The 121,896-nt window shown below is 39.4% G+C and overlaps 2 protein-coding genes, 1 non-coding gene and 1 pseudogene across 7 annotated transcripts; 1 reads left to right on the top strand and 3 right to left on the bottom strand.

The window, feature by feature from the left end:
* Positions 1–2,659: 2,659 nt before the first annotated feature.
* On the bottom strand, positions 2,660–71,373 carry CHMP3 (charged multivesicular body protein 3). Of its 5 annotated transcripts, XM_005599856.4 has the most exons (7): positions 70,380–70,567; positions 70,075–70,290; positions 39,372–39,432; positions 22,010–22,189; positions 7,716–7,837; positions 4,339–4,453; positions 2,660–3,205 (listed from the first exon to the last, which is right to left on the bottom strand). In XM_005599856.4, exons 3-7 carry the CDS (start codon positions 39,397–39,399, stop codon positions 3,051–3,053), a joined length of 600 nt encoding a protein of 199 aa, XP_005599913.2. In that variant the 5' UTR covers positions 39,400–39,432; positions 70,075–70,290; positions 70,380–70,567; the 3' UTR covers positions 2,660–3,050. The 5 variants fall into 5 exon arrangements, with proteins under 5 accessions (XP_005599913.2, XP_014586536.2, XP_070092314.1 ...); XM_014731050.3 differs by lacking the exon at positions 70,075–70,290 and having other exon boundaries at positions 70,380–71,373; XM_070236213.1 differs by lacking the exon at positions 70,075–70,290 and having other exon boundaries at positions 22,010–22,267; positions 39,318–39,432; positions 70,380–70,563.
* On the top strand, positions 40,312–40,747 carry LOC138917827 (small ribosomal subunit protein uS9-like; annotated as a pseudogene).
* MIR9145 (microRNA mir-9145) lies at positions 69,376–69,512 on the bottom strand. The gene has a single exon (NR_128217.1). It is a non-coding gene; the product is annotated as a microRNA mir-9145 (primary transcript).
* A 23,746-nt stretch (positions 71,374–95,119) lies between the features above and the next one.
* RNF103 (ring finger protein 103) lies at positions 95,120–114,553 on the bottom strand. Its single transcript, XM_070236212.1, has 4 exons — positions 113,692–114,553; positions 111,317–111,456; positions 102,509–102,624; positions 95,120–97,134 (listed from the first exon to the last, which is right to left on the bottom strand). Exons 1-4 carry the CDS (start codon positions 113,915–113,917, stop codon positions 95,559–95,561), a joined length of 2,058 nt encoding a protein of 685 aa, XP_070092313.1. The 5' UTR covers positions 113,918–114,553; the 3' UTR covers positions 95,120–95,558.
* Positions 114,554–121,896: the final 7,343 nt, after the last annotated feature.

Raw genomic sequence — 121,896 nt, 5'->3', positions numbered from 1 at the left:
AATGCTCTTTCCTTAGCCTTAAAGCAGGAATGGAGAAAACAGGACCTCTTCGAACAATTAAAACAAACCAATCCTACATTTAGATCATTTTATATGAACGTATAGAAGAGTAGTTGTCATTATTCTGATTGTTCTTCCATTCACCTGGATAAACTTTATCTACATAAGAATAAAAATGCTGAGGGATTATGAGCATCCCTTAATTTCAGTATCATTTTGTAAATAAACTAGCGAGATAAATGCAATCATAGAACTGTATACCCTGTCAATATGTCTGTTCTTCTCAACTTGATTTATAGATTCAAAGCAATCCCAATCAAAATCCCAGCAAGTTATTTTGTAGATATTGACAAATGAATTCTAAAGTTTATATGGAGAGGTAAAAGACCCAGAATAGCCAACACAGTATTGAAGAACAACAAAGGTGGAGGACTGATGCTCCCCAACTTCAAGACTTACTATAAAGCTACAGTAATCAAGACACTGTGCTTCTGGAGAAAGAGGAGGCAAATACATCATCGGTGGAGCAGAATAAAGAGCCCTGAAATAAGCCCACATAAATATAGTCAACTGATCTTTGATAAAGGAGCAAGGGCAATACAATGCAGCAAAGACAGTCTTTTCAAAATGGCGCTGGAACAACTGGACATCCACATGCAAAAAAATATAAACACAGACCTTACATGCTTTACAAGAATCAAATCAAAATGGATCACAGACCTAAATATAAAACACAAAACTATAAGACTCCCAGAAGATAACAAAGCAGAACATCTAGGTGACCTTGGGTATGGCGATGCCTTTTAAGATCCAACAACAAAGGCCAATCATGAAAGAAATAATCGTTAAGTTGGATTTCATTAAAATTAAAGACTTTTGTTCTGCGAAAGGCAATGTGAAGAAAATGAGAAGACGACAAGCCATGATCTGGGAGAAAATATTTGCAAAAGACATATCTGATAAAGGACTATCATTCCAAGTATACAAAGAACTCAACACTCAACAATAAGAACATGAACAACCTAATTAAAAATGGGCAAAAGAACCTTAAACAGAAACCTCACCAAAGAAGATATATACAGGTGGTAAAAAAGCACATGAAAAGATGTTCAACATCATGTCATTAGGGAATTGAAAATCAAAATAACAATGGGATACCACCATACACCTATTAGAATGGTCAAAATGCAAAACACACCACCAAATGCTGGTGAGGAGGTGCAGCAGTAGGAGCTCTCATGCACTGTGGTGAGAATGCAAAACGGTGCAACCACTTTGGAAGACAGTTTGGCAGCTTCTTACAAAACTAGACATATTCTTACCATATGATCTAGCTATTGTGCTCTTGCTATTTACTGAAATGAGGTGAAACATATGTCCACATAAAGACCTGCACACAGACATTTAAAGCTTCATTCATAATTGCCAAAACTTGGAAACACCCAAGATGTCTGTCAGTAGGTGAATGGATAAACTGTGATACATCCAGACGATGGATTATTCAGTGCTATAAAGAAATGAGTTATCAAGCCATGAAAAGACAGAGGAAACTTACACGCATATTACCAAGTGAAAGAAGCCAATGTGAAAGAGCTACTTACTGTATGATTCCAATAACAGAGGTATTTTTGTGCTGTGGGCTGTCAATACACACAAGTAGGGGAGCTGCATCTATCAGGGCAAGAGGTACACAGGAACTCTGTATTTTCCACTCAATCGTGCTGTGAACCTAAAACTGCTCCAGAAAACGTTTACTTAAAAAACTATCCTGAAGATGAAATCAAGAGTAACAGGATGGTCCTCTGGGTTCAAGAGTGCCATTTTGCATGATGAGACCAGAAGGACCTCATTGCAGCAACATCTGAGACATCAGAATTTCTCTAGATAATCTATAAAAACCAGCCTATGAGAGAGTGGTTGGGTTTTCTTCCTGCCTGGTTAGTTTAGTGCACACAGGACTTGGACCAGAGGGATGCGGGTTGAACCCCAGCTCTGCCACTTCTTGTGATTTAAGAATGTTACTTCAGCAAACTGAGCTGTTGTCCTTATTTGTGAAGACTGAATGAGATCACATATATCAAAGAGTTATGGAAACGATCACACACCAATATAAATTGTTACTGCTGAATTATTTATAAATGTAACTTAGGAATGTCTCAGATGTGTGAGAGTTGTTTATAATGCGTGACCACACCATGCCTCCTCTCGCTGCTCAGCTCCTGGCTTTGAGAAAACACTGACGTGTAGGCTCATATTCCACACATCCAAGACAACCAGCTCAAAGCAAGGAAAGACAATCAGAGGTGAAAGAGTCCTAATCACATGGCTGTCGGCTCTGGGTGCAACTTGCAATGGGAAGGAGGGAAAGCTACACACACACCTCAGGACATAATACAGCCATCCAGCCAACAGGACAAGGGCTCACAATTCCCAAGTATCCGTTAGGTTACAGAGATGACAAAATGTAGAAGAGTGGCTCCCACACCACATGTGCGAAGGCTGAGGAGCAGCATCCACAGAGCAGAAGCCTCTGCTGCTGAGTGTCCGAGCCCCATATGCCTGGCCTTAGCACCTCTTCTCTTTCCAAGCCCAACGTGAAATAACTTGGGACAGCAAACACCTTGAGAGTTCATCACACATGACAGTCTACAATGAGACCAAATGTTAAAGCAGAAGTTTATTAAAATTCATTTATATAGTGTTTTACAGACCAAAAAATGTACAGAGTCCTTAACATTCAGGCAATCAACTCTATTCTCAGAAGTGTTTCGCAAGAAGACAGATTTCTTTGCTGTCCCTCCAGAAAGATGCTTCTGTTTATACTCCTGAAAATGATGCATTTATTACACCACCTCTCAAGAACAATCCCGTTGAGATCCCAAAACCTCTGCAGAGAGTGAAAAGAGATTAGCAGAGGACCTTCTCCCAAACGCAAGGCCTCATTCAGAGGTGTAGTGCAAGAGACATAAAACAGCGGCTGCTTCAGAGGAGTGTGCGCACACCAGGTGGGTGGGCCAGGAGAAGAGCCTGGGCGCCCAGCTGGGCGGCCCCTAGCTGCGGAGCGTGGCCAGCCGGGACTGCATGGCCTCCAGGGCCTCCTCCTCCTCCTCCTCCTCCTCCTCCTCGTCTGTGGCCGCCATTGCTCCTGGAGGTTCAGGCTCTGGAAGGGCATCAGTCACTTTACTAGGTGCTTTGCCCAAGGCCCCTGAAGAGAAACAGAGCAAACAGATGAACAAAACATCGGCTGAAGGAAGTGGTCCTGCTCTCCCCTGCCTGTCATGCCTGGGTTGGTCTAACGAGAAACAGAAAAGGGCAACAAATCAAGCTGCTGTGGTGGGGTTTCGCTCCCTAGGACAAATGTGCAAACACCAAATTGTAATGATACCAAAGTTATAATAACGGTAAGGATTTTGATTGTAAGAATTTTGGTTCTGAAGCTCTTGATCTAAATTCCTAAACAGTGATGAATATTTAATTTTCAAGATTCATGAAGATGTCAAATCTCCTCTCTCAGTAAAACTAAATTGTTTCCAAACCTTCACAAAATGTTTTCCTGGAGTAACTAGCCTTCTTTCTCCCAACAAGATAACACAAAGAAATAAAAATTAAATCTCACCAATTATATTTTTTATTAAACATAAAACTCAGAAAATCCAGAAGTAAAAATAAAGTTTAAAAACTCATTAACCATCACTCAGAGATAACTATTTTAATTTATCCCCCTTGCAGACTTTTTCTGGGCATGTTCTTTACACAAAAGTGTGTATTTAAGTAACAAGGCTTTTTCCACATAATATATTGTGAACATCTTGCCATGTCAATGAAGATATTTCTACATTATCACAACTATAAAGTATTCCATTAAAACAGATATAACGATTAATCCAATCAATATTCTATCATGAGGCATTTCAAAGTTTTGAGCATTATAAATAGTGCTCACTACAGACATCCCTGAGTTAAATCTTCAGCACATCCTTAACTTCTAGAGTAACTCCCAGAAGTCAATCTGTTAGGTCAAAGGCTTCTGACAGCTACTGCCAAACTGCTTTCAACAAAGTCTATACCGCAAGTGGGACTCCCAACAGTACGATGTGAGCGCAATATTCCCCCTTAACAGGTTGAAAACTCTAGGAATTTAAAAAATGCTTTGTATTCTTTTAAAAGATGGTTCTAGATATTGTGCCTAGCTTTCAAGAAATAACTTGCATAATCTGAAATTAAAAATGAAGAAGTAAGGGAGTTCCAGCCTACAGAAAAAGCTACTAGATAATTTAGTGACTGCAGGAAGAACAGCCATAAAAGGAGGGGAGAAAGAGGAGACTCTCGGGGTCATACCTGCTGTAATTTCGAAGAGAATTTTGTCAATTTCCATTTCTGCTGCTTCTTCCATTTCCTCCTGATCGTCCATGCTTTCAAAAGTGTCCTCTAACATCTCCTCTATGATCCCAGCCTAAACACAGAATAAACCAGGTCACTTCCCTCAACTGTTAAATCTGCTCCCAACAGACAGCTCTATGGGTCCAGCACCAGCCGAGCTCCTGTGTCTCCAATCCAGTCCGCTGTTTCGAGGGCTAACACACGAGACAGTTGGCCGCAGGAAGCACTGCATGCTGTCTGTCCTCTCTGCAGAAAGGCCAAAGGCCAAAGGGAAACTGCTCTCCGAAGTTAGCACCAAGGTTGGAGGGGGCCTTAGCAGCAGAGCTTCACAAAGTGACTCAGACCCTAAAGGCACTTGGGGAACAACCTGCTGACAGATGAGAGGACGTCCTGAGCTGTCTGGTGAAGCATCTGCCCTGACATTGCAAATATAATCTGTGAGTGCAGGAGGTGAAACACAGTGTGAAAACTGGCTGGAGTCATAGCAGATACTCTAACAACAAACACCAAGAACATGGTGAGGGCTCCCCAGAATCCCAGAGAGACCTGACGAGTACTTCAGAGCTCCAGGTACAGCTGCTGGCACCGGGTCAGTCCATTGGGTCTGGCAAGGATTGATCAATTCACCAAAGCCTGATCACCCACTCCCCAGAGAGATGGCCAGACAGCATTTCTGGACCCATCAACGTAATGCCCAGACTCTACTGCTTGCCCTGTGCTGGCAACCTGACCCAGCCAGTCACCCTCCTTTGTTCTCGGGGAGCAGGGCACCACTGTGGGGCACAAGAGAACCATTCCCTAACACGGGCCAACACAAGCAGACCCACAGTCTTCCCTGCTGAACAGCGTCCTCAGCTGCCAGATAAAGCACTACTGACTGGTTCTTTTGGTTTTGAAGCAAAAGGTCACAACAGCCCCCTCCAATGTCAAAAAGAGGGCCGGTGGCATCCCTGGGCAGAAGAGGTGGGAAGGGGCTGACGGAAAGCCTGGGGTCAGGCCTCTGAGAAGCTGCCAGAGAAAAATCTGACTGCTTTGTCACCTGTGAGAACTGAGCCCCGTGCTTTGTCCCTCGACACTCCACTGATCTAAGGAGCAGGTCGTGTGCGGCCACCCCAGCCCAGGCTCCCTGCTCTCAGCCAGGGCACAACTCTCACTGGCCGTGCTGATGAGAGCAGGTTGAGAGCCAGCCCGTCTGCTGCCAGACCATATGAGTGACTCCTAATGACGTGAATCTAGCTAGTATCATATTGTGCCCATTCACAGACCCTTTCCTCAACCCAAGTGAACAAATAATCAAATTCACCTTCCTGGTCACACAGGTGGAGCCTCTGGCCTGAGGACATCATCTTAGTGCTGGAGGCTACTGTAGAAGAGGTTCAATGCATACTCCCTAACTGGTTAAAAGAGTCTACCAGGATCCTGATTGTTAACAGCCCTCCACATCCTGGAGGGAGAAGGTGCCATTCATTCACTCATTCATTCAATCAATCAATCAGCTGGTAACCATTCATCAAATGCCTGCTCTGTGCCACACCACAGGCCAGGGTCTGGGGACAACGGGAGTGACTAAGATCACATCCCTGCCTTTGAGGAGCTGGGCCCCCGTCAGAGGCTTCAGTCTGTACCTGAGGAGGAATCCTCGGCTGAATTCAGTAAATGTTTACTATCTACTACATGCAAGTCGTCCTCCAAATCTCTATTACTTTCAGGATTCGGAAACCATTGTGGAAAAGATCCCAGATTGCAACAAAGACATCCCCTTTCAGATCCTGGTGGTTCCAGGAGTTAGAATGAGCAGGCCTGAAGTCACTCGAAGAATTACCTGTTATCCAGTTCTACATGGACAGCCACTACAACTTGGGGGATGAGACATCCACACACCACTTTTTTCTTTTTGGTGAGGAAGATTGGCCCTGACCTAACATCTGTGCCAATCTTACTCTCTTTTTCTGCCTGTGGGATGCCGCCTCAGCATGGCTTGATGAGTGGTGTGTATATCCATGCCTGGGATCTGAACCCATGAAGCCCAGGCTGCTGAAGTGGACTGTGCAAACCTAACCACTATGCCACTGGGCTGGCCCCCACACACCACTTTTAAAGGACACACCCTCCTGACGTGGTTCCCTCCTTAGTACTACTGCCCAAAGATTTCTCACTCCAAAGACCTGGGCTTTTTACGTTGCCTTCCTTTTCCATCAATCTTCTCCAGTTCCTCGCAGCAATGCCGTAGAACTCCATATATAATTCAAGTTCATAAATGAAATTCTTTAGGAGGACGGGAAGTAATTTCTATGCATGAGCTATAAACAAGAATTTCAGGTGTACAATCTTGGCTCTCAGGCCACAGGTTCAAAGCACGAACCAGCACCAGAATGAGGCACTTCCTGTCACCATTTCCTCTGAGGCAGCTCTGGCAGTAAGGTCAGACATCTGTGCCCCAACCCCAGATCTGTCACTTACTACCAAGGTCACTTAGGTAAGTTACCTGGTAACTTGAAGACTCAGCTTCCTGCTGTGTAAAATGGGAGAAAAAAATAGCTACCTCACAGGGTCGCTGGGCCAGTGTGTGTGATGCACCACCGGCTGGCAGGGGGCTCAATGACAACGCCCTCCGGAGCCCTGACCCTGTCTGAAGGCCACCGTATAGCTCCTTGCCAGGCCCTGATCCTGGGAGTGGCAAGTATTTATTGCTTTTTATTTGGTTCTCAGTCTCTCCTTTTTAGTCTCAAATAGGGGTCAGCAAACTACAGCCCACAGGCCAAATCTGGCCCACTGTCCATTTCTGTAACTAAAGTTTTACTGGAACACAGTCATGCTCAGTTTTTTACATATTATCTATAGCCGCTTTTACACTAAAGAGCAAAGTTGAGCAGTTACAACAGAAATGTGCAGCCCACAAAATGTAAAATACGTTTACTATTGGGCCCTTTACAGAAAATATTTGCCAATCCCCGGTCTAGAACGAGAGCCCTCGCCAGCTTCACTAACACTGCCCTGGAGCAGTTGGAGGGACCTGGGTTTTTCTGTTTCCTGCTCATGTCAGAGCCTGTAAACCCTCCTAGCTCCCCGAATCCTGAACAGGTGCTCCCTGGATCCCCCACCTTTCCTAGGGCTCTGGATCTACTTTCGCTTCTTCTAAGGAACACTCTGGCAATCTGACCCAGCCTCTGCCAAGCTCAGCTCAGATGAGTTCAACCAGTGTTAACAGCTGCTCCTCTGTCCTCAGAATCATTTCTGTCTGGCAAAAGTGGTCTGTCCATTCCTGTCCACCCCTAGCCCCAGTCCCTAAGGTGACTCTCAGTGGTCTGGAAGGGGACAGGGGAGCCCTAGGTCACCTTCATCATCTCTTTGGATAGCTCCCGCATGGTGGCCTGGATTTCTGGGATCTTCACAAGACTCTGCATGGCCTTCATCACTTCTGTGCTCTTCTGCAGGGAACCAGCCACTCGCAAAACCGCTGAAAGGGAAAGATAATGGTTAGGATGCTCAACAGAAGATGACGCAGGATGGAATAGAGAGAGACAGCCAAATTACAAGCTATTCTAGTAAAAGGCAGCAGCAGTAGGTGGACTCCCAAGGCTATTTCTGTACCTACGGAATACATTACTGAGCTAGCTGACCAAGAGACTGACGTTTCTAAATTGTGTGTTACTTCACCGACAATAGGTACAAACTGAGCACTCACAGCAACTAGCCAGCCTGGAGAGTGGCCTGAAGGCCTGCATCTGACCTTCAGCGAAGGCAGCCAGCTAGGAGTGACTGTGACACTCTGGGCACATCACACATGGGAACAACAGCCCTAGACCTTGCCGGGGCCACAACGGAAAACAGGAGGCTTTAGGCTCCCCAAGTAGAGCTCCCTATCCACCAGCTGATGGATGGCAGCTGTTCTGTGAGGAACCAGCCACTGGTCTTGAGGAAATGAGAGAAATCAGGATAAGATGTAGTGAGTTTGCGTGTGTGTCAGCGTAAGGTGGTCACAGTTGCTTGCTACAGAAAAATTCTCTGTAGTCTGAGATCATATACATGCTATATTCTCTATAAGAAATCACCGTAGTAGCAACGATCATTTCCCCCCCAAAGTCTTTAACATGTCAAAATAAAAAGTTGGCAACCCCTCAAATCTGTTTTGGAATTTCCTGACACTTGAAAGTTCTGAGAACTGCTCTACATCAAGCTGTTCACCAAAACCGGCACGCAAACCTCCCCAAGCACTGCAGTGCCCCTCCGCCAGGAGTCCCTGCAAACTGACCTCCCTTCGAATCCAGACGCTAGGAAGCTTTCTCATCTACGGGAAAACAAGAATGCCCGGGAAATGCCTAGTGACACACACAGCATTTGTGATCTTTCTAAAGGAGTAAGGAAGTTTGCTAGTTGCAGAGAATGCTTCATTCCCCTTAACTTTGGAATGGGAAAGTAAAATAGTTACCTATTTATTAAGATTAATATAGAGGAAGTGTCAAGAATCTATATGGCTGAAATAAGCAATAAATTATATGTGCCATTATAATGATATAAAAAAGACAGAAATTCTAAAACGTTAATGTTACTACTGACTATTGTAAAAAGGTAAGTGATGGGAAGAAGAGAAGGGTAAAAATAAAGCAAATTCCCCATAATTCTCTTTGAATGATAGAAGTTTGATGTCTACATGGGTCTACATGGGTCTACATAGGCCCATGTTTTATCCTAATTTGCATGTTGAGTCCGTATCCCAGAGAGAGTGCCCGAACATGATGTGTTCAATAAACATTTTTTGAGCTGAATTAGTAAAAACAAGAAAAAAGATGTGAGACAGAGAAAAAAACATGGTGTGACAAGCATCAAGTTAAATACTGAAAAATTTGTATTTTGACAAAGGTATTTCTGATTGTCGAAACAAGAAAAGGAAGAGTCAATACAGTGGGGAAAAGAGGAAACAAAAATGAACTTAGAAATAAAACTAATTCCAAAAAGATTTAACTTGATAACTAATCAGAGAGGATTGGGGAAGAGGATTTTTAAAAAGCCAAAATAAATGTATGTTGTACACTGGCAACTCAAAGACGGTACATTTATAGAGAGGAAAATAAAAGACTACACTAAAATGTATTTTCTATGTTCCACAAGGAAAGAAGCATGTATGGCAGATAAAAATTATTTTATAATAAAAAATAGTCCACCCCTACAAGAGAATGAGAAGACAAGGCAAAAGCTGGAAGAAAATATTTGCAAAACACATATCTGATACTATTATCCAAAGTATACAAAGAACTCTTAAAACTCAACAATAAGAAAATGAACAATCCAATTAAAAATGGACAAAAGATCTAAATAGAAACCTCACCAAAGAAGATATACAGATGGCAATAAAGCTCATGAAAAGATGTTCAACATCATATGTCATTAGGCGATTGAAAATTAAAGCAATGAGATACCACTGTACATCTATTAGAATGGTCAAAACCTAAAACACAGACAACATGAAATGCCGGTGAGGAGGTGCAGCGACAGGAACTCTCCTTCATTCCTGGTGGGAAAGCAAAATGCTACAGCCACTTTGGAAGACAGTTTGGCAGTTTCTTACAAAACTAGACATACTCTTACCATGTGATCCAGCAACTGTGCTCCTTCGTATTTACCCAAATGAGTTGAAACATATGTCCACACAAATACCTGCACACAGATGTTTATAGAAGCTTTATTCATAATTGCCAAAACTTGGAAGCAACCAAGATGTTGCTTTCAAGTGAACAATGATAATGGATAAAGTGTGGTACATCCAGTTAATGGAATATTATTCAGCACTATAAAGAAAGGAGCTATCAGGCCATGAAAAGAAACAGAGGAAATGTACATGTGTATTACTAAGTGAAAGAAGCCAATCTGAAAGGCCCACATACCGTATGATTCCAACTATAGGACATTCTGGAAAAGGCAAAACTATGGAGACACTAAAAAGACCAGTGGTTGTCAGGGGTTGGCGGGGGGAGGGATGAATAAGCAGAGTATAGAAGATTTTTAGCTATGTATATTTTACGATAAAAAAGAATCTCCAAGATAAAAAGGTTAAAATTCTACAGAAAATGTTAATGTTAGCATTACAAAAACTGGCTGACATTTAAAATGAGAAAGAACAAAGTCACACAGAGGATGATGAAATAAAATGAGCAGTGTTTCACGGTTACAGCTCTGTCTGCTAAGCCCCTCCCCAGCCCACCCCTGGGCCTTTCTGCAGCTCTTCCGGTCTCCCAGGCTCCCTCCCGCTGAAGGGCCCTGGCACTCATCCCTCCCTCGGGTGCACTGCAGGCCCCGCTGACAGCTCTATACGGTGGGGACACAATGGGCAGATTTGTTTTTTTATATGGTACCCTTCACGGATTTGCATGTCATCCTTGTGCAGGGACCACGCTAATCTTGGTCAGCTTCTCATTTTGGGACGTGTACTGCCCAAGATTTGATGTTGAGCACTAGATTTCTTTTGTATTTGGAGAGGAACTCATGATTTTATTCGCAGTGCCTAGCATTGTGCCTGACATGGCTGACATCAAATACTGGTTGAATAAACCAATGAATGAATTTAGAGAACAACAGAGAAAACTATCATGTTCAAATTGTATTAAAAAAATGCTAAACATACTAGTGTCTTAATAGCAAACAACATTGAGGTGGTTTTACAAAGACTCAGGTGCTCCTCCAGATAATGACATATTTAGTATTAGGTCAGAAGTGCATTTTTCCTTTTTTGTATTGACCATAAAAACTCCAGAATGTTTCTTTATAGAAATAAATAAAACAGTAACCAATTTCATATGGCAAAAGGAGAGGGAGGGTTTTCAACTAACAGAAACTAGTTCTTCCAAAATTTTCAAGTACAGACACAAAATGACTGCATACTTGTGTCAAAACCAGACCAACTGATCTAGGAAAAGAAACTAAAAAACAGAAATAAACATAAAAGTATTAATCTTATAGCAGATTATGTAGAGAATTTCGAACATACACAAAAAAGTAGAGAAGTGTTATTTCACCAAAGAGGAGATGTGGATGGCAAATAAGCACATGAAAAAACGACCTACTCATTAGCCATTAGGGAAATGCAAATTAAAACTACAATCAGACAGCCCATCAGAATGGCTAAAATAAAAAACAGTGATACTGCCAAATGTTACAAAGGATGCAGAAAAACTGGATCACTCACTGGCAGGTGGGAATTTAAAATAGTACCACCACTCTGGCCAAGAGCTTGACAATTTCTTATATGCAACCATAAATTCTTCTCCTGGGCATTTATCACAGAGAAATGAAGACTATATTCAAGCAAAAACCTGTAAACTTTTATAGCGGCTTTATTCATAATAGCTGATAACTGGAGACAACCTGGAAGTTCTTCCACAGGTGAATGGTTAAACAAACTGGTATATCCACACCATGGAATACTACTCAGCAATAAAAAAGGAATGAACTAGTGATACAAGCAAAAACTGAGGTTAATTTCCAGAGAATTATGCTGAGTGAAAAAAAGCCAATCTCAAGAGGTTATATACTGTCTGATTCCATTTATATAACATTCTTGAAATAACAAAATTATAAAATGGAGAACAGATTAGTGGTTGCCAGAGATTAAGCAGGGAGTGGGGATGGAGGGAAGTGGGTGTAGTTATGAAAGTGCAAGATAAGGGATCCCTGTAGAGATGGAAACTGGAAACGTTCTGTAGCTTGACTCTATCAGTGCCAACAGCCTGGTTGTGATATTGCACTATAATTCTACAGGATGTTACCACTGGGGCAAAACGGGTAATGGGTACACAGAATCTATCTGTATTATTTCTTACAACTGCATGTATGTGAATCTACAATTAGCACAAAACAAAAACCTTAATTTAAAAAAAACTCCTCAGAAAAGAGTATAAAAATCCTCAGAAAAGACTGTATTCCCATGCGGAGAATAAATGTAGCTTCGAGCCTCTCAAGAGCAAAGGCACAAAGGTTAATAGGGTTCAGGGCTGTGGGACGCTCCCCGGCAGAGGCACACTGTTTCACCGGGAAAGATGTTTTTTTTCCAGCACTAGGTTCTAAGATAAATTTTGTACACAATCTTTGACTATACCAGTAATTAATCGTATAAAAGTAACAGAAATATTCTTTGTATGGCTGTTCCTTATCCATTAAAAATAAAAAGGAACACTATGAAAACACAGCTCAGAAAAGGCATGTCTGTGGGAAGCAAAGCTAAAGGGGGTGAAAACGGCTTTCCGATGAGCTTGCTACAGGAATAAGCTTTACAACACTAGACGGACGACTGTCTCGTGTCACTGTCGCTTAACGCCAATTCTGTGTTCTTACACCACACTTACAGCTGAGTAAAATAAGTATTCATGCGAATAACAACTAAAATTAAATATGAAACAAATGGAAACAATCAAATTGCTAGGAAGGAAGATGCTTTCACCCTTTAAAAAATTTCTTAATATTGTATTTTGTGTAAAGGAAAAATATTTCATTTGAAAAAGACAATTTGCTCTATGGAATTTGAATTTGTAAAAGTTATGAAGGGACACATTTAAAACCACTGAATAAACTGTGGACAATGCATAACACAGATACATGTTTATTTTAGAAGATTACTATTGTTCAGCAAGCCTTGAAGAAACTGAATTTTAATTTTGCACATGCTAGATCCCAGTTAAATATTAAATGCCAAATAAAGGGAAAAGTCTGTTCCTATTTGTTTATTTAAGGGCTTGGTCTTGTAGACCTGGGTAACAAATAACTGTCCATATATAATGACGTTCTGTTAGACTGAAAGAGCAAACTGAACGACAGTTTGGATGGAATGCTAACAGTCACAACTAGTGGACAAGAGGGCTGAGGCCAAGACAAGGGAACTGCTGGCCATATACTTTTTATTTCATATATTTCTGTAATTTTTTTTACAGTAAACCTACATAACTTTTAAATTAAAAATACTAAAAAATTATGGAAAATGTACGTGATTCAACATTGGTTTAAATTCCACAAACATTATGTTTCACATCAAAGATCTATTCTTTGCAAACTCACTTTCAAGTGCTCCAATCAAAGCAAGGAAGCAAAACAGAGCAACAGGCCAAAGAAGGAGACCACAGCAGGCCTGGGAGAGGCAGTGCCGGGCCTGGCCCTCCCAGCTTGTATTGCCTTTCTTGCTCCTCTAGACACTCTGCCCCAACCACCCAAGGGCACAGAGCTCATATTCAGTCCCTGCCACCAGGACCCCACTATGGCTCAGCACCCAGGCGCGACCCACCATTTTTCTCTTATCGTGGCAAAATATGCATAAAATTAAATTCACTGTTTTAACCACTTTTAAGTGTACAGTTCAGAGGCCTTAAGTACATTCACATTGTTGTGCAACCATCACCACTATCCATCTTCAGAACTTTTTTCATCTTCCCAAACTGAAATTCTGTCCCCATTAAACTCTTAACTTCCCATTCCCCACCCCCTCCAACTCCTAGCCACCACTGTTCTACTTTCTGTCTCTATAAATCTGACTACTTTAGGTACCTCACAGAAGCAGAATCATAGAGTATTTGTCCTTTTGTGAGAAGCATATTTCACTTAGCATAATGCCTTCAAAGTTCATCCATGTTGTAACGTGTCAGAACTTCCTTCCCCAGCATCCATTTATGATGAAACTTCTGAATAAAATGGGTATAGAAGGCAAGTACCTCAACATAATAAAGCCTATATATGACAAACCCACAGCTAACATCATACTCAATGGTGAAAAACTGAAAGCCATCCTCTGAGAACAGGAACCAGACAAGGATGCCCACTGTCACCACTCTTATTTAACTTCGTATGGGAAGTCCTAGCCAGAGCAATTAGGCAAGAAAAAGAAAGAAAAGGGATCCAAACTAGAAAGGAAGAACTAAAACTGTCACTATTTACAGATGACATGATTTTATATACAGAAAACCCTAATACTATTAGAAATAATAAACAAATACAGCAAAGTTGCAGGGTACAAAATCAACATACAAAAATCAGTTGCATTTCTATACACTAACACAACGAAATAGCAGAAATCAAAAACACAATCCCATTTACAATCACAACAATAAGAATAAAATACAGGAATTAATTTCTAGGAACAAATTTAACCAAAGAGGTAAAAGATCTGTAAAGTGAAAACTATAAAACTTTGAAAGAAATAGAAGACACAAAGAAATGGAAAGCTATTCTGTGCTCACGGACTGGAAGAATAAGCATGGTTAAAATGTCCACACTTCCTAAAGCAACCTACAGATTCAACACAATCCCTATCAAAGTCCCACCAACATTTTTCATAGAAATAGAACAAAGAAAGCTAAAATTTACATGGAACAACAAAAGACCACAAACAGCCAAAGGAATCCTGAGAAAAAAGAACAAAGCTGGAAGTAGCACACTCCCTGATTTCACAACATACTACAAAGCTACAGTAACCAAAACAGCACAGTACTGGTACAAAAACAGACACACAGATCAATGGAACAGAAGCAAGAACCCAGAAATAAAGCCACACAACTACAGACAGCTAATTTCCGACAAGGGAGCCAAGAACATACAAACGGGGAAAGGAAAGTTTCTTCAATAAATGGTGTTGGGAAAACTGGACAGCCACATGCAAAGGAATGAAAGTAGACCACTATCTTACACCATATACAAAATTAACTCAAAATGGATTAAAGACTTGAATGTAAGACCTAAAACCATAAAACTCCTAGAAGAAAACATAGGCAGTACACTCTTTGACACTGGTCTTAGCAGTATCTTTTTGAATATCATGTCTACCTAGGCAAAGGAAACAAAAGAAAAAATAAATAAATGGGACTACATCAAACTAAAAAGGTTCTGCACAGCAAAGGAAACCACCAACAAAATGAAAAGACAGCCTACCAACTGGGAGAAGATATTTGCAAACCATATATCTGATAAGTGGTTAATATCCAAAATATATAAAGAACTTACACAACTCAACAACAACAAAAAACAAACAACCCAATTTAAAAATGGGCAAAGGATCTGAACAGACATTTTCCAAAGAAGATGTAAAGATGGCCAACAGGCACAGGAAAAGATTTTCAACATCACTAATTATTAGGGAAATGCAAATCAAAACTACAATGAAATATCACCTCATGCCCATCAGAATGGCTATTATTAAAAAAACAAGAAATAAGAATCTTTAGAGAGGATGTGGAGAAAAGGGAACCCTCATACACTGCTGGTGGAAATGTAAACTGGTGCAGCCACTATGGGAAACAGTATGGAGATTCCTCAAAAAATTAAGAATAGAACAACCCTATGATCCAACTATTCCACTTCTGAGTATTTATCTGAAGAACATGAAAACACTAATTCAAAAAATATTTGCACCCCTATGTTCACTGCAGCATTATTCACGATAGCCAAGACTTGGAAGCAACCTAAGTGCTCATCAATGGATGAAAAGAAAATGTGGCCTATATATACAATGGAATACTACTCAGCCATAAAAAAAAGATGAAATTTTGCCATTTGCAACAACATGGATGGACCTTGAGGGTATAATGCTAAGCCAAATAAGTCAGATAGAGAAAGACAAATACTATATGATTTCATTCATAAGTGGAAGATAAAAACAACAACAAACAAACACATAGATATAGAGATTATATTGCTGATTACCAGGGGAAAGAGGAGGGGGAAGGGAGAAAGAAGTAAAAGGGCACATGTGTATGGTGACAAATGGTAATTAGTCTTTGGGTGGTGAACATGATGTAGCCTACATAGAAATCAAAATATAATGATGTACACCTGAAATTTATAGAATGTCATAAACCAATGTTACTGCAATAAAAATTAAGTAAATAATTTCCTTCCTTTTTAAGGCTGAATTACATTCCACTGTGTATATCCACTGTGTACCACATTTTGCTTACCCATTCAGCCTTCAATGGACACTGAATTGCCTTTACCTTCTGCCTACTGTGAATAATGCTGCTATGAACACGAATGTACAAACATCTGTTTGAGTCCCTGATTCCAATTCTCTGGGTGTATACCTAGAAGTGGAATTGCTGAATCATGAGATAATTCTATTTCCTGCCTCACCTTTGAACCTCTCTCTTAACTTTCTCCCCCAATTAAACTCATCATCTGTCTTATTTTGCAAGAAGCTGCTGTCAGAAAGCTATCACTTGGAAAGCATCTATTCATGACAATGTATTAATAGCCGACAAGACTTAACATATTACCCTTTGCAGGGACATCTGCATTTTAACAGAGGAACACCTTAAGGAAAAGAAATGACTTCATCAAATGGTGGCTTTTCAGAGCAGCAACACACTAGGGGTAGGAGGGGGCTATCCAAGGGCAAAATGGACAAAGACCTCTTGGGAACTCTCATTACAGTATTTCTAGTATTCTCTTTTCTCACTCCCGAAAGGGAGACTCCTCCCTCCTGCTCTTTCCCGGGTTCTAGCCTCAGTTCCCTTCTCTGCTGTATTTAATTTGCCAACAAGCAATATCCTACTTTAAACCCTCTCAACAACCCTCCCTGGGGAGTCCTCTCACCAGGCATTGTGCTTAGTGCTGGGGAAGCAGGTTGATCCTACAGAGCTAGACTGGAGCCCCAAATAGACTCTCCTATCTCTCAGGCCCATTCCTTTCCCTCCGTTTCCAATGTCTTTTAATGGCCCTGCAGTCATTCCAGGTTCAAGAGCTTGGAGCACCTCAGGCTTGTTTCTGTCCTCACCAAGTCCATTTACTCTGCATCCAGAACAGTTCTTCATAGTGTCCTCTCTTCCACTCCATCCCACTGCACTAACCTATTCAGGCCCTGCCCATTACCTCTCAGGTCCCACTGCCTCCCATCTCGCCGCATCAGTCCCTCCCTGCTCCTGTATTCTGTGCTTACAGCGTGCCAAGGCTCTCCACTGCCTACGAAACCAAATTACAGTTCCTCAGCTTAACTCCCAAAACTCTGACTCCAAATTAGCTCTCTAGCTTTACCGCCCACTGCTCCCCTTAGTGCATTCTTGTCAAACTGAACCAAGTGCTGTTTGTTGAACCCAGTCTGAAATATTTCATCTGAGCCTTCGTGCACCCTAATGCCTCTATTCAGATGCCTCCTTGATTCTCCCCAAAGTACTTTTCCTCTGAACTCCCACTGCAGTTTATCTGCACCATCACTGCAGCAGGTCTCAACCTGAACTTGTCTCTGAAAACCCTTGCTCTCCTAACAGTGTACTGTCGTCTTCACCTCCCTGCTCATCGTCTCTGGCCATCCCTCCCCCTTGCTCTCAGGTATCCCAACCTCCTAGAACTTCCTTCAGTGTTTTGAGCACACAGTTCCTTTTGGTCCCAGGGCCTTCACACATACTGCCTGGCACTCTGGTTGGAATACTCCTTCCCACACACATGCACACTCACACACAACTGCTCATCCTCCCCTCAGACATCATCAGTGCCTGAAAGGAGTTATCCTTGACTACCTTTCTCTTTCTTTTTTTCTTCTCCCCAAAGCCCGAGTGCATGGTTGCATATCCTAATTGTAAGTCCTTCTACGTGAGCCACTGCCACAGCATGGCAACTGACAGACGAGGAGTGTGGTTCTGCAACCAGGAAACTAACCCAGGCTGCTGAAGCAGTGAGGACACCGAAATTTAACCACCAGGCCATCAGGGCTGGCTCTGCATTTCTTTTTTACAATCTCCTGTTGCTTATCACAGTTTGCAATTATAAATATCCATTTATTTATTAAATTTATTATTTTTATTAAATTTATCCACTTATTTGCTTTTCACCCCATACCTGGAGGGCGATGACTGTGCTTGCAACGTTCACTATTTTATCTTCAGCGCCCAACAATATATCTGGCACATAATGGGGACTAAAAGAATGGATTTATTAAATGAATTCTCATTTTGCTCTTTGTAGCTTAGTCTACCTGCCTGGTAAGACTGGGGAAGGTCCTCATGAAGCCTACACATTATTAATCCAGCCTCCGCCCTCTCTCCTTCCCTCTCTCCCTGCTTTCCTCTCTCGCCTTCTTTCTTAAAAAAGAGGAGAGAGAGAGGGAAGAAGTGGGTGGTGAGGAGAAGGAGCTCGGAGAAACAGTGTAAGAAACAAGAAAACTTCAAAAAGAAGACTATGTCAATAAGGAACAAATTTATTCCTGAAATAAGAACAGGATGATTTTTTTTAAAAAGAACTATCAGAGAACTCTCCTGGAAATGAAAATTAAGATAGCCAAAAAAAAGAATTAAAGAGGAAAAACAGAAAATAAAGCTGAGGAAATTTCTCAAGAAATAGTACACAAAGACAAAATCAATGACGACAACGACAATAATATGTAAAACCTATATCATAGCAATTACCATGTGCCAGGCACTGAATTAAGCCTCACAACTATCCTGTGAGGAACGTACTATAAATACTTTCAAAATGGAAAATGGGAAAGGACAGGAAATTAAAGAATCAGTCTGGGAAATCTGACAGCTGACTAAAATCTTTTACTTTCAGAAAGAAACAGAAAAATACAGTGGAAAGGAAATGATCACATGAAAACACCCAGGAACTAAAGGTCCAGGGAATACAGGGAATAGAACCCTTGTCTTTTAGAAATCCATGTGGAAATATTTACAGGTGCAATTATATGATATCTTGGATTCCCAGGGGAAAATATGGGGAGTAGGTGGAGATATAGAGGAAGTAAGACCAGCCATGATTTTTTGTATGGGCATGTGAATTTTGACATACTCACTAAGACATGAGTGGAGATGCCAACTGCACACTAGGTGATAAAGTCAGGCCTGAAGATAAAAATTTGGAAATCACTGGCATTTAAATGCATGAGGTTAGATGAGATCACCTGGGGAGAGACAGTGAAGGTGGAAAAGAGCAGAGGATCTGGATAGGAGCCTCAGAGCACTTTAACATTTAAAGATCAAGCAGCAGATATTTCGCCTTTTAGTTGAGTTAAAGCCACAATATAATATATATTTGAAACAAAGAAAATACATTGTTAAGGATGTATATTTAAAGGATAACAGGCTATTAGCTGCAGTACATAAAAGAGCTTTTGTTATGTTTGCTAGTGAAAGTACATGCTACAGGAGAAGAGAATTGTCTCACGTAGATTAATGATTATTTGAGAACTATTAATAGCTTGAAAAGGTATTTTGGAGTCGGTACGCACGAAGAAAAGGTGAAGAGAGGAGAGTGATCAACTTCGATAGTTCCCAGAGAAATATAACAAGATAACCTTTCTCAAAATTAAGAAGTCTGACAAAGGGTGGTGAGAAGGTATGGAAAAAAGAACCCTCACTCGCTGCTGGTGGGAATATAAAACAGTAAAGCCTCTTTGGAGAGCAATTGTGCAATTCGAGCAAAATTTAAACCCAGCTATTTTTAACCCAGCAATTCCACTTCTGAGTATATAACTGTCCTAGAGAAACCTTTACACATGTGCAAAAGTGAAAAGACATTCACAGCAGCACTGTCAGTAACAGCAAAAATTGAAACAACCTAAATGTCCATCAATGGGGGAAGAGAAAAATAAACTGTCATGCATCCATCCAGTGATGAATACTATCCAGTAGTTAAAAAATATATTTTTTATGGGTATATTTCAAGCCCCAGTGATAAATGGGGGAAAAAAATGGAGGATGGTATATATAGTATAACAATATCATTTATACAAATTTTAAGATTCATAATAGTGGTTACCTCTGGGGAGTGAAAGAAGGAAATGGAATTGGGAAGGCACATTAAAGGAGCTCCAATCTTAGTAATGCTGTTTTATTTCCTTTATAATATAAAACCTGAGGCAAATATAACAAAATGTCAAACTATATTGGTTCTGGGTGATAGGTCCATAAACATCTACTATATTATCCCGCAATTGGGGGAAAAAAGAAGCTGCACATACAGTGCTTTATTCATAGGAGAAAAAAGGCAGACTAAGATACATGTTTTGAGATGTTGATTCGGTAAACGAAATACTGAAGACTTTTAAAATAAGCTTATCATGGTCAACCGAACAAGGATCTTTCCAGCATGTTGCAAAAACTGGGGGTATAAATACGAAACTTTCAATGCTGGCTGTAGAAGGCAAGAGTATTTACTTAAGCTCTCAACATGACAGTTAAGACAAGACTATTTCTTCATGGTACTGAACACCTGGCTTGTTCAAGAGGCATATATCGACATTATACATTCAGTATTTAAAGAGCCTAAATACATTACTCGAGGGCTGAAATGACACAGTTTTTAAAAGTTAAGGCATGGTACAGTTTGATTGTCGTATTTTTTTACTCTTTTCCAATTCATGATAATTTTCTTCAGTATCTGGAGAAAGAATCTGATGCTATATTCATTATTAGACATATTAAAAAACCAGATCCAAATGTTAAAATTGAACATAAAGAAATACCCTCAGAGCCAAATACAACCAAATAATGGATTAGGTACTCATTTGCCACCAGCCTCTAAACGGAAAGATTCAAGTCTTCTAAGCTTTGAGTGTGACGTACTCATCAATGTGGTATCTGACAGAGCTGAAAACATTCTTTAGTGAAAAATTTCTCTGTAATTTCTGAGTGTGTACTCAGTCTAAATATCTGACAGTCACTTGCTGCCATTCTCAAAGAACTATAATTCTGAGTTAGGACTTCTTCATTTAACAGAAATTAAGTAAGAAAAGCAGCCGACTGGATGTAAAATTTAACCTATGGCTCAAGCTGTCGCTGATGTGGAGACAGATGCCTGTGAAAGATCACAACCAGTATTACACTGGGAGCTGAAGGGAAACTATATTTATTTTAATGTTAAATATTATAATGGGTTTTAAAAAATTAAATTGATGGTTCACATGCATGCTGAATACCCACTCTGCAGTCTGCAGAGCCCTACGCTGTACGGCAGCAGGAGGTGGAGAGCCAGAGAAGCAGCAGAAAAGGTGGGGGGTAAAAGCTAAAGACAAACTCAGCCTGTTCCAAAATTCTGCCTGGGGCGGGGCCTAGGACAGAGGAAACGCTTCTTTCTCCTCCTCCAACACACAGGCCCACTTCCTGCTCCGTGACTCAATTCTCAGGTCGCTGTATAACACTGTTCACAAGAGGAAATATATCCTAAATTTTAAATACCGCAGGTTTATATGTAGATTTTGCCATTACTTCAACAACACTGGCAAAAGAAAACAGATAATGGTGGCGTAGTGGTTAAGTTCACCTCACTCTGCTTCAGCAGCCTAGGGTTTGCCAGTTCAGATCCTGGGTGTGGACCTAGCACCACTTGTCAAGCCATGCTGTCATGGCATCCAACAAAGAAGAGCGAGAAGGACCCACAACTAGGATTTACAACTGTGTGCTGGGGCTTTGAGGGAGGAAGATTAGTAACAGATGTTAGCTCAGGGCCAATCTTCCTCACCAAAAAAAAGCAGCAGCAGCAGCAGCAAATGAGTAACAATAAAATAATGATAGTAATAATTATATTTTGCATTTGTATAACACCCCAACTAAGACAATATAAAAAATAAAAACCAGAGCTGAAACTGTTCTTCCTATTCAAGGAAACTGGTGTTAATCATGGCGAGGGCACCAGCATTAACAAGGTGGCTGTAAGGTAAGGGCTGTCCTACCCAGCTGGTTCTTCATCCCCATGAGCACGGAGTTCATGTGGGCTTTGGAGGCATAGAGCTTGCTCACAGCCTTCCTTGACCGGATCAGCTCCTTGGCCAGAACCACGCAGACATCCTTCTGACCCTTCCTGGCAGCATCTCTCACAGAACGTTTCACTTTTTCTTCTTCTCTTTGGATATCTAAATTTAAACACGACACAAAAGACCAAAAAATTAAGGGTAAACCAGAAGATTTATTGGCATTCAAATACGTTCTTACTGCGACCTAAACGTGTCTATTAAATAGAAAAACAGGAGGCTATAAACAAAAATAAAATAATTAATGTGGTGAGTATTCATTATTTCCAGATACAACATAAAGTAATTTAAGAGTAAAAAGAAAAGTTAATCCTATTACACTAGACAAAATTTCAAAACTGCTTTTGTGAGCCCATTCTAACATTTGTTGGTACTGCTCAATACTGTAAACACATTCCAGAGCTGCTTTCAACCTTTAGTTATCGTGAATGATGCTGCTATGAACATGAGAGCATAAAGATCTCTTTGAGATCCTGCTTTCAAATCTTTTGTGTATCTACATATATTTCCACAGACTGGGTGGCTTAAACAACACAAATTTATTTCTCACAGTTCTGGAGGGTGGCAAGTCCAAGATCAAGATGCCAACAGTCAATTTTGTTCCTGGTGAGAATCCACTCCTGGTTGGCAGATGGATGGCTTCTTGCTGTAGCCCCACGTGCGCAAAAAAGAGATCATCTCTGGTGTTTCTTATAAGAGCACTAATCCCATTCATGAGGGCTACACGCGCATGACCTAAATATCTCCTAAAGGCCCCACCTCCAAATACCAACACACTGGGATTGGGACTTGAACATATGAAATTTGGGGGCACATAAACATTGTCGATGAAAATAATCCATAACTAATCTATAAATGAAAATTTGGGAGAGTTTATTCTGAGCTAAAATATGAGGACCATGGCCTGGGGCCTTTCTTCCCGAAGGAAGAAAGGGCACCGAAGAAGTGAGGTATACAGAGTGGTTATATACCCCCAAACAGGATGTTTCACATATGATTGAAATGTCCCTCCCACAATAGTCACAAGATTGCCCTTTCGGCACAGCACTTGATGGACACAGCAGGTAGTGGGTCTAGGCAAGTCTATTGTCTCAAGCTGGGTGGTCACAGGTGAGCACAGCAATCAGTTCCTAGCCTAAGGAAAGATGCTTAATCCTTAAGGAAATGCCAGCATTGGGAGGGGGAGGGAAGTTGCACCTTTAGCTCAAGGGCCTTTGTTCTTGCCATAGGGAATACCTAAAGCAGATATACAATGCATTCTGTGGGTTGCCTTTTTACTCTGTGTACTCTTTTTACTATGTCTTTTGATTCACAAAATTTTTAATTTTCATCAAGTCCAATTTGTCTATTATATTTTTTTGTTGCCTGTGGCTTTGGGGCCGTACCTAAGAAATCACTGCTGAATCCAACGTTGGGAAGTTATTATTTTGCTCTATGTTTTCTTCTAGGAGTTTCAGTTTTAGCTTTTACATTTAGGTTTTTGAGTTAATTTTTGTATATGGTTATTAGGTAAGGGTCCAAGCATTCTTTTAAATGTGGATATTCAGTTTTCTCAGCACATTTGTAGAAAAGACTTATCTTTTCCCCACTAAATGTTCTTGGCACAATTGTCTAAAATCATTTGATCATATAGATGAGGGTTTACTTCTGGGCTCCCTACTGTACTTCATTGGTCTTTATGACTATCTTCATACCAGTAGCACACTGGTTTTACTTCTACAGCTTTTTAGTAAGTTTCGAAATGAGGAAGTCTGAGTCCTCCAACTTTGTTCTTTTTCTACATTGTTTTGGCTCCTAGGGGTCCCTTGAGATATGATATAAATTTTAGGATGATTTTTCTATTTCTGCAAAAAACAAATCTTCGGGATTTGATAGGGACTGCATCAAATCTGTAGATCACACTGGGTGCTACTGACATCTTAAAATATTAAGTATTCCAATCTATGGACATGGGATGTCTTTCCATGTATTTATGTCTTTAATTTCTTTCAGCAATGTTTTGTAGTTTTCAGTGTACAAATCCTTCACCTCTTTGGTTAAGTTAATTCCTAAGTATTTTATTTTTCATGCTAGTGTAAGTGGGATTGTTTCTTCTTAATTTACTTTTCAGACTCTTAGGATATAGAAATAGAACAATTTTTCTGCATTTTGTATCCTGCTATTTCACTGAATTCATTTATTAGTTCTAAAAGTTTTGTTGTGGAAATTTAGGGTTTTATACACGTAAGAACGTATCATTGGGAAACATAATTTTACATCTTCTGTTCTAATCTGGATGCCTTTTATTTCTTTTACTTGATTAACTGCTCTGCAAGGGCTTCCAGTAGTACCATGTTCAAGAAAAGTGGCAAAAACAGGCATCCTTGTTTTGTTCCTGATCTTAGAGGAAAAGCTTTCAATCTTTCCCTTTTGAGTATAAGGTTTGCTGTGGGCTTTTCATATATGGCTTTTATTATGAAGTACTTTCATCCTATTCGTAGTTTGTTGAGTGCTTTTTATCATAAAACAGTGTTGAGGAGTGACGTCAGCAAAACGGCGGGTGAGCTGACCTGGGACTCTCTCCCCTCCAAACCACAACCAAAGAACTGGAACAACTGAATTTCAACCAATAACCCTAATACAGAGACCGCCAGAGACCTACAGCAGCAAGACAACGGAGGACGGAGAGGCTGCAGCTGGCTTCGGAGGAGCTGGAACAGGGTAAGAGAGAACTTTGCTCACTCCCCTAGAGACTGGGATCGCTGCCGTGCGTAGAGGAAGGAGTGGGGGAGAGGCCGCACATCTGGGGATCATCCAGGACTCCCACTGCCGGTACAGTGGAAACCCACTGATGAGGGAAAGCTTCCATGTATGGGGATCCCATCAAGCCAGGGACCCGGGCGACCAGAGAGCCAGAGCTGATCAGAACCCAGGTCTGCGCAGGAGAGAAAGTGCCCCTCCTACCCCAACCCACGCTGTGCGCCGCCATCGCAGCTGAGGGCGGAGGACTCAGAACACGTGGATCTCGACCCCCATCTAGTGGCGACAGGCCGTAACAGCAACCGAATACTACCATCATGCGCAAAAACTGCTCCTCTACCATCCAGCAATTTATAAAAGCTCCAGACCAGAAGGAAAACAATAAAAACACAGACTTAAGTCCTGAGGACTTGGAAACAGGTAAACTAAGTGAAAATGAGTTCAGAGTAGCTATCATCAAAAAACTCAATGAGGTAAAGGGAAATATAGAGAAACAAGTCAACGAGTTCTGGAGTTACTTCACAAAAGAGACTGAAACTATAAAGAAGAATCAATCAGAAATACTAGAGATGAAAAATACAATGGATCAGAAAAAACAGAATACGGATTCCCTGAATGCCTATGTAGACACCATAGAGGAGAAAATTAGCATAATTGAAGATAGGCTGAATGGCTCCAGACAGAGGAAGAAAGAGAACTAAGGATTAAAAAGAATGAGGAAAACATTGGAGAAATAGCAGATTCAATGAGAACCAATTTAAGAATCATTGGAATTCCTTAGGGCGTGGAAAAGGAAAATGGAGCAGAAAGCGTGCTTAATGAAATTATAGAAGAGAACTTCCAAAATCTAGGGATGGATGGAGAAATGTGTGTGGAGGAAGTTTTCAGATCTCCTAGATTTGTCAATGTAAAAAGACCTACTGCAAGGCATATAGTAGTAAAAATGGCAAAAACGAATGACAAAGAAAGAATACTCAGGGCAGCAAGACAGAAGAAAATAACCTACAATGGAACTCCTATCAGACTTTCAGTGGATTTCTCTACAGAAACCTTACAAGCTAGGAGAGAATGGAGTGACATATTCAAAACTTTAAAAGATAAAAATCTTCAGCCAAGAATACTCTATCAAGCAAAAATATCCTTCAGATATGAGGGAGAAATTAAATATTTTCCAGACAAACAAAAGTTAAAGGAATTTGTAACCAAAAGTCCTCCACTACAAGAAATCCTCAAGAAGGCTCTCATACCTGAAAAAAGAAAAAAAGGGAGAAAGGGGTCACATACCACAGAGTAGGGAGACAGATAGAACCAGAATAGGATAGCAAATATTCAACTATAGCATTAGGATAAAGGGAAGGAAACCACCAAAGCAAAGAGGATCTTATCATTCTAACCACAAACTCATAACATGAGTTGGAATAAGACATGAAAATAATAATTTAGGAGGGGAAGAGGAAAGGGACTAAATCAGTCTAGGCCAAGTAAGTAAGAGACCACCAGAGAATGGTGTATATTATACACAAGATTCTAAATACAAACTTCAGGGTAGCCACTAAACTAAAAAACAGAACAGAGACACAAAACATAAATAAGGAAAAATCTAAGAAACCCAGCATAAGAAATTGCAGAAGTCAATGGGTAGGCTAAAACACACAGGACGAGAAACAAAGGAGATGCAGGAAAACCAGATAACGAGCAACAGAATGACAGCATTAAGCCCTCATACATTAGTAATCACCCTCAATGTAAACGGACTGAACTCTCCAATAAAAAGACACAGAGAGGCAAAATGGATTAAAGAACAAGATCCAACAATTTGTTGCCTCCGGGAAACACACCTCAGCCCCAAGGACAAACACAGGCTCAGAGTGAAGGGGTGGAAGACAATACTTCAAGCTAATAGCAAGCAAAAGAAAGCAGGTGTTGCAATGCATATAGCAGACAAAACAGATTTCAAAATAAGGCAGGTAAAGAGAGACACAGAGGGAGAAAATATAATGATCAAAGGGACATTTCACAAAGAAGAAATAATGCTAATAAATATCTATGCACCCAACACAGGAGCACCAAAGTTCATAAAGCAACTATTAACAGACCTAAAGGAAGATGTTAAAAACAACACAATAATAGTAGGGGACCTCAACACCCCACTCACATTAATGGACAGATCATCCAGACAGAAAATCAACAGGGAAATAGCGGAGCTAAACGAAAAGCTAAAACAATTGGACTTAATAGACATATATAGAACACTTCATCCAAAAACAGCAGAATACACATTCTTCTCAATTGCACATGGAACATTCTCAAGGATAGACCATATGTTGGGAAACAAGGCAAGCCTCTACAAATTTAAAAAAATTGAAATAATAACAAGCATCTTCTCTGATCATAATGCTATAAGGCTAGAAATTAATTACAAGAAAAAAGCTGAGAAAGGCACAAGGATGTGGAGACTAAACAATATGCTATTGAACAAGCAATGAAGCATTTAAGAAATTAAAGAAGAAATAAAAAAATACCTGGAGACAAGTGAAAATGATAACATGCCATACCAACTCATATGGGATACAGCAAAAGCTGTATTAAGAGGAAAATTCATCACAATACAGACACATCTTAGCAAACCAGAAAAATCCGAAATAAGCAATCTTAAACTACACCTAACCAAATTAGAGAAAGAAGAACAAACAAAGCCCAAAGTCAGCAGGAGAGAAATAATAAAAATCAGAGCAGAAATAAATGCTATTGAAATGAAAAAGGCAGTACAAAGGATCAATGAAACAAAGAGCTGGTTCTTTGACAAGATAAATAAAATTGACAAATCCCTAGCCAGACTTACAAAGAAAAAAAGGGAGAAAGTGTAAATAAACAAAATCAGAAATGAAAGAGGAGAAATAACAACAGACTCCGCAGAAGTACAATGGATTGTAAGAGAATACTATGAAAAACTATATGCCAACAAAATGGATAACCTAGAGGAAATGGATAAATTCTTAGACTCCTACAATCTCCCAAAGCTCACTCAAGAAGAAGCAGACAATTTGAACAGACCAATCACAAGGAAAGAGATTGAAACAGCAATCAAAAACATCCCAAAGAATAAAACCCCAGGACCAGATGGCTTTCCTGGGGAATTTTACCAAACTTTCAGAGAGGATTTAATACTATCCTTTTCAAGTTATTCCAAAAAATTAAGGAGGATGGAACACTTCCTAACACATTCTACGAGGCCAACATCACGCTGATACCAAAGCCTGACAAGGACAGCATGAAAAAAGAGAACTACAGGCCAATATCACTGATGAACATAGATGCAAAAATTCTAAAGAAAATTTTGGCAACCAGAATTCAGCAACTCATCAAAAGGATCATACATCATGATCAAGTGGGATTCATGCCAGGGACACAGGGATGGTTCAACATCCGCAAATCAATCAACGTGATACACCACATCAACAAACAGAAGAATAAAAACCACATGATCATCTCAATAGATGCAGAGAAAGCATTTGACAAGATCCACCAGCCATTTCTGATAAAAACTCTGAACAAAATGGGCATAGAAGGGAACTACCTCAACATAATAAACGCCATATATGACAAACCCAGAGCCAACATCATACTCAACTGGCAAAAACTGAGCGCCATCCCTCTGAAAACAGGAACGAGACAAGGATGCCCTCTATCACCACTCTTATTTAACATAGTACTGGAGGTCCTGGCCAGAGCAATCAGGCAAGAAAAAGGAATAAAAGGAATCCAAATAGGGAGGGAAGAAGTGAAACTCTTGCAGATTGCAGACGACATGATCTTATATATAGAAAACCCCAAAGAATCCACTGGAAAACTTTTAGAAGTAATCAACAACTACAGCAAAGTTGCAGGGTATAAAATCAATTTGCATAAATCAGTAACATTTCTATATTCTAATAACGAACTACCAGAACAAGAACTCAAGAACACAATACCATTCACAATCGCTACAAAAAGAATAAAATACCTCGGGGTGAATTTAACTAAGGAAGTGAAAGACCTATACAATGAAAATTACAAGGCCTTTCTGAAAAGAATTGGATGATGACATAAAGAGATGGAAAGACATTCCATGTACATGGATTAGAAGAATAAACATAGTTAAAATGTCCATTCTACCTAAAGCAATCTACAGATTCAACACTATCCCAATCAGAATCCCAATGACATTCTTTACAGCATTAGAACAAAGAATCCTAAAATTCATACGGGGCAACAAAAGACCCCAAATTGCTAAAGTAATCCTGAGAAAAAAGAACAAAACGGGAGGCATCACAATCCCTGACTTCAAAACATACTACAAAGCTACAGTAATCAAAACAGCATGGTACTGGTACAAAAACGGGTGCACAGATCGATGGAACAGAATTGAAAGCCCAGAAATAAAACCACACATCTATGGACAGCTTATCTTCGACAAAGGAGCTGAGGGCATGCAATGGAGAAAAGAAAGTCTTTTCAACAAATGGTGCTGGGCAAACTGGAAAGCCACATGTGAAAGAATGAAAACTGACCATTTTTTCTCACCATTCACCAAAATAAACTCAAAATGGATCAAAGACCAAAAGGTGAGACCTGAAACCATAAGGCTTCCAGAAGAAAATGTAGGCAGTACACTCTTTGACATCAGTATTAAAAGGATCTTTTTGGACACCATGTCTTCTCAGAGAAGGGAAACAATAGAAAGAATAAACAAATGGGACTTCATCATACTAAAGAGCTTCTTCAAGGCAAATGAAAACAGGATTGAAACAAAGAAACAACCCACTAACTAGGAAAAAATATTTGCAAGTAATACATCCCACAAAGCCTTAATATCCCTAATATATAAAGAACTCACACAACTCAACAACAAAAAATCAAACAACCTGATCAAAAAATGGGCAGGAGACATGAACAGACACTTCTCCAAAGAAGATATATGGATGGCCAATAGGCACATGAAAAGATGTTCATCATTGCTGATCATCAGGGAAATGCAAATCAAAACTACACTAAGATATCACCTTACACCCATTAGAATGACAAAGGTATCTAAAACCAATACTAACAAATGTTGGAGAGGTTGTGGAGAAAAAGGAACCCTCATACACTGTTGGTCGGAATGCAAACTGGTGCAGCCACTATGGAAAACAGTATGGAGATTCCTCAAAAAATTAGAAATAGAACTACCATACGACCCAGCTATCCCACTATTGGGTATCTATCCAAACAGCCTGAAGTCAGCAATTCCAAAAGACCTATGCACCCCAATGTTTACTGCAGCATTATTTACAATAGCCAAGACATGGAAGCAACCTAAGTGCCCATCAACAGATGATTGGATAAAGAAGATGTGGTATATATATACAATGGAATACTACTCAGCCATAAAACAGAACAAAATCGTCCCATTTGCAACAACATGGATGGACCTTGAGGGAATTATGTTAAGTGAAATAAGCCAGTTAGAGAAGGACAATCTCTGTATGACTCCACTTATATGAGGAATTTAAAAATGTAGACAAAGAGAACAGACTACTGGCTACCAGGGGAAAGATGGGGTGGGGGGTGGGCACAAAGGGTGAAGGGGTGCACCTACGACACGACTGACAAACAATAGTGTATAACTGAAATTTCACAAGATTGTAACCTATCATCAACTCAATAAAAATAAAAAAAAACAGTGTTGAATTTTGTCAAATGCTTTCTCTGTATCAACTAAGGTGATCACGTGTTTTTTTCCCTTCATTTTGGTGATGTGGTGTATTTCACTGACCTATTTTTGTATGTTGAACCATCCTCGGATTCCAGGAATAAATCCCACTTGGTCACGGTACATAATCCTTTTGAATTCTTTTTGCTAGTATTTTGTTAAGGATTTCTGCATTGATCTTCATAAGGGATATTGGTCTGTAGTTTTCTTTTCCTGCAGTGTCTTTGTCTGGCTTTCATATCAGGGCAATGTTGGCCTTACAGAATGGGTCAGAAAGTGTTCCCTTCTCATCAATTTTTGGAAGAGCACAAGAAGGATTGATGTTAGTTCTTTAAACCTTTGGTAGAAATCATCAGTGAATATATCAGGTCTTTTCTTGGTCAGGAGATTTTTGATTACTGATTCAATCTCCTTATTAGTTGTAAGTCTATTCAGATTTTCTACTTATTTGTGTTTCAGTCTTGGTAGGTTTTATGATTCTAGGAATTTGTCCATTTCATCTAGGTTATCCAATTTGTTGGTGTACAATTGTTCATAGTACTCTCAGTATATTTCTTATTTCTGTAGATTCATAGTAAAGCTCTCACTTTCATTTCTGATTTTAGGAAGCTGAGTCTTCTCTCTCTCTTTTTTGAGTCAATCTAGCTAAAGGTTTGTCAATTTTGTTGATGTTTTTGAAGAACTCATTTTTGGTTTCTTTGATTTTTCTCTATTGTTTTTCTATGCTCCAATTTGTTTATCTCTACTTGAATCTTTATTATTTCCTTCCTTCTGCTAGCTTTAGGTTGAGTTTGCTCTTCTTTTTCTAATTCTGTAAGTTGTAAAGTTAGGTTGTTGACTTGAGATCTTTCTTTTTTTTTTTAATGTAAGCATTTTTACAGCTATAATTTCCCTCTGAGCACTGCTTTTGCTGCATCCCATAAGTTTTGATACATTGTGTTGTGGTTTTCACTCATCTCTAAGCATTTTCTAATTTCTCTTGTGATTTCTTCTTTGACTCACTTGCTATTTGTAAGTGTGTTAATTTTCACATACCTGTGAATTTTCTACTGCTCTTTCTCTTATTGATTTCTATCCAACCCACATTGTGATTGGAGAAGATACTGTATATCTATATTTTAAAATTAATTGAGTCTTGATTTTTGGCCTATCATGGTCTATCCTGGAGGATGTTCCATGTGCACATAAGAATGTGTATTCTGTTGCTGTTGGGTAAGAATATTCTTTGTAAGCCTATTAGATCTAGTTTATTTATTGTGTTATTCAAGTCCTCCATTTCCTTATTTATCTTCTGTTTGGTTGTTATATCCACTTTTGAGAGTGGGTTATTGGGTTATTAAGTCTCTATTATTGTAGAACTACTTCCCCCTTTAATTCTGTCAGATTTTGCTTCATATATTTTGATGATCTGTTATTAGGTGCATAAATGTGTATAATTGTTATATCTTCTTATTGTAGTCAAAGTTTTACTAACATATAATATCCTTCTCTGACTCCTGTAATCTTTTTTGACTTAAAGTTTATTTTGTCTTATGTCAGCATAGCAATCTCCACTCTCTTTTGGTTACTATTTCCATGAAATATCTTTTACCATCCTTTCACTTTCAACCTATTTCTATCTTTGGCTCTAAACTGAGTCTCTTGTAGAGAGCATACAGTAGGGTCATGTTTTTTTAACCTGTTCTATCAAGCTCTGCCTTTTAACTGAAGGGTTTAATCCATTTACATTTAAAATAATTACTAATAACAAGGGGCTTACTTTGGCCATTTTTTCTGTAGGACTTATAGCTTTTTCCCTCCATTTCTTGCATTTATGTCTTCTATTGTGCTTACTTGTTTCTATTTTGTAGTGAAACTTTTCAAGTCCCTTTTCATTTGCTTTTATGTATAACCTATAGCTATTTTCTTTGTAGTTATCATAGGGATTACACTTAATATCCTAAAATTATAACAATAATTTGAATTAATGAGCTTAACTTCAATAGCATACAAAAACTTTTCTTCTACACAGCTCTGTCCTCACCCCCATTAAGTTAGTGATGTCACAAAAGTACATCTTTCTGCACTGTGTTCAGAAACATAGCCTAATAATTCTTTTATGCACAAGTCTCTTAAATCATGTAGAAAACAAAAAAAAAATGGGGTTACAAACCAAAGTTACAAAAATACTAGCTTTTACAACTGCTCATGTATTTACCTTTAACAGAGATATTTATTTTTTCATACACCTTCAAGTTACTGTCTATCGTTCTTTCATCTTACCCTTTAGCATTTCTTGCTGGGCAAGTCTAGTGGTAACAAACCCCCTCAGCTTTTGCTTATCTGGGAATGTCGTAATTTCTCCCTCGTTTTGCTGGATATAGGATTCTTGGTTGATAGGTTTCGTCTTTCAGCAATTTAATATATCAACCCACTGCCTTCTGGCTCTCAACATTTCTTTTTTTTGTTTGTTTGTTTTTCGGTTTTTTTTTTTTTGGAGGAAGATTAGCCCTCAGCTAACTACTGCCAGTCCTCCTCTTTTTGCTGAGGAAGCCTGGCTCTGAGCTAACATCCGTGCCCATCTTCCTCTAGTTTATACATGGGATGCCTACCACAGCATGGCTGCCAAGCAGTGCCATGTCCGCACCCGGGATCCGAACCAGCAAACCCTGGGCCGCCCAGAAGCAGAACGTGCGAACTTAACCGCTGCACCACCGGGCCGGCCCCTGGCTCTCAACATTTCTGATAAGAAATCTGCTGAAAAATCTTATTGATGATTCCTTCTATCTGATAAGCTATTCCTCTCTTTGTCTTTGTCTTTCTACAGTTTGATTATAACGTGCTTTGGCATGGGTCTCTTTGATCCTACTTGGAGTGTGTGGAACTTCTTGGATGATTATAATCACATCTTTCAGGAAATCTGGGAAGTTTCTGTCATTATTTCTTCAAACAATCTCTCTGACCCTTTCTCTCTCGACTTTCCTTCTGGGCCTCCCACAATGTGTATGTTGGTCTGCTTGATGGTGTCTCACAGGTTGCTTAGGCTCTGTTTACTTCAATTTGTTTTCCTCTGTTTCTCAAACTTGATAATTTCAATTGCAATATTTTCAAGTTCACTAATTCTTCTGCCTACTCCAATCTGCTTCTGAATAACTCTAGTAAATATTTCATTGCAGTTATTGTACTTTTCAGCTGTAGAATTTCTTTCCATGTTTTCTTTTTGATATTTCCATTTTGTTCATAGATCATTTTCTTGACTTTGTCCACATTTTACTTCAGTTCTTTGTACATCTTTAAGACAACTGTTTTAAAGTCTTTTTTAAGTAAATCTGTAATCTTGTCTTTCTCAGGGACATTTTCTGTTGATTTATTTTCCTTTGAATGTGCCAAACATTCCTGTTTCTTTGTATGCCTTGTGATTTTTTTTTTTTTGAGGGAGATTAGCCCTGAGCTAACATCTGCTCTGCTGCCAATCCTCCTCTTTTTGCTGAGGAAGATTGGCCCTGAGATAACATCTGTGCCCATCTTCCTCTACTTTATATATGGGACGCCTGCCAAGCATGACTTGATAAGCAGTGCATGGGTCTGCACCCAGAATCTGAACTGACAAACCGTGGGCCGCCAAAGCGGAGCGCATGAACTTAACCACTACACCACCAGGCCAGGCCCCTTGTGATTTTTTTTGATGAAAACAAGACATTTGAATCTTATAACATGATAACTCCAGAAATCAGATTCTCCTACTTCCCCAGGGTGTGCTGGTTTTATTATTTCTATAGGGTATCTCTGTGCTGAGTCTTATCAGGTCTTTTCAGAGCCTGCTTCTCTCCCTGGGCATGCACAGTGACTTTCTATATTCCCCGTATAAGTGGTTGCTTTTGAATATCTTAGTCCTAGATGTTAGGAATGTAAAACAGTGCAGTGCTGTGGAAAACACTATGGTGGTTCCTCAAAAATTAAATATAGAATTACCACTTGACCCAGCAATTCCACTTTGGAGCACATACACAAAAGAACTGAAAGTAGGGACTTGAACAGATATTTGTACACTCATGTTCATTAACAGCATTATTTACAATAGCCAAATGGTAGAAACAACCCAAATGTCCATTGACAGATGACTAGATAAACAAAATGAGGTATATACATACAATGGAATATTATTTGGTCTTAAAAAAGAATGAAATTCTGGGACCAGCCCTGGTGGCATAGCAGTTAAGTTCAGCACGCTCTTCTTCAGTGGCCCAGGTTCGGTTTCCAGGTGCAGACCTACAACACTTGTCTGTCACTGGCCATGCAGTGGCAGTGGCTCACATACAAAAAAGAGGAAGGCTGGCAGTGGATGTTAGCTCAGGGCAAGTCTTCCTCAGCAAAAAAAAAAAAAAAAAAAAGGGAAGGAAATTCTCACACATGCTGTAACATGATGAATCTTGAAAATATTATGGTAAGTACAATAAGCCAGATACAAAGGTACAAATATTGTTTGATTCCACTTATATGGGGTACTGAGAATTGTCAAATTATACATAGAGACAGAAAGTAGAACACTGGTTACCCAAGGGACATGGGAAAGGGAGAAATGGAGAGTTATTGTTTAATGGGTACACAGTTTCAGCACGGGATAAAGGAAAAGTGGTGGAGATGCACAGTGGTGATGGTTGCACAGCAATGTGAATGCACTTAATGTCACTGAACTGTATACTTAAAAATGGTTAAAATGGTAAATTTTGTTACGTCTATTTTACTACAAGAAGAAGTAAATAAAACAGTAGGAAGAATAGAATGATCCATTTATAAACAGATGATTGGGTGTAAATACAATTACAGACAAATATATCTAGAAATATGACTGCCAAAATGTTTGTGGTAGTTCTCTCTGGGTGGTAGGATTTCAGGGTGATTTTAACTTTCTTATTTCTACTCTTCTGCACCACTATGTGTATTATTACCTTTTAGTCATGGGGGTGGGTGGGCGTGGGTGGAGGTGGGGAGCGAAGCTATTTTCATTTAAGGAGAGAACCAAAACGAATGATCGAAATTCAATCTAATATTGCCTATCCTGAGTGCTCTAAATGTGTTACATTTGACTGAAAGCTAAAAATGTGGACTCCCATGAGTCTTCCATGAGGAGATGAGAACTACTTTGCTTTATTGAAGGTACTACTGTTTTTCTCTTTAAACATTTTATCGAAGTATGTCATACATATAGATAAGTACACATAACTGTAGAGCTATGTAGATTTTCACAAACTAAACACATCCATGTAACTAGCAACCAGATCAAGAAACAGAATATTACCACATGCCATAAGGTCCCCTTATGTCCCCCATAATTCGTCATGCCACAACAAGGGTAACCAACATCCTGACTTCTAAGATCATAGATTAGACGTACAGGTACTCTTTTTTGCACTAATATTAAAAAAGAAAAAAATCCATTCACCTTGCCTGCTAATATAAAACCAAATGAAAGACCCTGGAAGTGTTTCTATGATAAATCCTTATATGTACATAACATTTAAAGCAATCACATTACTTCAAAGTCATACTTTATCTAAAGTACCCTGGTGTTTTTTTCTTGGTATCATCATCAATGTAGTAAACCCTCTACTGCATGCCAGGTACTGTCCTAAACACTTTACATCCATTCACAGATTCAGTTGTCAGAACAATTCTATGATATTCAAACAATTTTAATGGAGATAGATGGCTAACTGATAGCAAAGACAGAGTTTAAACCTGGTAGTGTTAACTCCAAAATTCAGGATCTTTTCCTGATACCATGTTAGAGTTAAGTTAACTAAAAAATTGCTATGAATGAGAAATAACAGGAAACACCACGAAAAAGACAGGGCTTTAAGACTGTTTAACAAGATACATGAGTGATGGATGTGAAAAGGTATACAATGGGCAAAGCACAAAACAGAAACAAATAAGGCTTGTGAGACACTAATTGAATTTATGAGGTTTTAACCAATTGTTTGTGCTATTATTGTCATACAGTTTACTTATACATATGTTATAAGCCCCACATTATTATTTTTAAACAGGCAACAATTTTTAAAAAGAGAAAAAAATTATATTTACTTATGTACTTACTATTTCCACCATGAAGCATTACTCGGGGCAGATCCCAGTTTGTATTTGGTATGATTTTCCTTCAGCTTACAGCTTCCTTTGACATTTTTTGTACTGTGGATCTACTGGCAACAAATTCTCTTGGCTTTTGTATAAAAATATCTTTACCTCACCTTCACCTTTGAATGCTAATTTTCATTGGATATAGAATTCTAGGATAATGTGCAGGTTTTTCTTTCATCATATTAAAGATGTTCTGCTTTGCATTGTTTCTGATAAGAAATTTTGAATCATTCGTATTGCTTTCTGTATTTAATGTGTCTTTTTTCCTCAGAAAGTTTTATCTATTGTTAACTTTCAGTAATTTGATTATGATACGCCCTTGTATTGTTTCCTTTGTGTTGATATTCTTTGAAGTTCACTGAGTTCCTTGGATCTGTGGGTTTAAAGTTTTTATCAGCTATTATTTCATGAGATCCTTTCCTGACTCTTCTTCTGAGACTCAAATTACGTTAGACCACTTGATATTGTTGCACGGGTCACTAACGCTATTTTCTTTTTTTTCCACTTTTTTCTCTCTGTACTACAGTGTGGACAGTTTGCATTACTATCTCCACTTTCACTCATCTTATTTTCTTAGTATTTAAATCTGCTTGTTAAACTCATTCGGTGAAGTTTTCATTTTATTTTATTTAAGATCTTTCATCTCTAGAAGTTCCATTTTGTTATTTCTCTACCTTCTATTTATCTCATTATGTTCACGTTTTCCTTTAAACTCCTCAACATATTTATAGCAGCTGTTTAGAATCGTTGCTTATTTGATAATCTCTGTTTATTGTGGGTTTATTTATATTGCCTGATTTTGGGTCACATTTTCCCACTGCTTCCTAGTAATTTTTCATTGAATGTTGGACACTCTGAATGTCTCATTTTCAGGTGTCTGAACTTTTTGTTCTTCCTTATGTTCAGCTTTATTTTGGCAGGCAGTTAAGTGGCCTGTAGATCAGCTTTCCAGACTTGTTTTTAAGCTTCGTAGGTGTGGGTTTACAGTAGCCTTTAATCTAGGGCTACTTCAGCCTTAATATAGTGACCCTTCTGGGGTCTCGACTGAATGTCCCAGATGTTCAACATAGTCTCTTCATAGCATCTGATCAGAAATCTACCATCTCTCAATCCTTTGTTAGCTGTGGGAATTGTTTAGCCTACAGCTTCCTGGTAGCAGGTGTGTCACCAACAATTGTTCTCTGCCCAACCTCCTGAATCTCCCTCTAAATATGTCCAGCTTAGGGTTCAGCTAAAGACTCAATGGGACCCCATGCAGATATCTGGAGCTCTTTCTCTGGATACTGACCTTCTCTCTGATGCTTTGCCCCACAAAGTCCAGCTGCTGCAGCCTCCGTGAACCCTGATCTCTGTCTCCTCAACTCAGTGAGACCACCATGCTCTGTCTGGAATCCTCACCCATGTGCTACAACCCAGAAAGTTTCTCCATGAAGAAAATCAGGGTCATATTAGGGCTCTCTCCTTTTGTCTTCTCTCTCTCAACAATCAAAATCCTGCACTGCCAGTTGTCCAATATTTCAAAAGGGTTGTTTCAAAGATTTTGTCCAGTTTTTAATTTATTTACAACGGGAGTGCGAGTGCAAGTCTGAAACCATTCCTCCATTGTGGCTGGGAGTGGAATTCTTCTCTCCATTCTTTTTTTAAGGGAGTGATATTGGGATATCTCTATGGTATTACTTCTTCTCCAAATATGAAAGTAATAAAAATCACCAAAGTTTTAAACATTACTATCTCTTTGCAAGTTACCTTTATTTTAAGTGGTACTCAAACAGCAATCAACGCTCTTTAGAAATATATTTTCTTCAATTTACAGTCATGCTAAGATAAACTAGAGTAGTGAAAATGGAACTGCATTCTTCACCTAACACAATTTATTTAATTTGAATTCCATAAAATCATTTCTTTGTAAGTAGGAAGAGGTTTCTATAGTTCTCTTTTTTTAATAGCTTAAATCAACACAAATTTATTCTTTTACAATTCTAGTGGTCAGAAGTCTAAAATCAAAGTGTTGGAAGGGCTGCATTTCTTCTGCAGGCTTCAGGGGAGAATCCACTTCCTTGCCCCTTAGCTTCCAGAGGTCAACTGCACTCCTTGGCTCATGGCCTCTTCCTCCATCTTCAGAGCATGTCACTCCAGCACGTGGTTTTGTGGTCACATCCGCTTTGCTCTCACTTTTTCTCAACATACTGCCTCTCTCTTATAAGGACCCTTGTGGTTACCTCGGGCCCACCCAGATAACCCAGAATAATCTCTCCCACCTCAAGATCCTTAATTCAATCACACCTGCAAAGTCCCTTTTGCCAGGTAAGGTACCATATTCACAGGTTCTGGGGATGAGGACAAGGACATCTTTGGGAGGCCATTACTCTACCAAAGTATGTGAGCAACTGCTTTGTTTCCAACACTAACCTGGAGGCTAGGAAATCAGAGATGGATGAACACGGCCCCTCCCTCCTTGAATAGCTGAATTCCAGACCAGAGGAAAAATTTAGTTCTCATAAAATGTAAAGTTTCTTTGAGTTCATTATGTCTTGTTTTCTTATAATGATAAGAAAGCAAAATAATCAGGACAGCTATAAATAATTAATATAAGAATATACTATGTCTTACAGTATGTAGAATCATTTTATTTTTATGAACTAATGCAAAATATATCAAGGAGTTGAGAATAGGAGACATAAAATGACAATTTACCTCTTATTTGCCTGTCAACAACTCTCATCTCCTTTCTTATCTTCAATGACCATTCATTGACCTGGGAAAAATTTTAAAGAAGGAATTATATGAGAAGGCAACACTTTTAATTCACTGAATTTTAAAGAATTTTATATTAAGTCTATATTTATTCCAGACACAAAAGAAATAAAGCCATTTTCAAAGAAAGAGCTTTGGGGCCAAATTCTATTTTTTTCATCTTTTTATTCACAGTATACAGAAGTTCCAAGCTATTCAAAGATTCTTATCTGAAGACAGGCAGTAAGAAGTACTTTATACAAGACCTCACAGAGAATTCAATACCCTGCAGGTACTTAAAGACTTGTCAAGAGGTGCATGGGCATAGATAGGTTTTAAGGGCATCAGAAGATCTTCAACTTCTGTACATATTTATTTCAAAAACTGCTCTGCCTGTGTCACGAGAGTTCACCTTTTCCTTTTCCCCTTTAACAATAATGTTTTTTCATTTTACAAAAGAAAGATATTCCTCTAACTTGTCTTTTATTACCATGATATATTTCCCTGAGAGGCAAAAACCTCTGAAGCACTAAACATAGGGCCAACTGGAAACAGTGGTGCAAGTGTTGAGAAAATAGTGAATGACTCTAATGACCGTCAAATTCTTATGCAAGTAAAGTATTTTCCAACTGTTCAGTTTCAAAAAAACTGAAGGAAATTCTGAGCTGCCAGCTGATAAGTCATTAAAACTAAATTTTACATGAAATCACTGTGTGCTTTTTGGCATATGACACAGAAGTTCAAAACTGAGTGACAGTGACATAACAAAACTCCTTTCATTACCACCTACTTACTTAGATTAACATGTTTCTCAGAAACTTGAGTCTAACAAAACATAACATAAGGCTTTCTTCCACTTTTAGCACCTTAGGATGAGGATCTGTTGTCTACACCTGCAGCCATGCCATCCAAGGGCCCTTTGCAATCGGTGCGGGTCTTGGGATGCAAGAAGACGGCTACAGCCCTGACCCACTGCACAGGGGGTAACGGCCTCATCAGGTGAATGGGAAACCTCTGGAGATAATCTAACATGATGGCTGCAATACAAGCTACTAGAACCTGTTCTGCTTCTGGGCAAGGAGCGATTAGCTGGCATGGACCTCTGTGTCCATGTAAATGGTGGTGGCCACGTGGTCCAGATTTACAAAATCCGCTAGTCCACCTCCAAAGCCCTGCTGGCCTATTGCGAGAAATATGTGGCTAGGATTCCAAGGAGATCAAAGATATGCTCTTCTAGTATGACTGGACCCTGATGGTAGTTGATCTCTTATCGCTGCAAATCCAAAACGTTTGGAGACCCTGCCGCCTGCAATCGCTCCCAGAAAGCCTACCAATAAGCCTATTATGAGGATCAGGGTTCACGTGTATAATAAACAATGATTATGGGAATAAAGGTGTAAAAAAAAAATAAAAGAAGATAAAACAGGAAGAGAACTGATGCTGAACCTTTTAGCATTCATCCATGGATATATGAACTAAAAGCGTTAAAAAATCCAGACCACTGGGGCCGGCTCCGTGGCCGAGTGGTTAAGTTCACGCACTCTGCTGCGGCGGCCCAGGGTTCGGATCCTGGGCGTGGACATGGCACCGCTCATCAGGCCACGTTGAGACGGCGTCCCACATCCCACAACTAGAAGGACATGCAACTAAGACATACAACTGTGTACAGGGGGGGTTTGGGGAGATAAAGCAGAAAAAAAAAAAAAGATTGGCAACAGTTGTTAGCCCAAGTGCCAATCCTTAAAAAAAAAAAAAAAAAGGAAGCTTGGCAACAGTTGTTAGCCGAGGTGCCAATCTTAAAAAAAAAAAAAAAAAAAAAAAAAAAATCCAGACCATTAAGAGAAGATGTATTTCCTACAAATTTCACTTTTAATGATTTAATTAAAATCATTATTTACGGGGCCGGCCCTGTGGCCGAGAAGTTAAGTTTGTGCACTCCGCTTCGGCAGCCCCGGGTTAGCCAGTCCAGATCCTGGGCGTGGAACTATGCATCACTCATCAAGCCATGCTGTGGCAGCATCCCATATAGAAGAACTAGAATGACCTTCAACTAGGATATACAAATACGTACTGGGGCTTTGAGGAGAGGAAGAAAAAAAAGAGGAAGATTGGCAACAGATGTTAGCTCAGGGCCACTCTTCCTCACCACTCCCCCAAAAAAAGAAGACGACAATCAGAAAAAAACCTTTAAAAAAAATAAAATCACTATTTAACAAAAAAACATTTATTATGCAACAACTATAGTAACCACTCAGAAGAAATATTAAAGCACTTAAAACTGTATGGTTATACTATTTTTAAAAATTTTAATGTTAGGTTTACAAACATTTTTTAAGTGAAATTCACATAACATACAATTAGCCATTTTAAAATGTACAATTCAGTGCATTTAGTGCCCTCACAATGTTGTGCAATCACCAACTCTCTCTAGTCTCAAAACTTTTTCAGTATGTCAGAAGAACACACTATATCCTTTAAATAATCTCTCCCTATGTCCGGTTCCCCCCACTCCCTTGCTTTTTATCTCTTTTGATGTGCTTATTTGGGTATTTCATGTAAAATAACTCACACAGTATGTGGCCTTTCGTGTCTGGCTTCTTTGATTTAGTACGGTGTTTTCAAGGTTCATCCATGTTGTAGCATGTATCAATACTTCAGTTCTCTTTAAGGCTGACTAATATTCCAGTGTTATGTATATACCATTCATCCACTGTTGGGCATTTGAGTTGTTTCCATTTTTTGGTTATGTGAATAGTGCTGCTATGAACATTTGTGTACAGGTATTCATTTGAATACCTAGTTTCAATTCTTTGGGGTATATGCCTAGTTGTGGAACTGCTGGGTCATATGGTAATTCTGTTTATCTTTCTGAGAAACTCTAAAACTTTTCAAAGGGCTTCACCATTTTACATTTCCTCCAGCAGTGTACAAGAGTTCCTATTTCTCCACATCCTTACCAACACTTATTTTCCAATTTCTTTTTATTATAGCCAAACTGCTGGACCTGCTGAAGCATATTATCTCACTGCAGTTTGGATTTGCACTTCCTTAATGACTGAGTATCTTTGCATGTGCTTGGCCATTCGTATATCTCCCTTGGAGAAACGTCTATTCATGTTTTCTATCATTTTTAAGTTTAGTTGTCCTTTTCTTGTTCAGTTGTATGAGTTCTTCATATATTCCGATAGTAGAACCTTATCAGACATAGGATTTGCAAAATTTTTCTTTCATTCTGCAGGTTATCTTTCTACTTTCTTGATAATGTCCTTTGATGCACAATAGCTTTTAATCTTGATGAATTCCAATTTGTCTATTTTTTCTTGCGTTGCTTGTGCTTTTAGTGTCATAGCTAAGAATCCATTGCCAGACATGAGGTCATAAAGATTTACCCTATGCCTTTTTCTAGGAGTTTTACGGTTTTAGGCCAAAGACCTTCATTTAGGTCTTTGATTCACTTTGAGCTAATTTTTGGATATGAAGTGAGGTAGGAGTCCGGCTTCATTCCTTTGTATGTGGCTACCCACTTGTCCCAGCACCATTTTTTGAAGGACTATCCTTCCCCCACTGAATGGTCTTGGCACCCTTGTAGAAAATCAACGGGCCATAGATCAAGGGGTTTACTTCTGGAGTCTCAGTTCTATCCCATTGGTCTATATGTCTATCCTTATGCCAATACCACACTGTTTTAAAACTACTATGGCTTTGTAGTAACTTTTGAAATCAGCAACTGTGAGTCCTCCAAATTTGTTTTTCTTCTTCAGTACTGTTTTGGCTATTTGCGACCTGTTGTATTCCACATGAATTTGAGGATCAACGTTTCCATTTCTGCAAGAAAGGCATTTGGAATTTTGATAGGCATTGCACTGAACCTGCAGGCTGCTTTGGGTGGTACCGCCATCTTAACATTAAGTCTTGCAACCCATGAACCTGGAGTGTCTTCCAGCAATGTTTTGTAGTTTTCAGTGTACAAGTGTTTTGTTTCCTTGGTTAAATTTATTCCTCAGTATTTTATTCTTCTGAATGCTATTATAAAAGAAATTTTTCCTTTATTTCCTTTTCAGATTTTTCATTGCTTGTATTAAAAAACAACTTTTTTTATGTTTACCTTGAAATTAGTAACTTTGCTGAATTTGCTTATAACTAGTTTTTTTGTGCATGAGGATTCTTTGAAGTTTCCTATATACAGAATCATGTCACTGCAAATAGGTAGTTTGACTTTTTCCTTTTCAATGTGGATGGCTTTTATATTTTTCTTGCCCAGTGGCTCCAGCTAGGACTTCTAGTACAATGTTAAATAGTAGTGGCAAAAGCAGGCATCTTTCTCTTGTTCCTGATTTTAAGGAAAAAGCTTTCAGTCTCTGACAATTTAGTACAATGTGGGCTGTAGGTTTTCATAAATGCCCTTTACCATGTTTAGCAAGTTCCCTTCTATTCCTAGTTTGCTGAGTGTTTTTTATCATAAAAGCTACGAAGAGATTTTTGTTCCAAGTACAATAGGATGATTACTAAGTTATTCTTAAGCACAAAACTATTACATTAGGAGAAATTCATGTGGTAAAAGTGGAATGGAAATAAACGGAAATTCTCCTTTCAAGGAGAAAGAGAATAATGAAAAATATCCAACTATAAATAAGAACTTGTGCACGTATGTTTTAAATGAATATTGATAGATATCAAATCACTGTGATACTTTTAAAGAGTAACGCCACAATTCTATTTAAACACAATATTTACAATATGCCAAAAATTACATCCTACGCAACTCTATTTAAACGTATGATAAAAAACATAAAATGTTGATTTGCAACTGTCCAAGAGGGTACACAAGTACTCCAAATTATTTTAGGCAACACATGAAGAAATTTGAAGACACTGTTAGAATCTAACCAGAACTTCCAGAAACAGCAAGAAGGAAATTCAAGGCTCATACATCCATTCAAATGTTTACTGAGCACCTGCTATGTACTGTTCAGTGTGCTAGCAATATAGGAGACAAAATAAAGACTCCATCTTATGAAGTTATATTCTAATGAGGAAAAACAGAAAACAAACAAATAAACATGCAAATGTATATATACTGTCAGAAAATTAGTATTAGAGAGAAAAACAAAGCAAGGAAATATGACGAGGGCAGTTGGGGGAGAATGGCTATTTTATACAGGGTGATGAAAGCTCAACTGCTAAGGGGACTTTTGAGCAGAGACGAAGAAATCTGCAAGGGAGCCCTGTGACTATCCACTATCCAGGCAGGGGCAGGGGCTGTGGCATTTTACTCAGTGAGAACAAAGCAACTAAGGGACCTAGACGAAAGAGAGTCCTTCATTACAGAATAAGAGGCAGGGGTAAAAAATGGGTTTGGTTAAATAATTTTTGTTTGAACTAGCAACTCTGATGGCTAACACTATTTCACTTCAGGTTTAGAGAAAAAATACTGAGCATCTATTATATACAAAGCAGTAAGTTACATAAGGCAGTGAGTTACTCCTAATCCTGTTTATTATACAGATAAATATAAATTTATTTTAGATTCTTATTTTCATGGATTAAAATATTGATTAGCTCCTATTATTTCTGTTTTCAATTGCTAATCCCTGAGGACAACCAATCTACTGGAAGCAATCCACCATGATAAGTACCAACCTGCAGCAGTTTACTAGAATTTCAGGAAGATCACCTAGGATAAGTTTCACAATTCAAATTTAAACCTTAAAATGAGGCAGAATGAACCAGTGCAGTTTTTAAGTTTGTTTTTAGTATCAAAATCCTTCAAATAAATGTAATATGGAACTCCACAAATAAAGGAAGTATTATGCTAATACAGTCACGCACATAATGATGGTTCAGTCAACGACTGACCACATATACGATGGTGGTCCCATAAGATTAGTACCATATAGCCAAAGTGTGTAGGAGGCTATACCATCTAGGACTGTGTAAGTACACTCTATGATGTTTGCACAACAATGAAATCACCTGATGACACATTTCTCAGAATATGTCCCCATCATTAAGCAACACACAAATGTAAACATTTATCATGTATGTTCACATTCAAAACTTTTCCTAATGTAAACTAAGTAAATGAGAATAATCTATCTGTCCTGATGAAAGATAAAACTTTAAATTAGTTATTACAATGTTATACCAACTTCAGAATCCAGCATATTTCAATATTTTGTTTTACATGCTCAGTGTGGAGAAAATTCTAATTCAAAGAGATTAAAAACTATCTTATTACAGCTACTTAACGGTTTGCCCCCCCCTCCTTTTTTTTTTTTGGCAAGGAACATTGTCCCTGAGCTAACATCCATACCAATCTTCCTTTATTTTGTACATGGGACGCTGCCACATCATGGCTTAATGGGGAGTGCGTGGGTCTGCACTTGGGATCTGAACCCATGAACGTGGGGCCACTGAAGCAGAGGGCATGAACTTAACCACTGGCCACCAGGCCAGACCCTAGTTGCCTTTTAATTTAAGGTTATCCACTGCTTAAATAAATCCAGAAGCTTGAAAGAAAAGTCATTAAACAAACGTTGCTTCAAAGTTCATCATCACAGTATTTAACTGCTGATATTCCTTAAAGGATGAGTATTCAATCTAAGACAACAATGGCGATGGTGAAATGACTTTTGCAAAAATGCACTGTTGCACTGTTTGCAGCAGCAAAAGATTCGAAATTACCTAAATGTATATCAAGAGGAGACTAACTAAACATATTAGAGAATTTCCATAAATGGACAGTATATTCTAACTAAAGACAAAAAGGCAATGCAATGATGACTCCTCACGGAATTAATTCTCAAAATGTAAATGAAAATAGCAAGGTAAAGAATATGCACAGTACGACACTAGTTACGGAAAAGAGAGAGAAAGAGGGAAGAAGAGAGGGAGGGGGGAAGGAGCAGGGATGGGGAGGAAGAGAGGAAGGCAGAAGAAGGGACAGATAGAGATATTTATATGTTCATATACAGTCACGTGTCACTTAACGATGGGGATATGTTCTGGGGAATGCATCGTTACACAATTTCATTGTTCTGTGAACGTCACAGAGTGTACTTACACAAACCTGGGTGGTGTAGCCTACTACACACCTAGGCTAAATGGTATAGCCTATTGCTCCTAGGCTACAAACCTGTACAGCACATTACTCTACTGAATACTGTAGGCAACTGTAACTCAGAGGTATTTGTGTATCTAAACTTATCTAAACATAGAAAAAGTACAGTAAAAAATATGGTATAAAAGATAAAAAATGGTACACCTGTATAGGACACTAACCGTGAATGGAGCTTGCAGGACCAGAAATTGCTCTGGGTGAGTCAGTGAGTGAGTGGTGAGTGAACGTGAAGGTCTTGGACATCACTGCACACTACTGTAGACTTTACACACACTGCACACTTAGGCTACACTGAATTAAAAAAAATCTTTTCTTTCTTCAATAATAAATTAACCTTAGCTTACGGTAACTTTTTTACTTTATAAACTTTTAATTTTTTTTTTTAAGATTTTATTTTTTTCCTTTTTCTCCCCAAAGCCCCCCAGCACATAGTTGTACATTCTTCGTTGCGGGTCCTTCTAGTTGTGGCATGTGGGACGCTGCCTCAGCGTGGTCTGATGAGCGGTGCCATGTCCGCGCCCAGGATTCGAACCAACGAAACACTGGGCCGCCTGCAGCGGAGCGCACGAACTTAACCACTCGGCCACGGGGCCAGCCCCTAAACTTTCAATGTTTTTAACTTTTTGACTCTTCTGTATTAACACTTAGCTTAAAACACACATTGTATAGCTATAAAAAGTATTTTCTTTCTTTATATCTTTATTCTATAAGCTTTTTCCTATTTAAAAAAATTTCTTTTTCACTTTTAAAACTTCTGTGTTAAAAGCTAAGACAAATACACACATTAGCCTAGGCCTACAGAGGGTCAGGATCATCAATATCACTGTCATCCACCTCTACAACTTGTCCCACCGAAGGGTCTTCAGGGCAATAACCCGCATGGAGCTGTCATCTCCTATGACAACAATGCCTTTTTCTGCAATACCTCCTGAAGGACCCGCCTGAGGCTCTTCTTGAGGAGGTGTGATTCTTCTCTGAAATATGCCCAGAAACACGGTGGTTTGCTTGGTTTCTTTTTTTACCACAGATTTGCTTATAATTAGATAATGCATCATGAGCACTCCTCTCTATTAAAGAAAACCTTTTGGTGAGGGGGTTCATGTTTTCAGTTTTCAAGGAGCTTGTCAAGGTCTGCAAAAGTGTGTGCTAAACCTTCACTGTGAATTTTCTTCAGGGTTCTTTTTCTTCTCCTGCAGTTTCCTTTTCTCTTGCCTCTTGTTCAGCCACGCATTCCTGTTCCAACAACTTCTCATTAGTCAATTCCTCAGGAACCGCCCTAGGAGCTCCTCAATGTGATCCTCATCTACACCCAAGTTAAAGTTGTTTGCCACCTCAGCCACAGCCTTGTTGATTTTTGCAACCTCCTCATACTTTGCAAATCCTTTGAAGTCATGGACAATTCTCTTGAACGTCTTCTGCCAGATGTTATTCATACACTCCGTGGTGACAACACCCCAAAGTCCAAGCAAGATTGTTGATGCAGTCACAGATGTTGTAACCCTTCCAAAATTGCATAAGTGTCTTCTCAGTGTCTTCCTCAGTTACAGCAAGAGCCTGGGCAAAGGTCCTCCTTGGGTCATAGGCCTTAAAAGCTGCTATAACTCCTTGATCCATTGGTTGGATCAAAGAGGTGGTGTTTGGAGGGTGAAACACCACTGTGATATTGGGAGGAAGATCATCAATAAAAGGAGGATGTCCAGGAGCATCATCAACAATAAGCAAAATCTTGAAAGATACGTTATTCTCCAAACAATATTTCTCTATTTCGCTGGCACAGCAATTCAGGAGGCCATCTTGGAAGAGGAGCTGGGTCATCCATGACTTCTTATTGCTCCTGTCGTACAATGGCAGTGTGTGCTTATTGACAGATATGCTTGAAGGCCCTGGGGTTCTCACTGTGCCAGATCCCAAAGGGTTTCAATTTGCAGCCTGCAACACTGTCCTCCAGCAAGACTATTATCCTGTCCTTAAAAGCCTTGAAACCTGGCATTGACTTACCCTCTTTATGGATGAAAGTCCTTTCAGGCATCCATTCCCAGAATAGGAATATTTCATCCATATTGAATATTTGCTCTGGCAAGTAATTTTCCTCCGCAATCAGCTTATGTAGAGTTTCCAAAAATGCTTCAGCTGCCTTCACATCAGCACTTGCAGACTCACCACTCACTTTCACCTTATGTAACGAATAACAATTTTTGAATTGTTTAACTCACTCAGAGCTAGCAGTAAATTCAACATCGTAGTCAGATCCAGCCTTTTCTTTCAACACTGCAAACTTTTTGCTTTGCCCGTGACCGTCATGGTGCTGAGAGGGACACACTTCTGTGTCTGGTCTTCAATCCAGGTCATTAGAAGTTTCTCTCTGATAGAGTTGTTAGTCTTATTGCCTTCAATGAAGCAGATCTTTTAACAGCTTCTGTTGCTTTGTTCTTATTTTCCAAGATCATAGCTATGGTGGGATGCGACATACCTGACTGGCGCGCAACAACCATCACTGACTTTCCACCTTCATAGTCCTTAACCACTTTTAATTTCGTTTCCAAGTCAATCACTCAATGTGGCCTCTTACTGGCAACATTAGCAATGGATTATTTACGCTTAGGGGCCGTGATGAACAAAACAACACAAGATTAAATCAAGCACAAGAGACAATGATACAATCAAGAAACGCAATAAACACGAGATGCATGAGGCTGCTGCTGGTAGAACACAGCATACTGTTTTACAGTAAACTTTTTTTTGTAAGTAGAAAGAGTACACTCTAAAATAAGGATAGAAAGTACAGCATAGTAAATACATAAACTAGTAACATAGTTGTTTATTATCATTATCAAGTACTACGTACTGTACATAAATGTATGTGCAATACTTTTACACAAGTGGCAATGCGGTAGGTTTGTTTACACAAGCATCACCACAAACACGTGAGCAACGTGTTGCACCACGATGTTACGACAGCTATGTCACTAGGCAATAGGGATTTTTCAGCTCCATTATAATCTTATGGGACCACTGCCATATATGTGGTCTGTCACTGCTTGAAACGTTATTACGCAGCGCACAACTGTACTCATCTGTTTTCTGCATGTCTGTTTCTGAGCTATGGGATCCCAGTCCTCTAAACACTTTCAGGGCAGCCTCCTTCCAGAACCCTGGCTAGTTTTATGTTTAAAAAGTACAGCTGTCCTCATGTGCATTTTTAACTAAATGGACCAACCTAACTAAAGATAATCTAGAACTTGAATGGGGAACTTTTAATCTCCCCAAACTTGTTTTTCTCAGAACTAAGTTAGAAGACAGCGGCACTGGAATTAAACAAACTGAATGGGATGTCTATTTCAAATGGTACCTCGAGGCTTCCACAGGTATTCAGGACTCCAAAATTGCCTCTTTACAAATTAACTGTTTGTAAACTGAGGCAAATAAACGATTGAAAGAAGACAAAAAGGCATCAGAGGTCTCTTCTTCCCCTTCACCTCCAACACTAACTTCCTCTTTCCTACTGCGATATCCCCACTCCTCTGGACCCTGCACTTCTTCATTCTAATCCTCTCACCAAGCTTCCCTTTTTCTCTGAACTTCTTAAAGAATCTGCCTTCTTAAAATCAGACTTTCTGAAGATTCCAATGCTAAGCCCCTAATTTCATATGTCCCCTGGACTAAGCCTGAACTGCAAGCTATAGTCAAGGCCTTCCCTAAAGTAACTGAAGACGCTTACAGATTCGCCAAGGAATTTAATATAGTTGTCCAGACCTGCCAACCTGGTTTCTCAGACTTATATCAACTAGTCCATATGTTTGCGGCAAAGGCCAAGCCCAACAGTGGATGAAAACTGCCAACTGGGATGATTCTGAAATACCTCTAGAATTGCAGACGAAAGATGAGTTCCTTGCCCTATTATATGATCAGGCTCGTGGAATCACTACATGACTCCACCAGGCAATTCCAGAGCCTTCCCAAAACCTGTTGATTGGAATAAGATCTAAGCTTGCACTCAAAAACTCAATGAACCCGTGCATGATTATTACAGCCAACTCCAAATTGTGTTTATGGAAAATTCTGGTCTCTCAGTGGATGTGGCATCTACTCTAATTCAACTCTATGTTCATTAATGGGCTAGACTGAGATCTTTCTCTCCTGATTAAAAGAACCTTAATAGAATGGGAAACTACATCCACGCCAGACTGAGTTAATTTGGCAAGCCAATTAGTCCACACCCTAGATGATTCTACTAAGAAAAACACCCTAAAATCTTTAATCTCCAACTTCAACAGAATTGAGGACATTGGAAAAAAGACTGCTATAAAGTAAAACGCTCCAGGCCTCTACAGTCATCCAACCAATCCTTCCACCGTCTTCCCATTTCCCAGTGATGGGACTCTGAGGAATCACAGGGGTTTTTCCTGATCCTTCCTCTCAAGCGGCTCAGAGAAACAACTCTCCCGACTGGGAATGAATCTCCATCTGTCCTTATGAACACTGGAGCTACAATCTGGGTGCTCAACCCCACCGCTATTTAAACAGCCCCTGCCTCAGAGTACCAAAACAGTTCAAATAGGGAGGTCTTTAATAAACCTCAACAGGTTCCTGTTTCTGAACCCAATCCCTTTAGTCTAGGCCCTCTAAGAAATACCCGTCACTTCCTACATACTACCTCCACCCCCTGCATTGACTGGGTTGAGACTTGGAAAAATATCATACAGGGATTTCTTTCTCCCAAAAGGGGAAAGTAATTTTAGAATTTGACAGTGAGAGCCAAAACAGCCAGTCCAATGAATCAAATCAATCATCTTTGACATCCTTTATCTACACTGTCTCTGACAATACCAAAATTAATACTGAAAATGGCGGCCATTCACCCCTATTGGATCAATTGCTAGCATCCCTATGGGCAAAATCATCAACCAACATTGGTAGAATCCATAGTGCTTCTCCTATCGAGATCCAGATTGATCCCTCAAAGTCTCTCCCCAGAATTAATCACTATCCTATAAATGAAGAGGCCTTACAAAGAATCAGACCAAGCATAGAGGATTATAAGGCCCAGGGCCTCAGAATCCCTTGTAACAGTCCCTGCAATACCCTTATTTTACCCATTATAAAATCCAATGGCTATGTTTGGAGATTTGTCAAAGACCTCTGAGCCATAAACAATATTATCCCTCATCACCCTTATTCCCAGTCCTCTACTCTTAGCCTCCATCTCTACTGAAAGTAAATTTTTCACCATAATTGATTTGTGCGGCACTTTATTTAGGATCCCTGTGGATAAGGGCAATCACTCTTTGCCTTTATATGACAACAAAACACCTGGAGAGTAATGCCCCAGGGTTTTACTGAAAATTCTTCTTACTTCTCACAAACCTTAAAAGCTGATGTAGATGATATAACGTTTCCTAGAAGCTCTGCCTTATCACAATATGTAGATGACGTGCTTCTCTGCTCCCATCCTCAAACCTCTTCACAGAAGAGTAGTAACCAACTGTTAAAACTTTTAGCCGTAAAGGCACACAAAGTCTCTAAGAAACAACTGCAGTTTGTTCAAACTCGAGTTCATTATTTAAGACATTTAATCTCAGAACAGAGGCCACAGCTAGATCCAGACAGGCTCCATGGCATTCTGAACTTCCCAAGCCCCAAACCAAACTCCAATTACAAGATTTTCTCGAACTGGCTTGCTATTGCAGTAACTAGATTCCAAACTTTTCTCTCATGGCCCAACCCCTATATGTTTGGTTAAAAAACATCAAACCTGACCCTATTATCCAGGAGGACTGGGATGACGTGACCTTTCAGACCTTGAAGGGGAGCTTAATAAGCCTGCCAGCCCTTGGGCACCCCAATTACCAACTTCCCTTTTCCACTTCATTTACAGAAAGGAAGGAAATGCCCTTGGGGTCCTTATTCAGAAATACAGAGATCATCATTGACCCATAGGGTTTTACCGTCAACAACTAGATCCTATGGCACAAAGATACCCCGTTGCTTCAGGGCCATCCCTGCTACTGCTGTCCTAGTAAAGGCCACTGAGGAAATAGTCAGATGAGATCCCCTCCTATCCTTGTTCCTCGTGCTGTTGAAGCTCTTCTAAATTCCTACCATACTCAACACCTTTCAGCAAGTCACCTTACTTCCTATGAAATTCTCCTGCTGGCTGCACTTCATATCAAACTCTTGCTCATGTAATAACCTTAATCCTGCCAGCCCTTCTCCCTCTTCAACAGACAAAACTCCACAGGACTGTTTAACTTTGACAGACCACCTCTTGATGCCCCCATGATGACTTACAAGAAACCCCTTTAGCTAATGTTGAGTTTTCATGATTTACTAATGGTTCTTACCTGAAAGATGAAAATGGTAAATACTGTGCTGAGTATGCTATTGCAACTCCTTTTGAAGTCATGGAGGCAGCACCTCTGTCCTTAGCTACCTTGGCTCCACAGGCTGAATTATATACTCTTACTCGAGCCTAGATTTTAGCCAAAAACAAAACTGCACACATTTATACTGATAGTCAGTATGCCTTTGTGGTAGCACACGATTTTGAAATGCTACAGAAACAGCAAGATTTCCTTACCTCCAGCAGGAACAGGATAAAGAATGGCCCTTATATTCAGGAATTATTAGATGCCATAGACCTACCATCTGCCTTAGCAATTACTAAGTTTCCTGGGAATTACAAATTTGACTCCTTGGAGGCTAAAGGAAACCAGCTTGCTATTATTTCTGCCAAGAACGCTGCTCTCAAAGGAACCAACAACCAAACCTCTATCATGGTCCAAAGGGATGCTCCCTCAAATGATAATCTAGAAAAATTGACTAGAGATGCCCAACAATTGGCCCCAGAAAAGGAAAAGCAATATTGGAAATCTAATACCTGTTAGTTCAATAAAAAGAGAAAACTCTGGTTTGGGTCGAATAAAAATCCAGTCCTGCCAGAGACTCTAAAATTCTCATCACTGACTACTGTAGACGTATGAGATCATTGGTCTGCTGAAAAATGATATCGTTTACAAACAATACCAGTGGGGAAATATCTGTAAAGCCACAAAAAGTGCCTCCTTTGCTTGCCCCACATGCCCAAAATACAATCTTTAGGAAAACCTGTCCTGCTCCCAGACACTTTAAATTGCCGAATGGGCCATTCAAGGTTTGGCAAATGGATTTTATACAGCTCCTCCCATCTCAGGGATATAAACACTTTTTGGTAATAGTTTGTATGTTTTCTCACTGAACAGAAGCTTTTCCTTGTAGACAGGCTACCGCCTTTTCCGTGGCTGAAATTCTATTAGAAAAGATGATCCCTGTCTGGGAAACCCCTCTTGAAAACTTCATAGTGACTGGGGAACTCACTTCACTGGTCAAGTGCTTCGACAAGTCTGTGCCGTTTGGCCAGTTCTAGAACATTTTCACCATGCTTACCACCCTCATTCAAGACTAGTGAACAAACTAATTGCAACATTAAGACTCATTTGGCAAAATTTGTAGAAACCCTTCAAATACCCTGGCCAAAGGCACTGCCATTGGTCCTTCTAAATCTCAGGTCTACTCTTTTTGCAACACAAACTCTCACCCTTTGAGACAGTCACAGGGTGCCCAACGCACCTAGCTCCTGCTTCTTTCAATCCACAGGTGATAAAAGGGGACATACTTCTATACTATAAAGGCCTAATTGCTTCTATTGAAATTAACCAGTAGAACAATCTTTCAGTGTTCTCCTGGGAAATTAAGACCTTAAGCATCACACTTTACAACCAGAGATTTCATTTATTGGAAAAGACATCTCCATAAAGATTCTCTTCAACCCCACTGGAAAGGCCGCTATCAGGTACTGTTAACCGACACTTGTGCCACTAAACTCCAAGGAATAGACTCTTGGATCCATGTGTCACATCTAAAGAAAGCCCCAAACCCTCACTGGACCTGCACACCAATGGGTGACCTAAAAGTAAAGATTTCCAGGAATTGAAGCAGATGACAACCGAAGGAGACAGCTTTCCCAAGATGACCAGACAAGGCCTCAGTCCCCTTTTCCTGTTGTTCCTTCCTACCTTATTCTTTCCCACTCTTTCTTGGAAAGACAATGCTCTTATGTACACTTCTCAATCTATTGCAAAAGGGATAAACTAATCTAATTGTCAGGTTTGCCACCAGAAACTCTGGTCCATCCATGACATCAGTGACCCTTTAGTCCATCCTGTAACAAATTTCTCACTTTTCTCTAATGCCACTGCAAATTTTACCTGACTTCCTAAAGAGTGAAAGCTACAGAATGAAATTTCTGTCAACCTCCCTTCCCATGCCCTGTCTCTTCCTAAACACCTGTCGACTATGGCAATGATAGCACCATCCCAGATAAACTTAAAAATATGACGCTATTGCAACCACCCCATTTGCACCATTACCCTTTATAACCTTCATCCAAAAGACAACTCAAACCCAAGTACTTTATGCCATCACATTAGAGAATGGTCTTTTCGACTTGGAGGAATCCTCTAAAACATGACTGACCCCTGGTTAATGAATGCTAATAGGTCCATTCCTGCAGATTCACAAATAATGATACTTTAGCCAGAGTCCTCTGTGCTCCACCCGGTTTCATTTTTGTCTGTGGAGAATGGCACCACTCCTGGGCCTTTGAATGTCTAGATAGTTGGCGAATGGGAAGACAATGCTTATTAGCAAACCTAGTTGCTCCACTGTCCATTCATAATCTATCTGATATCAACCACTGGGCCAACCCCTTAGGCCTACATCAAAGAACTAAATGGGGACTGCCCGATGGGGTCCATGAGTCTGGGTTTGCCTCTTTCCTCCTCCCTTGGCCTGGAGCACACGTAAATAAGCGAATGATTAGAAATCCATCTATTACCCTTGGTAACACAGTTGACTCCACCACTAAGGCAATAGCAACCCAACAATGGTCACTAGATTCCTTAGCTAAGGTAGTAATGGATAACCTAATTGCCTCAGACTATCTCCTAGCTGAACAAGGTGGGGTAGGTATGGTAGTTACTACTACTTGTTATACATGGATAAATTCCTCTGGGGAAATGGAAACCCACTTGCACAAAGGTAGGAAATAAGTGCACTGGGTACACGTTTTACCTGACTCCCCATGGTCCTCTGACTTGTTCAATTGGCTACCTTCAGGCCTAGGATCATGACTCAGGACAATTACGCAAACTGGATTTGTTACATCAGTTTTAATTTTGTTTTGCATATTCACTTTAAAACTTTGTACCTGTTGCCTTTCAAATCTCTGCAGAAAAGATGCACAAATAGAATGATATTAGTTCAGTGCTTCAAGATGATTTCCAATGCTTACAACCTAGACAAGATATGAACTTAAGAGTAGAAAACACCTGAGAGCCCCTACTTCTACCTTCCTTGTTGCTCAAATGTGGCCTCTGTGGTTTCCAATCACCACCTGCCCTCTCCTCAACATGGGACGTGACTCTTGGGAAAGGTCTTCCCTGGCACTGAGGGACACAAAGGGACAAAAATGTTTAATAACTAAATGACCTGATGCTTGATCACCTATGGTTTCAGAGAAAGATCTTGATCAAAAGGGGAAAATGTGAAAAATGAATAAGGAAACCTAATTTAAAATGGAGTTGGGAAGCCACAAAGGGAGACCTCTCACATGTGTATCACTCATGGCAGTTTCCATAAACCAGCAGGAAGAAAGAAGATTTCCACATGCTTTAGTAACAACAAACTGTCCACCACTTGCAGCCAATGAGAAACCATCACATCTTTGAACTCTGGTTCTCTTTCAATGAATTTTTGTTCAAAACAACCCTCTCCAATTTCCTCCTAAAAACTAATAAAAGCAGATCGTCCCCTTTGTCTCCTTGGCCTTGCCTATAGTTTGTTATAATCTGCTTGTCCCAAATTGCAATTCCTCTGCTATACCCAAACAAACTCAACATTGCTTTTATAATTTGTCAGTTACAGTTGTGCATCATTTAACAATGGGATATGTTCTGAGAAATGCATCATTAGGTGATTTTGTTGTTGTGTGAACATCATAGAGTGCACTGACATAAACCTAGATGGTATAGCCTTCTACATATCTAGGCTATATGGTACTAATCTCATGGGACCACTGTCAAATATGTGGTTCACCATTGACCAAAACATCATTACGTGGCACATGACTGTATTTTATTTTAAGGTTGACACTGCGTGAGCAAGAAGAGAGTGGACTGAGATATTTAAAGCGTTGAAAAAAACCCCACCAAACTAGAACTCTATATCTAGCAAAATTACCTCTCAAAAGAGAAGGACACATAAAGACTTTCTTAGACAAATAAAAATTGAGAGAATTCATCACAGCAGATCTGGCCTACCAGAAACGTTAAAAAAAAAATTCTTCATGGAGAATGAAAATTATATAGGTCAGAAACTTGGATCTACATGAAGGAAGAGTACCAGATCAAGAATAAATGAAGGCAGAATCTATTATTTTTCTTATTCTTAATTGATCTAAAAGATAATTGTTTAAAGTAATAATAGTAACAATGTATCAGGCAAAGACAGCATATGAATAAGTGAAAAGAATGAAAGCAATGTCATAATGGATGGGAGGGAGGAATTGGGAATACATTGTTATAAGGTACCTGCCCTACATGTGAAACAGTATAATGTTATCTGAAGTTGAGCTAGTTAATTATAATGTATATTTCAAAATCTGGGGCAATCATTACAAATTTTTTAAAGACATATACTTGACATGCTAAAAGATGAGATAAAATGAATAATATAAAATGCTCAATTAAAACCAGACAAGGCAAAAATAAAAAATAAATTTTAAAAAAAGGAGGAGAAAAAGAAACAAAGAGCAAGTGTAACAAATAGACAACAGTTACAACACCATAGATAGTAATCCAGCTATATCAATAATCACTTTAAATGTGAATGGTCTAAATAAACCAATTAAAAGACAGAGAGTAGAATGGAATTTTAAAAAGCAAGACCCAGGGCTGGCCCAGTGGCATAGTAGTTAGGTTTGCATGCTCTGCTTCGGTGGTCTGGGGTTTGCGGGTTCAGATCCTGGGTATGGACTTACAGACTGCTAATCAAGCCATGTTGTGGTGGCATCTCATATACAAAAACAGAGGAAGATTGGCACAGATGTCAGCTCAGGGCCAAACTTCCCCGCCCCCCCGCCCCAAAAAAAGCAAGACCCAACTATATAATGCCAAGAAACTTGTTTAAATATAAAGACAGGGTTAAAAGTAAAGAGATGACGAGATATACCATGCAAACACTATCAAAAGCAAGCTCTACTCCTATCTCAACCATATATAAAAATTAACTCAACATGAATCAAAACCTAAATATAGAAGCTAAAACTATAAAACTCTTAGAAGAAAATCTAGGGATAAATCTTCATAACCTTGGATTTGGCAATGAATAATTAGAAATGTCCTGAAAGCATGAGCAAAATATTTTTAAAAATACATAAATTGAATTTCATCAAAATTAAATACTTCTGTGCAGCAAAAGATATTATCAAGAAAGTAAAGGGGCTGGCCTGGTGGCACAGCGGTTAAGTTTGCATGTTCCACTTCTCAGCGGCCTGGCGTTCGCCAGTTCGGGTCCCAGGTGCGGACATGGCACCGTTTGGCAAAAGCCATGCTGTGGTAGGCGTTCCATGTATAAAGTAGAGGAAGATGGGCATGGATGTTAGCTCAGGGCCAATCTTCCTCAGCAAAAAGAGGAGGACTGGCAGTAGTCAGCTCAGGGCTAATCTTCCTCAAAAAAAAAGAAAAACAGAAAGTAAAAAGATAACCTATACAAGGGGAGAAAATATTTGCAAATCATATATCTGATAAGGATCTATTATCATAATATATAAAGAACTTGTACAACTCAACAACAAAAAGACAGCCCAATGAAAAAACCAGCAAAGGACATAAACAGACATTTCTCCAAAGGAGATATACAAATGACCACCAAGCACATGAAAAGATATTCAACTTCATTGGTCATTAAGGACATGAAATTAAAACCAAGAGATACAACTTCACATCCAGCAGATTGGCTATAATAACAATGAGACATCACTTTGCACCCAGTAGACTGGCTAGAATCATGAGACATCACTTCACACCCAGCAAATTGGCTATAATCAGAAAAATAAGTGTTGGCAAGAATGTAGAGAAATAGGAACCCTTGAACACTGCTAGCAGGAATGTAAAATGGTGAAACCACTGTGAAAAATAGTTTTGGAATTCTTCAAAAAGGTAAATAAAGAATTACCATATGATACAGCAATTCTACTCCTAGGTATATACCCATAAGAACTGAAACTAGGTACTCAAACAAATACTTGTACATGAATGTTCATAGCAGCACTTTTCACAATAGATAAAAGGTTAAAACAACTCAAATGTCCATCAATGGGTGAATAGATAAATGAGTTATGATATACATACATACAATAGAATATTATTCAGCCATAAAAAGGAAAAAAGTACCAGCTACATCATGGATGAACCTTGAAAACATATTAAATGAAAGAAGGCAGACATAAAAGGCCATATATCGTATGATCCATTTATAAGATATATCTAGAATAGGAAAGTAGATTGGTAGTTGCCAGGTGCAGGGTTGAGAAGAGAACGGGCAGTAACTGCTTAGAAGGTATGGGGTTTTATTTTGGAGCAATGAAAATGTTTTGCAACTAGATAAAGGCGGTGGCTGCACAACTTTATGAATGTGCCAAATGCCACTGAATTGTTCAGGGTAAAATGGTTCATTTTACATTACATGAATTTTACCTCAAGATAATGAAAGAAGTAAAGAAAGAAACAAGGAAGGGAAGGAGGGAGGAAGGAAGAAAGGGAAGGTAGCTATATTAAGAAAAAGGAGAGTTCAAAACAAGGAAACTTATCAGAGCTAAAGATAAACATTAAATAATGAAACATAATTCAACAAAAAGACGTGATAATCCTTAATGTGCACACACCTCATAAGAGAGCATCAAAATATATGAGGCAAAAACTGATAGACTTAAAAGGGGAAAAGGACAAATGCACTATTATAGCCAGAGACTTCAACACCTCTCTTTAGGTAATTGACAGACGGACCAGGCAAAAAATCAGTAAAGATAGAGCTGGCGCGAACAGCACTAGCCATCAACCTGATCTAATTGACATTTACAGAATATTCTGTCCAACAACAGTAGAATACACAGACCTCTCAAGCTCACATGGAATACTGCTCAAGACAGACCACTTTCTGGGCCATAACACACTCCCTAACAAATTTAAAAGAACAGAAATCATACCAAGTATGTTCTGAGACCACAATGGAATTAAACTAGAAATCAGTAACAGAAAGATAACTTGAAAATTCAAGTATCTGGAGATTAAACAACACATGTCTAAATAACACATGGGGCAAAGAAAAAGTCTCGAGAGAAATTTAAAAGTACTTTGAATTAAACAAAAGTGAAAACAAAATACACCTTATCAAAATGTGTAGGGTGCAGCAAAAGCATTGGTTAGAGGGAAATTAATTTATAGCATTAAATACATATATTAGAAGAGAGATATAAAATCAATAATCTAAGATGCCACCTTTGAAAACAGAAACTTAAGAGGAGCAATTTAAGCCTAAAGGAAATAAAAAAAAATAATAATAAAAACTAGAGAAATCAATGAAACTGAAAAAGGAAAATAATAGAGAAAATCAATGAAGCCAAAATCTAGCTCTTTAAAAAGATGAATAAAATTGATAAGCCTCTGGCTAGCCTAACCAAGAAAAGAGAGAGAAGACAAAATTACCAGTATCAGAAATGCAAGAGGGGTCATCCCTATTGTTCCCATGGAGAGTAAAAAGATAATAAAGGAATATTATGAACAACTCTATGCCCACAAATTTGGTAATTTAGATGAGATGGACCAATTAGTTGAAAGACTACTAAAACTCACACAATGAGAAACAGACTATCTGAATAGGCCAATATTAAAGCAATTGAATCAATAACCAACAACCTTCCAACAAAGAAAGCATCAGGCCCAGATGGTTTCACTGATGAATTCTACCAAACATTTAAGAAAGAAATGATAACAAATCTACAAAATCTTCAAGAAAATATAAGAGGGAAAACTTACTTCATTCTATGAGAGCAGCATTCCTTTTTTTTTTTTTTTTTTTGAGGAAGACTAGCCCTGAGCTAACTGCTACCAATCCCCCTCTTTTTGCTGAGGAAGACTGGCCCTGAGCTAGCATCCGTGCCCATCTTCCTCTGCGTTATACGTGGGATGCCTGCCACAGCATGGCTTGCCAAGCAGTGCCATGTCTGCACTGGGGATCCGAACCAGCGAACCCCAGGCCGCCAAGAACCCCGGGTTGCTGAAGTGGAACATGCACACTTAACCGCTGCAGCACCGGGCTGGCTCCAGGCCAGCATTATTCTAATACCAAAACGAGACAAAGACATTACAAGAAAGGAAAACTACAGACCAATATCTCTCGTGAACACAGATGCAAAAACCCTCAACAAGGGGCCAGCCCAAGGGCGTAGTGGTTAAGTTTGTGTACTTTGCTTCGGTGGCCCGGGGTTTGCACGTTTGGATCCTGGGCGAGGACCTAGCACCGCTCATCAGGCCACGCCGTGACAACATAAAATAGAGGAAGACTGGCACAGATGTTAGCTCGGAGACAATCTTCCTCAAGCAAAAAGAGGAAGATTGAAGATTGGCAACAGATGTTAGCTCAGGGCCAATCTTCCTCACACACACACCTACAAAAAAGTCCTCAACAAAATGTTAGCAAATTAAATGCAAAAATATATAAAAAGAATTATAAACCATGGCTAACTGGGATTTATTCCAGGTATGCAAGGCTGGTTCAACATTCAAAAATCAATCACTGTAATTCCACCACATCAATAGTCTAAATAAAAAATCATATGAATCGACACAGAAAAAGCATTTGACAAAATCCAGTGCTGACTCAATAAAACCCTGAGCAAACCCGAATATAGGGAAACTTCCTTAATTTAGTTTAAAAAATCTGCCCCAAAATAGGGGCCAGCCCGGTGGCACAGCAGTTAAGTTCGCACCTTCTGCTTCTCGGTGGCCCGGGGTTCACCAGTTTGGATCCGGGGTGCAGATATGGCACCACTTGGCAAAAGCCATGCTGTGGTAGGCGTCCCACATATAAAGTAGGGGAAGATGGGCACAGATATTAGCCCAGGGCCAATCTTCCTCAGCAAAAAGAGGAGGATTGGCAGTAGTTAGCTCAGGGCTAATCTTCCCCCCCCAAAAAAAAACTGCCAAAAAATAGCCAAAACTACAGCTAACACCATAATTAATAGTAAGAAATTAGAAGCTATCCCTCCAAGATCTGGAATAAGGCAAGGATATCATCTCTATTCCTATCCAACATTGTAACGAAGTCATATCCAGTACAATAAGACAAGAAAAGGAAATATACAGATTGGGAAGAAAGCAATTAAACTGTCTTTTTTGCAGATGACATGATTTTCTATGTAAAAAAACAAAAAAAAATCCCAAAAAACAAATGAAAAAATCCCCTGGAACTAAAAGGTCAGTACAGCAAGGTCGTAGGATAGAATGTTAATATACAAAAGTTAATTGCTTTCCAACATACCAGTAATAAACAACTGGAATCTGAAATTTAAAAGAAAAAACTTACAATAGCACTAAACAAAAGCAAAACACCCAGATATAACCCTAATAATATGTATAAGATCTACATGTGGAAAACTACAAAATGTTGACCAAAGAAATCAAAGAAGATATAAATAAATGGAGAGATATTCCATACTCACGGATTGGAAGATGGAATATTAAGATATCAGTTCTTCCCAACTTGATCTGTAGATTCAATGCAATTCCAATCAAAATCACCAGAATCTATATAGTAGTTATCAACAAACTGATTCTAAAGTTTATATGGCAAGGCAAATGCCCCAGAATAGCCCAAATAATAGTGAAGAAAAACAATGCTGGAAGATTCCCCACTACTCAATTTCAAGACTTAATATAAAGCTACAGTATTCAAGACAAAGTAGTATTGGCCAAAGAACAGACACATAGATAGACGGAATAGAAGAGAGCGCCTAGAATTAGACCCACACAAATATACTCAACTGACTATATAACATATTTTTTCCCACAATTAATTGAAGTAAACTAGTTGGGGTTTTTTGTTGTTGTTGTTGTTGTTTGCTGAGGAAGAGTCACCCTGAGCTAACAGCTGTTGCCAGTCTTCCTCTTTTTTTTTTTTTTTGCATATGAGCCACCACAACAGCATGGCCACTGACAGACGAGCGGTGCACATCCTCACCTGGGAACCAAACCCAGGCAACCGAAGCAGAGTGAGCTGAACTTAACCACCAGGCCACCGGGGCTGGCCCAAACTAGTTGCTTTTAAATGGCCTAAATTCAAATCTTCAGGATAATGTTGTTAGGCTCCATCTCCATTTTATTAACACTCTAAAATGATAAATTCTACCTTATGTTTATTCTTGGTGACGTATTTCTATAATTAGAAGCACTGAGGCATGAATTGGAGCAATTTAATAACTACACAGAAGGTGGCAACTGGCTGATAGAACTTCACACCATAGAGAAAATATTTCTTTCCCCAAATGTTAGCAATAGTCAGGAACATAGTTAAAGAATATTTTTGCTAAATTTATTCAAGCCTCAGGTTAAATGTTACTTCAGTGAGGCCTTCCTTGACCCCTCAGATAGTTAAACCCCCCTGCAGTATAATTACACAGAACCCTGTACCTCCTCTCTTTTGTAAACCACATAGTTACCTATAGATTGTACGTTCCAGAAAGTCAAAGACATTTTCTTATCCACTAAGTCCTTGCACAATGTCTGGCACAGAGCGGATGCTTAATAACTAACTGTTGAATTTAACTACATGGAATATGTGGTGTGAAAGAGGGCATAAAACTTCAGCCATGATTAACACATAAATAAAAATCTACAGAAACTTTCTATATACGTTTCTAAGTGTCAGAGGAAAAGTTTCATAAAATGTTCCAAAAAGAAAAAAATTTTTTAATTCATAAAATCAAAAGGGGTTTTGGAAAAGAAAAACTTACCTAAGACAAAGAGGAATAACCAAAACTATCCAGCCATTCCCAGACCAGTGGTTCTCAACCTGATTGTACAGAGAAGTCACATGGGCAGCTTAAAAAATACCAATTTAATTGGGCTGGAGTAGAGCCCATATAGTATGTAGTACTTAAAATCTCTCCAGGTGATTCTAACGTTCTGTTAGGGGACCATACAGTCCAAGACAAAGAGCTCAAGAAAATGTATGAAACAAGTCTCAAAACTGTAAAGATCACCACAACAAACAACCGGAAATTGAAAACAGATAAAAAGGTAATTCAACAAACAACAGGATTTTAGTAACAAATAAGAAGTGTTTATAAGCGATAAGTGAAAACGAACATAAAGAGTACAGTACAAAAAAAAGTCAATTTGTAAATTAGACAATATGCTGTAAAAACCATAAGGAATCTACAGAGAGTTTCACACTATCAAGTATATACTTCATTCAAATGCATTTATAGGCTATCTACTAGATGCCAAGCAAACTAGGCACAAGAAACTAAAATAAGAGAGCATTTTCCATAAACAGTGTAGAGACAAATGGTAAGCCAAATGAAAAACAAAATAACGGAATCTCTTTCCCATCCTTCGCTGAAAGTAATTCCAGGTGAACTGAAGACAAATACAGAATGCAAGACTGTGTTCCTTTAAAAAGTTACCTTTATGATCTCAGATTAGGAAAGGATTTCTTAAACAAGACACAAAAATCAATAAGCATAAAGGAAAAGTGATATTTATTTATATGGAAATTGAGAATTTTTATTTATCATAAGACACCATTTAAAGGAAGGAAAAAGGGCACAAATTGGGAGAAGATATTTGAAACTATATAAATGGTAACAAAAAGCATTCATAAATACTTCATATCCAGAATATATAAAGACTTGTATCCAGAATATATAAAGATTTCCTATGAATCAATGTCTTTTTTTCCTTTTTTATTGAATTCTGAACAATGTATATGAAAATATGCAGGAAAATTTGTCTCTCAATGATAGCTTCTTCCAGAGATGACTTATATTTGCTTCTGAAAAACATAATTAAGCTTAACGAATCCAATCGGGGATAGAGATGATTTGAAACCGGACTTCAGTCTTTGTCAAGGCCGGTTTATTTCCACCTCACTGTTACTGCTAAAGTGTATCCTTTCAGAAGTTGAACCAAAAGCCCCGGGGATCTACCCAAGTCTCTTATCCTTGAGACTCCAATATTTGAACCCCCTACCCACAAGTCTGTCAAAATCTCTACTCAGTTTCTGAGTTTCAAAACCAGTGCATAGGAATGAGAGAATCTCTTTGGAGGGAAGGTATTCCCAAACGACTGGGCTCACGTAATTGAACTTCCCTCTTCTCTGGGATCTTGATTCTGCAATTCTTCACTGCCTTGGTAGCATTCAGTGATTACAAACAGTTATACTTTTTATCTAGCTCTTCCAGTTATTTTCAGCAGGAGGGTTGGTTCAAAACAACCTAGTCTCTGATCACCCTCATGATTTTTTAAAGCATGTATTTCTTAGTTCTGTCCAATTAAAAGGCCTAGAAGCAAGAATACTCCAGCAGCAATCAGTACCATGAGCACTTAAATTTTGGTTTCTAAATACCATTCCCACTAAAAGAAATCAGTGTTCCTTATAGACAGAATGTTTGTGTCCCCCCCAAATCCCTATGTTGAAACCCAAACCCCAGTGGGATGGTATTTGGAAGCGGGGCCTTTGGGAAGTGATTAGGTCATGAGGGCAAAGCCCTCATGAATGGGTTTAGTGCCCTTATCAAAGAGACCTCAGGGCCAGTCCCGGTGGCCTAGTGGTTATGTTCAGTGGGCTCTGCTTTGGTGGCCCAGGTTTGGTTCCCAGGTGTGGACCTACACTACTTTGTTATCGGCCATGCTGTGCTAGCGGCCCACATACTAAAAAATAGAGGAATCCTGGCACAGATGTTAGCTCACGGCAAATCTCCCTCAGCAAAAAAAAAAAAAAAAAAAAAAGAGACATCAGAAAGCTTGATTCTCCCCTTCTGCCATGTGAGGACACAGTGAAAAGATGGCTGTCTATGAATTAGGAATTGGGTCCTCACTAGACACCGCATCTGCCTTCATCTTGGACTTCCCAGCCTCTAGAATTGTGAGAAATAAATTTCTGTTGTGTATAAGCCACCCAGTCTATAGTATTTTGTTATAGCAGCCCAAGGAGACCAAAACAGGTATAGTGAAAAGTTCCTCTCCCACTTTTGACCCTCAGCTACCTGGCTCCTCTCCCTGAAGGTAATCTCTGTAAACCAGGATTTTATGTATCCTTCAAGATTTAAAACATACATAAAACTAGAAGTTAGCCAAAAACAACAAATATAAGTGAACTTAGATAAAAATTTGCCGATTCTGATCACTGTCAGATGGATATACATAAGACAGTCAATTAGGCTATACTTCAAATGTGTAAGCATTTCCTCTCACCATCTCTGCTTCTGCTCATCAAGCAAATATCTGACAGCCACCTTACTCTTATTAAGGAGTTCAACATTATGCTGGCCCAGTGGATGATAAAGAAAAATATGACAAATATGATCCTTGCTCTCAAGACACAATTTTGCAGAGGAGACAAAGAAGAAAAGAAAAGCATTTTCCCAGGATAACCCTCTCTCTAGAGATTTCCTTGAACTCCTGAATTCTAACACTGAGCTCTGTGGCTTCTTGCCCTCCACCATCACCATCCCATTAAATCTGCTCTTTTCCTGAATCTTCTTAATTTCAGTTCACAGTACTGACACTCAGTGGGAAGGACTGGTTTGACTGGGGGTGAGGTTAAACAGAAACCTAAGAATCATCTTCGCACTCTCATCCCACATCCAGTAGATCAGCAAATCCTGACTATACGTCCTCAATATTTCTAAAACTCATCCTATCCTCTCTATCCCTGTTTTTACTCTTAGTTAAGACTCACATCATCTCTCACCAGGGCCACTAACTGGCCTCCAGACCTAAGAGTCTCCCCTCCAATTCTTGTTCCCAACCACTATTCTGAACATTCCCCATGCTTAGCAGGCATAACACACAGGTCTTTGCCAATCTGCCCTCTACCTACCTCTGCAATTTTTCATCTTACCACTGCCATCACTCCTCCTACAACACATTCAGACATAATAATATTTCATCCTCCAACCACTCTGAACTTTTTTCTGGTTCCTCCAACCTATGTTCCACAATTCCACACCTTGCGTATGCAGTCGACTTTTCTTGGAATGCCTTGCCTTTATTAATCCTATACCAACCCATCCACCTGGCTAATGCTTCTTGTGACAAGACCCAGATACTCTCCCTCATCAGGTCTTCTTCCCCACTCTGAACAATTAATCACTCCCTCCACTGTGACATCACAGATCTTGTACACACTGATATTACTGCTCTTATTTACCCTAAAATCTAAGTATTTGTTTACATGTCAGTCTCACCCCAGTAAGCCTGGTATTCTTTGAAGCTGTCATCTAGCGTCTTATTTGTGTAAACCTGCTGTCCAACCCAATGCACACCAAAATCTCTCAATAAATGTCTGCTGTATGAGCTAAGCGAATGGAGCCTTCTCTTTTTCTCCAACTTCCTTTCTCATTTTCTTCCCTTATCTGATAGTATCCCCAAACCATGAATCATGACCCAGTCTAAGGCTATGTTAGTCATATGATTTAAGAACTGATGCCATGGAAAGTGGCTCCTCAAAGGTTAAATCAGTGAAGTCCCTGTGTAAGGATAGCACAATTTTCCAGCAGAACCTCAAATCCAGGAGAAAGATCTCTTTGCAGTAGAAGCTCATGTTCTCTTGATTGCTATCCCAAGACAGTCACAGGTTTCTAAATGGAGTACAAGGCTCCCTCATACTCAGCAGGCCCAATCTAGTCCTAACTAGGATACTTCAAGATGAAACAAGTTTCACCACTAAGATGTCTCCCTCAAAGTGTCTGAGGTGCCTCGGGGCAAAGACTTTACTCTGTAAGATTCCTAATATATATAATGTTTCCCTGGAGCATCCCTTGAAACACTGCTCACCTTAGGATTACTCGACTTTAAACCTTACTTAAATCTCATTCTGATGTTCATTCATAACTCAACATTTATTTAGCACTCTGTGTTGAATAACACACCAGAGCTCTGGGAAATACCACCCATAATCTATCTAACTTGCTTGACTTGTCACCATGGCCTAAATGATAACCATGATGGTGTGGCACGGCTGCACCTGGCCCCTGCTTATCCTGTGCTGAGCCCAGGACCCACATGGCCTCATCTCCAGTCCCCAGTGGAAGGCCTACTATAAATTTATCCTAACTCAAGAGATGCCCAGTTGAAAGTATAGCATCTAGCCAATTCTCTCCTTTCTTTAACTCTTCTCTGCCAACATTATCTTGCTTTTTTTAATTTCCTTTACTTAACTTCTTTTATACAGTTGAATATTTAATTTTTCTCCTTCTCCCTCTTAAAAGAAATGCCAAACTAACTAAAACTAAAATGCCTGATGTCTATTACTTGTCTTCTAATTCATATATGGCTCTCAATACTTTATCTGGGTGTCAGGAGCTCTACAGAGAAAAAAGTATTTCTCATCCCTGCTTTATTGGCACTTTCTGGAATTACAAACTCAATGCTAAATAACTGTGGCAGGTGACAAAACACTTTCCTTGGTCATAAATCACGAGGTATAAAGAGAGCCTGGTAGAAGCTGAACCTAAAGCAAAGAGAGACACTCTTCTGACAAATTAGAACTTGATATAAACAGAACCGAAAGGGCAGCTCAGAGAACCGTGAAAGAGAACTTGAAGAAAATCTTGGGCAGCGTATCTCCAGCACCAGCTAAATAATCTAATACTAAAACTCCTGCTAAATTACCAACAACCAATTCAAGGCAGGAGGTGTGTGGAAAACATGACTGTGGAGGGCAAAATCATTTCTGACCACACTGGGGGTGATCACTCCAATCTCTGAACTCCTATCCCTACATATGTAGTACCCAATCCAAACTTGTCTTTGAAATGCTTATCTTGCTTGCTACATGGTTGTTTCAACTTTATAGCATCTCTCTGGCAGGCATATTTTAAAATCCAATCTCATGCATCAACCCTGTGATCTCCTGGTGTTAATTTACTTTCCCAGGTAGGTCACTGAACTGGAAGAGTCTACCAACATCATGTTTTTAGCAATTATATTTATCATTTAAAAATAGTCTAAGTGTTATAAAACTAATACATATACCAGAGATCAGTTTAAATAGCGATGAGACTGTATTCCCAGAATCTTTTTTTATGACTGGCAAAGCTAAAGCCAAACACGGAAGGTAATAATCTTTCTACGACACCAAAAATACACTCCTACAGTAATAAGCATCTTAGAATACATACATGTCACATCTGTGTAACGCTCTAGTTCACAAAGAAATGCTCTAGTTTGCAAATAAATGTCACACACTCTTACCTCATTTAAGCTCCACAATTTCTATTTTACCAGGGAATAAAATTGAGTAAGTTGCCTGAAGGAGTATTTATTGAGTACCTACTGCTCTAGGACCTATGGTTAACAAATATAAACAACATTAACACACATTATGCGCCAGCAACTTCATGATGCCTAATAGTGGTTATAAAAATATGCCTGCCAGAGCTGAATAGGTAAGATCATTTACTAAATGAAGGATTTTAGAGGTTTTTCCATTATGGATAAACCTGTACTCAGTGTTGTATAATACAGTACCTCCCAAACTTTAATGAGCACACTTATCATTGCGGATCTTGTCAGAACTCAAACGCTAATTCAAAAGGTCATGGGTAGGGCCCGAGTTCTAACAAGCTCCCAGGCGATACTGATGCTGCTTTTCTTCACTTGGGGAGCAAGGTTGTACGACATATAAAGAATTAACCCTAAACAGCACTACTAGCTAAAACTTTACATCCTTTCATCGTCAGTGACTCTGAATTGATACTATTATCATTCCTACTTGACAGACAAGACCAAGGCAGAGATGAACTTTCCCTAGATCACAAAGGCCATGTGGGGAACCAGGACTCAAACTCAGCCAGACTGACTCTGCAGGGCACCCTTAACCGCTACACACTACCCCGACATGTGAGTTAAAAGGCAGACCCAGAACTCGAAGCCAGGTCCAGAGTTATCGTCGGGACCATTCTTCCAAGTCAGGTCCCTGCTTATCAACTGACGTGTCTGGGGCCCACACCATGTGGTAGGGCAGGGCAAAGAGGAAACCGGGCCTCCGTCTCAACACAGCGGGAGACGTGGGGAAGCGGCAGGTGCCCGGACCTGCCCGCGGCCGTGGAGAGTCCCGGGTGGCCGCGCTCCGGGCAGGGTCAGGCGTAGGGGCAGGGCGCCGGCCGTCCGAGGGCTGGCTGAGGGGCGGGGCCTGTGCCCCGGAGCCGCGCTGGGCGGGACGTACCAACGCGCGCAGGGGAGGGGGCTTCAGGGCCGGGACTCCGCCGCTGCCTCCGCGCCCCTGCCGAGGCTGAGGGACCGTTCCTCCGGCCCTCGGCTTCCTGGTGGAGTGCTGAGGGGCCGGGGCTCTTCCACCACAGCGGTCTCCTTAGAGACTCTTCCTCCGGCCCCTCGTCAAGTGGGAGGCCCCGGAAATGAGGGCCGAGCGGTAGCTGGCCAGCTGGAGGGGAAGGAGTATCCAGTCGGTTAGCAACTCCACTACGCCCCTCGCAGATCCACCCGCTCGTGTGCCGCCGCCGTGGCCCTTACCAGCTCTTTGGGCGGCTTCTCCTGCGTTTTTCCAAACAGCCCCATGGCGAAGTGAACTCGTGTTGCCCCTTCTGGCTTGCCGTTCCCTGCGCCCAGGCAGGTCACGGGCAGCCGCCTGGGCGGGGCCGGTAAGACGAAAGGAGTCCCGACGCCCAGAGGAGGGTGCGGCTGCGGGGAGGCTAGTGCGCATGCGCCGAACGCCTGCGCAGACTCGGGGCGGGCGGAGTTTTATCCAAAATGTTACCCGAGTTGCGCACTTTCTGGGACCTGTTGTGTACACCGAGGCGACAGATCGGGTGTTTTCTTGGGAGGTGTAGAAGCGATTCCTTCCGATGGTCGGAATTTATAGACCATACTTGGTGATTACAGCTGCTCCTGATACTTCACCCAACCTATATGTTGTTGGAAGTCTGGATCTCTACCCAGACAAGGTACATTTACAACCACTTTCCAAACGGCTTTGCCCTTGTGTCCCGTAGGCACTCACGTGCAGCAAGTCAGAAATGACCTCTTTTTTCTTCCGTCAAACCTACTCCTCCCCTCTGTTGTCAGTACCATCACCGAGTCGCTAAAACGTGGGCAGCGTCTTCTCTCTCCCTCTTACCAAGTCCCAAGAATTGTAACTTTTTAATATGTTTGAACTCCAGCCCTCCCCTTTCCATCCCAAGTGTCACAGCTTTTGTTCAGGCCATCGCCGTTTCCCATGTGAATGATTCCTACCTGGCGTTTGTGCATGTGCGTGTGTGTGTGTGGTCCTACACTCCACATGGACCATGACCTTAATCAGATTCTGAAAGGAATCTGACTAAAAAGGACTGGATGCATTTTAGCCGGGCAATCTCTGATTTAATCTACACATTGAGCTGATGGTTGCTGTCACTACCTCACCTCATGATGGTGAAGAGACCACTTATTTAGTGCCTCAACCCCATGCTCCCCTCTCTGGTGGGAATGTAAAATGGTACAACCACTTTGAAAACTTCTTGGCAATTTCTTAAAATTCTAAACAGACACCTATCTTGTGACATTCCACTGCTAGCTATTTACCCAAGGGAAGAAAAAGCATATGTCCTTACAAAGACTCATACATGAATGTTTATAGCATCTTTATTTGTGATAGCCAAGCACTGGAAATAATCCAAATGTCCATCAACAGGTGAATGGATCAACCAATTGTGATAGATCCATACAATGGAATAATACTCAGCAATAAAAAAGAACAAACTATTCACACTTCCAACAAAATAAATGAATTCAAAATAATTATGCTGAAAGAAGTCAGAGAAAAACAGTACATACTGTATGATTTCATTTATATAACATTCTAGAAAACGCAAACTAATCTGTAGTGATAGAAAGTAGATCAGTGGTAGCTAGCGAACAGGCATTGCTTTTGAAAGAGGCAGGAAGGAAGGATTTCAAAGAGACACAAAGCTGTTGGGGGTGATATTATCTTGGTTGTGGTGATAGTTTCACAGATACATACAATGTCAAAACAAATTGGACACTTTAAATATGTGCAGTTTATGTCAACTGCACTTCAGTAAAGTTCTTTTGAAAAATAGCAGTACGTGTTCATTGTAAAAAGCAAAACCCCCATTCTCACTTCCTCAGGGGAAAAGGTCTCAAAGAATTCACACGAACTATTTATAATTATAATATTCACACCAACTATTTAATAGGTGTAGAATATACTTTTATATATTTTTATTTAATTGGGATCATATTATACATATTGTTCTGCAATCTCCTTTTTAAAAAAGTTTACATAGATTTTCATGGATGTTAATATCTATAGCTGAAGGATTCTGTAGCAGGAATGTACTAAGATTTGTTTAACCATTTCCCTATTGTATGAAGTTAAGTGGTTTCCAATTGTTCCCTATTAAACAAAAAATGTAGACGTAGTTTCCATGTTAAAAATACTACCAGTGCCCTTCATACAGGTTGCACAGTTCTGAACTACCAACAGTATATAAGAGCACCCTATTCCCTAAATCCTTTCTAACAATGAATTTTACCAATCTTTTACATTTTTGCCAATCGAAGGGTATAAAATATTCTTTTTAATTTTCATTTCTATGATTACTAGTCTAGAGGAGCATCTTTTTCTATATTTGTTGGCTATTTGAATTTCTTCTGTGAATTGCCTTTTCGTATCCTTTGCCCATTTTCCTTTGAATTGTCTCTCTTCCTTGCTTCCTTCTCTTTTATAATGTGAAGGAGCTCTTTGAAAATGAGAGATCTGTGACAATTTCTTTGTCTCCTTCACCATATGCCTCTTCTTTTTTTTGAGAATCAACCAAAAGGCAGCAATTTTTCAGGTAGGATGACACTGGACTTCCAATTAGTCAGCAATATTTATCAAATGCCTACTATGTGCCAGGCATTCTCTAGAACAAAAAAGAACCTCATACAATTTGGTGAGAAGGACAGGTATTAAACAATGATGATAAATAAAATTGAGTGAATTATTACAAACCTGCAAAATTCTGACTATGAGAAGAAGCTGGTGGGGCTGGCCCGGTGGCGCAGCAGTTAAGTTCGCACGTTCCCCTTCTCGGCCGCCCGGGGTTTGCCGGTTTGGATCCCGGGTGTGGACATGGCACTGCTTGGCAAGCCATGCTGTGGCAGGCGTCCCACTTGTAAAGTAGAGGAAGACGGGCATGGATGTTAGCTCAGGGCCAGTCTTCCTCAGCAAAAAGAGGGAGATTGGCAGCAAATGTTAGCTCAGGGCTAATCTTCCTCAAAATAAAAAAAAGAAGAAGAAGAAGAAGAAGAAGAAGAAGAAGAAGAACCTGGTGATCAGCAAAGCTTCTCTGAGCAGGAGATATATAAGCTGAGACCTGAAGGATGAGATAGCAGCGAGATGAAGAATATACAACGAAAAGAAACAGCATGTGCCAAAGAGCCTTCCCAATTTCCAGGTGGCAGTTTTAGGCCACAGTCATTTCAGTTCCTAAAGCTGCACTTGTTCTAAAGTTGGCATCAAGGGCAGAGAGGCCAAACAGCATGTGGAGGAAGGTTTGATTTGGCACGTGGCATCTCACTGAAATGCTATGAAATACAGAGCGCATAGCTACTGACAGAGCCCTATAAACACATCAGTGCAGTTGCTCCTCAGTGACTGGAAGGGCACTGTGCATCTTCCGCACATTTTACAGGCTCCACCCTCAGAGCAACATATACTCTCCATTCGTGTCCTGATATTGCTTTGGCATGGGACAAAACTGTGGCTGCGACTGTAGTTTGTTTTTCCTACATGGACCTCAGGAAGCATGCACCACATCCTCCCACCTGCTAAGACTCACATCTGAGGGGGTGGGAAGAACTAAGTGAGCAGGCATTCTAGCTCTTTGCTCCTGCCAAACACAGCAAGTGTTTAACAGGATCACACTCCCTTGCCATATGTTCACATAGACGTTTATCCACACACATTTTCAAAGGCTTTATGTGCATTCTCCTCTTGATCCCTGAAAAATATTAGAAATAGATGCATATCCTTGACTTGAAAGGTACTGAAATGCAGATGCCTTAAATATTTCTCTGAATTTGAAATGAAAAATAGAGAGGACCCTTTTTCCTACATTCCCCAGTTCATCCTTGCTCATTTCAGTAAGATTTCCAATCTTAGGGAGCTTCCTGGTTCACAGCTCGTCCCCATTCACCAGGTACACGGTTAAATGAAATGCTTTGGGCAAGAAAATCACAACCCATTTCCTGGCAGGAATTTTGGCCTAATAAAACCAAGATACACCTTGTCTTATACAACAGATGGACTCTGAAGATGTTAGATATAAACTGACCTTTGGAAAATTGAGTTCCCTCCCATGCCTGATATAATAATTTTGGAGTGGATTTATCTTAATTTCTGACTAACCTTCAGGTCTGAGGAGCTTCTAACCACGGCTTACGACTGGAGATAAGGCAGAGGAAGACCTTGAGTCATCTCCTGCCCATTTCCAACTTTCCTCCACCAACTTCACAATGACACTTGTATTAGTTTCCTAGGGCTACTGTAACAAAGTATGACAAACCAGGTAGCTTAAAACAGCAGAAACTTATTCTCTCACAGTTCTGGAGATTGGAAATCCAAATCAAAGTGTCAGCAGGGCCCTTTTCCCTCTGAGACTCTGGGTAGAATCGTCCCTTGCCTTTTTCTGGGTTATGGTGATGGCCATCAATCATTGGCATTCCTTGACTTGCAGCCTTATCGCTCCGATCTCTGCCTGTCATCACATGGTATTTGTATTAGACAGCTTGGGCTGCCATGACAATATACCATAGACTGAGTGGCTTAAATGACAGAAACTTCTTTTCTCACAGTTCTTGAGGCTCGAAGTCCGAGATAAGTGCCAGCATGGTCAGGTTCTTGTGAGAGCTTTTTTCTTGGCTTGGTCCTCTCACTGTGTCCTCACATGGTAGAGAGAGCGATCTCTGGTGTCTCTTCCTCTTCTAAGGGCACTAATCCCATCATGAGGTCCCCACCCTCATGACCTTATCTGAACGTAATTACCTCCCAAAGGCTCCATCTCCAAATACCATCACATTGGGGGTTAGGGCTTCAACATATGAATTTTGGGAGGACACAATTCAGTCCATAGCAATGGTCTCCCCTCTGTGTCTGTCCTCCTCTTCTTATAAGCGCACCAGTCATATTGGATTAAGGGCCCACTCTAAATCCAGGATGCCCTCATCTTAACTAATTACATCTGCAATGACCTTATTTCCAAATAAGGTCACATTTTGAGGTACTGGAAGTTAGAACTTCAACATATCTTTTGAAGGGAAACAATTCAACACATCAAAGCCCTCATTTATAGACATGGTCCTCCACTTTAGAGAAGAAAGAAGGTAATAGAGGCTGGAGGGAGACTGGTTAGCTGAATCTTTTCAAAATAAACTTCTGTCCGCCACGAGTGACCCCAAAGTAGGGATAGTTTCCACTTGGGAGGGGTAAGCAGGTATCTGAGGCCTGTGTCTAGCTTGCAAGATGTACCTTCCCTGAGAAATCACAGTAATCACTGCCGCCACCCCATACGGGCCCTCTAGAACACCAATCCCACCACTAAAGCTCCTGTCAGGGGAGATTCACATGCCTTCCTTACTTCCCCACAGCACAGCAGAGACGAAGTCTGAACTTAAAAAAAAAAATAAATCCAGCTGGAATAGTTACGTGATACCTTACTAAAGTCTCCAAAAACAGTATCAGAATGGGAAGAGTAGCATGTGACTCACACATTCAACAACATGGTGGACTGGATATTCTGAAAAACACACTACAGATACACAAGGAGTCTTGATAAAATACAACTGGAACTTCTTTATGTGCATGGTGGCTCTCTCAAAAAAAGTAAGGAAGATCAGTAATATCTGCCAATAACAGAAGCCTAGAACCTTGCTTTTTAAAAAATATGATATAGCTTACAGACAGTAAAATGCACAGATCTTAAGTGTATGATCTGATCAATTTTTATATGTATGTACCTGTAAGACTGCTATGTAGATCAATATTTAAAACATTTCCAAAGGCTCCATCATGCTTGTTTCCAGTCAATACCCTCCAATGATAACAATTATTCTGACTTCTGTCTCCGTAGATTAGTTTTGCCTCTTCTTGAACTTCACATAAGTGGAATCATAGTATGCTTGGTTCTAATGTTTGGGCTGAGGAACAGGAGGCAAGGCTTTTGGCTGGGCAAAATGGTGAAGGAAAATTGAGAACCCATGAAACTAGGAGCCTCGAAGACCTCGCTGTCAGTGAAAGGACAGGAAAAACAATCTATCTGCTAGTAAAGGGGCCAAGAAGAAAGAAGAAAGGGGCCAATCAGGCTGCAGCTCTGGTGAAAAAATAAATGTAGAAAGCTTCTTTAAGAAACCATAATTATAAGGCTGTCTTCAGGCAGGTTTAAATTTACTATTTTCATAGTGTTGGGATTCCCAATCCTAGATGTTAATTTAAACTGTTCCCAGGTTGATAACATCATTAGTACTTGGCAGAAGTGTTGTATGCTTATTTTGAAGGACTATAACCCAAATCTAGGCACTGTAGTTTTCCTACAGATGAAGATAAACAAAAATTACCAACTGCACAAGGAAACATCTATTGTAAGAGTAAATTTAAAAGGAATCATAATTATACTCCAAAGCATTTCAGATATTAGAATTCTCAAATGCATAATGAAAATAAGTTACACTTAAAATGTTCACAGAAATAAAAGAAGGACTAGAAAAGAACAGGAGACCATAAAAAATGAAAAGGAAAGAATTTTTAGACATGAAAAATATAATAATGGAAATAAACTTAGTCACTGAATAGCCCTCAGTAAATAAATTAAGCAGAAGATTTAACAGAACTAAAGAAAGAATAAGCGAATAGGAAGATAGATCTGAATTATCTAAAATGCCTTGGTAAGAAAAGATATGAGTATAGAAGAAAGAAGATGAGACACAATGTTAGAATGTGGACATTCATTACTGAAGTTCCAGAAAGACTGAAATGAGAAAATGGGAGAGAAAAATTTTGAAAGGATAATAGCTGAGAATTTTCCCAATTTATTAAAGATACTACTCTTAAGGTTCAAGAAGTACATAAATCACAGGTGGGATAAACAAAAACAGCTACACGTTATAGTGGCAGTGCAAAATATCAAAGACACAGAAAAGATCTTAAAAGTAACCAGAGAAAAAAGATAGGTTACATACAAGTGGACAGTAGTGAGACTGACAGGACCCTTCTCAGTAGCCACAATGGAAGATGAAAGAAAGTGAAAGAACATCTTCAGAGTGCTGAGAAAGAAAAACTATTAACTTATAATTGTATACCCTGCTAATATCATCCCCAAATGAGGGCAAAATAAAGACATCTTCAAGGGGAAAAATAACTAATGACATCCCAAAAAACCCACAAACTGACAAATCAACACTAAACAAAATTCTAAAGAATGTGCTTTAGAAATAATAATGATCTCAGAAGGAAGGCCTTAGATATGGGAAGAAATCATGACAGATAATTTAGTAAACACGTAGTTAACCTAAAAAAAGTTGATTGAATAAACGATGATAATAATAATGAATTTGCGGAATTAAAAAAAAAGCATTCCACAACAATAATATGAAAAAAATTGGTGGGAACTCATTAGAGTTAAAATGATCACGGAGGATTCATACACCTTCTCTTATTTCTGCACAGCAGTGAGGTACGGAAAACAAGACACACTTGACCTAATATTCTTTGTGAAGGAGTAAGGATATTGAATAACTTTAGATTTTAAATCTTTGTTAGAATTTTAAGGATAACCACTAAAATAAAAAGTAGTACTTCCAAAATGGTTGAGGAAAACAATGGGATTAAGATTAATCTAAATAAGGTGGGAAGGGGGACACAGAAAAGTAGAAGACACAAAAAACAACGGTAGACATAAAGATACATCAGTATTCACAGTCAAATGGATTAAAGTCACCAGTAAAAGATGGAGATTTAAGACTGGATTTTTTTTTTTTTGAGGAAGATTAGCTCTGAGCTAACATCTACTGCCAATCCTCCTGTTTTTGCTGAGGAAGACTGACCCTGAGCTAACATCCGTGCCCATCTTCCTTTACTTTATATGTGGGACGCCTACCACAGCATGGCTTGCAAAGCAGTGCCATGTCCACACCTGGGATTTGAACCTTCGAACCCCAGGCCACCAAAGCAGAACATGCGTACTTAACCGCTGCGCCACCAGGCTGGCCCCTCAGACTGGATTTCTTTGTATCTAGTGTTAAGCTATTTAAAAGAGACCCAACTACAACATAGGATATGGAAAGATTAGAAGTAAGAAAGACATGGAAACCATATTTACAAGACAAACCAAAATAAAACTCTTATGGCTATATTACTATCAGACAAAATAGATCTTATGGTAAAATAACTTTTTATAGATAAAGAAGTTTATTACATAATGATAAAAATTTCAATTTACCAGGAGGCTAATCATACAGTCTCAAAAAAAAAAAAAAAGCAAAACAATTTCAAGGAGAAATATATAAACTCACCATCATAAAGGGAAATTTTAACTTTTCTTTCAGTAATTGATAGATCAAGAAGATAAACATTTGATAAAGATAGAAAAGACATGAAGACAAGACACACTTGATCTAATTGTCATGTGTCATGTCCTGTACACAACAAACAGAGGATAAGTCACCACACATGGAATATTTACCAAAATTGACTACGTACTAGAATATAAAGCAACTTAAGAAATAATTTTGATAAACATCATATTATATGACCACATTTCAACTGGTTTAAAAATCAATGACAAAAGGAAAACCAAAAACCACATTTTTGGAAATGTAAAAACATATTTCCAAATAACACATAAATCAAGGAAGAAATTTTAATGGAAATTGGGGAGCCTGGACTCCCACCACATCTGGTAGTTACAAGGCAACCCTCTCCTTCCCCACTGGGATGGTGTCAGAGGAGGGCTAGTGAAGACCCAGCACTCTCACCATCACTAGCGACAAATGAGACCACCCCCACTGAGGTGTCAGTGGAGACCACATGGAGAGCTGGAATGCTCACCTCTGCCCAGCATTAAAGAGGAACTCCTCCCAGGTCTCACTGGAGGCTGAGTAAAGAACTTGGACTTCTAGCTCCACATATAAGTAATGAAGTAGCAACACCATTTTTCTTACCAAAGCAGTGTCAGAGAAAGCCAGCAGAAACAGAGATTTAAGTGAGAGGCAGAATCTCAGAACATAATGTGAAATGTCCAGGTTTCAGAGGAAAATCACTCATCATACCAAGAAACAGGAAGATCTCAAACTAAATGAAAAAAGATAATAAATATATGCTTTACTAGGTTGAACAGTAGCTTGCAAAAATTCATGTCCACCTGGAACCTGTGAATATGACCGTATTGAAAATAGGGTCTTTGCCAATAAATCAACTTACGATGAGGTCATACAGGATTTACATAGGCCCTAAATCCAATATAACTGGTGTCCTTATAAGAAGAGGGAAATTTGGACACAGACACACAGGAGAGGAAACCATGTGGAGATAGAGGCAGAGATTAGAGTGATGTATCTGTAAGCCAAGGAACACCAAAGAGTGCCTACAATTATCAGAAGCTAGAAAAGGCAAGGAAGGATTATTCCCTGGAGCCTTCAGAGGAAGTATGGCACTGCCGACACCTTGATTCCAGACCTCCTGCCTGAAAAACTGTGAGAGAATAAATTTCTGTTGCTTTAATGGGCCTCGTTTATGGTAGTTTGTTATGGCAGCTCTGGGAAACTAATACAGATGCCAAGATTGAGACGACAAAGATGGTAAAATTATCTAAGAAAGATTTTTAAACAGCCATGATTTTAAAAATGCTTCAACAAGCAATTTAAAACATGGTTGAAATAAATGGACAGAAAAATCTCAGCGAAGAAGTGGAAGATGTAAAGAAGAACCAAAGAGAATTTTTAGAATTGAAAAATATAATAACCAAAATTAAAAGCTCACTGGATAGGCTCAAGAGTAGAATGGAGAAGGCAGAAGGAAGAAGCAGTGAAATGGAAGATGGGACAATAGATATTACTCAATCTGAACAACAGAGAGAAACTAGACTGGAAAAAATGAACAGAGCCCCAGAGACTTGTGGGACTGAAACAAAAGATGTAGCATTTGTGTCATCAGTCATGGAAGGAGAAGAGAAAGAGGGCAGGACTGAAAAAGTGCTTAAAGAAATAATGGCCAAAGAAAAGAAATAATAACTGAAAACTTCTCCAAATTGGCACGAGGCTTAAACCTATAGACTCAAGAGGTTGAGCAAACCCCAAAGAAAATAACACCAGAGAAATACACCCATAATACATGATAATTAAACTCTTGAAAACTGAAAACAAAGAAAAAATATTGAAAGCAGCCAGAGGACAATGACTTCTTATCTACATGAGAAAAACAATTCAAATGACAGTGGATTTCTCATCAGAAACCGTAGAAGATAGAAGAAAGTAGCACAATATTTTTCAAGTGTTAGAAGAAAAGAACTGTCAATCCAGAATCTTATATCCCAAGATAATGTTCTTCAGGGATGAAGGGGAAATCACGACATTCTCAGATGAAGGGAAACTAAGAGAATTTGTCATGAGAAAACTATCCTAAAAGAAAGGGTAGTCTTTAAACAGAAAGTTCTCTAAACAGAAAGGAGACGATAAAATAAGGAATCTAGAAACACTAGTAAGCAAGAAAGAACAGCGTAGGCAAAAACATGGATAAATACAATGGACTTTTACTCTCCTCTTGAGTTCTCTAAGACGTATTCGATGGTTGAAACAAAAATTATAACACTGTCTAACGTGGTTCTAAATGTACGTAGAGGAAACACTTAAGACAATTATATTATAAATGGGGGAGAAAAAAGGGACTTAAAGGGAGGTAAGGTTTCTATACTTCACTTGAACTGGTAAAATGATGACACCAGTAGCTGTGATAAGTTATGTATATGTAATGTAATACCAAGAGCAACCACTAAAAAACTATACAAAGAAATACACTAAAAAGCACTCATATCCAGGATATATAAAGGACTTTTACAAATTAATAACAAAAGACTCACACCAGTTTTTTAAGTGAGCAAAATACTTGAATAGACACTTCACAAAAAAGGATATTCAAATTGCTAATGAGAAAAGATGATCAACATCATTATGCATCAGAGAGATAAAAATCAAAACTATAATGAAATACCACTGCATCCTCACAAGAATGGTTAATATTAAAAGCACTGATAATATCAAGTTTGGAAAATAATATGGAGCAGTGGGCACTCATACACTGCTGATGTTGGTACAACTAATTTGGAAAATTCTTTAGCACTATCTACTACAGCCAAACACATAAACTTTCTGATACAGCAATTCCATCTCTTGTTATATACTCAACATAAATAAGTGCTTATGTGCATTGAAAGACATGTAGAATATTCAATATTCAAAGCAGTTTTATTCATAATAGCAAATACCGGAAACAAATGTCCATCAGCAACCAAATGAATACATAAATTGTGGTATATTCATACAATAATATACCAATCAGCAATAAAAGAAAATGTCCCCTGATATAGGCAACCTCATGGTTGAATCTCAGTGGGACCACTGAACTGTGCTTGGACTCGAGCTCTCTGCACTGCAATCAGGAAATTGCCCTATGCATGGAGCCGGGTAATCATGGAGCTCACCTGTTAGTTTTCTTTCTCTCAGGGGTCTTAGTCTTGTACTGCCTGTTGTCCACTGCCTGAAAACAAGTGCTCACGTATTTTTCTCTGGTTTTATAGTTATGGCAAGAAGAGTAGTCCAGTACCAGTTACTCTGCCGTGGTCAGAAGTAGAAATTCTGAGTCATTTTGAGAAGTAGTTTGAACTTCACTTAGGAAAATTGAATGTAGGGCTTGAGAGAGGAAAAATGACTAGGCAACTGCAGGAGCCTTTACTCATGCTGGAACTACAGACACAGGATATTTAGGTGGAAGCCTGATTAATAAATTTTGGATATGATGTGATTGAGATGCTGTAATAGTTAAAAGCTAATCTGCTATAAAAGAGAGACCTCAAAATGCAATGACTTAGATAGAAGTTTATTTGTTTTGTGGAACAGTCTAGTAATCTTTGTAGTCAGATAGCTCTGCTCTTTGAGGTCTCGTGGGGACCCGGGTTGGTAAGGCAGCTCTGTGTACTGGTCACACCTAACTTTCAAGGCAGCATCAGTCATCACCATATCTGGCAGGTTGAGAGTAGAAAAGAGAAAGTGATAACACACATACCCAATGTTTTAAGTCAAGACCCGGAAGTGGCATGTATCACTTTTGCTTACATTGTGTTGGCAAGAATTAGTCACATTCGTCACACCTAACTACAATGTGGGCTGAGACATACAGTTGATAGCTGGGCATTTGTTTAGCTAAAATTCTAGTATAACGGAAGAATGGGAGAATAGGTTGGTGGCAGCAGGTGAGGAGGACAACAATCAGCAAGTCTGCCATAGATGTTTGTGGGGCATTCAAGTGAAATGCCCAGCAGGTGACTCCATAAGGATCTGGTATTGAATGGGGTGTTCTGGACTGGAGATGCCATCAGCATATAAGTGAGAGTCAAGGACATGAATATTGGCAAAATGACTCAAACGAATTCAGAAGTGTGACAGAACTCGGGGGAAACAATAACTCTGAAAGAGCAAGAGAGGAAGAAGATCCCAGAAAGGAAACAGGAAAGAAGGATCAGAAAAGTAGGAGGAAAACCAGGTAGCGTAGTAACAGAGAGGCCTACGGGAAAGGAATTTCAAGGAATAGAGTCACCAGATGCAGAGAGCTCAGGGAATATAAGCACAAAACCACATTTGCGGGATTTAATCATTAATTCAACTAGAATTAATCCAATCAACATATGAAGAATAAATGTATGAATGTTAAATGAAGTAATAAAGACCTGAAGGATTAACAATCGAAACAAAATGATAGATTAAGGTGATAGAAGAGGGTGACTTTTTTGTGGAGATATAGCTGAAACATGACCTGCCATGAGCTGACAATTGTTGAAGTTGGGTACATGGGGATTCATTATATTAATCTCTCTACTTTTGTATATGATTGAAATTTTCCAAGGGAAAAAATGGTTTTAAAAAATCCCTCCTTGGGTATTCTGTTAAGTGAAACAAGCCAGACCGAGAAAGACAAACACCATACGATTTCACTCATATGTGGAAGATAAACAAACACATGGACAAAGAGAACAGTTCAGTGGTCAGCAGGCGAAGGGGGCTGGGGAGTGGGCACAGGGGTGAAGGGGAGCACTTTTATGGTGACAGACAAGAAATAATGTATGACTGAAATTCACAATGATGTAAACTATTATGAACTCAATTAAAAAAAAAATCCCTCCTTTACCCCAAAAGGAAAGCTGCAGACTGGGAGAAAATATCTGCAATACGCATATTTGACAAAGGACTTATATCAAGAATATATAAGGGGACAGCCCTGTGGCCAAGTGGTTAAGTTCAAGCCCTCTGCTTTGGTGGCCCGGTGTTCGTCAGTTTGGATCGTGGGCACAGACCTAGCACTGCTCATCAAGCCACGCTGAGGTGGCGTCCCACACAGAAGAACAAGAAGGACCTACAACTAGGATATACAACTATGTACTGGGGGGCTTTGAGGAGAAGAAGAAAAAAGGAGGAAGATTGTCAACAGATGTTAGCTCAGGGCCATATATAAAGAACGTCTATAATTCAATAAGAAAAAGACAGACAGCAACCCAATAGAAAAATGGGCAAAAGACTTGAAGGACTTCACAGAAGAGGTAATTCAAATGGTCAATAAACACATGACAAGGATCTCACCCTCATTAGACTGGAGAAATACAAATTAAAACCATGAAGAGATATCTCTACCCATCAGAATTTTAAAAATGAAATAAACAAATTATAACATGGAATTTTAGCAAGAATGTGGAACAACTGGGACTCTTACATACTGCTGGGGAGGCGTAAATTGGTACAACGACTTTAGAAAACTGTCAGTGTCTACCAAAGCTGAACATAGGCATACTCAATAGCTCAGAAACTCACTCTTAACAGTGAACCAAAGTCATATACAAGAATGTTCATAGCATATTATTTGTAATTGCCAAAAATTGGAAAAAACCTAAATGTCCATCACAGTAGAATGGATAAATTGTGGTATGGTCATACAATATAATACTGTGTAGTGAAAACGAACAAACTACTACTACACACAATAGAGGTGAACCTCACAAACATAATTTTATCTTATTTTTATATTAAAAATTTTTAAATTTTATATATATGCTTTATTTTTAGCGGATAGATTCTTTTTTAAAAAATTATTTTATTGAGGTCATTTTGGTTTATAACATTGTGTAATTTCAGGGATACATTATCATCTACCAGTTTCTGCATAGACTGCATTGTGCTCGCCAGGAATAGTCTAGTATTTATCCATTACCATACATACGTGTCCCTTTAACCCTTTTGCCCAGCCTCCCACCCCCTGCCCCTCTGGTAACCACCAATCCATTCTCTTTATCCATGTGCTTGTTTATCTTCCACGTGAGTGAAATCATACAGTGTTTGTCTTTCTCTGTCTAGCTTGTTTCACTTAACATCATACCCTCAGGGTCCATCTATGTTGTTGCAGATGGTACGATTTTGTCTTTTTTTACGGCTGAGTAGTATCCCATTGTATACATATACCACATCTTCTTTATCCATTCATCAGTTGATGGGCACTTGGCTTGCTTCCATGTCTTGGCTATTGTGAATGATGCTGCAATGAACATAGGGGTGCATAGATCTCTTTGTATTGTTGATTTCATGTTCTTTGGATAAATACCCAGTAGAGGGATAGCTGGATCATATGGTATTTCTATTTTTTTTTTTTTTGAGAAATCTCCATACTGTTTTCCATAGTGGCTGCACCAGTTTGCATTCTCACCAGCAGTGTATGAAGGTTCCCTGTTTCAATATCCTCTCCAACATTTGTTTTTGTGTTTTTTTTTGAGGAAGATTAGCCCTGAGCTAACTGCTGCCAATCCTCCTCTTTTTGCTGAGGAAGACTGGCCCTGAGCTCACATCCATGCCCATCTTCCTCTACTTTATACGTGGGACGCCTACCACAGCATGGCGTGCCAAGCGGTGCCATGTCTGCACCTGGGATCTGAACCGGTGAAGCCCAGGCCACCGAGAAGCGGAATGTGTGCACTTAACCACTGAACCACCAGGCTGGCCCCCATTTGTTACTTTTCGTCTTGTTAATTATAGCCATTCTGATGGGTGTAAGGTGATATCTCATTTGTAGTTTTGATTTGCATTTCCCTAATAATTAGTGACATTAAACATCTTTTCATGTGCCTGTTGGCCATCTGTACATCTTCTTTGAAAAAATGTCTGTTCATATCTTCTGCCCATTTTTTGATTGCATTTTTTTTTTATTGTTGAGTTGTGTGAGTTCTTTATATATTTTGGAAATTAACCCCTTGTTGGATGTATGATTTGCAAATGTTGTCTCCCAGTTGGTGGGTTGTCTTTTCCTTTTGTTCATCATTTCCTTTGCTTTGCAGAAGCTCTTTAGTCTGATGTAGTCCATTTGTTTATCTTTTCTTTTGTTTCCCTTGCCTGAGTAGACATGGTATTCGAAAAGATGCTGCTAAGACTGATGTCAAAGAGTGTACTGCCTATATTTTCTTCTAGGAGTTTCATGTTTTCAGGTCTTACATTCAAGTCTTTAATTCATTTTCAGTTAATTTATGTATATGGTCTACTTTCATTCTTTTGCATGTGGCTGTCCAGTTTTCCCAACACCATTTATTGAAGAGACTTTTCTTTCTCCATAGTATGTTCTTGGATCCTTTGTTGAAGATTAACTGTCCAAAGATGTGTGATTTTATTTCTGGACTTTCAATTCCATTCCATTGATCTGTGTGTCTGTTTTTGTGCCAGTACCATGCTGTTTTGATTACTGTAGGTTTGTAGTATACTTTGAAGTCAGGGATTGTGATGCCTCTAGCTTTGTTCTTTTTTCTCAGGATTGCTTTGACTATTCAGGGTCTTTTTTGGTTCCATAAATTTTAGGATTCTTTATTTCTGTGAAGAATGTCATTGGGTTCTGATTTGGATTGCATTGCATCTGCAGATTGCTTTGGGTAATATCACAAACAAAATTTTAAATGAAAGAAACTGTACACAAACTACTACATACCATATGATTCAATTTATATAACATTCAGAAAAAGGCAAAACTAGTCTATGATTTCAGAAGTTATCATAGAGATTACATTTGGGGAGGATGGTGGAATTAGTGACTAGGAAGGAACCAGGGGAGGTTTCTGGGATGTGACAATTGCTCTGTTTCTTGATCTGGATGATGGGTCACGTGAGTATGTTGAGTTTGTAATAAATTATATCCTGCACATTTAATATTTACATATTTTTATGGAGATTTATTGCCCTTTAGTAAAAACTAAAACACTAAAGGGAATAAAGAATATATTTTCCCTATATGGCTAAAAGCAGTTAAAGAAGGACTAGATGGAGAAGTCCTGTCCATTTGTTCCATCCCTTTCTTGTCCTACTCCTCTCCTTGTCCACTGATTAATACATGTTATGAGGCCTCACAAGCCTTTCCAATTCCCAACTATGGGTCACCCTATAGGAATATCATTTCAGAAAACACCAGTACTACACTCGGACTGTGGAATAATTCTCAGATAAACAAGAAACTTATAGTTAACACCTCATTCTCCTTGACTAAAACTCCAAGCTGCTTGAATGAACTCTAGGTCTCTGATGACAAGATTCTAAATAAAACACATATATTTCCCCAGAATGGGTTAATTAGATACATTCCTCCTTAGACTTAAAGAAATGTAACTGACTGGATTACTGCAGTCTTTTTTTAGCCCTTAGAAAACCTTGAAATTGTAAAGGGTCCTTTTTCCAATTTCTTTATAATCCTGTCTGGTGCACATTATGCCATAAAGTGTCTTTTGCTTTGGTGATTTCCATAGCCATGAAAATACAGCAGAGTCTGTGTAAATCTGCCCTCATTCAGTAACAGCAGAGAATATGCTTGGCTGAAGCAGAAGAAAGCTGCTCTCATGTCTCCTGCTCTCGGTTTTGGAGACATTCAGGGTAATGGAACAAGTCTGGCGCTGAACGCATGGGGATAGTCTTTAATAACTTACGGTTCACAGGTTGCTCTCTAAATAAAAATCTTGATTAAATATGTGCCATTTTGATGAATAAATGTAAATATCATACATATTTCAGAGCACATAGGTTATATTAAGACTAGCTTTTTCAACAGATGAACTGCTGATTCATTCTCCTTCCCAAAGATGGTGCCATGGGAAGTGTCCAACTAAGTGTCCAATTCTGGGCGTTCAGCACCTGCTGTCGCTATATTGCCAGTACACTGCGTGCTTTTCTGTGGAGCCTGGCAGGTGGGCTGTTTACAGATTTTTGCACATGTAGCATGCCTTTTGTTAGATGATGTGTGTGCCAATTCATTCACAACAGGGACGTCAACAACCTAAACTAAGGGAGAAGATGGGACAAAATGGCCTTCACTATTGCCTCCAACACTCAGATTCTATTATTTTAAACAGGAAAACTGTAAGAATCACATTTTTTTTCTCATCAAACAAAATGAGGTACTTTTAAAGCAAAACAATATACATCAAGATTGGTCACAGTCCACTATGTTCAATACTAACAAATAATTTGAACAATACTGTTTCAAAAGTCCAAGATATTGCTGTGTTTGGCATTTTAAGAGATGTCTCCTAGCCAACCCTCTGGCAACAAAGCTGGAAGTCAGCTTGAGGCATTTTGTTCCAGAAACCTATCATGCTAGCCACTTGGGTCAGAAATTAAGTAAAACTAAATGGAGAGCATTTAAACAATAAAAACAAAAGCAGCCCTGAAAATATCAGAGTTCTAACTTCGCTTTTGTTGTGTCTGAAACCCTCCTACTTTGTCTTTGTGAAATGACCTCCTAAAACTCCAATGAAGTTACCCATGTGGAAACATGTCACCAGACTCAGCTTCATCAACGAATAGATGATGTTCTCAAAAGACACTCCCAAATGAAGAGAGCTTGCAGAATTTCATCAACAGTAGTGACTGTTAGTTACTAGATAGAATACAAATATAAAAGTTGTTTTTCGATTATACAGCTGATGGCATGGTTTATAGCAAAACTGGTGAGATGGTCAGTCATTAACCTCTCATAAGGGAATAAAGGAATAAGATTTCTATCTTTCCCACCCTACCCCCTTAAATGAGTTTTCCAGGAAATGGAAACTTTTCACTTTGTTGAAATGTTTTAAAGTTAACTATTTTGAATATCATAAAATGAATTTTCCTGACTCCTTATGCAAATGGTAGTGGTAAAATGTTTTTCTTGATGACACAGTCATTGTTGGCAAGATGGTGATATTCTCTCAGGAAATTATTTGCTAGTGTACTACCTGGCCACAAACTACTGTTCTTTGTTTTGGTCTTTTTTGTTGTTTTTTTTTAATACCTTCTACCGCTTACTATCAAACTATTGTTAACTATGACTTCTTTGTCTGGCCTGCTTTTAGCAGGCTCCACCTCTACTTCATAGTCTATGTGTGTAGCTTCTGTTCTATAAACTGGGGAGCTAGATCACCAAGCTCATTCAAATTCAATGTAAAGTAAGAATAAATTCACTCTCAGTAAGCATCTGCATGGCTTTTGTCTCGGTGGATGCTTATGAGAAAACACCAACGGATGAATAGATAAAGAAGATGACTGGGGCAGGCCCCATGGCCAAGTTTGCATGTTGTATTTCGGCGGCCCAGGGTTTCGCTGCTTTGGATCCTGGGCACGGACCTAGCACTGCTCATCAGGCCATGCTGAGGTGGTGTCCCACGTAGCACAACTAGAAGGACCTTCAACTAGAATATAGAACTGTGTACTGGGGGGCTTTGAGGAGGAAGAGGAGAAGGAGGAAGAGGGGGAGAAGGAGGAGGAGGGGGAGAGGGAGGAGGAGGCAACAGATGTTAGCTCAGGTGCCAATCTTTAAAAACAATGCTATTTGAAAAAAAAGATGATGTATATATACATACAATGGAATATTATTCAGCCTCGAGAAAGAAGGTGATCCTGCCATTTGCCACAATATGGATGGGCCTTGAGGGCATTATACTAAATAAAGTAAGTCAGACAGAGAAAGACAAATACCGTATGATGTCACTTATATGTGGAATCCAAAAAACACCAAACTCACAGAAACAGAGGGTAGAATGATTATTACTCAAGGCTAGGGTGTGGGGGAAATGGGGAGATGTTGGTCAAAGGATACAAACTTCCAGTTAGAGGATGAGTAAGTTTTGGGGATTAATGCACAGCATTGTGATTATGGTTAACAATATTGTATTATATCCTTGAAAGTTGCTAAGAGAGTAGCTCTTAAATGTTCTCTCTGCAAAATAGAAATAATTAAATAATTGACATGATGGAGGTATTAGCTGATGCTACCGAGGTAATCATATTGCAATATATAAATGTATCAAATCAACACACTGTACACCTTAAAGTTAGGTAACGTTACATGCCAATTATAACTCAATAAAGTTGGGAAAAAATGAATTAAAAAACCAAAGAAAAATCGAAAACACGTAGTGCCTGAACTTTGACATCTCTTTGGGTGCCTATTTTTAAGATTATGTTTGTTCTTAATTATTAGATAAATATGCTATAAATTCAGTTAGGTATCCTCTATGCCAATACTAAGACTATGTTTTAAAACACAGACTATAAATAAGAATATTCAAGCACCACTTGTTTAATATATAAAGAGCCTATTATCCCATTATCCCTAAACTAAGAGAACCTGACAATAACAAGTATGCAATTAACACCAGCATAAAGGATAATATAATTTTGACAAAAGGCAGTTTCCTATAATTGTGTTTTCCACAAATGCACTTATTTCTAAGTGAAAATATGCTAGAAAGAGTCCTGAACAAGATAGACAGAAACTTATTCAAAGGTTACAAAGAGGCCGCCACCAGCTTTGATAGGCTGACACAATCCTTTCAAAATATATTTGAATACCTTTAGGTGGAGCAGACGCACTGTTGCCCCCACCACTCCCTACACAAACTCTGTTTCCCTGGGCCCTGAAGACATTCGAATTTGAAAGCTCTGTCCTAGTTACATCTTTATCCTGGCTGTCCTAGTTCTGATCATTTATTAACTGAGAATTCTTTCTGTTCTACCTGTAAAATGATCTACTATATATGAAACAATAAAAAACTTTTGGTGAGAATATGGTACAAAAATTAAGAGATTGCCTAAACTGATCATAAATCAATATACTTAAATTATTGACAACAAAGAACAAGAACAGAATGATTCAAATAAAGGTGACTCAAAAATATCATTTTTGCTTTTGAGGAAGATTAGCCCTGAGCTAACATCTGCTGCCAATCCTCCTCTTTTTGCTGAGGAAGACTGGCCCTGAGCTAACATCCGTGCCCATCTTCCTCTACTTTATATGTGGGACGCCTACCACAACATGGCTTGCCAAGCGGTGTCATGTCCACACCCGGGATCCAAACCAGCAAACCCCGGGCCACCGAAGCAGAATGTGCAAACTTAACCACTGCACCACTGGGCTGGCCCCTCAAAAATATCATTTTAACAATTAAATTTCCACTTTTTCTTCTCTAAATTTTTAATCAGATCCAATAGCAAAAAGGACCTAACACTTCACCTCTCTCTACCTTTTTTCTCTTTGATAGAGTTTTAAGGAATAATTAAATGGCCAAGGGGAAAAATGTGTGAGCAAGGACAAAGATCACACGAGTAATCTTCCATGCTCCCAAATAATCTAAAGAAGAGATGAAAAGAAGTATGTGACTACAGGAAAAAAATTAAGATTTTTGTCTTGGAACAGGCCATAAATATCGATATCTTAGTACCAATGGGTACTAAAAATACAATCTTTTTTTAAATCTTTTTTTTTTAATTAAAAAAAATCTTTTACCTACACTTTATGGGTGGTAAAAAGTTTGGTAAAGGGTAAAATTAAAATAGATTTTTAAAATTCAAGCCAAGAATTACTTGCTGAATGTCTGCTCCGGGTCTAAAATGTTAAGGATATACCAAATTATAGCTTTACTCTTGCCCTCAGGGAGCTCATCATCCTTTTTTTTTTTTTTAAAGATTTTATTTTTCCCTTTTCTCGCCAAAGCCCCCTGGTACATAGTTGTGTATTTTTAATTGAGTCCCTCTAGTTGTGGCATGTGGGATGCCACCTCAGCAGGGCCTGATGAGTGGTGCCACATCCGCACCCAGGATCCAAACCCGTGAAACCCTGGGCTGCCGAAGCAGAGTACACGAACTTAACCACTCGACCACGGGGCTGGCTAATCATCATCCTTAAAGAAAAGATTTACACAAGAAATAATTAGAGGGGACAGTAGAAAAACGTTTGAGCAGAACTGCAGGAGATCAGAATTTGCCACCCCAAAATGTTTCTCTTTGGCTTGATTATTTTTAAGAAAAAATGACCCAAAAAGAAACTTTGAACTTTCCCCTAATTGCCTAAAAGGATTTAGGATAAAAGGCCTCTTCCAGGAAGTTGCTATCACCATAGGTAGTTATAGTATAATATAAACTAGATGTGGCAGACAGGGAAGAACCTAGCAAGGCCTGTTTGATCAGTCCTCTCTGTGTCTCATTGTCTTTGCACGGTATGGCAAACATTTGTTTACCAAACATTTGCTTTTCTGTCTCCATATGAATTGCCTTCCTCCCCTTTGAACTCCAAAAACACTACCCCCAACATCCTCCTTTGTCTTTAACTGAAGATGGTATTTAAGGTGGTGGCTTTGGCCATTTTGGTGACTTACTCAGTTTTTCTGAGTTACTCTCATGTATACATGTCATTAAATTTGTTTAATTTTCTCCTGTTATTCTGTCTCATGTCAATTTAATTCTTAGACCACCCAGAAAAAAACTAGAGGGTAAAAGAATATGCCTTGCTCCCCTACACAATCATGTGTCCTATTGTTATAGTTAACCATCGAGTTCACTAACTACAAAGCCCACATCCTTGGAATCTTTAGTTCATTAAATTCAGTAGGTTGCTCTAAGAGTTCAAACTTTCTTTTTAAACACAGTTAAAATTTAGAGTCTGTGACCTTGAATATTTCCTTCTCCACCTCCAGGAAAGTCTGACAAAAGCTTTATTTGCTATGCCTAACAATTAAGGGATGAGTCAAGCTTCCCTGGAGACCTGAACCTTCGGCAATTATTTTCCCCTCAACTTCCTTATAATATTTATTGCATGTCTAACATTCAAAATGTATTATGTCTATTTTATGCCATGCACTGTGGATATTTAGATGAATAAACCATGGTTCTCACCTTAAAGAAATTCACCTGAAAAAAGATGCATGTGTAGTTTTAACACAATGCAGCCAAGTATGACGGTGTGTACAGGGTATCAGTGGGATTAGAAGAAGGGCACGTATCAGTTTGCTCCAGTGTTGGTGATGCTAAGTTTGATCACTTGAGTAAGATGACAGCTGCCTGAGCTTTCATTGCAGATATCTTTGTCTCTGTATGTCTGGAAGGGAAGATGAGTAGGAAGGTGTGGAATTTCTGGAGAAAGTGGGATGTAGCCAGACAAAGCAGAGAGGAAGGGGTGAGAACACCAGGCAGAGGGGATAGCAAAGCACCAAGCTGAGAAAAACCAGAGCATGGGCCTGGAGAGACAAGCAGTCCGGGGTATCATGATGTGTCAAAGAGGTGGACCAGGAACAGATTATGAAGGGCCTTGAAGGCCAGTGTTAAGATTGGTTTATCTTCTACATTAGTAGTCTCCAAAGTGCGGTGTGCTCTGGGATGCTAGAGGAGAAATTTTAATTGTATTTTAAAATGTTTATACTTTTGTGTATATTTCATAATGGACATTATATGTATACAACTCATTAACTGAAATCAGGACCATAAGAGGAGGACTGGGGGTGGGGGGAGAGAATGAAAAGCTATTTTAGGGGGCTGGCCCGTGGCCGAGTGGTTAAGTTTGCACACTCCTCTTCAGAGGCCCAGGGTTGCGCTGGTTCAGATCCTGGGCACAGACCTAGCACCGCTCATCAGGCCATGCTGAAGTGGCGTCCCACATAGCACAACCAGAAGGACCTACAACTAGAATATACAGCTATGTACTGGGGGTTTTGGCGAGAAGAAGAAAAAAAAGCTATTTTAGACTTACTAAGTACTTAAAAAGCATCTAGGAGGAGCTGTTCAGCACATAGCTGTGTATAAAACTGAGGATCTGGGGAGGGGCCTTTGCCTGGACATGCAGATTTGGGACATCCACTGAAAACATAAGAGAGAAGAGCAGAGGACCAATGGCAGAACTCTGGGAAACACTAACATTTCCAATAACATGATTACTTTTTTTCCAAAGGAAAATTAAAGCACAAGGAGCAGTGTTTGCATTTTTATTTTAAAATTTTAAAAAGCTCCCAAATATTAATACAAAGTTAGTAACTGATAGTCTTTACTGTTTTCCATTAGTATATGACAATGAGGCTCAATGCACCATGAATAAAAATGTTTCTGCTAATAACCCAGCAGCAATTCAGAATGAGAAAATTTTATTTTCTTACCTGTTTAGGGGCAGTCAATAAAAGATTTTAAAAGTCCTCCATGAAACTTGGACCATTTGAAGTAATGGCTGATTACGGGGCTGCATCAGGGAAAATACAGTGAGCCTGGAATACCTTGTGTCAAAAAGCAAGAAGTGCTTAAGAGCTGGCCTAGAGGGGGTCCCATTTGCCAAATGTGGGATTAGAGCATCAAAAAGAATAATGAATTTTAACACATTGACTATAAAAAGAATCTACGAGTCCATGGGGATACTGAAAGCATGAAAGAAAGGAAAATAAAAAAATGGAAAGCTCTTCTTCACAAAAAAATGCCAGCTAATAAATGCAAAATGAAAGATGGAATTAGAAAATCCCAGTGTTACAACTCCTATTTAATAACTAATTCAGACTAATAATCATCAATGGATGTTAAAAGCGTTGAGTGAAAGGTTGTTGAGGAATAGGGTATTCATGTGGCCTCACAGGTTCCTTCTTAATTAGAAAGTGAAAAAGTATCTTACAACGGAAGATGAGGCAGATATTACTTTAACCAAACTTAGCATCAGCAACACTGGGACAAATTGACATCATGTGCCTCCTAATATAATACAAATGGGAAGTACACACCATCTAGGCAATATTCTTTAATTTAAATCTAATCATGAAGAAACACTCAGACAAATCCAGTATGTGGAACGTTCTATAAGCCAATTAGGCTATACTCTCCAAAAATGCTAGTATCAGAAAAGACTTAAAAAAATAAAAAGGCAGGGGAACTACTTTAGAGAACAGGATGAAAGGAAGGAGACTAAACCCAATGCATGAACCTTGCCTGAGTTCACGATACAAACAAAGCAGAAACATACAAAGATAAAAAGGATATTTTGGGAACAATTGGGGAGTATGGATTGTATATTAGATATTACTGAATCAATGTTAAATTTCTTGGGTGTGATAATGGTATAGGGGTTATGCAAAATAAAAGTTCTTGTTCTTAGGAGATACATGGTGAAATATTTAGTGGTAAAAAAGCACTTTGAATTTATTTTCAAAGGGATCAGCAAAAAAATCCAAAACAAAGCAGAAAAGATAAATATAGAGAGAGGAGATAAAGCAAATGTAACAAAATGTAAATACTGGGTGAATTAGACAGAGAAATGGATGTTCATTGTACTATGTTTCCAACTTTTCTGTAGTTCTGAAATCTTTCAAAATAAGTCAGGGGAAAAAAATAATCTATGTGTGGCTAATACGCTATAGTCGATTTTATTTAGATGAATATATTAAATACTCATAAATGACTTAATACTTAAAAAGAAAAAGCCCACCAGGAAATTTCTTCCCATCACAGCCAGCCAAGCTAAAAAGGCAGACTAACATCGCCTCTGGCTAGTGGCAGCAACGTAATTTCTGGCTTTTTTTTCTCCCACATGAGTCAAGAGTTGTGTTTGACTCGCCTGTGAAATGAACAAACCAGCAAAGCACCTACAGCACTCAGTCACCTCATCAAAGACAACTTAACTTCGAACTTAACTTCAAACACTGGAAAAGCTGGAATAGTCTCATTTTAAAATAATTTATTTCATAGGTCTGTTTTAATTTCATGTCTCAGAGCATACATTATTTAACCAAGAGGTGCTGGACAGAGATTGTAAAAAGGGAGGAAACATTTAGGAAAAGAAACGGCCTCAATTCCATTAGAATTTGATCCTAACTTGTAAAGTCTTGCTAGGATAAATTTCTATCATACTTCTTTTGTGCTTACAAAAAACATTAATGTCTGAATTTCCAATGTTGTAAATAAAAATTTTTACAATTAAGTATGCATTCAATTGACACACAAGGCAACCAAATAATTGTCATCAACATTAGCATAATGTGTATTTCCTGTCACTGCATTAACATTAAACTAAACTTCAAACCACAACAACATTGTGACTAACATTAAAAAGGCAAGCTGTAAGATACTCAAAGCTTATAAAGGACAAATTGCACATGGTTAAGATGGGACATCATTTGACAAGGGCTGGTGTTGTGCATATGGCTGCTTTTTTTTATAAGAAGGCCACCGGCAAACAGGGCAACAGTGTCGGCCCCCAGCCAACCACATCACAATGCAATTCTGATGGAACACATGACCACAAGGCAACCCCATTAGCAAACATCCATTTTCAAAATTCTCTAGGCAAACAACACATTCAGTACAGTGCAGCATATCAGCAGGCCAAGTTAACCAATCTGGTTCCATATCTTCATTAGTGTTATATGATCCATACGACCTCCCCTTCCTTTCATATGGGCTGGTCTGACAATATTTATTGGCACATGAACAAGCCTCAGCATCACAGAGACTTGCTCTTCCTGGAGAATTGTGAACTACGCTTTGTTTATCTTCAAATACTTCCTTCTCACTGCTAAAAGTGTCTGTGCTCTCGCTGTCTGAGTCATTCTCAATATCTTGAGGACCCTCTGAAATTTCCTCTTCAGACTGGACTCCAAGGCATTTAAATCGCCACATTGGCAAGTTTTTTATATAATCAGTTGGTATCAGAGGGTGAAGCCAAAGGTCAGGGAAAGCTAACCGCTCCAAGAACAAATCAGGGTCTTCGTCCCAATCAGATTCTACAGGAAAGTTCTGAAAAGAAGCAATCGGGTGGAAGAGGTAGCTGGTGTACCAGTCCCACAGACTTGATAACCATTCTAAGTTATTGGCATTGACTTCGTCATTGTTGTTGTTTCGCCGTCTCTTCTTCTCAAAGTAATCAATTAGTAAACCATGTCCAAGGTACGTACTGAGAAACAGGGCCGGGTGTGAAGAATAGAACATCCAGTCTGCCCTCACCCATGAAGCCAGTGTGGTTGTATTGGAATATCTCAACAATTTTAAGCTATATTCATAAAAGCTATCTAAGTAAGGGAGCTGTAAAAAGCCCAACACAGGTAGCCAGGAAATAATTAATAGAGAATTATATGTCCCTAAAGTGCTTATGAGAACCACAAATCGCTTTATGGTTGCTCCTTGTGTGATAAACAAGTCCATCCATGCCATAAGATTAACTAGAACCAAGCTCAAAACAAACAGATCATTGACTTCAGGTTGTAATGAGCGCAAAAATGAATCCATGGCCTGAAGGGATATAAATTCGCCTGTGTGGTTTCCATATCTATAAATTCCTTCAGGAGTTCTCAGTATGTATGATGGCATGTTATATACACCAATATCTGTCATATAACTCTTGTTGTCCCAATTTTCCACATTAACAAAAATAAACTCAACTCTTCCAGTAAACTTTATACTTAGTGCAGAGAAGAAAGCTGGGGGTTGGTCAAGGTTTGCAAATAGGTATATCTTTACCCAATATTGATCACTTTTATTCCATTCTTCTTTCAAATGTTCAGCATTATAAATGGTTTTGATCCGAGAAGCTGCATGAGCAGTTATCCACTTAAAAATGTGCTCTACTTCAATCTTGCGTCCACTGTATTCTTTAAGCATGACTTTCCCTTTAGAAGTACTCGTTTGTGGAACAGACATAATGAGTGTGGATCGCACCCAGCCTCTTCTCCTGCAGTATCTATAAGAGAGTAGACCGTAAGTAAACAGCTTGGCTGCTAGATGAGCTCACTTGCTCATCTTCACTGTTGTGCAAGCAATTTGTCTTCCCCCAACAAATTTCTTTAGCACTTGAAAGATACCCTCTCCCCAAAAGCAAATTTCCTCCAGATAATCAAAAGTAGCACCAATACCTAGCAGCTGTATAAGAGGAAAAGCAATCTCTCTTTTTGTAGTATTTTTGTTTGATATTTCTATGTTTCTTTTCTCCTTTTTTTTTTTTTAAAGGAAAGTGTAGCTTGAAAGCCTCTGAGTCAAGGGAATCAGCAAATACTTCAGCATCTATTAGGTACTTACTACTGCACTATGTGTTAATAAGATCCAAAAGATAACAGGAAAATAATTCCTGTTCACAAGGAATTTAAAATCCTATTAAGGAAATAAAACATTTTATAAGAAATATAAAACTGTATATATTCTATTAACAAATAACGTAAAGAAGTTAAAAAAGGGGAATACCACTGGGAGTTTGAACTGGTGAAGATTTGATAAAAGATTTGGGAGTTGAACTAAGTCTGAGAGGATGGTTAGATTCTCATGTATAAAGAAGAGAAAAAGAACCCAACTCAACCCAAGCACCCACCACAATGCCTGATGCACACAGGCACTGCTACAAAGGAATCTGCACAAAAGCTAATCTAGAAAAGAGCAAATCCCATATTTTTTTGTATTCTTTTCTCTCTCTTTAATGAAGACCATGAAAAGGAGTATTTAACATAAAGGAAACAAAGTTCTCAGATTAAGAAGAGATTTAGTCCAAGGATGACCTCCATTTTACAACAAAGTATAAAAGAATTTAACTAAAATTAAATCATTTGTTTAAATTTATCCAGTAGGGTCATGACTCCAATCCTTTTGGAAATGGACAGGTTCTTGTTGTATCTATGACATCCCTCTCCCCCTGAAAAAACTAGATGACGAATGAAAGGCAAGACTGAAAAATGAAAACAACTGTCGTATTACAGTGGAGAGACAATAAGTGAAACATTTTCCCTTTTTTTAAGAAAGTATTTTTTTTCCAAAAACCTACCATGTGGAATTTTATGATATGTAAATGTACTTGGATAAAGGTAGAAAAAAGAAAATCTACCATATGGATACATTTTGTTCACTCTAGATTTGTAAATGATGGAAATAAATGTTTAATTTATTTTGCCATTCAGAATATTGATGTAAAACTTGTATATGTTATGCTTTACTTAGTAAGCAAGCATTATATTTTATCAAATTAAGCATATCACACATTTATACGATCAGATTAAGAGAGAGGAAAGTCTTGATGCATGTGGCATCTGGTTTTATAATGATAAATTTGATTAATTTGATCTTAGGAATTTTGTGATATAATTTAAGATAAGTGAAGACAACATGTTATGTCATAAAGACAAGGTTAGTAATTAAGGACTCTAGGAAACTATCTGGGTGACTCAGAATCACAGACTATGACTAAGCTTCTTGTTGAGCTGATTCACTTCCTTAACAAGATAGATTCCATTAATATCAATATTGCTTTAACTGAAATGGTTTGAGAATTACATATTCCTACAAAATAAAATATCTTATATCCCTTAACATTGTATTTGTCTAATGCAAAATAATTCATTGACATGAATTCTATTTTTACCCTTCCCCCAAAAGCAACAAGTCAAATGCATAAAGATAATTGCCTTATTTACATCTTAAATATCTTTAAGCAGCTTTAATTTTTTAACTGCATATGATACTTGTGATGACCTATTTCTACTCTTGGGCATTCTTTTTACCTTTCTATAACTACCTCAGAGAATATGTGGCTTCTGATTTGTGTCACAAATTAAATGACAGTCTTTCTCATAGACAACCTTAGTCTGTAAAACAGGCAAAGTTTTAGTACATGCATTTCTTCATGTAGGAAAACAAATGTAGTACATGCTTTCTTTTCAGTATCATATATCTTTCAACTTAAATCCTGTTTTTCAGATTTGAAAAAAAACTCTAATACTTATAAAACACCAGGCTACTAATACATATTTATCTAAACACTGGTCTGAAGAAATCCAACACATAAAGTATATCATTAATTTAAAAAAAACACTGCTAAATAAAGACTAATGTACATATTATTTTTTAAGAATAATGTTATATTACCTTGTACAAATATAAAAACTTTTACTGCCAATTTAAAAAAAAACGTTTTGAAGGTCTGAATAAATTCAATGACAATACCATGAAAATATCCTCCAGTTCTTAAAGTAAACCTTTTGAGATCTCTTACAGAATTTAAGAAATAAAAATGATAGAAAACAAGGCTAGCGAGTTTTGGTACTCCAGTTTCTGGTGTGGCATGCTACATTTAAAAAGAAACCTTTGTATTCTGTGCATATAATGCTATTTCTTCAGATAAGGTCATTGGCCTCCTTGGCCTTCCTGGCCTGCTCTCCAACGCCTCCTGCCCTTCCCTGCTTATTCCATGGGCCTCATCCTCGATAGTCTCACCATAAGCTCCCAGGTCCCTGTTTACCACTCAGCTCCAGCAATTCCATGTCCTCCATCCGCTCTTTACTACCTCCCATCTCTCCAACCCCCTGAAGATACACGCCCCACCTCACTTCCCACTTTCTCAAAAAAAAAAAAAACAGGGGCCAGCCTGGTGGCACAGTGGTTAAGTCTGCACTCCACTTCAGCAGCCCAGGGTTCACAGGTTTGGATCCCGGGCACGGACCTATGCACCACTCATCAAGCCATGCTGTGGCGGCATCCCACATACAAAATAGACGAAGATGGGCCCAGACGTTAGCTCAGGGACAATCTTCCTCAGCAAAAATAAATAAAAAAGGAACCAAGAATACATTGGACAGGAAAAGCCTGCTGAGCTATATTGCTTGGTTGGGGAATAGAGGACTTAGGGCCAGGCAAGCTGGGTAAGCAGGGAAAGAAATTAAAACTGCTGCATGCACAGAGTCAGACGCTGCCCAGAGGTGGTGGCCCTCAACGTTCTCAAGGGAATGAAACAGGTCAGGGAAGTACTGCTGAAAAATGGGACCCAGCACATCAAAGGAGGCTGCCCTGGAGCCCACACCAGAGAAGGAACTACAGCAAAGAAAGCAACACGGACAGTGGAGTAGAGAGTTTTGACGTTTTTAAAAATCTGAGATTAAGATGATGACTCAATTATTCCACATTTGGTTAAAACACTTGCTGAATAACACTATTCTCTGCTCAGTTACATCCTGCGTTGACATTCTGAACACTCTTTTCTGTATCTCCCTATTTTGTTCTTCTATACCTCCATAATCCTCAAAAAAGAAAAAAACGACCCTGACTGAGCACAGCTTCTGTGGCAAGAATAGTTCTTATTCTAGTTGGAAGACTTTCCAAATAAAAGGAAACATGACATAACAATATTGAAACTAATACAAAAACTGCATCAAAATCTTCATCTTTGTGATGAAACTGAAGACAAAGAAATAAAAGTACTTTTTTAATAACAAAAAATTATAGCTGCAATCAAGAAAAAAGCAAAGTTGCTCAAAAAGATCTCTTCCATCATAAATAAGAGGTGGGATTATTTGAAGATGAAGACGAAGAATTTGGAGGAAAATATATGGAGGTAGCTTACATGGATCTCTTCACCATTCCTCAGTTAGTATAGAATCAAAAAGAGCTTTTCGAAAGAAATGTTAGAAAAATCTGCACTGAAATCCACTGGGCTCAGTTATGACATTTCTGATGCACTTTGCTTTATAAGAAATTAAATACTAAAAAAATCAAATACTACTATTTCTTTCAGCTTTTTATGCTTATATTGTGCTTAATTTACTTTTGAACTCTTAACATTATCTAATAACTTATATTAGACTGTAATGTTTAATATTTATATTTTTATAAATTTGTTTTTACTTAATATTTTCACGTTACAGTTCTTGAAATGTATTTTTAGTTCACTGATTTTTAAAAAATCAATTCTGAATATTTTCCAATAAAAGAGTGATATTAAGACTGACTTTTGCACTATCTGAAAAAAATCAGAATATCAGCACTGTCACTTATTCTGGTATTGCAATCACCAGTGAGAGAAAAAAAGATTTTTGCTTAGGCTTTTTTTGGGAAAGATGGAATCAGACCAAACACAACTGTCTTTGGTAAACAAAGGACAGAAATGAGAATGACTTTCTTTTCATAAGAATATTAACACTTAGGCTACTGTAGACATTTCAACAAAGGCACAGGAACATGATCAAGGTTCTGGGGGTGAAGACGAGAACGGGAGCTTTGTGGGTACATGAGGAGACTAACTGTGAGTTAGGAGATACAAGAACTTCCCTTCTTATCCCCAGCTCTTAGGGTGTCTTCCTACCAGAGATTTCACTCTACATTACGAGCGAGCGAAACAAGGATAGTGAGAATTGAAGCAAACATGACCCTAGAGGAAAAGGACAGAAAATGTGAGGTCCAGCAGTGGTGGAGGAGCATTTTCTACAGCTAATGGGTTTCTCGTTGTGGTCACATATAAGAGACATAGGCAAGTCAGGCATATCTACCTACATTAGAAACTACCTAATGTTGCAGGATTTTATACATACATATCATGCCTCTCCATCAGCACTAAACAGACCATGCTGGACATGCTAATCTTTTATTAAATATTTACTAAATGAATAAGTAAATGAACGAGTGAGTGTAAGTTGCAACTTGGAGGCACCAGAAATTGAAAAAGCATTTCAAAGAAGAAATAATGGAACAATGAAACAAGAACTAATGTGACAGACTAAATACTGGAGATGATGACAAAAAGAAAAACAAAAATGCCTGCAAAGATTTCTGTCTGAGAAAATGGGAAAAAAAATCCAACAGTAAAGGACACAAAAAGGAAAGGCAGAAAGGGCACATGTTGATTAAAGAAAAAGAGGATGAATCTGAATCTGGACACTTGGTTTAGGGAAAAGGACACATCTAGGGATAGCTGTAGGGCAGATGGAAATGAGTGTCAAAATGCAAAGTAGAGATCAGAATTATGGAAGAAGATTTAGATCAGCACAAAGGTGTCACCTAAAGCCATAAATGTGCAGAAGTCTCTTTGGAAAGAAAATTAAAACAAAAAGGACTGAAGACATACTCTTAAGAATCACCCCCACTAGAAAGAACACAGAAAAACCAAATGGAGAAAAAAAAGATCTCAGAAAGAAAGTAAATCACTACCAGCGTATCAAAAATTATTAATCAAGCACTCATGTAACCAAGAGTATTAAACATTCTAATTAGCTTTCAGTTTAAGCAGGCTTCTAATCTCATTATTTTTATTATATAAAAAAATTCTGGTCAGAACTCAAATTCTAAGAATTGCCTAGTCAACTTACCTGGGGTCACTGGAACAGTTAAAAGTGCCTGTACGTATTCCAAATCTTGACACCTTTTTCACCATTTTCTCCCAGTGGATTTTACCCACCAAGGGACTTCTGTCGTTTGCTATGACCTATTCCCCCAAAAAGAAAAACAAAAACCTTAATTACCTATAATGGAGTCAAATCAACCATTTGTATCTATAATATAATATAATATAATATAATAAATATAATTGTATCTATAATATAATTTTGTATCTATAATATAAGTTATAATATAACTTCACTTTTTTGAAAAAGATATTCTGTTCCCAGTTCCGGTTTACTGTATCACATTATCATTGCAATTCTTGTAGAAGGATCAGCTGTCCAACCAGAAAAGACTTAAAACACTGATACCATAAACTCCCGCAGTCTCTGGTAGTTACATAGAGGAGTCAAAACCGTATTAAAAAGCCAGCCACATTGTCTACCATGTGGCCTATTCTTTAAAATTATACAAGAAGAAAATGGGCCTTGGAGTCATTTCTCTGCTCTGAAAAGAAAATTTTAAACAATAATCCAAATAAAACTTACTAAAAAATTATGACTTGTGGGTTCAACACGTTCAAGTTTCACTTTTTTTAAAGTATAATTATGGAGCCAAGAGTCATACATATGTTTCTGTTAAACTATGCTTTGACTAAGTCAATACTACTGCTTCTGAACAATCATGAAAGGTTCTAACATATATAAAGAATTACCATAATGAATTCTACATTCTTGAACTTCTACTTCAAATTTGCAGACAGCTTTCAAACATAATTAGGATTAGGAGAAGAAAAAGGTTTTTTAAAAAAGAAAAGAAAGGAAAAAATTGTAAATAAATCTTCGAAACATGTAATGACTCCTCAGCCTTTCTAATCATTAGCACCTTTTCCCTTTATTCCCTAATCTTCCTTCCCGTAAAAGATAATAAAAAAAATTATACATTAAAAACAAAAGCAAAAATAACTAAATGGAAACTTAAAGGAAAGTCAAAAGTTCTAAAAGTCTTCATGAAACCATCTGTTTGATTTATTTTAAGCCCAGGGTATTTTCAAGAGTGCTATACTACTAGTACTATTTAATTCAAAATTACAACACAATACTCTGTGGGCCTCAATTTTTCTTGGAGGAAGGGCCATTCTCATGTTCACAAAGCCTCCAGGAAACTGAAATCCCAGGTGGGTGTGTGAAACGGCTGCCAACAGTTAGTTCCCTGCGAGAGGCAAGAGAGGCTGCAGCTGCCTCATCTGTGGCCTCTGCCGGGAACTCGAAGAAATTTCAAGGGCAGCAGGAGGAGAGAGAGCGCATGGTGGTGACAAGTGACCTGAAGTTTACTTTATGTGCCAACAGATCACTGTCCAATAACCCCAGCCGTATATCACTGTTATTATCATCCTCATAACTACAGAGACATACATGCATTGGTAACATTGTGTAACAACTTTCATGCTTAATAAATAGACACACACACAAACACACAATTTAGGTCATTAGACAAATGGTTTTGATAGTACCTTTTTTTTTTTTTTTGAGGAAGATTAATCCTGAGCTAACATCTGCCGCCAATCCTCCTCTTTTTGCTGAGGAAGACTGGCCCTGAGCTAACATCTGTGCCCATCTTCCTCTACTTTTATTTGTGGGACACCTACCACAGCATGGCTTGACAAGTGGTGCCACATCCGCACCCGGGATCCGAACTGGCGAAGCTCCAGCTGCCAAAGTGAAATGTGTGAACTTAACCACTGCACCACCAGGGTGGCCCCTTGATAGTACTTTTTAATGAGAATAAATGACCTTATTGAGGGACACATGAGTTATTATTCAAATGTTCAGATGGCTGAGGTAACCAGAAAGAGGGCAATTTGAGGACATGGTCTTAGTAGGTGGAAGCTCTTCTGAGAAGGTGCACACCAGTTATATTACCCAGGGAGTCCTTAACTTTCACATTTTTCCATGGTCCAAAAGTGCTTTATAAATTTTACCGGAAGAATAAGGGAGATCAAGCAAGGCAGGCATTTTTCTTTTCTTTTCCTACCACTCAAGAGTCAACACAGTAGTTCTTCTTTCCGTCAAGTAATCAAAGAAATCTTGAACTTATTTTTCACATTACTTAGGAAGATGAAGAAGTCTCTGTGCAATCATATCACCACACTCCCTGCCCTTTGTCTTTTTTTAAAAAGAAGTCCCTTTTCACTCCCGTTTCCTGATCAAGGCTGCAAATAACCCAAACGTTTCAGGTGTGTGTTTATAATGACACTGCATCAAGGGGTTAATCAAGAGGTTGCTTTAACCAATGTAGGCTATGGCCCAAAGTCTAGGGGCATTTTTCTATGAGGATCCAGATCACCGCACAGGTATCTTTCACACTTATCAGAGCTCCAAATGCTGGGAAAGGAAGTAGGAATGAGAGGGGGTTGTTCCCAGGCACCCCTGGTTACAGCACAGACAAAAGAAGGTGTGTAGAGAGGAGGGAATATCCCTGAGACAGGTACATGACAATGTTTAACCCCAGGGCCCTATTTATTCAGCAAGTTGTTCTAATACCTGCTTTCAAAGAGTTTAATAAGCCCTCCCTGAGAATGAAAAATTCCCTAGGCATTGCATGAAAGCATTTTATTTGACTCGATAGTTACATTTATGCAATTAGAAATAGCTTTGTCCCATGGCCTATACACTTATATTATTCAACTGAAGTTTTAGCCTAAATTAAATTTGGTGGTGTCCGAATTAAATAACTACTAAAAATGTTTCACGAAATAACTCATCTGGCTGAGTCACACGGCACAACAAATTACTCTAAGCCTATCACCACTGTGTCACATGAGTAAGAGTTCCCAACGTATAGCTCATATCCAAAAGTATGCATGATGAGTCTGAGTGGCATTCACACCACTGGTCTTATTAAAAGGAGAGACACATTCCTTGGCAGTTCAGGACGGATGCTGCATTGTCTGTAGGGAATATTTTCAGAGACTTAGAAAAAAAATGAGATGAAAGTACAGCCTGAGTTCCAAGTGTGGAACAGACTTGGCAACATGGGCTAGAAGTGAAGACACCTTTCCACCCGGCTTCCCAGGGTATCTGTCTCTCTAACTGGTATCCCTACCCTTGCTTACCTTTGTATTTCCTGCAGCTACTACAGCGCCTAACTCATTCGGGTACTCATTAAATATTTATGTTGAACTAAACCATTTCAGCTTTTTATGCTTTAGGAACTGGTTCTTCTACTTCTGATTATACAGGTTCTCTAAAGGTTCCAAGTTTTTGATTTCTATTGTAATGAAAGTCCCTTCTCCAGCAGCCTGTCATCTGGAATGTTTTCTGGACAAATATTAGCATAAATAGTACCTTGCTATGCAACTGCACATCAATATTCTTGACCCTAGTCAGACATAAAAACTTCTAATTCAGCGTATTTAAAAATACACTTTTTTCCAGAAAAAAACTACTGCAATTTTCCTAGGTTACACTTCATTGTCTAACAGAGTTCTTTAGGATCCTCAAAATGCTAGTACCCTTATGGACCATCTCACTCAGCTGGATAAGATTTTTTACTGGTCCACACATTCTAGTAAACCAAACTAAGCTGCTGCATGGCACATACCATAGGTGATTCATCTTTGTGCCCTCAGTGCTTATCACGAGGTTCAGCTGGCACACATTAGATTTCAATAAATATTTGTTAGATGGTTGGATGAATGGATGAAACCTATGGTTTGCTGGTAAATATTTAACGACTAACTCTCCAGAAGAAAAAGGCAGTTCTGATTTCTATCATTTGCTGATTTCCTTGGTGTAAATACTCCCACATGGCTGATTTCAAGTTACCAGCGTGACATCTCTAAACGTGGAGTTGGGAAGAGATTTTAACAATCGCCCTCATGAAGCAGTAAGAGCTTGCTCCAGCACATCACTGGATGGAACTGAGTTGGACAGTGTGAGATGCTAAGTGCCCGTATTTCTGATATCAACCTTGTGTAGTCCAGTTAAACTTACAAAGAAAAACTAGGCTTCAGGTTATTGCCCAGTCCCTTCCACATATATTATAGGTGGTACATTGGCATAAGAAAAAAGCCACACACTTTTGCATACTAGTCAAAACATTTGGCATATCCCTTTTAATATTGTTAATCCCCATGCAACAACATCCAGGCTAAATTAAATAACTCCACAGAACAGGAGGGCTGTGCTGTGATATTTTCTGCATCTCTCAATATTTCATTATAACAGGGAGTTTCTACTTTTAAAATCATAGACCAACCTAAATATATATACGTAAATTATATAAAATTATTAAAAGTGAGGATGAGAGATTGACAAAAACAAAACTCATTGGAATTTAATTATTTCTTTGGTATCCTCACTAGCTGTCTTATGAGTAAACACAAATAAAAGTTTTTCATCAATACAAAATAAAGGATAAAGTGGCTCGTCATGTATTTCACCCTTAGAGTAGTGTCAAGAAAGGAATAAATAGGTTAGAACCTCCCTGAACTAAACCATTGTCGAGAAGCAGAGACAAGCAAGTTTTAAAACAGCTATTAACTCTTTGCAGCCAAACAGGAAATATATTAACATAATAACTTCAGTAAATACTGACCCAAAGATTTATTTTAAATCATATGATTTTCTTCACTGCTACCTCAATTCCAGTGCTGTTAAATTCCTTATGATGTGACAAAGCCAGTTGAAAACAAATATCACTGCCCTTCTTTGAACAAAAGTCAAAACAGAGAAATAGAAATGTTAACATAAGGATAAATCCATAAAATCCCTAAAGAAGGCTAACTTTTCCACTTCAGAAGCCTTTCCACCGTTCCATCTGCCTCTCTAAGAGTCTTTTGAAAGAAAAGGAACCGTCTTCTATTCGTAATGCTAAGAAGATTGGGTGGCAGCAGAATCAAAGAACCTACAACACTGGAAAATAAATAGCTAATGAAAGATACGAGCTGAGGTTAGGAACAAAGCAGGAAAACTCAGAATGTGAGAAACAATAGTCAGGAAAAAACAGGACTCGGTTCTTCCCTGGATTACAAAGCGTATTATCGGTAAAGATGTCCCATACGTATTGTTGCCTTGAAAACTAAATTAGTTCTTTCCACCTCATATTACAGAGAACATAGGACAGACATGGAAAAGCTTGACGTGAAAAAGAGTATCCTAATACTCTGCATTAATGTAAACATAATTCAAGAGCACTAATACATCTTAAAACAATTAAGAAGAGAAAGATCTGAAGACCATTTACAGCTATTATTCAGAAAGTATCTCCTGAGTTATAGAGAAGATACAAATCATAACACAGCGTGAATTAAATAAATTATAGAAACTCATTTTCCTTTGGTAGCGTCATTCCACACGTAGTCATCAAAAAAAGATAATCAACCTAGATTAGCAATCTGTTGCAGAAAAATAATGAACTGACCAAATGATGGAATGGCTAAGTCATGTACATTTTTTCGACTCAGTTATTAAAATCACATTTTCCCTAAATAAGTAAATCCCGACATCCTTTCAGTGACAGGATACACGAAGTCTGAAGTGTTAATTATCAGTTATAGGCCACCTAACTACACTTTTCCTCAATAAATACGAAAGGAAACTATAACTCAGTTGAGTAAGAAAGTGACATTAGAAAATCAAGAGGAAAAGAAGAAAGTACTTAAACATTTCTTACATAGGATACCTAAAATAAGGGTAATTTGAAGAGGATTGAACTGGCCAGGATCTATGCACCCTCACAGATTAAAAAAGAAAAAAATAATAAAGCAAACTGAAATTAGCTTCTTTCAAAATAAATGGAAAAGAATAATTCAAATTGTTAAAAACTGAATTCCTGAAACTTATCTGTTACAAGAGACTAGATAAATATATGATCTGAGCTGAAAGAATGACAAGCAACCAACAGCATATTTCTCTTGTTTCCAGCAGATATTTTCAATTTAAAAAAAAAAAAAAAAAAACCGCCAGCCCGGTGGTGTGGCGGTTAAGTTCACATGTTCCGCTTCGGCGGCCCAGAGTTGGCTGGTTTGGATCCTGGGTGCAGACCTACCCACCGCTTATCAAGCCATACTGTAGCAGGCATTCCACATATAAAGTAGACGAAGATGGGCATGGATGTTAGCTCAGGGCCAATCTTCCTCAGCAAAAATGAGGAGGATTGGCAGATGTCAGCTCAGGGCTAATCTTTGTAAAAAATAAAAAAAACAGCCTTCTTTCAAGAGCAGTCCAGAGTACTGAGGACAGGGTTTCAATCTCAGTCTTTTCAGTTGTCTTGCCAGAGATTGTTCTTCCCACTCAAGCCACCCATTTGACAGATGTAAGACACTGGCCCCACGGAACAGAAGCCAGACAATGGTGATCAGTGCAAATCTTAAAGGTCACTGGAAAAATGATTAAGTGTGTGTCCTACTGTACCATTAACACACAGAAAATCATATAATTACATTTTTTAGGAGTCATTTGTCAACTATTAATACCTATGAGGTTTAAAAAATATTTTCAGAGAAAAATAATTCAGTGATTAGGGTCTATAATGCTATCATTATTTGCTCATTCAAGCATCAGCTTATTAGAGAATTCCTTGCCACTGTCTCCTTACCCTGCTTATTTTCTTCTTAGCACTTTCCACTAACTGATGTTATATTAAACATTTACTTATTTAGTGCCTACTTCTCCCAACTAAAATGTGAGATGCCTGTGAGAGAAAGGACTTAGCCTGGTGTATGTTCCTGGTATACTTCTAGGGCCTGGCGCACACACATTTGGTAAATAAACTGTGTGAATTTTATCACATATTAAGGGAGTTTAACCCATGGTGATTTTTAATAAAATATCAAAAAATAGTAGATAATTAATAAGCCAAGAATATATTGCTAATCAGTGAACCAGACTGTGTTTGCTGTCTATAGGCAGCACCCTATACTAAAAGAATTTCCAGATTTTTGACATGGCTTTTCCAAGTTTGGAAGGTGCATCTTTACCCTGATCTCTATGGGATCATTCAATGTGCGGACAAACATTTAGACAGAGAACACAGGGCAGTGGGCATGGCTATTCAACTCAATTTTAGTAATAAAACTAAAATTATCAAAACTAATAAGTCTTCCTCGATCAGACTATCAAAAATAAATATCTGGGAAAAGAAATGGAATAACAATTTACTCATAAATGAAAAGCTTTGAAGACACTACAGTTTATTTTTCTACCAAATAATTAACACAGAAGTAAACTAGAATTTGATGTATAATGCTTAGACAGTATCCAAAGCATCCTAGGTTCTCCCTTTGCTGAACTTAAAAATTACTGAATTAGATATCTGGAGGGTAAAAGGTCAAACGCAATAGGAAAGTGCAAGTAAAGGAAAGGTCATGGATATCCAATGCAATCACCTGACGAATTCCCAGACCTCAACTCCTTAGCCCAGTGGATCACAGTATTATTCCATCCTTAGATGGATACATAATTATTCCATCCTTAGACGGATACTTATTTGAGACCATATGCAACAGATGTATCTATCTACAATCATACTGTAAATAAGTGACAGGACCAGATCTGCAACAAAGGTCTCTGAACCCAGCTTTTTCTACCATATTTTGCAGTCATTATTCTCAGAAAGCAATATGAAGTAACTATTTTGATTTTTATACGCTGAATCAAACTTTGCCAACCCCGGTGTAAATGACAAGAGAAAAGAAATCAGGGTACCCAGGAATTGGTCCTGGTTCAATCATTATAATTTTAGCCAAATTCATGCCGTTAATTTACTTGATATGTCACTTTAAGTGAACTTACATTTAAAAAAATTTAAGTAACTTTAGCCTTGCCCTAAGCAATATTTATGAAATTACATGTTTAATATAATACTGATTCTTCTAATTTACATTAAAATACATAAATGATAATGTGTGCCTACTCATTTATCACACTTTGGGAAGCATAAAAGATGAATTTTAAGGCCCCTCATAGCTCTAAAATTCCAATATGCTAATTAAACCTCACAGTTTTGAAACCATAAGAGCTGGGGTTTAAAATCCTAATCTCATCAATTTCATAAGCAAAGCAAAGAGAACCTCCCACCATTCCACCCACAGCTCTTCCTCTATAGTTGCCAAGTTGGCTATTTCCCTAATGGAAGGATTCCTTTACTTTGACTGTAGGGTTCTTCCTTTAGATACAAAAATTATTTGGATCACCGAATTAAAAACTGCAGTTAACAAAAACTGAGACCACAGTGCAAATCACTAAATAAAAGGAATATATATATATGCATTTCTTACTTTAATGAAGATCTAATAACTAAAATGGATTTGCTTCTGCTGATTCTAAACAAAGCAGTCAACTCTCTTCCCCAACACTTCCTCCCGCCCCTACTCTTCCTTGGTCTCCAAAACCTCTTTAAGAGGATGCTGGAGCTTCCCTTTGAAAACTGAATTATGTCTAAGAAATATGAGGGGCCGACCCGGTGGTGCAGTGGTTAAGTGTGCATGTTCCACTTGGGCGGCCCGGGGTTTGCTGGTTCAGATCTCAGATGCAGACATGGCACCGCTTGGCATGCCATGCTGTGGTAGGCGTCTCACACATAAAGTAGAGGAAGATGGCATGGATGTGAGCTCAGGGCCAGTCTTCCTCAGCAAAAAGAGGAGGACTGGCAGCAGTTAGCTCAGGGCTGATCTTCCTCAAAAAAAAAATAAAAACCCGAAACAGAAATAGACACAAGTACAAAGAAGTGTCACCAACTGGTGAATACTATTTTGGTAAAAATAATTTCACTTCTATCACTGTTTTTGATACCTGAACCAACCAGATGCCATCTTTTGTGTCTTCTACAAGCTCATAGAAGTGCATTTCACCACTGAAATTGGTACTAGAAACAGATTCAGCTGCTTCCTCTTCCTTGAGTGCAGAATACAGCTCACCCTCCATCAAGTCACCTGAAGAAAGGAAAAAACAGCACTAATAAGATTTCAAAAATGCCACGTTCCCAACTTCCATGATTAATTCCATTTTACACTGTTATAAATCATGTGATTGCACTTTATAGAAAAGAAGAGTAGGACCTGAACACACCCATTTAAGATTCATACATTCAGTAAATATGTAATAAGAACCCACTATATGTCAGACAAAAACGAACAAAACAGACAAAAATCCATCTCCTCATGGGGTTTATAGTCTAATGGGGTCATCACATAATTTATTAGGACATTGCTGAATATATACCAGTCCAAAAAGCCATCACAATATTACTTAGCTTTGTGTATAACATGCCCAGTCTTCAGATAATTTTTAAACAGTATGATTTTATACTCCTGACCTACAAGATTCCGAAATAGGTTTACAGAATTTGCCATTACCACCTGCTTAAAACAGCAACAGGGCTTACGTGAGCTGGAGGTTAGATACGAAAGACTATCTACAAGAACAAACTCCATATTCACACACAAATTTACTATGTAAATTTAGAGCTTGCATCATCAAATAAAAAGGAAAACAGTAATGTCAAATTATTTTACTTTTGCCTTCAACATTAAACAATGAGAAAACAAGCACTGTGTCAGGATAGCAGCAGAACCATCCACAACGAATATTTAAATTATAAAGCTAAATTGCCAAACCAAGACTTCTCTGCTTTATCATGTGTGATCTGAGTCATATTTTTGTGGGCTGTATTCTTCAAATGATATGTGCACTCCTTGTACACTCCAAGTGACACATATTTTTAGGCCCAAAGGAAAGCAACATGAAAGAAAAGTCAAAGGAAAAAAAAACGTGTTATCAAATTATTTTACCATGAAAGATGATTTGGCTTTGGCAGTAAAGACACTTCTTATTTCTAAACCTAAAGAGTTTATTTATTAGACATCTACTATACTCCATTCTCCACCCCCACCCTGCCGCGGTAGAAATAAAAGTCACCATAAACCTGTCAGTAAACAAAAGGCAAAAATAATACACAATTGTATGTTTTCTCTACCGGAAAATGTATCACTTTTACAGAGAGGGTTCCCTCCTCTACCTCAGTAGTGAGATATGAGTTTGATAACCATTAACCTGCAGATTAAGCCCCGAGAGGTAAACTCTGGAGTTAGTATTCTCGTCTATCACACGACCTGGCTACCAGGTACTAAAGAAGGAAAAAATCTGTCTTGTAAAAGACACAGCTGACAGATATACTTGAAACAACAGAAAAGATAACCATCAATTTCAACTGCTTCCTACAGCAACCCAGAATGCCCTTCTCAACCCAACGGACATGCCTCTTCCAGGAAGTGTATCTAAACAAAGATACACTTTGTCCAGGGGTGAAAAAAATTCACCCTATTTCTCACCCAATCCTACCCCCAAACCAACAGTTATTGAAAGTGCATTCTGCAAGATGGTAAATATTCTCAGCACTATTTCAATTCTCTTTCTCAACCCACTGAAGTTGATGCAGCAGGGCCTGTCACACATAAGGAAAAAAAGTTTACATCCGAGATACAAAGGGTTTTTAAAAATCGTGACATAAATATAAACAACCACTTTCAAAACAAACAAGGTAGGCATTCACAAAAATATTCACCTTATTTTTCACCAAAGTATTAAAAGCTAATTCTGTACAGTGTACACTTTCTCTATAAACTCATTATTTAAAACTTAAATCTTACACCTAAATGCCTTTTTGATATTAAGTATTCCAATATTAATATTCAATATCAATATGGAATTTGGTATTCCAGTATTTGATATTTTTCCCTCCGGGTAGCTTGCTATTACTATCATGACAAATACTGCTATCTACAATGTTTTGGGGTTTTTCTTTTCTTACATATCCTTATGAATTTCAACTGACAAATAACACTTTCCAGTTTGTCTAGAACCGGCTGACAGTCTCGAATTTTGAGAAAATCACTCAACTTAGTAAACAATGCTAAGAAGCTGCACTTTGAACTGTTACTTGAAAACAACCTTAAAAAGAAACGCCAACACCACTACAAATAATTCCAGCCCCCTTCTCAAAACTGGGATGCACGTATTTTTTCGGTAGAAAACCTGGGCAGCTCTCGGAGTGGTGTGCTTAAAAGCCTTGCAGGTAACGCCTCATTCCGGCGGACCCCCACGCACGACGAAGTACAGGTCGCCCCCTCCTCCGAGTGGAGGGGACCCCAGAGGAGCCCGATACTCGCCTGACTTTTCCACCAGCTCCCGGACATCCTTCTTCTCGGGCAGCCCCGAGTAGCCTAGCCCCCGGCACTCCAGAATGGTCTTCAGCTTCTTGAAGCTCAGCGCCACCGGATCCACCAGCTGGGTGGCAAAGATGCCAGTTTCATACCACACAATGGCCTCAAAAAACCTAGCCAGGACGAAGAGGACCAGAAAATAGAGGAGCAAGAAAAAAAGCTTCAGCCACATCTTCCCCTGCGTCTTCTCTCTTTCCAGAGAGCTCAGAACACAAGAGAGCGGCGGGTGGAGGGGCAGCCTGGGCAGGGCACTCTCAGCGTGCGGTCCAGCCCTCCGCCGTCACCGTCGGGCCACCCTGGCAGGGAGGCAGGTGGATCGGGGTCTCTGCGAGGAGATGAGGACAAGATGAGCAGCGGCAGAGGCGCAGAGCCTCGCACCGGGCCTTGAGTCAAGAGGCGAGAAAAATAAAGGGAAAAAACTTTAAAAAACCCATCGATTAAACACCGAAAGGAGAGCAGCGCGGGGCGAGCCCGCGGGGCAGAACAAAACGAGGGACGTCTCCCCGGGCCGGGGTCACTGACCGAGGCGACGGGGTCGGTCTCGCAGCACCGTAATCTCAAGGGGGAAGGAGGAGGAGGCCAAGACAATAATTCAGATCCGCAAAGGAAGCGGGGTCCGCGCTGCAGGCCGAGGCCGGAGGGGCGGCGGCCCGGGAGGCGGTTGGGGCCGGCTGGGCCGCGGCCGGGCTCCGGCGGCGGAGGGTCAGGAGGGCGCGGCGCTCCGCCTGGCCAGGCCCGGAGCCCAGCGCGGGGAGGAGCGGCCGCCGCAGCACCGCGCCTGACGCCCAGGCCCCAGGCCCCGCCGGCCGCCCAGGCTCCACGAGAAGCGCGGCGGGCACGGCGGCGGCGGCTCCAGGGTCGCTCCGGCCGGCGGGCGGCGCCTCAGTCCGCGGCCCGGCCCGGCTCGGGAGGGGGCGTCGCTGTCTCCGCAGAGGGAAATGGGGCGCGCGGGCCGACCGTCCCGGAGGGAAAAAGCAAAATAGGCCCGAGACGGCTCCCCGGCTGCCTCCCGGCCACGCAGCGCCCGCCCCGCTCGGATGGGCGGCGCGAGCGAGTCCCGGCCGCCGCGCCCGACGCCCCCGCCACCTCGCGAGGCCGCGGCCGTCGCCTCGGGAGCAGAGATCCGCGGCTGCCGCGGCAGGAGCCGAGACATAACAACTGACGTCGGCGGCGGGGCGGGGCCACGAGCGGAGGGGCGGGGCCACGAGGGGAGCGCCGGGCACGCGGGCGGCGGCGGGAGAGTGTGCGGAGGTGAAATCCCGCGGGCGCGGGGGGAGCGGGCCAGAAGCGCGGAGCCGCAGCCTCACGCGGCTCCTCGAGAGCTCCGCAAGTTGCGTCTCAGATGCCTTCTCCGCTCGCTTTCTTTTTGCCCTGCAGATGTTTAGTAATTGATTTTGTCTCAGGGTTGGACTTTGGCCTGTGTCACTGTGTATATTTTTTGTTAAAATAAAGCACTTAATTATCCTCTTAAAATCGGTAAAAATAGAAGAGTACGTTTGTGCTAGGTCCCGGTGAATTGGGAAAATTTTAGCACAGTTGGTTTGAGGTGGTAGAAGGTGAAATCCAGAAAACTGATTTTTCATCTCTAGGTGAGAAGGTAGTTTGTGCACTCTCATCTCTAGGTGAAAATAAGGTTTGGCCGAAAGGGGAGTTAGAACTAGGCCTGCTACAATCTTTCTACCCTCCTCAGTCTCAGGGGTGTTAAAAGCCAGGCATCGAAGCGCTGAGTTCCCAGGACAAATGTTGTTGAGTGTTGATACGTCCCAGTGCAAAGTTTAACGTGTGTTTTCTTTCGTTACCCTCCCTGAGTGTGGGCACTGCCAGCAAAAGGAATTTATATAGAGTGAGTAATGTGGGCCAGTGCTTGGCCTGGCTCCTCTGTGTTAACCAGCTTCAATGTGGCTTTGTTTCCATGGGTGGCAGATCAACGTGGGAGACTGTATTAGTTCTAACTAAAGATGGACCCAAACTAGAGTTACGTAAAAGAGGGCGGGCAGGGGAAGTTGGGGTGTGAGCTGAGGATAGAACCCGCCAGGCTAGAGTTTCAAATTGGAAAAATATTAGAGTATGAGAGGGACTAGAAAGAAGGGATTCTTTAGACATTTCTCTTTAGACATTTCTTGTTTGTTTCAACTGCCTCCTATCCCATCCCCCTTTGTTTGTTCCCCCAAGGTTTAGCTGTTAGGAAAGATAACAGCACTGATAAAAGAACACATAAGGTTGGCAAGATACAGGGATATGGACATTTACATCTTCTATTGATGGGAATATCCAACCTTTCAGGAGGGCAATTTACAGTGTGAGTTAGAAAGCTCCCTTTGGCACAGTAATCTCACTTAAGGGAACATATCCTGAGGAAATAATTGGACATGTGCACAAAGATATGTGTGCAGAGTTTTGTTGTTGCTGTAAAGTTAATAATAGAAAAAAGAAGGAAGGAAGGAACAACCCAAATCTCTAGCAACAGAGGATTGGTCAAATACAGTAATCCAAATGATGAACTATTAGGCAGCTACCTAAAAGAAAGACACATGGTTGTGGACATGAAACCATGCTTTCATATGGTTATGGACATTTCTCCCATGTTTGGGGGAAAAAGCAGGTTACTGAGAAGTTTACATGATATGATCCTGTTTTTGTATTTGTATCAGAAAAAGTGTAATACATCTAAAATGTTAACCATATTCATCTTTAGGTGATGGGACTTAGATGATATAAATTTTTTTCTTTTGTTTTATCTTTATTATTTTTCTAAATAATCATGAATTATTATTATTATTATTTTTTTTAAGATTGGCACCTGAGCTAACATCTGTTGTGAATCTTTTTCTTCTTCCTCTTCTTCTCCCCAGAGCCCCCCAGGACATAGTTGTATATTCTAGTTGTAGGTCCTTCTGGTTGTGCTGTGTGGGACGCCACCTCAGCATGGCCTGATGAGTGGTGCTAGGTCTGCGCCCAGGATCTGAATCAGGGAAACCCTGGGCTGCCAAAATGGAGCATGCGAATGTAACCAATCGGCCACGAGGCCGGCCCCCCATGAGTTATGTTTATAATTTTAAAATGTATTTTAAAAAGTAAAACAACCACTAAGACTGCTTTGCCAGTCTGGAGGTTTAGCAGCAGGAATTCATCCTCTGGGACTCCAAGGGAACTGTGGGCTGTCCTCCCATGAGGGTGATTTCAGTTTCCACTATGCCTACCTGGGCAGACTAATTTGAATTTCTGTAAAAGACCAGGCTGACAAAAGGATGTTTTTCATAATCTGTTTTTTTAAGTGCTAGGCTGTTAATCTGGGTACTTGATCTTACATCTCAGATTCTGTTCTGTTGTGGGATGGCTTCAATGCCTTATCATTTGATATTGTGGCAAGAGCATAGGAACTATCATCAGAGGGCCTGGTCTAGTGTGGACTAGTATCTACTAGCTGTGTCATCTTGTTAGGAAGTCACAAGACCTCTCTGAACCTTGTTTTTATCTTCTGTAAGATGGGATAGAATGTTTACCCCATGAAGCAGTTCTAAAAATTAAACGAGGTCATGAATGTAAAAAGTGCTTTGAAACAAATGTATTTCTTGTATTTAATTTAAAATGAAGAATTAATTTTAGAGGAAAAGAAAATCAAAGTCTTTGGCTGAGCTGGATGAAACAGGGTTATTTTATTTAGGGTCCAAAGAGCCCTCTTTATTTAATTTATTAATTAATTTAATTTTTTTGCTGAGGAAGATTAGCCCCGAGCTAACATCTGTGTCAATATTCCTCCACTTTATGTGTGGGTCACTGCCACAGCATGACTGATGAGTGGTTTAGGTCTGCGCCCAGGATCCAAACCCCTGAAGTCAGGCTGCCTAAGCTGAGTGTGCTGAACTCAACCACTATGCCACAGGACTGGCCCCTTATTTTACTTTTGTTTGTTTGTTTTTTGCTGTTCTTTGGTGAGAAAGATTGGCTCTGAGCTAACATCTGTTGCCAATCTTCCTCTTTGTGTTTTTCTCCCCAAAGCACCAGCAAATAGTTGTATATCCTAGTCGTAGGTCATTCTAGTTCTTCTGTGTGGGATGCTGCCTCAGCATGGCTTGATGAACAGTGTGTAGGTTCACGCCCAGGATCCGAACCCATGAACCCTGGGCTGCTGAAGGGGAGCATGCAAGCTTAACCACTCAGCCAGGGGGCCGGCCCCCCTTATTTTATTTTTATCAAAATATTACCCACACATAGTTTAAAAAATCAAATAACACTGCAAAGCTTCATCCAAATTGGGACAGTTTTGAGACTGAAAAGGGCAATGCTAACAAAATTATGCCAGACAAACAAGGATAAACTGGGACTGTCCTAGACAAACACTACTTACAAAAAAGAGCATGTAAGCATTTTTCTCATGTTTCTTTTGTATTTCCAAATAACAGGTTTCTACTGCTTTGCTTGATTTTTCTATTTTATGTATTATCTATTGATTTCTTGCCATGGAAGACGAGGAATGATTTTTCTTTATACCCTCCATTCACAAATCATTTCCCTCCCCTCATTCCCATAGTGATTATATTATATATTCATTTTATATTAATATGACCATATAAATCTTGTTCATGGCTGAACCACATCATTTATATTTCCTTTCTTGTGCAAGTGTTCCTTTTCCCTGGGGTTAATAATTAACTCAAATTTTGGTTTGTTCTATTTTCTAGGGCCCTGTCCACTTATTCATCCCCAGACTCTCTGTCTGAACTATAAAACGACTCAAATGTCTAATCCATCAATTCTATATTTTACTGGAAATAAACCTTCCATCTGTGGTCCTCCTGCTCCAGGCTACACTGTTACTCTCCAGACCCACTCCCAGCTGTCATCCCAGGACTTCCCTTCACTTCTCCTCTATGTTGGATTCTGTTTTCTTTTCTTTTTAAGATTGGCACCTGAGCTAACATCTGTTGCCAATCTTTTTTTTTTCTTCTTCTTCTCCCGAAAGCCCCCCAGTACATACCTGTATATTCTAGTTGTAGGTCCTTCTTGTTCTGCTATGTGGGACGCTACCTCAGCATGGCTTGATGAGCGGTGCTAGGTCTGTGCCCAGGATCTGAACTGGCAAAACTCTGGGCCGCTGAAGCAGAGCATGCTAACTTAACCACTTGGCCATGGGGCCGGCCCCTGGATTCTGTTTTCTTGATTCCATAGTTACACTTTGTTCTTTCACTTCCTTGTTTGCGTGGAACACATCCCATCCTACAATGACTCAGTAAAAAAGTGGACATGGGAATAAACTTTGGAGACCTTACACATCTAAAAATCCCTTTATTCTACCTTCCTTCTTTTTTTTTCAAACTTAGAGAACACTTGCAAGAATATTACCAAAACCTCCTTTATACCTTTCACCAATTCACCATTGTTAACATTTTTGCCATATTTGCCGTAGCACATCTTTTCTCTCTATTGTATATGCATATTTTTTCCCTGAATCATGTGAGAGTTAGTTGCAGTTACCCTTCAGGGTTGAATATCATTCATCTAGGCCAACTACAGAATTTGAAATTCGAAATCATTTTCTCTCAGAATTTTGAAGGCGTCAATCCATCATCTGCTGGCTATGTTATGACTTGTTTGTTCTCTCTGTAAGCTCTTCAACTCTTCTTTTCGTCCTGGTGTTCTGGACTTTTATGATGATGTGCCGGAGTGTACGTCTCCTTTCCTTCATTGTGTTGAGTGGCCAGTGGGCCCTTTCAATATGGCAGCTCATGACTTTCAGTTGTGGGAAATTCTTTGATAATTTCCTCTGTTCATTTTCTCACTTTTCTGGAACTCCAATTAGTGAGATGTTGAAACTCCTAAATTGATTTTATATTTTGATTTTCTTCTTTCTCCAGTTTTCTTCTCTTTGCCATTTGTTCTACTTTCTGGGAGATTTCTTCAACTTCATCTTTCCCTCTTTCTACCGAATTCTTATTTTGTCTTACTTATTTTTTAATTTGCAGAAGCTCTTGTCGCAGGGATGGGCCTTTTCTATAGCATCCTGTTCTTTTGGTTTTATGTATGCGATACATTCTCACATCTCTCTGAAGACATTAACAGCGGTTTTCCCCCTAAAGTTTCTTTTGCTCTTTGCATCGCCTCTTAGACCCGGGTTCATTTTCTATTTGTTTATTTTGGACTTGGTCTTTCACATGAGAGGCTCTCTTTAATTACTTGGAAATTCTTGGCTCTGTCCTTGTTCATAGGTTCATGAAAATGAGATACTGAAAGGCTCATTGGAAGTTCTTTGAGAGTGAATGGGGCACACTGTAGGGTGAATAGTCAGGGCCCAGCCATTTCACTAGCAGGATCAATAAGTCTTTTCTCCTGGGCTGTTTGCTTTCTTCAGAGGGGAATCCTGGAAAGTTCAAGTATGGCTGTCAGCATCCTGGAACTGAGTTAGAGAAGGAAGCTGGGAATATCAAGTCTCAGCCATTAGGCTTGAACTTAATACCACATTTTTCAGTGGGGTTCCTCATCTCCCTCACATAGTTGTGCTGGGCTTTCTAAGTCCAGGGCCTCTCTGTTCACTTCAGAAGACAAACCTCCCATCTTCCTCTAGGGTGAGAGGCAGGTGCCTGACTGCACAGGGTCTAACTGTACTTTATGAAACTTTTATCAAATCCTCCAGTTTTCAGCCCCACCCACCACCCTGGGCTTCCAAAGTGTCGTACTTCCAATCTCTGAACTTTTCCTGAGTTCTGTGGCACAACTGTTTAGTGTGGCAGAGGCAGTGCCACGGGTCCACCACACCATTGCCTCTCCCCTGGAATCCTAGACAGACCATGGCTTTTAGCCTTATTTGCAGTGCTTTCGAAGTGACGGAATTGTGGCCAGTGAGAGGTGAGTAGTGATATATACCCCTTCCAGGCCAGGCCCTGAAGACAGCCTTGAGCCCTTTCCATATGGTGTGGCCAGGGAGAGGCGTGCGCCCAGAGAATGACCCTGAGACTTTTGCACTGTAGCAGACTCCTGGGCCCCGGGATTTATTCTTATCTTCTGCGTCTGTTTTCTGACTACAGAGCTCTCTGTATCCAAGACACAGGCAATTCCACAGGGCCGGAGGAGCAAGGGGGGACCTGCAGGGACCTCAGAATGGTAGATAGGGGGCCTAGGAAAAGGAATCCCCACATTCGCTGCTTTGCCTTCAGGAGGCAGTGAGAAGAATGGCAGATGAAGGCAAAAGAAATAACACCATTTTCTTCACATTGCTCTCTTACCCCATTATCAAGAATACATTTTGGTAAAAAAATAATGGTTAAAATGGCTAGAAATGGTTACAAAAATGGCTAGAAATTTAAGCCCTATGTACATAGATTGGGTGTTTCTCATCTTATGTCTGGTTGATCTGCCCAGCTAAGCACAGACTTGAGGCAAGTGATAAATAAATGGCAAGCAATAGGATATACTGGAGTATATGAGGAAGCCATTTGGTGTAAAACTCATTCGGCCTGACCTTGTTTTTCCAAAAGCGCCTGACGTGGCCTTTGAGCTTGCATTGTATATCTGTTTTAAGCATTTGCTATGTCCCAAAGACAAGAACAAATGCTGTTAAGATAAGAATGAAACTTCCCCCACATTGGTATTTCCTTAAGGATAAGCATCTCTCCCTAGGCCAGGAACTGATTGCTGTGCCCACACCACCCAGCTCGAGATAGCAGACCTGCTACCTGCTGTGTGAATCACTGTACGGGTTAGGCAATCTTGTGACTGTTATAAAAGGGACATTCCAATCATATGTGAAACATGCTCTTTGACAATATGTAACCACTGTGTTCACCCCACTTCTTTGGTGCCCTTCCTTCCTTGGGGAAGGAAGGTCCCAGGCTAGCCCTCAGATCTGGCTCATAATAAACTCACTCCAATTTTGATTTATAGATTGGTTATGGATTATTTGCGTCAACACAGGTAAGGGAATGATTTTAAGTCTGTCTCCAGCATATAGACATATTTGCTATTTCTCGTTTCAGGGACATAAATATTAATTTCATTAGTAACTAATAAAAGGATGATATGGGTAGCCTTTGACTTAGAGCAGCTCACCCTTCAGAGATTTTTCCTGTGAGATCTTTGTCAGACACACATGGTCATGAAAAGATGCCAGGCAGTGCATTAATACCACCCCCTGAAGCCTGCTCCCGCCTTGGCTTC

This window comes from Equus caballus, chromosome 15, assembly GCF_041296265.1.
Source record: "Equus caballus isolate H_3958 breed thoroughbred chromosome 15, TB-T2T, whole genome shotgun sequence".
NCBI lineage: Eukaryota > Metazoa > Chordata > Mammalia > Perissodactyla > Equidae > Equus > Equus caballus.
This window is presented reverse-complemented; position numbering and strand designations above follow the sequence as displayed.

Bases quoted from the DNA above. Each gene is read 5' to 3' on its own strand.
- CHMP3 (XM_070236213.1), bottom strand. From the start codon at position 70,424: ATGGGGCTGTTTGGAAAAACGCAGGAGAAGCCGCCCAAAGAGCTG. The intron at 39,433-70,379 runs GTAAGGGCCACG...AATTTTTCCCAG, and splicing joins AGAAGCCGCCCAAAGAGCTG to GTCAATGAATGGTCATTGAA. The intron at 3,206-4,338 runs GTATGACCCCGA...GTTTCTCTTCAG, and splicing joins TCTCTTCGAAATTACAGCAG to GGGCCTTGGGCAAAGCACCT.
- RNF103 (XM_070236212.1), bottom strand. From the start codon at position 113,917: ATGTGGCTGAAGCTTTTTTTCTTGCTCCTCTATTTTCTGGTCCTCTTC. The intron at 111,457-113,691 runs GCGAGTATCGGG...TCCTTTCTTCAG, and splicing joins GGAGCTGGTGGAAAAGTCAG to GTGACTTGATGGAGGGTGAG. The intron at 102,625-111,316 runs GTATCAAAAACA...TTGGGGGAATAG, and splicing joins ATGGCATCTGGTTGGTTCAG to GTCATAGCAAACGACAGAAG.